Below are 138,563 nucleotides of genomic sequence, written 5' to 3' on the forward strand. Positions count from 1 at the left end.
ACAGGCCAAGATCCCAGTAACCTCTTTGCTGGTTTTGAACTTAGGCTGTTGCCCTACACTGTTCCACCCCAGCCACTGTCCTCTCAGGGGACATTACTGACTCTTCCAAAGCTGCTTCCAGTCTGTCCCCTCCACTGATTTGGTTGGAGAGGAATGGAATGCACTTGTATCCAGAGCTTCCCACAGGAAAAGCCCTTCCTGAGTGTGGTTTTGTGTGGGCACCACAGGTGGTAACCATCAGTGCCAGGACCTGGCAGAGCCTGTAACAAAGACCACAAACCCCACAGCACACACAGCCAGGTGAAGAGGTGCCTTTATCCCCTCCTCCCACATTCCCATATGGGACACCTCACTGCCAGGCACAAAGCACAATCCCAATCCTACACCTTTATCTACACAGCACTGGGGAGCACCAAGGGTGGCTGCTCTGCAAGGGAAGGGGCACAGGAGCGGAGCATAATTTGGTGGATGGGCAGTGGCCTCCACAGCCAGAGGCCAGACCTGAGCCAGGGGAGCAGGGGAGTCCCATAACAGCAGTGACCAGGCTCAGTCTGGACTCCAAACAAGTCTACTGCAGTGTGGCAGGGCTGAGGTTAAGTCCTCAGGTCAGGGTCTGGCTCACAGCCCCAGGATAGGGCAATACAGAGGAGCAACACAACTGTAACATAGCCTAGGTGGGAACCAAAGTAAAAGCTTTGGCTAAAAACAGCTCCCAGGGAAAAGAGTGGAGAGTGGTTTCTATATATGCATACACACCACCACCTCCAAGCTTCTTCTATTTTTTTTTCTTCCAAAGTGTTCCAAAACCACCTGACGCTGATTAATCTGCTTGTTCTTGCCAGCAACCTGGCCTTAAGTGCTGAGATTGAAACCTCTGGGCTGGGGGATGCAGTCCAGGTGCTGACACAAAAGACATCTCCACACCCCCCCAGTTTACACATCTTTCCTTTCTCTTCCCTATGTTCCTTAAGCCTTCTCTTCTGTGTTAGCCCTGAGGGCATGTCCAGGGTTGGCACCTTGCAGGCTGTGACACAGAAACCCGGAGCCTGCTGGCAAACACTGGCACAACCTGACAGCTGGTTTCCACATCTTCTTTGTGCCACCTGCACATGGATTGCTTACAAAATCATACCTTCCCCCTACTGAATACCTGGAGGATCTGGGAAGATCAGCAATGCCTGTTCTGACATGTTTGTGAAACCTTTCCTTAAAGACTTCCAGTGGTGGAGATTGTGCCATTCCCCAACAATCTGTTCTGGCACACTTCTGTTGTAACATTATCTGCAAGACTAACTTCAGGGGTTTGTGTTTGATCTGAATCCTGTATATCCTGCCCTGTTTGCTATGGCCATGGCCTTCTTCAAAGTCACCCTTTAGGCATTTGATGATGTGCAATGAACTGCCGTGTTTCCCTTCACCTCCTTGCTTCTGCTTTCTCTCCTACACACTACACCTACTCATTTATTTCAGCCTTTCTTTGGGTTTTCTCTGCCTCCCAGCATCCTCACTTGACCTCCTTTGATGTTTTTTTCCTGTCCATCTGCATCTATTGAAGTACAGCACCCCTAGCTAGGCATATTACTCCAGTTTGCATTGGAGGTACAGCTCACGTGCTCCAGGTGGTCTTTGCCTGTTTTTCCATTGCTGGAGTTCAGTTTGCCCTCTCTTACACCTTGGACTCTTTTTTTTGTTTGTTTGTTTGTTTGTTTAGAAAACTGCATCCACCCAGTTTCCTCACTTGAACTAGCCTGTTTCTCCATCCAGTGCTGAATCCTGTTGTCTTTGCAGTCCTTCACAGCCGGGAATAATTAACAGGTTTAATATGGCCCTCATGGGTGTTAATCATTCAGGTCGTTAACTAAAATAACTAAAAAGAATGGACCCCTACAAAAATCCCTTCACTATGTCCTTCCATTTTGACAAACACTGATAATTAGCATTTGAGGTACAATGATCTCACCAGTTTTGCACTCACTGTGCCCTTTTATAGTCTTAAGAAGGGATCAGAACAGCCAGTGTTAAAAGCCTTCCTAAAGTCAACATATGTGACATCTATTACTTTTCACTTTATGCCTAAAAACTTTTGCCACACCAGAACATGAGAGTGGCTTGTCAGCATTTGTTCCTGATGAGTTCAGGACGGCTGTTGTCCATCCCCTTGTCATACCCTAGGTGCATACAAGTGCCTTGTGTAACAGGTTGTTCCAGAACTTTCCTGGGAATTGAGAAAGACTTTAAATTAGTACTAAAGGAAGAAGCTGGGAAAGCATAACCAATCCTAAACCATCAGTTTGGGTGAAATCTATAAAACTAATGAGGTAGCAAGAAAGTTGTTAATACAGGATTTTAGTAAGGGCAAGAGGAAGGTCAATCTATTGAACACTTCAGACGTGTCCCCTGCAGACGTCAATCAGGGAACATGGGGCTGCTCCCTTTCCTGCTCCTGGCACCTGACCCTTCAGTTAGGGCAACTAAACCCAGAGCTCTTTTGACACTATCAGCTATGACCATGTATTTATTTCCAGATGTCCCTATTGGAATTGCAGTCCGGGTTTTGGGGTCAGGAACACACCAAAGCTCCCAAACCCTTCACCTGTTCACCCAGAGTCTTTTCACCACTTTTGATCCAGTCTAAACCGATTTATCATTTATGGCACAAGGATGAGGGCCCTTATGGAGTGGGTCACTAGGATGGATGACCATGGCAGTGTTTCAGTCACATCTGTGGTACAGGCTCTTGGGAAATAGACTGGGTCTGGATATCACAGCTTCGCTGCTGGGTCCGTCCCTGCAGCCTCTGTTCTTAACAGGTGGAGTTGCCAAACTGAAGATAAGCTTGGACTACTATGGGATAAGTGGCAGATCCAGAGAGGCATAAGGAGGGAAATGTTTTGTGTAATATTGAGGAACAAGTAGCTCAAGTTCTACTCAGAGGTACTAAAGGTTCTTGGCCTCCCTCTCATGGGAGAAGGCGGTATTGCTGGGGACACTGCCGGCAGCCGCTGTCCCTGGAGCGGGGTGGTTATTCGAAGTGCTCGGGATACTTGGTAAAGCTTTAAAGTGAACAGCCTCGACCTCTTCTTTGCAGTAAGCACACCAAACACTGAAAGACCTTTTTATTTCTACGGCAAGCTACAGCTCGATTGCTTTTGAATTAGAGAAGCAAAGAGCGAGGCAGATTCAGACGCCGCAGCTAGTAAAGAAGCCCCTCCTTCCCACCCTACCCTCAGGAGCGACAGAGGGGCCTTTTGCCCTTTCTTGCTCTTGTGTCACTGAACTTTGCTCAATCACAGGGTTCCCAAACCCTCCACACCATCCCTCCCAAGTGCCCACGGAAGCTGCTTTCTGCCAGCCCAGCCACCTCTTCCCCTCGGCAGAGCCCTGTCCCACCCCACACGGATCCGTGGATGTATCTGCCTGGCTGTTCCTCTGCTTCCCTCCCAGTCCCAGTGAGGCAAGGAGCAGTCCAGCTGTGACAGAAACCAGGTGGGCTGTGCAGCTTTGCACAATAGCTTGTGACCAGACAAATTCAGGAGTCAAAGAGTTTATCACAGATTAGTTTTCTTTTTGAAGATCAGCTGGTATGGTTGGAAAAAATTTTGTTTCCCACACAAAGAAGAGCCATTGTGCCGAAAAGCTTGTCTGCTTTTATTTTCCTCTCATATAAATTACCCTAGTGAAAGACATTCTGTCTCTTACATTCTTCTTACTCTTTTTAACAACACTGTTGCTTTTTAACCCTTGACATTTCCATTTTCTAGTCCAAAATAACCTCTCCTCCCTTAGAAAATTATACAATTTCCTGGACCTGAAAACAAGACGTGAAGGTGATTCATTACTAGAGCTCTTCTCCTTCTGAGGTGAGGGGAAGGGATTGGAGACAGGGCTTGCATCAGAGAGACAAACATTGCTGAGTGCTCTCCAGTGAGGTCCTCCTTAAAAAACCCAAACCAGGGGAACGGTGTATGTAGTTCATGGTGCCTCAGTTGGTGAGTGCAACCCCACAATTTCCCCTACTGGGAAATTGCAGGGATATTTGGACTGTTGCTGTTGGTAATCCAAGTTTCAAGCTGAGTTTGGGAAGAGAACAATGTGGAGTGTAGTTCTCCAACTTTCCTTTAATCATTTGTAGTCCCTTCCTGGAGCACTTGTGAATAGGAGGAAAGTTGTACTCCTAAGGGTGACTGTACAATCCCAGAATCACAGAATATTCTGAGTTGGAAAGGACCCACAAGGATCATCGAGTCCAGCTCTAAAGTGAGTGGCCCATAGAGTGCTTTAATTTTTCTGGGCTTCAGGAAGGGAATGTCAATCAATGTAAATGTAGGGAGGGATTTAGTTATAGTGAACATGGCAGCTGCCAGACATTGTTTAATGTACAGAATAACACATAACGCCTGCTCAGTGGAGGTGTAACAGTGGCAATCATTTACAAAGACAACTCTTACTTCTCTGTATCTTTCTCTGCAGTAAATCTCATAACCTACTCAAAGAAAGACTCAGTTAAAAATCTTATAAGACAAGCACTACTTCTCTCCACAAATGTGGAGAGTCACCTGTCCTCCACATAACAATTTAGCAAGACCTGATTCTGTTGGGGGCTGAGGGAAATGTATGATGCTGTTACTGAAATTGGTGGAAGAAATGATCTGACAGAGGCTCCGTTTTGGCAGATGGATATGACAGAGATAACATTTCTAAAGTGTCCACTTTCAATTCATCACTTATTGTCACTTTTGGTCATAAATGATGTGTGAACAAAAAGGCAGCAATATCCTTTTTTGTTCTCCAGAAGACACAGAATGACTGCATCTTTTAAATACAAAACTAATCCTAGACCGTTACAAAAATTTCCATTTAAATCCCTCTCTCTTGGCAAGGAGAAGAAAGAATTCTCCTCTTATTCTCAACTCACTACACTCATGGTTCTCCTTCCCTACACTCATGGTTCTTCAGCATCACCCCATTTCCTAGCCTGTCCCACCACCCTGGCACAGGGTAAGCAGGGCAGACCCTGTAACTGGATCCAAATGAGATCCCAGATCACCAGCACAATTCATAGGGACCAGGCAAGCCTGCGGTCAAGCTGAAAAGTCAGGATCAGTCCCAGTGGATGTAAACAGCATCAGACACAGCCCAGTGATGGCTGGTGAGACCCCTGGTGGTGAGGTCAAGCTGGGGAGTCATCTCGTGGGTCAAGGGCTCCACAGGCAAACTCAGGCAAGGCTGTGGCTGAGCTGGAGAGGGATGCTCTAACAGCAGCTCAGGGAGGCCCCTCTCCAGGGGTTTATACTTTTGCATAACTACTTGTCAGTTTTACTGCGCAAGTTTGTTCACGTGAATTCACCAAGACAAAGATCTAATTCTCTTTTAGGTATGTAAGCTTTCCCAGAAATGTGAAAACGTGGCTGTGAAGGCAGGGATGGAGGTCTCGAGTCCGACAGCCCAGTCACAGCAAGACTGTCATGACATCAGACGAGGTGAACCATGGCTTTGTCTAGGTAAGCCTTGGAAATCTCCAGTGATGCAGATCACGCAGCCAGTCTAGGTCACCTATTGCAGGTTGGATAACCCTCCTGATGAAATGTTTCCCTAATGTCTGGTCAGAACCTTCCAACCTTCCAAGCCACCATTCATGGCCACTGCCCCTTGGTGTATCACCTGGTGCCAGCAGGGAAAAGAAGGCTCTGTCACCTCGGCAGCCACCCCGCAGGCAGTCACGCATTATTACCAGATTTTGCATCCTTTTTGCCCACTTTTGCTCTAAGGTCATATTATCTGGACTCCTGACCATCCTGGACACTGTCTGCAGGACCCCAATCTGGGTCTTCCACCCCCTTGGCCCCTGGGGACACATGACAGGACCAAAAGTTGCAGGTACATCAGCAACCAGAAACAGCGGGAATAGGAACTGCCTGCAGTGTGTTGGTCCCACTTCTCTTTATGACTCCAGGACATTCCTGGACTGATTCACTCTAGAGGCGCGGTGAAGGTTCCCCCTTGTCCTGTCACTGCAGGCCCTCATCCAAAATGGCCCAGGTTGAGGCACCGCCAGCACAAGAGAGGGTTCAGACAGGACTTGTAGCTATGAGGAGGGCTCTAGGCCCAGAGGGCCTGAAAGGGAAAACGAACAAGTCCTGAGGAGATGCGATGGAAATTCCAAGTGGGGGGGACTCTTTGCCAAGATAGCCTTGCCACGTCTTTTCTGTACTGCCAGTTGTCCCCATTTGCTGTCCCCAGGCAGCGCGGATGCCCAGACCAGCCCCCCAGGGCAGGGCAGGGCAGGGCTCTGAAGGTGCCTGAGCGAGGTCCCACTGGGCAGGGGCTCCATGGCACCTCTGGGGCTGTCAGAGAGGGGCTTTGGGCTTCTGGGGGCTTCTTTGGTCTGATTCTGTAGAAGAGACACAGAACTGAGGCAGGAGAAGCAGGACTGCAGCTCCTGGCCCCTCAGATGGACCAATGTGGCTGCTCAACTGGGCTGTGCCAGAAGACAACAGGTCCCAGCACACTGAGGAGCTTGGCCCTCCGGGCTGGATCCCCCAGGTGCCATCCTCCCCCCTTCAGCCCCAAGTCCCCCAGGGCTCCTCCAGCCTGGCAGGGCCACTCAGCCTCCGCTGGGGCAGCTCGGGGTGCCGCACAGGGCTCTGGGGTGCGGCGAAGGCCTTGGGAGGGGTCCTGAGCGGCCCCGTGCTGGAAGAGCTGTTGAGTGGGGAAAAGCTCTTGCTGGTCAGCGGGAGAAAGAAAAGAGGCGACAAAATCCAGAGTTTCTGCTAAGCTTGAGGGAATGTTATGCATTTACTGTGATTCAAGGGTGCAGAGGCCGGACTCTGCAGTGTGGGGACAGGAAAGGGATGTCCTGGGGGCACGCAGGGGTGTCTGAACATGGCACTCCTCAGGATGTCCCGAGGAGACACGAGAGCAAAGTGGGTCCTGCAGACACCCTGAGGGCAGCTGGGTGCCCACGGCTGAGGCAGGCCCGTGCCCCCAGGGACACCCTGCCTGTTCCTGCCTGCATGGTGGCTCGCTGGGAGCCGTTGCTGGGGGCAGGTGCCGTGTCAACAGGCACTGGGACCTGTTGCTGGCGGCAGGTGGCGGGTCACAGTGGGGCCCTTTGTGACACCCCACTGCAGCGCGTGTGCTCAGCGTTGCCGTGGCCCACGGGGTGCCAGTGTCCGTCAGGACGGCGACCGGATAGGACAGGAGCACAGCGCTGGCGAGGAGCCTTCGAGTGCAGCCCCCGTCTTGTCCACGACCCCTGGCGGCCTCCGTGGGAACGAGGAGTTTGGCTGAGGCGTTTTTGCCGAAGCGTTTTTGCCAAGGCGTTTGGCCCAAGGCGCTTTGCCTGAGGCCTTTTGCCGGGGCCTTTTGCCTGAGGCATTTCTGCCAAGGCGTTTTGCTGAGGCACTTTGCCTGAGGCGATTTGGCCAAGGCGTTTTTGCCAAGGGATTCTGCCTGAGGCGTTTAGGCCGAGGCCTTTTGCTGAGGCCTTTTCCCCAAGGTGTTCTACTCCACCACCCGGAACACCTCCGCAGGCAGGATCCCCTCTGTTGTCTCTTCCACAGGATAGTGAAGAGACCCCCTGCCTTTCCCAGGCAGGCCTGGATGGAAGACAGCTCTTCCCAGGAGAGCCGCTCTCCAAGTCTGCAGCTTCCGTCCCCCTACAAGGTGACCACGATGCAGCCCCTGAATTTCGGTGAGTTGAGGGGCCCCGTGGGGCTGGGCAGGGCTGGGGCCAACCAGCACCCCCTGTAGCACACCGGGATCCCACTTTCCTGGCCAGCTGACAATGGGGGGTCAGCCCTGATGTTGCCCGAATGCTGGGGCTGCTCAGGGCTGGAGCACAGCCCCAGCACGGCCTCTCCCAAAGAAGGACAGGGTAGAGGGGCTCCGGGGTGTGGGCAGCGAGGGGCAGCTGGGCTGGCAGGAGGCAGCCATGCTGTGGGAGCCTGAGCCTTTCCTGCCTGTCTGCCAGTGCCTTCCTGAGCCTGGGGCACTGGGGCTTTCCCAGGCATGGAAGCTCTTCTGCCGGGCACCCTCCAGCCAGGAGCCACAAGGGAAGGCTGTGCCAGGGCAGGGGGCAGAGGGCTGGGTGAAGGGCAGATATCCTTTGCTCTCTCCTCTGGCTGGACCCTCTGCAGCTCTCCCTGCTCTTCCCCCCGTTAGATGCCAGCTGGTTGCCAATCTACGAAGAGGAGCAGGAAGCTGTGGATTCCATCCTGGCCTTTGTCACCAGCCCCAGCCAGGTAAGTGTGGCCAGCTGGAGGGCGGCTGTGCTGCTGTCTGCTGGCAGGGCTGTGCTGCCGGGCTGCTGGAGGGGTGCTGGCAGGGCAGGGCTACTTCTGCCTCAGGGCACTGCACCCCCAGGGCTGGGGTCTGCTGGCTGCGTGCGCCCCCTTCCCAGTCCCTGTTTGTGTCTCTGTCCCCTGGCTGGCAGGAGGAGAGAGAGAAGGTGACATTTCTCCAGAGCATCTCCACGCTGTTCAGAAGCGCCTTGAAGCACGGCCTGACCCAGGGCCTGGATTTCTTCTCTGACATGTACCGGCTGACAGAGAAGATCGAGGTGAGGCTGTTGCTGGCAATGTGGGGAAGGCAGCAAAGCCCCCTGGCACAGGCAGGCTGTGTGGACAGCGCTCAGGCGGGTCAGGGAGCACAGGCACTGCACGCTGGCAGCTGCCAGGTGCCATCCCGGTTGTGCTCTGCAGGCGCTGCTGGAAGAAGAGCCAAGGGACCGCCTGTGCACGGAGATCCGGCACCTTTCCATGCTGGCCCTTGAGAAATTGAGGTTCGTGCCCATCCGTCGGGGGCCCTGGCCCAGAGGTCTGATGGTACCTGCGTGAGCCGTCGAGGAGCTGCTCCCAGCACCAGAGTGCAAGCAGTGCCCTGCTCTCTCCCTGCAGCTTGGTGGACGCAGTGCTGGAGGGCAAAGCCAAAAGCCTCCTCCGGGCGTGTTTCTCCAGTGTCTTCTGGCTGCCTGCAGAGAAGGAAATGCCAAAAGGGGACCTGGCCCTCTATGTCAAGGTGAGTGCTGGGTGAGCTCCCGTAGCCTCCAGCCCCTCTGGGCTGCTTGCTGGCCACCCCATGCTGCCACATGAGCAGGGATCCCAGGTAGGGCAGGATCTTTGCCACCTTCCTGCCTCTGTCCCCTTCCCGTGGGCCTGGCCGCGTCCCGCGCCACAGGCTGCTCTGCCCCCGCAGATTGTCTATGCCCATGTCTCTCCCGGGAAGTGTGGGCATCCTCCTCCTCCTCCTGTGGCACAGGGTGGGTTCAGATGGCTCTCCTGCAGCTGGGAGGAACAGCAGAACGACTGCCACTGCTCTCTGTGTTCCTTGCAGACCCTGAACTCCATGGACAGCATGCTGAGGACGATGGTGCTCAGCTTTCCTGCCTCCAGAGCCAGTGAGGAGCTGCAGGGCATCCTGGAGGTCTGGCACAAGCAAAGAGGGGGATCCCAGGGCTGTTCCTCACCCTGAAGGGGAGGGTTTGTCCACTCCTGGCTGAGAGGTCCCCAGACCAGTGCCCAGCAGGCAGAGTGCCCTGCGGGGAGGGTGTCCCCTCCTGTGGGGAAGCAGGGGCTGGCAGCAGGCTCTTGTGGAGCACAGGGACTGCAGAGGGTGGCACCTGCCCTTCTGCCTGGCCCTGAGGTTGGCTCTGGGGCGTTTGTGCCCGACCTGGGAGGGAACCCAGGGGCAGACCCCCCACTGCAAGCCTTGCTGGAGGGGAGAGGAAGCCTCGAGGGATGGGGCGAGTGCAGCCCAACAGTGGAGCTGTGCTGCTGCTGCAGTTGGTGTCTGCTCCCAGGGCTCAGCAGCAGCTTCTCTTGTGCCAGGTGCTGCTGGACTTCACCAGGTGTGAGAGAGAAGCTGTGAGGGAGAGGGCCATGGTGAGGATTGATGTCCTGATCCGTGCGCTGTTCGAGTATTCCACTCTGCAGGTAAGGACCAGGCCCCGTCCAGCCAAGCCATCCCCCATCCCTGCCTCTCTCCGTGCCAGGGCTGCTGCCCACATGGCTGCTCTGAGAGACGGGGATGCAGGCTCTGCAAAGCCTGGACTCACCAGGAATGCTGCCCTGGGGGTGCTCTCGGGTGGGGGCTTTGGCACCAACTTCGTGCCCTCAGCCCTTCTGCTCGTGCCTCCCCCATCCAGGCCCCTGCCGACGACAGAGGAGGCGTTTCTGGACTTGGCTCTGCAGAGATCCAACTGCCAGTGCTAGGAAAGCTGCTGGGATGTCTCATCCTTTTCCGTTTCTCCAAGGAACAAACCAGCTGTGCAGCTTTCCATGCTCTTTTTGCCCTGGCAGAGTTCATCTGTAAGTAAAAAAGGCAGAGGAGTGGTGAGCTTTTGCACCAAGACATCTCCTGATCTGCTTCCTGACCTCCTTTGCCCCTCCCGGCTGCTCCCCAGAGCTTCCCAGCTGCCCCTTTGCTGCAGAAGCCGAGCACTCTGCTCAAGACCAGGACCTGTTTGCTGCTGCTCTCCTTCCTGCCCTTCCTTTCAGGACCTTGAAGCCCACCGGTGCGTGGGCCCCGCAGCCAAAGCTGCTCTTGACTCCCCTGTCCCCAAACCACGTCTTCCCTGGTGGGGAAGAGCAGATCCCCCACCCTGGCTGGTCCTTGCAATGCCTGTACAAGAACCTACTCCTGATGCCCTCCCGAAATCCTGACTGCTTCTGTCCTGCCACCTTGCCAGCAGATGCCAGGGCGGTTTGGTGAGCTTGCTGGCAAAGCTGCTCTGCCTTACTGACTGTGGTGTGTTTGCCCTGGTGTTTAGTGGAATCCAGGGCAAAGGACAGAGCAGGCCAAGCGCAGTGGGAAGCTGTGACCACCTCCGCGCTGTGTTCTCTGAGCGCCAGGGACTGTGCCAAGGTGAGGAGCTGCGCCCTTGCTGGGGCTCGTGTCCGTGGCACCGGCAGGGCACTGTGGGGAGCAAAAGGAGCCACATCAGTGGGGCCTCAGCTCCCTGGGGAGAGGGTTCCCGCCGTCCTCGAGCAGGGACAGCCCAAGGGCTGCACTCCAGTGTCCCAGCAGCAGCTTCAGTTCCAGCAGCCACCAGCAAGCCGCCTGGCCAGCCCCTGGTTGTCTGTGGGGCCAGCACCCTGTGCCCATGAGACCTCCTACCCCAGCAGGAGGGCCCTCTCTGCTCATCTTCTGCCATGCAGAGACTGCAGGCCCTGCTGTCAGCAGTGCCGAGCACCTCCGGCCAGGGCTGCTCCAGCTGCTCAGCCAAGCAGCACCATCAGGGCACTCAGTGGGACGTGTCTTCCTTGCTTCCTGCCACAGGCCTTTGGACAATACCTGCGGTCCCAGGAGAGGAGAGACATCATCCTTGTGGCCATCGAGGCCATGAGAGACTCCAGCATCCTCGACAAGCAGGTGCCCAGCAGCCTGCTGGATGTGGCTTTGGAAGAGCCAGACGTCTGGCTGACGGATGTAAGTGGCTGGTTTGCCCTGGCCTTCAGCCCTACAGCCCTGTTGGGCCTTGTTCCTCCCTGCATCCCTCCTTCCCAAACACAGGTGACTTGGGTCCCCAAAGCCACCTCAAGGCAGCAGAGAGGAATGGGAAGGGCAACTGAGGACATGGCTGCACTCCAGGGCCAGTGCCATCCTCACCTGTATCCCCTCCAGGTGCCCAAGATAGTGAGCTGCATCCTTGAGAGCCTGCAAGACATCACGGCACAGGCAGCGTGGGAGAAAGTGGAGTCACTGCTTCACCTGCTGACCAACTGCTTCCCCACAACAGTGGTCATCCTCCTGTGTCAGGTGGCTCTTCAAGGAGATAGGTACTGGCCCTGACAGCCTTGAGAGTGGGCTTGTTGCATGTGGGGAGAGGGACCCGGAGACTCTCTGGCTGCCAGAGCCAAGGAATGCTGCGGGACAGCCTGCAGTCAGGCCTCCCATCCGCCCCTGCTTTGCAGCCCTGCTGGGTGTTCTGGCTTCACAGCAGCCAAAGCTGGCCCAGCCAGCCCAGAGCCAGCCCAGAGCCAGCCCGGTGCTCCAACCCCACGGGGAACACGCCCTCAGCCCTGTCCTGCCTGCTGGGCAGAGCCCCTGGGGATGTGCAGCAAGGGCTGCAAGGGGGAGGTCTGGGGGGCTGCTCCAGGCCCAGCACTGTGGCTGAGGCAGCCCTACTGACAGTGCTCTGCCTTCCAGCACTGCCCCCGAGCTGTGGGAGCTGATGTCCTCCATGCCCGAGACGCTGCAGAAGATCTTGGAGGAGTTTTCCAGCCTGCTGCGCAGACACTGCTTCTGCTGCTCGGCAGAAGGGCCCCACACCCACCCCATGGCTGTGAGTGACCACGAAAGGCCCCGGTCCCCTCCCGCCAGCCCTGCAGGCTCTGCTGGCCCCTCACAGCTCCCTTTGCTCCTGCAGTCGTCCTCCAGGAAGGCTGAGCTGCAGGATTTGGCTGACGAGCCCCACGTGGAGAGCCATCAGGGCTGTCCCAACGTGGTGACAGCCAGGCTGCTGCTGGAAGGCCTCGTCAGGCTGTCACAGAGAGGCGAGATGGTGAGCAGGGCGGCGTCAGGGGCAGCCCCGTCAGCAAACGGGGGCTGGGGCTGTGTGGAAAGCTGAGGCTTGGCCTGATCTGGGAGTCAGAACGTGGGGTGACTGCTGCAAACGCTGTCCCTGCCAAGGTGGGGTCTGGGGTGGCTGCCTGGGGAGCTTGTCAAGCAGGGATCTTTACACCCAATGGAAATTCTCCTCACTCTACAGGCAAGAAACATTGAACTCTTCCTGCCGGGCATGTTCAAGATCCTGCAAGTTGGTGGCAAAGAAGCCAAGATGAAGACCCTGCTGGCCTTGCGAAATGTCCTGAAGAAGGGTCAGCTGAAGAAGACAAAGGCCAGCTTCATCGCCGTGCAGCTTGTGGGGAGGCTCCTGCCCCTCTTTGACTCGGTAAGGCTGATGTGGAGCCTGAGCCCCTCCGATGGGCACTGGGCAGTGACAGCTGCCCTGCAGCCCAGCCCTGCCAGCAGCACTTGGAGCCAGCTCCACTTCCTTGTGCTCTCGTGGGACGGCTTCTGGGCCGTGCAGCCCAGTGCTACTGCTTCTGGGATGGGAGCGTGGAGCCTCTGCCCTCCCCACGGCCATGGTCACTGCTCCACTTCCCTGTGGGCAGGGAGCTGCTGTTCCCAAAGCTCACTTTTCCTGCTTTCTGCCAGGAGTGCAGCGAGCTGCGAGAGCTGTCCATCTGCACGTTCGCAGAGCTGCTGGCCTTAGTTGTTCGGAGGGATGAGAAGAGGATGAGGAAGGAGGTGTGGCGGGCGCTGGTGCCGCTCCTCTTCCGTGTGAGCGACCAGGTCCCCAGCGTTGCCAAGGTACAGGTTTGAAGGCTGAGCCCTGACAGAGAGAGGGCTGGGCTGACACCCCCCAGGCTCCTGGGCATCGGGGCAGGGGCTGCTGGCAGTGGGCCGTGCTGCCCCAGCACAGCCTGTGGGAAGGTGCGTGCGGAGCCGGCGCCAGCAGGGTCGGAGAAGCTGGTGGGCCCGTGCAACACCTGCCCTGCCTGCTCCTGCGGGGCTCGGCAGCAGCCCACGGCCACCAAGGCCTCAGCAGGGGCATCCCCACAGGCTTCTCAGCTGTCCCTGAAGGTGTTGGAGGCCAGGGCTTTGAGCCTCCCTGCCTGTGCCCCAGGGCTGTCCCCAAAAGGCTCCCAGACATTTGGGCTAGGGCACGTCCCAGCTTCCTAAAGGCAGCATCCCGCCAGCAACAAAGCCAAGAGATCTCCTTGCCCAGGCTCCTGGGCCATCTCTGAGCTCATGCTGTCTTGCAGGCCTCCAGGGAAGCCCTTCTTGCTGCCGCCGAGCTGCTGAGGTGGAAGACGCTCAAGCACCTGCTGCAGAGAGAGCGGCTGTGGGAGCTTGGAGTGTGCTTGGTAAGGACAAGCTGTGGGGCCCAGTCCCCCAGGCTGGGGGAGGGCTGCCCCCCATGCCACGTCTGGGCTGGGGGCTCTGCCGCTGGGCAGAGCCTGGAGCTGCATCCTTGTTGCTACCCTCAGGAGCAGAGCTCCAGGGGTTCTTCTGCAGGCCCCTGTCCCCTCCCTGCACCCAGCAGGAGGGGAGGGCTCTCAGTCCCAGGGGGTGCTGACAGGAGGCACTGCTCCAGCCAAGTCTGGGACAGTCCTTGGGACACATGCCTTGTTGTCTGTGCAGCTGCAGAAGAGCAGGAGCAGGGCTGAAGATTTCATCCATCAGAGCCTGCCATACCTGCAGGACCCTCAGGCCAACGTGCGCCTGGCGGCCGTCAGGTTCATCGGTGAGTGCCGGCCCCTGCGGTGCCTCTTGGGGCAGCCTGGCCCCTGTGCCGCTGCTGCCCCAGCAACCAGGGCCTGCCCCAGCCCCGGCCAGCCCGGGCAGGGCCTTGCCTCCCTCTGCCAGCCCCTGCTTAGCCCTGAGTGCCACTCCCTTGAGCTTCTGGTGGCTCCTGGGTTCAGCTGTGCTGAGGAGGAGGAGGCGGGTAGGGCTGAGAGCCCTGCTGCTGGGAGCAGGCTGGGGAACAGGGGCTAATGGAGCTCTGTGCCCAGGACTCCTCACACGGCACCTGAGGGACGAGGCCATGGACAGTCAGGCTGAGATCCTGAGCGGTGAGTGGGCAGCATGCTCTGTCAGGACTGCGGTGGGTCTCTGCAGACGTGGGGGTTTATCTGGGCTCTGTTTCTTTCGCTCACAGCCCTTCAGCCCTTGGAGACAGACTGGGATATCTCTGTCAGCTCCCTGGCAGCTCAGACAACCGTGTTTCTGAGGAGTCCTTGTGTGCCCCAAAGACCAAGAGGCCTTCTGCAAGCGCTGCGCTGCTGCTGGCCCTGAGCCTGGCAGAGGTGCAGCGTGCCTTTGTAATAGTTAATTAAAGCAAAAATAGATAATTTGCCGCCCTCCCGCCTTCATCCGGGACCTGCCGCTTCCATCCGAAGACCGCCTGATGTGGAGGGGATAGCGGCATGTAGAAAAGACAGGTCCTGGTTTCTAGAAGGCGTGGACCGTTGGTGGAGCAAGAGGCTGCCCGGCTGCCCAGCGCTGTTTTGCTCATTCGCCTTTAATAAATTTTAATATTTTAAATTTTATATTTGTGATCTGTTGACTATAACACCTTGGCTAAAGGACTGGGGGTGAATAAAGCTGCAACAACGTGCCCAAAGCCCTGGTGTCCAGCTGCGCGGTGCTGAGTGTGCGATCCTGCCAATGTAACCCTGCCCTCTGTCGGTGTGGAGCTGTGGAGCTTCCAGTCAGCGGTACAAGCAGTGAAAGGCAGGAGAGCCCTGGATTTTCTGTAGTTCCCGGGGTATGCACAGTGCACCCAGCGCCACGCGGCTCTGGACTTGGCTCGAGTTGGAGCACAAGCATTTTCCAATCCCTACTAAAAGTCAGGAGTGATAAATCACAGAATGGCTTGTGTTGGAAGAGACCTTAAAGCCCATGTCGTTCCGTGCCCCAGCCATGGGCAGGGACACCTTGGACTAGACGTGGGTTGAACAGTAGACTAGGTCTTGGGCACTTCCAGGGCTGGGGCAGCCACAGCTTCTCTGGGCACCTGTGCCAGGGCCTGCCCACCCTCACAGCACAGGCCCAGACTGGCCCAGTGCGGGCGGCCGCGCTGCTGCCGGGATATTGCGGAGATGGGGACCGGAACCGGGACCGGCACCGGGATTGGGGCCGGGGCCGGGGCCGGGATCGGGATCACTGCAGGCGGGCAGGGCGAGTCCGGCCCTCTGGGCCAGCCCCTCTGTGCCCGCCCCGGCCATGGCGGCGCGGCTGTGGCGGCTCTGCAACCTCCTCATGGCCTCCTTCTTCGGGCTGGCGGCCGCCGTACAGGTGAGGCCGCAGTCTCCCGGGCTGGGGGCGGCTCCGATCCCGGCCCCTCTGATCCCCTCCGTCCCCCCGTCCCTCCCGCGGGGCGCGGCTCCGGCCGGGCCGGCGGCGGGGGCTCAGCGCTCTCCTCCCGCCGCAGGTGAACGACCCCGACGCGGGGCTGTGGACGGTGAGTCCGGGCTGCCCTTCCCCTCCCTCTGCCCCCGAGCCGGGGTCGCCACAGAAAACATGCTCCCGGCTTCCAGCTGGAGAGCGAGCAGGCGCCAGGAAAACGATCTCTCTACTGCAGCAACAGCTGGAATCAGCCCATGCTTCCAGGATCTGCCTTATTTCAGCCCAGATCTGCACCTGGCCCTGCACAGCATCGCTTCCCCGTGCGGAGCACCCCGAGCCGGCCCCGGGACCCATCGCCCTCCGCTCGCCTTGAGTCATCCCCGGGACGCTCCGGCGGCTCAGCTCGGCCCGGGGGGCAATGGGGACAGACCGCCTGCTCTGCTCGCCCTGTCTCGGGCACAGGAGCAGCCCGTGGCCCCGGCCCAGTGTGCCGGGCTGGGGGCTGGGGCCGAGGGGCACCGTCTGTGGGTGTGACAGAGGCTGCTGGGTGGGCAGGGGCTGCCCCTGTGTGTCCCTGGCGGGGGAGCCCCGCTGACAGCGGCCCCGAAGGCTGGGCAAAGGCCAGAGTGGAGGCACCCTGTCAGAGCTTTTCCTGGCATTTCAGGATTCAGGGAAGGGGCCCTGCAGTGGCTGGTCCGGCAGCCAGCACTTGGTACCTCAGAAGCTGGGAAACAAGGCTGGCACTCAGGTGATGGCCCAGGATTTTGGGTGGGGATGGTAAAGAAAAGCATTAACAGTGCCCGAGGGAGAGGCACTGGGAGTTGCTCTTTGCCTCTGAAAAAGTGCTGGGAAGGGGAGAAGTACTGCTGTGGGTAGGCACATCTGCTTTCTGACCTTGCTACGTTTTCCTGCAGAGTATATTGATATATCATTAACAGGTTGTCTACTTAGTGCCAGCTGCCCTGACACTGCTTGTTAGCATCAACCCTTCAATAACAGGTACGATACTGGTGTGAAAAGAGAGTCTCTGTTCAAATTTTGCCCCAAAAAGGTTTGGTGTTGGTTTTTTTTTTTTTGGTTGGTTTTTTTGGGGTGATTTTTTGTTGTTTTGTTTTGTTTTGCTTTATTGGACCACTGATTAAAATCAGGCCATGTGGAAACATGTCCTACTATCTTTTGAAGGCACAAGGTTGTGGGACCTGCTTCTACAACAGCTGGTCATTGGTTTAGTGGTGGTGGCTGGATTTGCTGCAGGTGAAGGGAGGAGCCCTGCAGAAAATGCTGCTGGTATGGGCTGCCTTTGCACTCCAATTCAAAAGCCTGGGGGTTGCTCTGAACCTGGCTCTGGTGTTGACCTTAGGACATTAATTCACTTTATTTCCTTGTTGTAAATCTGTGGTTTTGCTTATCTAGCTCATGCAAGAGCAGCTGAGCTCTGCACAGTCCTACAAAAGCACTAAAAGTCTTGTTTATTGCCAGGTATTGCAGCTGCCCCACAGAGCACACGGGCAGCAATGGCAGTGTTCAAAGGCTGTGTTTGGTGGATGCTACAGGTGCTAATGCTGCTTCACATGTTCAGAGGATCAGTCAGATCAGGAAGGATATTGAGGTGTTGGAGCAGGTCCAGAGAAGAGCAACGAGACTGGGGAAGGGACTGGAGCACAAGTGCTGTGAGGAGAGGCTGAGGGAGCAGGGGTTGTTTAGCCTGGAGAAGAGGAGGCTCAGGGGAGACCTCATCACTCTCTGCAACTCCCTGACAGGAGGGTGTAGGTGGATATTGGTCTCTTCTCCCAGGAACAGCAGCAGGACAAGAGGGCTCGGTCTTCAGCTGTGCCAGGGGAAGTTTAGGTTGCATATTAGGAAGAATTGTATTACAGAGAGAGTGCTCAGCCATTGGAATGGGCTGCCCAAGGAGGGGGTGGATTAATTGTCCCTGAAGGTTTTTAAGATGAGACTGGATGTGGCATCAGTGCCACCACCACAGCGATGTTGGATCAAGAGTTGGACTTGATGATCTCGAAGGTCTTTTCCAGCCCATTTGATTCTATGATTCTATGGATCAGATCTGTTTCTGGACTCCAGAACATAGTTAATTTTTTTGGTATTTTTGTTCAGTAGAAATAATTTCAGAATAAGGCTATTTTATATACACTAAGTGACTGCATCTGTTCTGGATGAATACTTATTTTGAATAGACTAAAATCACATTTAGCGCCAAAAAAAAGCCTTCAGGAGTGCATGCTGTTGTCACAAATGACACCATTGCAGGCATTCATTACCTTAAGCATATAAAGTGTAATCATCCATAAAGCAAAACCCCTGAGGGCTGGTTGCTTGTGGTTTTGAACATTTCAGGAGAGGTTTATTGTGTGTAATAGGGGTAGCTTCCACATGATGGCATTTGGCTAGTCAAGAGAGTCTGCATGTTAAGCTCTCAGTAGGGTTTTACTTGTGCCAAGATCTGTAGAAAATAAAGATTATAATGGCATAACTATTGTATAACGGGAGATTTACGTAAATACACCAAGGGATATTTGCCGTTCAGCTTTGTGGAAGACCCAGATTCTGCCTGTGCTGAGCTGCAGTAAGTTCAGCCAAATTGAGAATTGATACAGTGTTGGGTCTCTCTGACGTCTTGGCAGCTCATCACCTCTGATGCTTGCATGGAGGGGTCAATGCCCAAAACCCCTGCTTTTCACCTTAGTTTTTCTGCTGTTGATGTTGCTGAGATCAGGGAGAACTGTCAGTGTCATTTCTTACCTCCCACTCAGGAGCCCCTGGGAGGGGACATGGAAAACCATAAGAACCTGTGGGCCCTTCAGATATTTCACACCATCTCTATTTATCTATTTAAAAACAGGCAGAGATGTTGTCAGTGTTGCTCATCATCACAGGCAACACCTGAGGCAGCATCTCCTCAGGGAGTGTGAAGCCAGATGCTCCCCACAGTGGTGGCTGCCTGGAGGCTCGGCCTCTCCTGGGTTCCCTTGGGCCCCTGGGGTCGTGCTGAGCACCTGGTTTTGGCTGTGAGCTCCAGAAGGCTGTACCTCCTGCTCAGGAGAACTTCCATTCGTCATACACCTTGTGTTTGTTTCTTTTTGTTTTTTCCCATGCACATTGATGCTGGGGCCTGTCGTGTTTGCTGCAGAGAACACAAAAGTTTTCATTGAGGTTCTGATGCCGAGAAAGTTGTGTTCCTAGGCCCAGTAGTATTTATTTTTTACAGCACTTTTTAGAAGATTTCCCTAGTCCTAAAGATGCTGGTAATAATGACACCTTCCTGCCTAAGGTGTGTGTGTTGGAGGCACCTTTTTTAGCAGCTCAGTTGCTTTTGGATTTATAGGTTTACTTCATGCTTCATGGTAGTTGCTGACAGTGTATTTTTTTCCTCAGATAATGGTGTTTGGAGGACCCTGTGTGACCTTCATTCTGCTGGCTGTGTGGTTGGGACCATTGCCTTGGCTTGCTCTTTGTTTGCTTATGCTCAAGGAAACATTTTTCATGAAGAGGAAGGCAGGTAAACAGTGGGTTTTCTTTGCCGCTGCTCAAGTCCAGCTCACCAGGCCATCTCCTCCTGGTGTCACCTTCCAAAACTTTATTTGCTGGGCTGTTGTAGTGAGTGCTGTTGGTCCAGAGGAATCAGACCAAAGGGAAGGGACCGTAATGCTCCAAAGGGAGAGTGAACAGTCATTGCTTGCCTGATTGTGGCAGGTAGATTTACCTGGGGGCAGTTCTGGCTTTCGAAGTCCAGAACACAAGAACAGTGAAACAGCTTTGTGCTCTCTTGCACAGGAGCTACAGGAATGGTAATTAATGTTTCCAAAACTCCTGAGGTGACACCACATGCATGTTTATCTGGCAAGGGCTGCTGAGTCCTCCAAACTGCCCGAGATTGAGGAGGAGGGAGGATTTCTCAGCTGGACATTTGGGTGTTGCCTAAAGTAGGTGCTTGTACAGTATTGAGGTGAAGCCCTGGCAGCTGTTCATGGTCTGGAAAACTGGGTTGCTGATTGCACTGTGCTAATGAGAGAAATGTGCTGTGGAATTCAAGTCTAGCAGTGGAGGAAAAAGTGGAGGCAGAATTTCTGCATCTGTTTAGCTGGGTCACGTCTGTAGATTTGTGATACAAAGCAAAGTTACTCCTTGTAAATAACCTTTTTAATTATAATGCTAGTAAAATATATTGAACTTCTCCAAAGGAGCAGCCTCTGCTTGTTTTGGAGGTAAAATTTGTATTCTCTAAACATAGACATGTACTCGTATTATTTTCTGATTTGTTTTTCATTTGGCTTTTTAGAGAGTTGTTTGGTCTGGTAATTATTACAATATGGATGAGGCTTTGTCGCAGTTCATCAAAGTAAGTTTTATTTTCTCCTTTTCTTTAATCCATTCCTATGTTCACACTTAGTGACTAGGTCCCTGAAAACACATAGTTGATTTTGGCAGCTTCTTTTTCTGTTTCATGTTACCCTCTGAACCTTTCAGACGCCCAAGCAGTAGCAGCTGGTGCTACAGCCTGGAGGTTCTCACAGAGATAGAAGTCAGGGCAGGAGGAAATGTAAGGCTACATGAAACATTTTTTCTGCTCCCCTTTCTCTTTGCATAAGATGCCTTTTCTTATTCCAACTTTTGTAGCCTGAGTTGTCAAAAATTATTTTCTGCTGGTACATGGTGCCTCTCCAGTAAAGGACTATGCTGATGCATCCACAGGAGCCACATTAGAGTGGCCAAGGGCTCCCTGCTGTCTTTCCAGCTGCAGGTGGATGAGAATGCTTCATAGCAGTTGTAGCAGTGGCCACAAAGGCCAAGGACATCCTGGCTTGTAGCAGCCATAGTGTGGCAGCAGGACCAGGGCAGGGGCTGTCCCTGTGCTGGAACTGCTGAGGCACCTCCAGTGCTGGGGACAGTTCTGGGCCCCTCAGACAAGGCATGGAGGGGCTGGAGTGTGTGCAGGGAAGGGAACAGAGCTGGGAAGGGGCTGGAGCAGCAGGAGGGGCTGAGGGACCTGGGGGGGCTCAGCCTGGAGAAAAGGAGGCTCAGGGGAGACCTTCTGGCTCTGCAACTCCCTGACAGGAGGGGGGAGCCAGGGGGAGTCAGACTCTGCTCCCAGGGAACCAGGGACAGGATGAGAGGAAATGGCTTCCAGTTGCACCAGAGGAAGTTCAGGTTGGATATTAAGAAGAATTCCTTCTCTGGAATAGTGGATAGGGCTGCCGAGGGAGGTGGTGGAGTCATCATTCCTGGAAGTGTTCAAAAAACAACTAGCAATTCATGATAGGGTTTAGTGGGCGTGGTGGTATGTGGTACAAGGTTGGACTTGATGATCTTAGAGGTCTTTTTCAACCTTAACAATTGTGATTTGTATAGCTGTGTTGCACTTGTTCCTTTACAGGAGTCCTCTGGGAGGAGTTTGCTTGGCTGCTGCAGTCGTGGTTGCCCTCTTCCCCTTTGCTTCATGGCTGTACATTTATGTGAACAAAGAGCTGCGAGCATCTTGGCCAGAGCACTGCAAAACAGTGATTTAACTGGGTGGGAGGAAGTCTAGAGTAAATATTCTGACTGTATTTGCCTTTGCTTTTGGTGATTAATGAAAGATTAGTGTCAGCTTGATAGGACACAAGAATGCCTGGCTACTTCCAGCAGTGCCATTTGAGTTTTGGTAAAAAGCTGAGGAACACCGTCAAATCTAAATGAGGAATATTTCTGTGGAAATTGTTGTTCAGCTGGCTGCTTCCTACATTTTCAAAGCACTGTTGATTTAATGTGTTCTAATTGTATATTCAAGACATCCTAGCATCCCTAGATCACTCTCCAACCACCTTGTACTTTGGGAAATCTACTGTTCTGTAAGGGACAAGTAAAGCAAAACTGTTTCAAGACATGCCTATTTACAGCCATAGAACGTCCAAATATCTGCCTGGATAATCCATTTGAGACTAACTGGGAAATTGAGCAGTCTGTATTTCTGTTCCTGTGCTAAAATGATATGTAGAATATATCTGACAAATTAATTTTGCTATTAGCTGAAAATCACTAGTTTTGCAAAGTAATAAACATTATTTTTCTAAAGAAAACTCAACAAAAGCCTCTGTATCTTTTATTTTTTGGGAGATGTGTACCTGAGCCTGCCACCAGCAGATGTGGGCACTGTCACAACTCTGCTGCTCACTGGCTTTTCCCTGGAAAGCAGGACCCAAGCAGCAGCCAGGCAGCACTAAGCATGTCCCACTGCTCATCCTGGAAAAGGAAGCACGGGTGGATACACTGGACATGGATACATGAGCTGGGTGGGACAGAGCCAGCACAGCTCCAGGTGCAGCACAGCAACCCCTTTAGACCCATGTCAGGGCTCCTTCACCCAGCACTGCTGCAGGAGGTCACAGCTGTGCACACAGGGGCCCCTGCCTGTGTATGTGCCCCATTCCCTGCTGTAGCACGGATGGGCTCCATTCTCTTTAGGCTTAGCCTTTTCTGGGGATTACTTTAGTCTTTTAAAGCAATGTTGGAAGGCTGCATTAGGCTACAGGGTGGGTGTATTCTGCCAGACATGAGACATTACTGCCTATGATGTTGAAATGCAGCTGGGCAGCTACAACTCTGCACGCTTTAATGCTCACTGAGAGGATAACGGGGTGTTTTTTTGACAATATTCATAATATGGTTTGCATCTCTTCACAGTAACAATCCAGTCTGGATTGGGTGTTTCAAGTCAATATTCTGCGTTCAAGTATTTCAGTTACTGGCCTTCTCTATTTTCCACAAGGAAATCAGGCTTTCCTTACAGAAACGTAATTTCTAAAATCCTGTATCCAAGAGAAAAATGCCTGCCTGAGCTAAAGCAATAAGGATCAGCCATGCGCCTTTCTGCAACCAGTGAGCTGAATCCCCTACATTTTTATCCCGAGTCCTTCCTGAAGAGCAATCTGCATTTACCTGGCATTTCAGAACTGCATAACTCTGTCTGCAATTCTGCCCCTTCCCTTTAGTACCATTTTATCTTCGTAGACATAAACAGTCCCAAAAGCGTTGCTTTCTGGGGGCGTTTCGATTACCCCCTCCAAGGTGAGGTGATGAACTCCATGGGAGTCCTGGCAGTACCCCCCGTCGTGCAGGTGCCCCGCGAGGACACAGACCACGCACCGGTGGGAGTGGATGACAGACAGGGCAGCTTCATAATTCCAGGCCAGGCACACCCTGTCCGAAGCATCGGGGTGAATGGGCAGGTGACCTGCAGTTGAGGGAAAAAAACAGGAGAGTTACTGTAACAAAGTCTGCCTCATTGCTGGGAAGCTCAGCCAAGCCTGTGCAGAAAGTTCCCCCCAGTATGGACAGGGTCTGTCCTGCGCTTTCACAGGTTACATCTGTATCTCAGCGGAGCTGCAAAGCTACATGTTTTCCTCAACTCACATACACCAGCTGTTCCCAGTACATATTCCAGGAATATATTCTGGGAATATATACCTCCCTCAAATACAGGGGTTGGAACTAGGTATCTTTAAGGGCCCTTCCAACCCAAACCATTCTGTAATAATAATGGCCAGTCTTCGCAAGCGAAGATCCGGGGAAGGTCTTTACGCCTTCCAGCCAGCGCATTGGATTTTTTAGGTGAGACACAGTGTGCGCGGAACTGAGCCCACCCTTTAATCCTAAGGTTCATCTGCCGGGGCTAAGAGAGCTTGGATGGTGGCAGCGAGGTCCTCAGGACGTAGATGGATTGCCTTTAAGGGCTAACGAGCTCCATCTGCCCAGGAGTGGCCCTGACCGGGAAACGAACCCGGGCCTCGGCGGTGACAGCGCCGCGCCCTTAACCACTATATCACCCATATCCACTTACCCATAACTACAACTTTTTCTTGGTTTTCATCAGAGAACTTGAGGACTTCATTGAACCAGTCCAGCTGGGCTTGGCTAAATCCTCCATTAAATGCTACAAACTGAGGTTCTTTGAGCCCTACAGTGAAGAAGAAGGTTAGGCACAGGTGCATACACCTCCCACAGCTCCTCTACTTGCCTTACATAAATCTGCTTACAATACATGGTTTACTCTCTTAACATTTGGGATGTTTTGTTTTGTTTTTTTTTTTTCTTGGATCAAACTTCCAGCCTCCTTGGACAAAAGAGAAGTGTTTTGTTAGTGTTTTCAGGGGTTTTGGTCACACTGTATGCACAGCGTTTCCACTCTTGTGTGTCTCCCCCCCAGCATGGGATGCGGTGGGCACAAGTCGGTGTTCTGCAACAGCCCCCTCACCAACAGCTACCCCGTGTTCTGACACTGCGGGGCACAGAGCACAACACGGGTAAGGGGGAGCATCTCCCGTGCCCGCCTAGGGCCGCAGTGACCGCAGGGAGGAGGAGGAGGTGGGCAGCCCTGGGGCACCGGCCCGAGCCTCGCTGCCGGCCCCGGGAGCTGCCCCGCCCTCGCTCCCGCAGCGCCGAGTGTACCTGCGGGGCTGTTGAGATCCTCGTTGGGGTTCTTGTCCCGCAGCAGCCGCAGGGACTCCTGGTAGCGGGGGCTGTCGGGGTCCCTGCCCAGGATGCTCAGGTCGTAGGCGTCGAGCACGACGAGGCGGAGCCGCGCGGCGGGGCTGCAGTGATAGGCCTGGCACAGCCCGTCCGCGGGCCCGGCCGCGCCCCCCGCGGGGCGGCTGCACAGCCCGCTCTGCGCCAGCCGGGCCCGGCTGAAGTTGTACAGCTCGTGGTTGCCCCACGCGTGGTGCACCGGCACCGGCAGCCGCCCCAGGGCCTCCAGCACCTGCCGCAGGGCGCCCTCGGCCTCGCCGCGCCGGGCGTTCAGCCCGTCGATGCTGTCGCCCAGCTGCAGCACGAAGTCGATCGGTGGGCTCTCGGCGGCCCAGGCCCGCACCGCGTCCCGCAGCAGGCGCAGGCTGTGCCGGTAGTAGCGCCGCCGGCAGCCGGCGAAGTCGTGCCCGTCCTCGGCGTCCGCGAACTGGATGTCGGCGATGACCCCGAAGGCGACGCGCGGCGCCGCCTCCATGGCGGCCGCGGGCGGGGCGGAAGGGGCGGTGCGGGCGGCGCGAAATGGCGGCGCGGTGGGGGCTGTGGCGGCTCGGCGGGGTCGTGCGGAGGGGCCAGGCCGCGCTGGGGCCGCTGCCGGGCCCGGCTGGGCGCGTCCAGGCGGGGCTGCCCGCGTCCCGCAGCCGCCCCTTCTCGCAGCTGCCGCCGGGCAGCGGCCGCCGGGCGGGCGGGCAGAGGCGGGTGAGTGAGTGAGTGAGGGAGGGAGAGAGGGAGGGAGGGCAGTGGGGCGCGGGCCGGCCCTGCCCGTCGGCGCTCACTGAGCCCCTGTCCCCGCAGCTCGTGTCGTGGCGGTCCTTGGCGGCCACCGCCGTGCTGGGCGGGGGGCTGCTGGTCGGCATGAAGGCGGTGAAGCGGCGCAAGGAGGAGGGTGAGTGCGAGCGATGGAGGAGCAGCGGCGGGGCCGCGTCTCGTGTTCAGATGATGCATTTTTTGTACTCAGACGATGTACTTTTTGTGGTCAGGTGTATTTTATCCGCTCGGACATCTCGGTATCACAGCTTTGCACAGGGCCGCTCCGCGCCTTTGTGTACGGAAAGGCCGCGGAAAATTTTTAAAAATTAAAAGCAAGATTCAGCGTTTGAAAATTCTGAGGTTGGAATAGTTGTGCTTGGCTGCAGGCGCTGTGCCCGGCGATGCAGCACGGACACGGAGCTGGGTGTGGTGGGCACATTGCTTCCCTCTGTGAGGCACGTGAACTTAGCCCTCTCCTGCAGGAAATGCCCACGCCTTTCCTTTTCATGGGTTTACTGTTGGAAACAGAGATGTTACAGCTCTTAGGGTATCTTCACTTTGCAGAGGATGCTGCTTTTTCTGTTTCCTACCAGGCCAGGTGGGAAACCACCTTTCTCTCTGTTTTCCCCCTTTTCTTTTTAAACAAAAATGCAATCAGATAACAATAAAGAAAGAGATTCTGTTGCAAAGCAATGTAGTGACATATTTGATTTTATCCAGAAGCAGTGCTTTTTGGAAGCCATGTGCACACTGGTGCATTGGTGTGGTGCACACTGGTGCATTGGTGTGGTGCACACTGGTGCATTGGTGTGGTGCACACATGACAGCTGCTGGTGGATCTTGACCTGGCAGTGCCGTGCCCATGACCCAGTGTGGTGCCTGACTTGGCTGCTTCCGAGGCTCGCCAGGGAAACAGTAGGGATTGTGCCATGGATGTGTTTGATCTCCTCTTGTGTTTTGTAGAGCTGGAGAAGGAACGTAACCGAGGCATTGGGAAGCCGCTGCTGGGAGGGCCCTTCTCGCTCGTGAGCCATGAGGGACAGCCCAGGACCAGTGAGGACTACATGGGCCAGTGGGTGCTGATCTACTTTGGCTTCACTCACTGCCCTGATGTGTGTCCCGATGAACTGGAGAAAATGATTGCAGTGGTAGATGAAATTGGTATGGGAATTCAGGGAATTCAGTGGGTGTAGAGGTCCTGTTTATGGGAGGGTCAGGTTTATTCTAATAAAATGTCACAAATGGTGATAACTGATGATGTTCTTTAAAAAACGCTGTTGGCTGCTAGTTGAATTAATTGCTAAGTGATCCATAGATCAATTTGCCTGTCACTGGGGTCTGACATAACAGCACTGGTCTTTCCATAACAGGGGACTTGGGAGTAAAACATGGTGGTGGCAGGTCACAGGGAATGCAGTGCATTGTATTTTTGCCTAGAAGTGACTGTGAGGTCTGTTAGGATTTTTTTCCCCTCTGTTTTGTGCATCCTGAGAACAAATCTCTGTGAGAGTCTCTCCTGATGCAGAGTGGCTGTGCTGTGGAATGGAGGAAGGGGGAAGGCCATGTGTTAGAGATGGCCTGAAGAATTATGGGGCAGGGATAGTGGTAAACCCAGCAAGTGGGAAAACAGACTAACGTGAAGGAAATACAGCCAAGGCTCTGGCTGGAACATGAGGGAAAGAGCCTGAATTGTGTCTTCATATTTCCTCCCGTTCCCCCATCCCAGCATGCTTCCCTTGTGTGAGCCACTGTGCTTCCAAATGTGCATCACACCACCATGTCTGCTGCAGCACAGCCACTCTGTCGTCCCTCCTGAGCAGGGCAGGGAGGGAGGGAAGCTCCCAGCGCAGACACTGAGCATTGCATCTCACAGTATTTGAATCATTCACAAATTAGATAAATTAAGCTGCACAGAATGGTTTTTTTTAGTCCCTTAGGGTGGGCTTGGACTGATATTACTTGGCTGTGAGGTTGTTTGAAGGGAGATGAGAAATGATTTCTAGTTTTGTAAAATAAATAATAATTGTTTATGTCACAGAACAAATTCCATCTTTGCCTAATCTGACCCCGCTCTTCATCACCATCGATCCTGAGAGGGACAACCAAGAAGCCATTGCCAAATATGTTAAAGGTATTACTGCTTTTTTCCTCTGTGTCTCATAGCATGTAATACAGAACACTGGAAAGGAGCCTCTTGAAGGGATTGTTTTCACTAAAATATGTAAATGTCTTGTTTCTATCTAGAATTTTCTCCAAAGCTGGTCGGGTTGACTGGTACCAGGGCACAGATTGACCAAGTGGCTAAAGCTTATCGTGTGTACTACAGCGAGGGCCCCAAGGATGAGGACAATGACTACATAGTAAGTAAGAGTAGGGCCTTTGCCTACTGAAAAACTGTGGATAAGAGCAGCATATAGATTTTAAAACCAGCTGTTGGATCTGTGCTGAAGTCCCAGGTGACAGAGCCCTTGTTGCACTGATCTCTTAAGCAGTTTGTCTCAGTCAGAACCAAAGGGTCCTCTTACGAGCTCAGAACCTCATTGAAGCATGTTCGAAACATGTCCCAGCCCAGGCCTGCAGACAGTAGCACAGGAACTAGCAAGGCTGGCAGTTAGTTGAATGTAATGTATTTGACTGGCTGCCTTCCTGTGTGCTCCACGGTGAAAATGGAACTGGGAAATTAAGGTGTCTTTAGTTTAGCAAGATTACAACTTAGAAATTAAGAAACTTCAGGTGGAAGTGTGGAAAAGGAAAAGAACAGCTTTTTATTAACAAAATCTGAATAAAAAAACAAATGGTGCAATCAAAAATTTTCAAAAGAAACAAAACAAAGTCCCAGTTCCCCAGGTGGGAGGGGGAAGAAACCCGGGGCAGGGCAAAGGGGAAGGGGGGGAAGCTGAAGGTAAAATGTCCCGGGAGCTCGAGAGCTGCTCGCAGCCAGCAATGAAAGAGTCCTTTTGGACACAGGCAGTTCAAAGGCAGAATACCTCGCTCTGAGGTGGGCCAGTCTCTCTCAGTCGTCCTCTGTGAGGTGTCCTGTGGGAAAAAAACCCTTCCTGTCAGGAAAAGAAAAGGAGGGCGGCCAAAACCTGGCTCCCGCTCTGTCCAGTGGGCAGACAATACCAAAAACCTCCCAACAAAAGACTCCCCAGCTGTGCCCCTGGCAATTGTGCTTCCAGGGAACCTCCCCCTTCCCCTGCTCCTGCATTCCCCATACCCCCCGACTTCATCAGAAACAGATGTGTGGGGGGAACGGGACCTTAGGGAAAAATTCCAACATCTCTTTTCAAACCTATGACATAAGGCAATTGGAAGTGGGAGAAATGAGAAGTAAAATGAGTAAGAACTCATTCCCTGCCAAACTGACACCAAGGAATGGGGTCTTCCAAGCAAGAGACTTGGATATCTTCCTGCAAATACTGTGGGGATCTTCCTGTGACAAACAGCCTGCAAGAGAGACCATGTTCATTAGTGCTAAATTAAGTGGGAATAAAATACATAAGTAACAAGGAAGAAAATGAGGTTTGAGTGAGGCTGAACTGGGTAGTCAAAATCTTATTCTCTGGAAGTGACAGGACTGGTTATAGGACTCTGAGCTGCTGCCAAGACCTTCCTGTCTTCCAGCTTGCTCAGAACGTGGCAAGAGTAAAGCAGGTACAGTTGATGGGAAGAGTGAGGTTACATCTTATTTGATCTGCCTTGTTTTTTTTCTTCATTACAAGAACTGAGGGCATCGGAAGAAACTAAAAACAGATTCAAAAGGAAAGGTAATGATTCTCATTGCAATGGGCATGTGAGGAGTGGCATCCCTTGCTGCAGGTGCAAATGGTGAAAGTCCACAGGGAGACTTGTTCTTAGTCTTTGGAAAAAACAATCTTTTGAGGGTTATGATGTGCACAGAAATCTTGTGTAGTTCAGGAAGTCTGTGAGATGAAAGTGTTTGGAAACTGGGAGGTAATAGAGGAAGGTAACATATTTTGGTGTTGGTTTTATACTCTAAAGGGACTGTCTTTGGCCACTGTTTGGGGTGGCATGCTGAGGCAAATTGAATTTGGTCTAATCCAGTATTGTCAATTCTTAATCTGTTTTAAAAGACCTGGTTTAAAACCACCTGACTCTCGAAAAAAAAATTATCCAAAAAGATTGGGGGAGCAAAAAAAGTGGTGCATGGAAAGAAGGAGCAAGAGCAGCACATGATCTTAGTGAAGAGAAGATGAAATCACTGGTGATATCCACTGCTCTGCATCACTGAGCTGGGAGATCAATAACTTGTTTTCACTTGAAATGGCAACTGGAAAAAATACAGAAGCCTGTGACTAAGACACTGTATTTGGATGGAGAAATGGAACGCCAGTTTAAATCAACATGAAATCAATCTAAAGATACGGCCTAATATCAGACTTTTAGAAGGGGGCTGGTGGGAATGCAACAACAGGTTATAGGAACAGGATTGGCAAAGGATACCTGCTCAGGAGAGGGAAAGAACTCCAGAGAACCTGACACTAAATAAGTGAACTGAAGTTGAAGAGAGCTGGTGGAAAGAGGCCGGCAAAGCTGAAGGAGTTGCTGCTGCTTGGCCAGTGAACTGCATGTGGGTTCTAGTGAAGCACACCCAGATCCTGGCATGGCCATGAAGGGACAGTACAGGGGTTCAGCCAAGAAAAATAACTCCATTGGATGACAGCAGCTTGGAGGGAGGCTGGAGGGTGGCCCTGGACATAGGGGAAGGGACTCAGGATCCAGGAGGGGACCACTGCTCTGTGTTAGGGCTGTGAGTCTGAGGGGAGGGAAGGACAGCAAGGAAGAAAGGCCAGTGAATTGGATGAAAGTAGGAGAGCAGCTTAGGAGCCCCAGATGTGGTGCCAGGGAGGAAGAATATACCTGCATCTCCCTAGGATTCATCACAGGCTCTTGGTTTTGGGCTCTGCATGCTCAGGACAGGGAGAGCAGGGGACACAGCACTCAGGAACAGAGTGAAAACAGGATAGTGACAATAGCATGCCTGGGAGGGAGAGCTGGAGGCTGGTCTTGTGCCTACCTGAGACACATCCAAGTAATTTATACTCTGTCAGTTCTTCCAGTATGGTTTTTTCCCAGTTATGTCTTGCCTGGACACGTGTTCCCAGCTGATGATGGAGTCTGATGTCTGTGCAGGGCTGGGCTCTCTTTCCTCTGCTGTGGGGTGGGGAAGGAAAACAAGTCCACTGCAGCCTTTGCTGCTTGTTTCGACTTAAAAGGAACATTGAGATGAGCATTTAAAAGTAATAGTTTCTATTTGAATTTTTCAAGTATTACTTGAATATTACTAGTTACTATTTAATAATCTCAGTTCGTAATTGCCAATAACAGAATATCCAATTTACGTGTTTTAGTCTGTGATTTACAAGATTTGAAGCTCAAATTTTGACCTTCAGAGCATGAAGTGGGAACAGTGCAGGCTTCAGGCAGGCACAGCTTGAAAAACTGTCTTTTGCACCCAAATGGCCCTCTATTCTGACTGTATGTAACTTCAATAGCCCAGGGAGTTAAGATGTTCTGAGCAGGCAACCTGATTTTTAAGGGTTTTTTAATGCTAGTTTCCACTGGAAGGATATAAATTGTGGTTCATCTTGCTTAAGAAAAATTGTCTCCTCCGACTTGATTTTGTGATCTGATCCTGGAAATTTGAAACTGGAGTAAAATATCTGAATTAAACCCATGTCAGAAAAATTTTGAGAAAAATTATTTCAATGGCAGAAATCCCACTAAGTTTAATGCATCCTTTTAGCTTGTGGTCCTGGAAATGTTCCTGTGATTTCTCATTTCAAACACAGCTAAGTCAGAGCACAGGTGTGTTTCAATCCCCAGCAATCACAGGTTCGTGGCCTCCTTTGCCAGTACTTTGTGTCTTTGCTGATAAAGGTGTGGTCACAGTTGGGCGCAGACAGTGCTTGCAGTGGCGTTTAAATAAATGTGCAGTGGAGTTAATGAAGGCACTTGGTGTGTTCAGCTGGGGGAGACTGAGGGGAGACGTCCCTGCAGTTCCAGCTGCCTGGGCAGGGGCAGAGGAGGGGCAGGGCTGAGCTCTGCTCTGGGGGGAGCAGGGACAGCCCCCAGGGAATGGCTGGAGCTGTGTCAGGGCAGGCTCAGGGTGGAGCTCAGCAAAAGGTTCTTCCCCCAGAGGCTGGTTGGGCACTGAACAGGCTCCCCAGGGCAGTGGGCACAGCCCCAAGGCTGCCAGAGCTGCAGGAGGGTTTGGATGATCCTCTGGGGCACAGGGGGTGACTCTTGGGGATGAGGCTGTGCAGGGCTGAGGGTTGGACTGGATGATCCTTGTGGGTCCCTTCCAACTCGCCATATTCTGTAATTTTGGTATAAATCCGGTGGGAATGCTGGGACATCCATGTGTGAGGGTGTCTCGGGGCCAGCAGGGGGGGCCCCTGCCCTGCTTGTCCCTGTATCCCGTGGCGCTCCTGGCTCCACTCCCACATCCCGGTGAGGTGCTGGATCCTGCTGTTTGCCAGCAGTGAGCTTGGTTTAATAAAATACTCCTGTTTATATTGCATTTACATTCTGTTAGCAGCAGGAGCGTGAATACCTTGTGGGCATCATAGAGCATCATGAGAAGCAGAGGGAAACTGGGAGAAGACCATCAGCCTTAGGGCTGCAGGAAGGGACCCTCTCTTAAGCAAGACTTGTGTGCTGAGAGTATTTCTGCACACATTCTGAGGGTGCAACGAGTTTTCTCTGTTTATTTTCTTGGGTAAAACCAGCAGGGGTCCTGAGGTGATCACAGAATCATGGAGTATCCTGAGTTGGAAGGGACCCACAAGGATCAATGAGTCCAGCTCCTGGCCCTGCACAGACACCCCAGCAATGCCAGCATGTGCCTGAGAGAAGAGCAGCAGTGATGCTGAGGTTTTCCTTGTCTTGCTTTACCTTCTTGGGGAGAAGTTTGCAGCTGCCAAAGGCTGAGCTAGACACTGCTGCTGCTGACGCAGAAGTGCAGGAGGTTCCGATATTTAAAGGGTGCCTACAAAGAAGATGGAAGCTCCCTTTTTTGGGGGAGTCATGCAGAAAAGACAAGGCACAATAGGTACAACTTAACCCTGGGGAGATTTCAGTTAGACACAAGAGGAAAAATTTTCCCAAAGAGAACAGTCAGCCATTGGAATAATCTCCCCAGGGAAGTGGCAGTTTTCCCAACATTGGATAAGTTTAAAATTTGACTGGACAGGGTCCTGGGCCATCTTGTCCAGGCTGTATTTTTGCCAAGAGAGGTTGGACCAGATGATCCATGAGGTCCCTTCTGACCTGGTGGTGTGTGATTCTGTGATCTCTTTCACCAAGCTGTGTTGTGCTCTCTCGCAGGTGGATCACACAATAATAATGTACCTCCTGGGGCCTGATGGTGACTTTGTGGACTATTATGGCCAGAATAAGAGGAGCACCGAGATTTCCGCTTCTATTGCTGCACACATGAGAAAATACAGATCCTAAAACACAAGGTCTTCAATGATTGCTGTGAACATCACCTGTGGGTTTGGCTGTGGTTGGACACTGGAGTTAAACCAGAAGCACACAAGTGTAACATCCTGTCACAACACACCTCCTTTCTTCCAAACGAGAGGCAATCCTGTTTCTGCAAATTGCCATTACCAAAGAGCTCTGCAGAGCCTTCCCTGTGGATATTATTTGCAGCACGATCTAGGCTACCAAGTGAAATTGGGGACTTCTCTGAATCATTGTTGGGAGCAAAGAATGGAAAGCACTTTTCATAGCACTTTTCATTTGGGAAGAATGTGTGTGCTGCTGGTAAAATTAGCTGGTATCTCTTGGCAAGGCACCAGCAAAGGATGGTCACTGCAGGAGGATTGCTTGGTGAAAAGCCATGGGGCCATGGCGTTCTCAGAGGAGCTGTGCCCTCTGTTTTTTCTGTACTGTCTTGCCTTCTGGGAGAGGCAGTTGCACTATTACAAGCAGGAGAGCCTTAAGAGTGCTCCTTTATTCAGGTTAAGGAGGTGAAGAGCACAGAAAGCACTGGCAGTTTCCATGCCTGAGACCAGCCCTGTAGTGTGCCTGATCTCTTCATCTGAATGCACAAATGAAAGGGTTTTTCTGCTGATTTTTCCAGGTGAACACTGTTCACTTATAAGGAAAAGAGAAATGGGTTGCAAATAAGTTTTTCTTCTGGTGTAAATGATTGTGTGCATAGTTGCTCTGATTGTGCTGAGCAGGGAAATAGGAGGGTGGAGGGGGCTGTGTCCATGCAGAGGGCTGGCAATCAGATGCATTTTATGCAGTGCAGCATTTGAAAATAAAGATTTCTTTGTATAGGCAATATATATTTTTCTTTCCTTAGTTAGGTTTGCCTGGAATATCATCACAACTTTGTATGCCAGTCTAGCTTAATGTTCTTGCTCTGTTTTCCTTCTTTCTAAAAAGCAGTATTTATTTCTCATCGTGCACACCAGAAGCCCAAGGTGATTTTTTAAGGCAGCTGAACCCCACAAAAGACCCACAGGAGACAAACCAGAAGAGTTCTTGGTGTGAGTCCCAGAGTGTCTTAGGCTAAACACAGGTGTTCCTGCAGGTAGCACTGGTGTTCTCCTGAGTGTGGGAGAGAACATTCCTGTCCAAGGGAAGGTGCAAGGTCCATGGAAAATTTCTGTCTTTCCAAAATTGTGAAAAACAGTAAACTTGACCTGTTCCAGAGCAGTTCTAAACCACAACTGAGTAGTGCAGGCCCCATCAACTGCCCCGTACTGTGGTGCCTCCTGAGGGTGCCTGGAATGTTGCTGTGATAGAGTATGTCTCACATGGAGTTCTTGTAAAGCTCTCTCAAGGAAGGAAGGTTCCCAAAGTTCCAAGATAGGATTTTTTTTTTCTTTGCCTCTCAAATACTACATAGTTTAAAGAAGGGGATTTTTTTTCTTTTAAAGCAATTTGTGTTTTTTTAATCAGTTTACATTTGGACTTTTTTTTAAAAAGTGTCCTGGTAGGCTTAACCTCAACAACTGAAAAGGAAATTAAGGGGGTTTTTTATCTCTTTGTGCTGGCTGGGTTGATTGCAGTAGGCAATAGGAGTGGTTCCAAAGGAAATTTCGCACTTGACTCTTCTATCAATAAGAGGGTGTGTCAAGTCCAATGTGTTATCAATGGTATTAGTGTCTGTGGTAAGTGGTACCCTGGCAATAATGACTTCGTTTTCATGGAGGGCTTGCAGGTGTCAGCATTGTTTCAGAAGACCCTTTCCTCAATGTTTGTTTTTCCCCACAATCCTGGAGGTAACGAATTTCCCAACTTCCCTTACAGAGCTGACTTTTGGCACCTCTTGGCCCTGCATTTCCTTGTGCAAGTGGCTGTGACCAGTTTGTATTGAAACAAGATGGGCCATGGCTTGATGGGCCATGGCTTGACCTGCTGCTGATGGTCCTGTGGAAGCTGGGCTGTAGACCTCTGGAGCTCCACCAGGGCAGAGTAGTGGGACAGAATCCCCTGCCTTGACCTGCTAGCCATGCTTCCCTTCATGCAGCCCAGGGTATGGTTGGCTGTCTGGGCTGCCAGTGAACATTGCTGGGAATGCTGAGCTTCCTGTCAGCCAATGTGCATCAAATACTGATGTAGGAAACATGGTGGGAGTGGGACTAAGCAATGGAGCAGCTGATCCAGGAGGAGTCTTTGTTTGCCCCTTTGAAGTCTGTGCTTCTCCTAATTATTCCCAAGCACTTAACATAGCCTGTGGAGAAAAGATGGATTTCGATATTGACTCTTTAGGGAATGGAAAGACTTATAATACTTGTTTTTCAGCCATATCTGTCTTCCAAAAGAAGTAGGAAAGACTATTTTGAAGGTTCAAGTGCAGAGGGTTGATTGTGGGGCTAAGGGAGAGGGAGGGTGTATTTATTTAAAAGCCTTTTATGTAACTGATACTGAGTAGAGGCATGGTTTGAGTTTGTAAGGTAGCCTGCTCCAGGCACAGGGCATGGCCTGGGTTCCTGTCTCTTGTGGCAGCGTGGGGATCTCCATCAGCAGCAGGCACTGACATGCCAGCATTGTCTTTGTGCCATGTGGGCATTTCTTCCTTCCCACATCAGTGTGAAAGCTCACTGAACCCTCCCTTGGTGTCTGGGGGCTCTGACTACCCCTCTGTTTCCCAGGGTATGAAAAGCAAGGCAGTTTCCTCGAGCCTTCCCCAAAATCACTGTGCTTCTGCTGTCTGCATGGAAGGGAAGCACAAAGGGGCATGTGCAGGCTCCACAGCAGGAGGAGTTTAGAGGGAGGGGGTTTAGCTGATGTAAAGGAGACACTCATGCAAAAATATCAAGAGAGGGCCTGTTGCTCACCACAATGATCTGCAGTAGGTTCTGATCAGTTGTTACTGGCAATAGGAAAGAAATAGTGAAAAGTGACTAGTTCCTGAAGGAACTTGGTGCCATGGTCTAGTAACCACGGGGGTAGTGGATCAAGGGTTGGACTTGATGATCTCAGAGGTCTTTTCCAACCTGGCTGGTTGTATGATTCTGTGATTGCTGGATAATGGTAAATTGCTGCTAAACAGCTACTGCTTACCTCATATCTGTGCAACAAGTGCTGGCTCTGTAATGAAGTCAGTCCTACCACAAGATGCTCCTTTTTCTGTTTTGTGACTCCACATGACCCCTCCCATGTATTTTCACATACATTGGGTACTTGGTCTCTCTCACAAGTGACACCTTCAGGTCTGTATTTATTCAACCCTCTGTGAGTTCTTGGTGTCAGCAGTCTTCAGGGCCAAGTCTCTGCCCCATCCCTTACCATCCTGTGGCTCTGCTCTGCACAGCAGCCTTTGCCTGCTCTTCTCAAGGTCTGCTGTTACAGCAGGCTTGTATTTCAAATATTGCAGCAGTGTGTTAGTGCCAAATACCTTATTCTGCATAGGGTACAGTCTGTGTAGAACCAGGATTGTATGGGGCAATGGTAAGTAAAAATAAAACAAATTAGCCAGAAACACCTGCTCAGAAGAAAGAATTGGTGTTACAGCTGAGCCAAGTTAAAGCAGGATTGGGACAAGGGGTGCCTCTGTCCCGAGGCTTTGCAGACTCAGCTCATGTGCTGCAGCCTGGGAAGGGTCACCCCATCTGTACTGATTTCCCTAAAGCTCATCTGCAGCTGACTCGGCTACAGAGACAAATGCAGGGTTCCTGATTTCTCCCAAATGTTTTGGCAGAAGTGTCACGTCCTTTATCTTGTTTTTCTGTGACCTGAGAGGCAGAGCCAGCTGACCCAGGAAGACTGGGGTTGTGTGGGAAGGGCCCAGAGAGATGTAGGATGGAGGGATGTGTCCCTTGCCTCCCAACAGGATGTCCTGCTTTTTTCTACCTCTCATATTGACTATGCTGATCATAGTTCCCTTGGCCTTTCCCAGGAGGGAAGCTTTCTTTGATAGTGGGGTGGTTTTTTTGTTGTGTTTGTGGGGTTTTGGTTTTGTTGTTGACGTTTGGTATTTGGTTTCTTATTTGTTTGGAGTTTTGTTTGTTAATTAAAAACAACAAAAATGTTGTTCAGGCACGTGTTAGGATTTCACTGCCCTGCCTTGCTGACAACAAGGAGCACAACTCTGTTCCCTGCATGTTTAGGAGGCCCAAGGGCTGTGCCAGGTGATCAGTGGGAGGAGAGGCAGAGCTGGTTGGGGGGGATGGGAAATGCACTATGGGTGCTTGGAGATGCTTTGTCAGGGGATGTTCAGCATTTCTCCAGCCCAGTATTAGAAATGGGACAAACTCCCTCTGTAGGTATTGTACCAAATTCCCTGTAGCCCTGATCACAGTGCCTGGCCCACAGGGAGGGAGTCCAGCTCTGGCAGGGGCAGGTTTGTGGCAGGGCTGTGCTGGTCACTGGCCTGGGGCTGGGGGGGCCGGGCTCCCTAAGGGGGTCTCCCCTCTGGAAACTACTGGAGGACAAGTTTCATGTGGGAACCAAATTTGTTGGAGCCTGGTGCTGTGCCAGGTGAACCTGTGCTACCCTGGGCAAATGGGAACCCCTGAGTGCCCATGGCAGAGGGAGGACAGAGCACAGTCCTGGCTGGGGCCAATCCACAGAGCTCTGCTGTGTGTGCCCGAGGCATTCCCGGCCCCAGAATATGTGTCCTGGAAAATACCAATACAGCATCTCCTCTGAGTGGCTGACATCCCTACCACTGGTGCCATCCCAGGCTGGGGCTAGGGACAAGATGTCTGAGGAATGAGGAACAACTCCATTTGTCTACCCAAGGAAGGCAACACATTCCTCATGCCATGGAGGAGCTCAACTAATGAGTGATACTAATGCCACCTGGATGAAGCTGGCTGTTTTAGGAATTTTCTCAGCACCAGCATGGGCACAGGCAGGGACTGAAGAGGTACAGAGACTGTGGCTTTAAACATCTGCAAAGCCCTGTGTTACATTTTCAGTTCAGATCATAGAGGAACACAGATAGGAAGGACCCTTGGGAGGTTTGTAGTCCAACCTCCAGCTCAAAGTAGGGGCAGCTGCAAGGCCAGACCAGGATACTTAAGTTTTAAACAGCTAAGGCACGAAAACCTCCAAGGATGGAGGCTTCACAACCTCTCTAGATGGGTAAAATAATGTTTCCTGCTAAAGCAAGTATTTTTCTTTATATCCAGTTTGAACTTCTCATTTCAACCTCTTTACCAGGGTGAAGAGACTGATTCCATCTTCTTGACAACCTTCTCATGGGTATGGGAAGGCTGCTGTTAGATCCTCCTGAAGCCTTGTCCTTCCCAGTCTGGGCAAGCCCTGTTCCCTCCTCCTCTCTTTGTGTTGTATGTGATGGCCAGCTCAAGGTCCCTGACTGTCTTGATCTCAGATTGTCACACTGTTCCCTGCCCAGTCCCAGCATGTGTTTTTTTAAGGATGTTTTCCTTATTGGGTGCAGGACTTTGCATTAGTCCTTGTTGAACTTCATAAGGTCCCTGTCAGCACATCCTCTGGCCTGCCTGGATCCCTCTGGCAGCTCTGATCCAGAGGTATTGGCTGTCCCTCCCCATGTTGGCCTCTGTGGTGTTTCCTCTGCCATGTGATTGGCAAAGGGACTGCCCCAGGCAAATGACCCATCAACAACTGCCCTCTCCTACTGCCCAACCAGGTTCTTCAGCCACCTGGATGCCCACCCAGCCAGGCCATGAGCTCCTCTGCTGGACACAACAGTGTTGTGGCAGGTGGTTCTGGGAGCTGAGGTTGGTCAGTGCCTGCTGTTCTCTCCACAGCTGCAGATCTGGTCATTCCATCACAAAAGGCAATTGGGATGGGCAGGTGTGATTTACTTCATGATAAGTGGACACTGACTGTTCCCAGGCACAGTCCCAGAGATGTACTCCAAACATATTTCTGTGTGTATTTTTCCCCATCTCCATTATTTTTTGTCTGCATCTAAAGAAGAAACCTCTCAGAAAAGCAAGCTGGTACCTCCTGAGAGGGTGTGGGAGACAGGTTGGGCCTTGGTCCGCAGTCATCTGGACAAAACCCAAATCAGGTTTTATTTTTCCATACTCTGTTGTGACATGTGTATTCCCAGTGTGAAAATACTCTCTGTGCCTGCAGGGATGGCCAAAAGGGCTCAGCCCAAATCCAGTTTTGATGATAAGGAGATTGACCTGGATCACAAGGCTGTGACACAGGAATGTATCTGCTCCATGTGCAGCTGCCGAGCTCCCTTGTGCAGGCGGGTGCAGCAGGGGCTGTGGCTCCCTGGGCTGGCCAGTCTGGGCCTGTCCTCAGTGCTCGTACCAGAGGAGCTTGGTTTTGCCCAGGAGCTGTGCTGGGGCACTGAGGGCTGCCCTGCTCAGGGGTGCTCACACAGGGCTTTGTGCACTCCCTGGGGTCTGTCCCCAGCCAGAGCATCCTGCTGTGCCCTGGAGGGACTGTCCAGGAAGATTTCAGGGCAGGTATTTCCCACAGCACTGGATTTACCTGCTGCCTCCAAACAAGCTCCCATCCCTGTCGATGCCAGCTGGGCCCCTCTGTGCCTCCAGGGCCTGGTGGGTCACCACAGGGGCTTGCTGGCCTGGGCCTGCAGGTGCTCCTGGGTTGCTGGCCCAGCTGTCAGCAGCCATGCCCTGCTTGGGACAGATTTGCACCAGCAGCACCTTCTTTGAGACAAAAACAATCTCAAGAGCGCTTCCAAGCCACTCCAAAGCACAAACCAGCCAGCTTGACTGAGGGGCAAGCTGTAGTGCCAGGGAGAGAGGGCAGGGAAGAGGGCTGCAGTGCTCAGGGCAGCTCTGCTGTTCCTCTTGCAGGGGCTCATAGATTGGAAGCTGCTTTTGTGTCTCGGGTCCCTGTTCCTGGGTATTGGGGTTACAGGGAGGCAGCAGGGGGGGTTTTGCTGGCACAGCTGCCTTAAGCACAGGCCAGAGCAGGTTGTGCAGAGGGCACCAAACCACCCAGCATTAGGCCAAGTGATGAGACAGACCTGGGAACAACCGTGGGGTGCCTGGAACACCGAGGTGTGTGCTTGAGCTGACACTTGGCCATGTGGCTGTCACAGGCCCTGCAACCCTCCAAGCTCTTCCCAGCCCTGTTGTTTTTCCCTGACCCCTCTCCTGGGGTGAGCAGTGCTGTGCTGCTCACACAGGAGTTCCCCTGGTGCAGACTCAGGGTTCAGGTCAGGAACTGCTGAACCATGGCACTGAGCTGCAGTGACAAAGTTTTCTGGCCAGTGCAGGAAGCTGAAACTCAGCATCCTCCTGCAGCCACCCAGAGCCACTTCATCCTTGCTGCTTGCATTGAGTTGGGCTCTCCAGCACCTTGCTGCAAATCAGGTTGTGTTTCAGTCAGGTAAAAGAAGCAATGCACGGACTTCTGAGGAGTCAAAAGAGTGGGAACAGCCTGCCCTTATGCACTGAGGTTGCTGGTTGCAGCCAAAGTTTTCCAGTCCCTGCTGGAGTAGCTGTGGCTGTGGGACAGTGTGTGCTGGGGCTGCTCAGGAGCCCCCCAGCCTTGGGGCAGTGAGTCTGTACTGATTGAAGCACTTATTGTGATCTGTGCTACAGGAGAATGGCCACAGTCCTTGCTGTCACACATGAGCTCACAAGCAGGTCAGTTTTACTGGATTGCCCTTAGGAGCAATCTGGTGGCCTACAGGGAAAGGCAAAAAGCTGACTATTTGTCTGCTGGACAAGAATTTAAAAGGTTTGGGTTGGTTCAAACGAAGGAAGCTGTCTAGCCCCTGACTTCTAGCAGCTCTGCATCTGTTGTATGTGCTGCTAGGAGTATGAAGGTCTGTGCTGGGGAGACCTGGGCAGGAATGACTGCATTCATTCCTCTGTACAAGAGCCCGCTCATTCCATGTTTTAAGCTGTGTATTACTAGTTTAATAAAGCAGGTTCCTTCAGCATGCCAGGGAACTTACTCAGCTGCAGCTTACAAAACCTCCTTGTTCTCCCAAAGTTCTTTGTGCAAAAATAGATAGACACCAACCAGTAAATCCACCTTTAATTTGTGGGGGTATATTGAGCCATGAGTGCCCTTTTCTGAATGCAGGGCAGCACTGAAAGCTCCCTGGCAGCACTGTGATGAGAGAGCCTTGCAAGGCAATGTGGCTCGTGGTGACTCCCTTGTGACCTTCACCTCAGGACAGCTCTGTGATGTTGGCAGCACAGAGCAACAGATGTACCTGCAGCTGCTGTTCTGGGGCTGTTTGTGAGTGGATGTTCACCTACACGAGTGCCCTGGGCCTTTCTGCACTGCCCTAGGAAGGCTTTGGCCGCAAAGGAAGGTGATCCACTGCCCTGTGGCCATGAGAAGCTGAAGGACGGTGTTGTTGGCCTGGGACTCACCAAGGACACTCTTTTCCTAGGACATCATTTCTTGCCTGCCCAAACCCCAAGCTTGTAGCAGTCCTGGCTGGGGTGGAGTGGTGCTCAGGGTCACTCTTGTACCCTGTAGTGAGCAGCAACCCCAAATGCAGTTGGCCTGTTCATGGGAGCAATCTGCTGGCACTGCCTCTGACTGTGTGGGTGGGGAGGGAGGCACAGTGGCCCTGGGCACCAGTAGCACTGAGTCCAGATGAGCAGGACTCCAGAGCTTTGAGCTAAGGAAGGAGATCCAGGCACTCAGCAAGTAAAACAAAAAGGCTGCTTTTCCCTGTCAAGCTCTTGTGAGGCAAAGAAATAAGTATGTTTTGCTTTTCTAAGAAAATGTTGGGAATGGATGTTGCCCAGTCTGTTCATTCCTTGGCTCCCATGCCCTCTGAAATGGCCTGTGTGTGCTCGGACACTTTGTCATGGTCAGGGTGGAGCCCTCACGCTGAAACTGTGGAGCTTGAGGGGTAATTTGCTGGGATTTGTTCTTTCATTTTCCATAATAACTGGGGGCATGTTGCAGGAACCAGCCCCCTGGTTAGGCACTGGTGTGTGATCCCTGCAACCCCTTCTGGAGCATCTCACCAGTTGCTGGGACAGAAGCAGCAGATGCTCCACTACCATGACTCTTGGTTCAGGCTCAGCAGCTGATGAGCCTCCTGACCCGGCCAGATCCTGCTGGCTGCAGGGCAGAGGGGACCTGGCACCATTCCCTCTCCCACTCCATTCATGGGAAGCTGTTCTGGGGTGTCCACCTGACCCAGGGATGTGAAACTCCTACTCCCTGCCCCCAAATCTAGGTCTGTGAAGTGAGGCACAGAGCCACTCATCAGTCTGGGAGGTGTCTGGAAAAGAGGGGCAACCCCAGGGCATGGTGGGGACACTGTGGGGTCTGTGGGGAAGGACTGGGTGATCAGCAGGGGGTTTGTTCCCCATTTGTTCCCTATTTGTTCCTCAGGTTGGTGCTCTGGGTTCCATGATCTTAGGGACCAAATCAGAGAGAAGGTCTTTGCAGGGAGATCAGTCTGGTACTGGCACTTTTTTATGGTTTTGGGTCCATGTTGAAAAGATCTAAGCCTGTTCTCACAGTACATGTGCCCACTGCAGCTCCCTACAGTACATGTGCTCCAAGCCCCAGGCCCAGAAATCATGGATGTATTGTGCTAAATTTTTCATTAAAACTTTCATTGGAGACATCTGGCAGGAACAAGGACAGCCCAGGCATTTGATATCCCAAAAAGCTGAAAGGAATTGAAACCAGAGGCTGGTGAACCTTAGAAAGAAATTAGCAAGGAGCACCATTCCTTGTGTCAGAAGACACTTAGCTGCAGTGATGGTTTAGCTTTAGTTGCAATTTGATGCACATTATCTCTATGCTTCATTCCAGTTGGTTTTAGTGCCAGAGACTTTTGAAAGAGCAGCTGTAAAGCAGAGCTGCAGTGACGCTCACCTCGGGCTTCCTTAGAGTGCTTCAATCTAGATAATTTATATTTCTGAGAAAACCCCAGTAGATTTAACTACAAGCTTTTTAGTAATTTCCAGTGACAAGTAAGAGCAGGTTGATTTTGGAAAGGTCTACACATCCCTGCTGTGCTGTGTACACTGAGCTGCCCATGCTGGGCTGTGCCCGCAGGGGTGGAGGGACGGTGATTATTGTGTATTTTTTTCAGCTTCTAACCCTTGCTAAGCTGGGGAGAACATGAAGTGATACTGCAGCTTGTGGATATACTGGATGGCCCTGAGTTAGAGACAGACCAGGATGGTGTCGGTGCAGGGAATTTATAGTTCATGAGATATGTGGCTGTGGTGTCCATTTTTAATAACCTTTAATGAAATTACGGGCAGCATGGAACAAGTTTTTCAAAACGCTGGTGATTCACACTGGCAATTCAGTATTAGGAAAACGTCCCCAACTGCTCATTGGTCTGGTGTGTCTCAGTTTTTGCTCTCAGTACATCCCCTGTGCTGAGTTCAAAGGGCTGATGACAAGGGATGAGGGCTAAAAAAAGCTTTTCCCTCATCCTCCAGGCTTAGAGGGATTCTAGGAATTCATAGTTCATGAGATATGTGGCTGTGGTGTCCATTTTAATGACCTTAAATGAAATTACGGGCAACATGGAACATGTTTTTCAAAACGCTGGTGACTGCCTCTGCTGCAAACCCACAAGGTCAGTTCTTGTTGGGCAAACACAAGCAGTGTCAGCCACTGTGGCCGAAAGACAAGTGATGTCCCCTGTGCTGCAGGTGTCCCAGGGTGCTTTGGGAGGTGGCAGGAGCTATTTACAGTGGGCTTCTGGCTTCACACAAGTCCTGTAGGCTTCATTCTGCTGAGGGAAAACTGGTGCTGCAGCCTTGGATGAGCATCCATGCAGAGCAGAGAGAAAGTGGGGCTTACTGAGCAGTGACAGAAGGTGACCAGAAGAGAGATCCTTCCTCTCCTGCACCAGGAGCTCTATCTGTGCATGGAGCTCCCACTGCTCCTGCCAGTCATTGCCTGGCTGCTCTGTACCAACCAAACTGTGTTTGGGACTGGGAGACCTCCCTTCAAACCCCACTGTGGCCCCCGGGAACTCATACCTGCTTTTCAAGAGTTTTTGAGTCAACTTTGCTGGTTTTGCTAAAGTCAGTGAAGGCTTGATCTCACTGGAAGTGTGCACCTGGGATCACAGGCTTTTAGGACAGGAAGGCAGTACCCCAGCAGCAGCCTGGCTGTGCTGCCCTCAGATGGGAGAGCTCAGCTACAAGTCCTGCCTGTCCCCCAGCCTCTCCTGAAGGGTTGGAGAACTTTGCTGCAGGTGTATTTTTCTCCCTTTTTCTCACTGTTCTCCTGTGCTTTTCAGGGCACCCACATTGGCTGAAGTAGATTCGAGGGTGTTTTGGCAGCGTGGTCCGAGGAGCCTGTGGCACAGCCTTGCTCTGGGAAAGGGAGAGGGATGACTGAGTCGTGGCCAGGCCTTACTGCCTGAGCTGCCCCAGTCAGAGTTGCAGAGGTGCAGTGTGTCCTTGCTCAGCCTGTTTCTCCTGCACACAGCTGTGCCTTCCCCAGGCACAGCCAAGCTTGCAGCCCCAGGGATTCAGGTGAAAGTGCTGCTCTGGGTCTCCAGTGCTCAGGACTGAGCAGAGCTGTTACTGTCCTAGCAGGCTGGCAAAGGGGGCAGTGCTCAGTGGTTTTGTGGCTACTTTGTCCCCTTACCCATATCCTTCTCACATGGGAATTGCAATCATCCATGTATAAGAACCTTCCTAGATCAATGTGATGAGGCTTCTGCAGCTCCTTTTAGCAGCAAGAGCAGTGAACATCCTGGGCAGCCAAAATTGTATTTGGAGCTACATTTCTGTACCATATTCATGGTTTGGCATTCATGAACTGTCCATCCCTGGTAAGATTTGGGTGTTGTTCTTTCTGACTAGCCTCTATTTTGCCATGGTTTGTCACATCATACATCAGTCACAGCCTCTTGTCCATTCCTCCCTGACCCCTGCAGTGACGGGAAGCCACAAGAGTTGCCATAACTGATCCTATATCACCTTTTTTCCTTTCCATGGCCTTGCTCTCCACCCCACACAGGGCTGCTTTGGGTTCCCTGAGCACTGTGCAGCTCTGCCCAGGCATCCTGTGAGCAGGAGCAGGGAGGCAGGTCCCTTCTGCACTGTTATTTTGTTGAGATATGGGTGACAGTGGAAGGAAGTGCTGGCCATGGTCATAGCTGGCAGGAGAACATGTGCCCAGGAGAGGAAATTCTCACAACAAAAGGTCTGCAAACCACAGGTAGGTCGCAGAGTTACTAAAACTGGAAAAAGAGCAGCTCCTTTCCTTACACACTGTGTATGGCAGAAAACAAACACGAACTGTGGGCAGGCAGGAGTGTCGATCCCTTCCTCCCAAATATAGGGATGGGGCTGAACCAAGAGCACCAGGCTGAGCCTATAAAAGCAGTCGGGGAGAAAGCCCTTGGTGGCTCCTGATGTCCTGGCCATGCCTGTGGTCATGCTGTGACTGACCTGCAGAGTGGCAGAGGGCTCCTGACATGGGTCCTGTTCCCTGTGCTTGGAGTTTCATAAGGCTTTAGTGCTGCAGTGGGAATTCTGCTGTGGATTCCCTGCTGGGCCATTCCTGGGGCAGGGAAGGGTGCCTCAGCAGGTGTGGGTGCTTGCAGTAGGTGAGGGTGCCAGGCCTTTGGAGAGGGTGCAGCTTTGGTGAAGTCTGACCTTCCACTCTTTCTCTTGCAGAGATCTGAGATGTCAGCCCTTTCCTTCCTGCTTTCTGTTGACTGATTGTTAAGGTGAGAATTTAAGGCATGAAAACTAATATCTTGCCCAGGCTGGCATGAGCTGATTTTTCCCTTGTGCTCACCATGGACAGGTCCCTGTTCTTCCTCCTGCATGAGCTGCTCGTGTCCACTCCTGCCTGGTGTGGCTGCCCAGCAGGGGACTAGGACAGGCTCCATGTTAATAAGGAGTGGGGGAAGTCATAAATGAAAAACTAGGAGAAAGATGGTCTTCAGGGCTTCACTTTTTCTAAGAACTATGTTAATCCTTTGGAGATCCCTCCCCTTTGCCACTGGGAGAGATCCTGCTCCTCTGGGCATGGATTTCCTTTCCCTGGGGCCATAAAGGGTGGCAACTCCTTTTCACATTCCAGCTTTGAAAGGCAAACATCTCCCTGAAGACCTGCAGCAGGTGAAGGCTGGGAGGGTGAGCTCAGAGCAGACAGCTGGGAAGGGCTGTGGATGCTCGCTCTGCTCTAAGGAGTGCCCAGGGGACCAGCACAGGGTGTGTCTTTCATCTGCAGCCCTGAGCAGAGACGCTGCCATGGAGGTTTTCGGGGAGGCGGCGCCGTACCTGCGCAAGTCGGAGAAGGAGAGAATAGAAGCCCAGAACCAGCCATTTGATGCCAAGACCTACTGCTTTGTGGCTGACCCCGAGGTGGAGTACACCAAAGGGAAGATCAAGGCTGCCCAGGATGGGAAGATAACTGTGGAGACAGAGGATGGCAGAGTAAGTGAATTTCTCCTGGCCCTGCTGAGGGACCCAGGGCATCTGCTGAGGAGGGCAAGGAACGTGGGAAGCTCAGGCAAGAAATCTGCCCTGCTCTGCCCTCCAACTGGGACCAGCACAGCCTCCAGAGGAAAGCATAGCTCTGGATGCTGGGATAAACTTATTCATTGGATAATTATTCTTGGTGTGGGCTTTAAAGAGCAGGCAATGCTCCAAGCCAGGTTGGGTTATTGCCTTGCCAGTCTTGGCATTCCTCAACCACTGCCTTTAACACTTTCTTAGCTGTCATAGCCATTGATAAATTCTTTCCTTTACTGGTAGCAGAGCAGTCAGAGAATCTGAAAGTCCCTTTTGCATCAGAAATTGTCAGTGTCCCTGGCTGCAGTTTCCCAGAGGAACCTCCAAGGTGTTACTCTTCCAAAAATACTGAAATGTCATAGCAGCTCATGTCCTGACAACTTTTGTAACAAGAACTGCAGAGGCTCAAAGAACCACCTCGACCAACATCTTGGCAGTAGGTGCTACAAGAGTTTCAGAAAGCAAGTAAAGGGTGAGCAGTGATCCACAGCAGTCTCAGGGAAGTGACTGAGCCTGCACCAGGCTGAGATGCACAAGGTCCTACTTTCCTAGGGCCTGACTATTTTATGTCCATTTGGGCTTTTTGCCTCTGTAGTGGCCTGTGGGAAAGATTTCCACAGTTTAAAACTGGAGTAAGTGTAAAGTCCTTCCTTTGCTATATGCAACCTTATCTTTCCTTTCGCAAGGAGTAGAAGAGACTAATTCTTCCTTGCTATGGCCGTGGTTCTCTCTGCTATTCCTGACTTTGCAAACTTTGAAAGCATCTCCTTTTCACCCCCAAACTCTCAAGTTGTACTCTCCTCACAGAAAAGCCATTTCATATCTGTGACCGTCTCTGTTTCTCTTCTCTGGAGCATTTATAGTGCAATTCTGTCCCTTCTAAGAGGTGTGACCAGTAATGAAGCTGTGAATGAACTGATGGACACATCCTACATAATGCTCCCTTCTTTTCTCCCTTTCTTTTCTAACTATTCCTAATATTTTAGAGCTTCCTACCCTCTCCTGAGCACTGAGCTACCCTTGTGTTAGTAGTGACTCCCAGGTATGTGCTGTGAGGAGCAGTTAATGCACAATCTCTTGTTCTATATGGAGACTTCCTGAGAGTCCTAATTGCTCAGGTGTTTGAATGCTTTAGAAAGGTATTTAGGGATACAAATCACAAAACTGCTTTTGAAAACTGGGCCTGTAATTCTTGCTTTCTCAAAGGAGTCCAAGACCATTCCACTAGTCAGGACTTGAGGTAGGAAGTAGTGTTCTATCTTTCTGAATCAAATATGACTCCACACTATTTCTTCCCTGCCCTGGACTAGTCAGCTTGGACCAGTCCATGGGAGCAACAATTTCAGCAATGGATAAAAACAGTGGGATAAATCAGCTGAATAAATTACAGCAGGATTTTCAAGCTCTTTCATGGTTCAGAGATGAGCTGCTATCAGCTGTGAACATCTGCTTTCCTGTACATCTGCTGCCTCTCCTCCATCTCCACAGGCTCTGGCTGTGTGAGGGGGCGGTCACCCACAGTGTGAGCCCAGCAGAAGGTGCTGTTTGGAAGAGATAGAGCCATTCTTTAATTAGGAGTGGCCACAGACAGGAGTGGAACAAGCCTGTCCTAAAGAAGGATTTGCTCTTGATGAATCTTGTGCTGAAGACCTGAAGTTCATAAGCAGCAATAATGTGTAGAAAGATCTGGTCCAGCAGAAATCCTGTCTTTGTGCTTGTAGCAGTTCCAGGACAGTAAATGTACATGGTGTCAGTTTGCCAGTATTGTAGAGCTCCTGGCTGGCAGCAGTGTTTGTCCTGAAATAGCCATATCCTGCTTTGCACAGTTAAACAGAAAGAAAAATATGAATTAGAGCAGCCTTACAGATGTTATTACTTCTCTGTGTCTCAGTGTGTACTTAAGAAAGGACTGTGCAGAGTTGCTGAATCAAGGTTCACTCTTTCTTTCTGAATTATAGACAGTTGCTGTCAAACCTGATGATGTGTATGCCATGAACCCACCCAAGTTTGACAGAGTTGAGGACGTGGCCATGCTGACCCACCTGCATGAACCCGCTGTGCTGTACAACCTCAAGGACCGCTACAGCTCCTGGATGATCTATGTAAGTTCCCTCTTCTTCCAAAGCAGAAAACACAGCCACAAGAGCTGGACTTCAGTGACTCCTCTGTTCCATTTTTTCCCTGCAGACCTACTCGGGTCTCTTCTGCGTCACTGTCAACCCCTACAAGTGGCTGCCCGTGTACAACCCGGAGGTGGTGTTGGCCTACCGAGGCAAGAAGCGCCAGGAGGCCCCTCCACACATCTTCTCCATCTCTGACAACGCCTATCAGTTCATGCTGACTGGTGAGTTCTTCTATTTTGATCAGGTTCATAGAAAAAACTGTCAGAAATGCAGTTCTGCCAAGTGCCATTCCACTGCTGCCGTGGGCTCAGTCACCTCTGCAGGGTGCTACCCCAGCTCCTTGGGTTGGGTGTAGATTATCTGCTTAGTCTCTGAGCTACTGTGGAACTATTTTAACTCTGGATGATGTAAAACCTGATCCAGACAGCTTTCCCTGTCTCCTGAAATATTTTCTTTATTTTTGAAGCATCTGCTATTGTGCTGCCCATTTATCTGTGTTCCTGGTCTAAATATCAAGCTAAGGACCATAACAGGGACCTCTGCAAAGGGCAGTTGCAGTTGGATAGGACACAGTACCTGGGAAGTCCCTAGTCAGCACACCTGAATGTGGCTTCAAGCAACAGCAGGTAGATTCAGAACAGAGATGGTAGAAATATTTTCACCAAAATACATGGGTTTAGTTTGAATAAAGTCCTGTCCCATATTAAATATCAATAAAGTTAAAAAATGGTAAAGGCAGAAACAAGAAAGACTGCAAGATGGAGCAAAGGTGGAGGAGAGAAGACAAAAAGTGGCGTATACAGAGGGGAAGAGAGGAGGAGAGAAGACCATGCACCTTTTCAGTTTTGCCTGCTGAGATTTTGTTTCATTCCCTCTGATGGACACCAGGTCACAGTTGCCTGAGAACCAGCACTTTTCCCTGCAGCTTCTCTGACTGCAGGTGTTTTTCCCTTTGACAGATCGTGAAAACCAGTCTATCCTGATCACGTAAGTGCATCTGTCACTTTGGCCTTTGTGTCCAGCAAAAAGGGGCTGGATTTTTCTTCACTCTGTGCTTTCTTTCAACAGTGGAGAATCCGGTGCCGGGAAGACTGTGAACACAAAGCGTGTCATCCAGTACTACGCCACCATTGCAGCCAGCGGGGACCCAGCCGTGAGGAAGGGGTCTGGGATGAAGGTGTGAGGAGGAGGGGTTGGCAAGGGGCAGTTCAGAATGTCCACTTGTGGCTGTGGACAGCACTGGTGACAACCATTTCCCTCAATATTAGCTTCAGTCACTCTCTCTGGGGCAGCAGGACCAGGGGCTGATGTGCAGATACGAGCACAACAAATACAAGCCGCTGGAGCTGCCACTGCCACTGCACAGGTGTAGCTGTACCTGGACTGAAACCAGGACTGTGCCATTGCTGTCCGGGAAGAATCAGAGGTTTTCTCACATGGATCAGTCTGTTCCTGTGGCTGAGACCTGAGAACTCTGACAATGAGACCAATTCTAATAAGAGGCAAATGGCTCATTCACCATTTACCCCCATGCTGGTTCGTGGCACTGAGTCGAGAAGGTGCTGCAGTAGCACCTCACAGCTGAAATGAAGGGCACGTGGCTGCACATGTAATCATGCCATAGAGTCACTTCTTCCTACCACAAAGCTCACAGTGTTTTTCAATAATTATTCAATTTTTCTTGCAGGGTACGCTCAAGGATCAAATCCTCAGTGCCAACCCACTGCTCGAGGCCTTTGGGAATGCCAAGACCGTGAGAAATGACAACTCCTCACGCTTTGTGAGTCATCCTGTGTCTGTCTCTGCCCTCCTGCATTTTTAATGCTCTTTACTTGCTTGTTAGTTGCAACTGAGAGCCCCTGCGCTGGGAAAAATGTTCTTGTTGACCAATTTTCCGGGTTGGTTGTGAGATGCTGATGTGTTTGCAGCTATTTCATGCTCACAGCTGTGTGGGCTGGAGCAAACTGTTTCCCTTTATCTAGATTTGGATATCTAAGCTAATTCAGACTGATTTGGAGATGCTGTCAGTGAGACTCAAGAGAGAAAAACAGAGATTGCTGCACTGACCACTACCTTTTGTCTGCTTGCCAGGGTAAATTCATTCGTATCCATTTTGGAACCTCTGGAAAACTGGCCTCCGGTGACATTGAGACCTGTGAGTGACTGAGGGGGGCTGACTGCTGTGCTGGAAGGCAAAGAGCCTGAACAATTTCTATGCATACATATTACAGACCTGCTGGAAAAGTCGAGAGTCACTTTCCAGCTGAAAGCTGAGAGAAGCTACCATATCTTCTACCAGATCCTCTCCAATAAGAAGCCTGAACTGCTTGGTAAGGACAACCATCACCTGGTGACATTAGGTAAAGTCACTGTGGGAAACATTTCCCTCGACATGCCAGCTCAGTGATGGAGGGTCCAGTGGCACCTGGTGCCATCTGTCACATGCCCCCAGGTCCCCCTTTGGCAGTGCCTCAGGCTGTGCAGAGCAGGGACACTTTGGACATGTGCTTATTTACATCCCTTTACAACACCATCACGGTGTTGGCCAGGCCCTGCTGAGCACAGCACTGGTGTCTCCGTGTGACAGGGAAACACTCGGAGTTGCTCCACCTCCCATTTATTCTCCCTGGGTAAGTTCTAATGCAAACTGTGCGCAGGTGAGGTAGAGGGTTGACCAGTGTGCTCTGCCTTGCACCTTGCTGTTCATGTTGCTGGAGAAATTCCAACTTAGATGGGCCAGACCCTGTGAATAATGGTCAGTAGAAAGGGTAAGCAATTCTGGGTACAGGATGGCCAGATACTGTGATCTACATTTACCATTTATCTGAACTCTTCATCATATGGGCAAAAGTTATTCCCTGTTTCCAGTACAATCCCTCTGACCTTTTCCCTCTTCCCACTGCCATGGCATTCCCTACCCATGCCCCACATCTGTCCCAAACCATTTTGCTACTGAACTCACTATCAGTCCACTCCTCCCATCCCTCCCAAATATCCACAGAATATTTTCCAAGGTGGAGCTCCTGCTCCCAACCTCCCGTTCTGTGCCCTCCCACCATTTACAACCTTGCCCTTCCCTTCCTAGGGAGACTGATGTGCCAGGGACTTCAGGTCTGTACAAGGACACAGACAGATTTACCCTCAGTGTACTGAGGCTCCCCTCCTGCACAGAGCCCTGCACAGCTGCACACCTTCCCTTCCCCTCTTATTCTGCCATAGCATTCAGGATTGAAAATGATTTGGGAATTTTGGCCTCAGTTAGAGGGAGATGAACACACGTGTGAGTTACTCATGCCCAGCACACAGCCCCACTGGGTGCAAGGGCATTCAGGATGGACCAGTATGTGCTATGTACGAGTCTTACCTAAAAGCATCTTTTCTAAAAGGTGTTTGTGTGGCTGGCCCTTGTTCCATGTCTGCCAGTGCTCAGCTCCCCATTCACAACATGTTAAACTGGAAGGACTGCTTATCCCGTGGAAGGCAGATGAATGGTTTTCCTCTGTCTTTCTTGTCTCTTAATAGAAAAGCAAGAGTTTGGGATGCAAAAGGAAGGAGAGATTGTGAAATCTTGCTGAGCCATTGTTCCATCTTGCTTGCTAAGCTCTGGCTCTCACTCCTGTGTTTGCCTTTCAGAGATGCTTCTCCTCACAGCCAACCCATACGACTACCCCTTCATCAGCCAAGGGCAGATCTCTGTGGCCAGCATTGATGACCAGGAGGAGCTTGTTGCCACAGATGTGGGTACAGTTAATGAGGAGAGACAGTCTCACTCTTACTGTCACTGCTATAATCAGCTGATCTATCTGGTGTGCAGGCAGCCATTGGCATTTTGGGCTTCAGCCCTGATGAGAGAATGGGGATTTACAAACTGACAGGGGCAATCCTGCACTACGGGAACATGAAGTTCAAGCAGAAACCACGTGAGGAGCAAGCAGAACCAGATGGCACTGAAGGTAATACCTTTGTGGCTGGGAGAGAACTATTTACTTCCAACTGGTTTCCATACCATTTTTTTTTAGAAATGACAGGAGTTTTCCAGGAGAGATGCAGTTGTTCCCTATTGACCACAAAAAAAAAGGTTTGGCTTTCAGCTTACCAGCTCTAGTAAGGTCACTTTCTGCATCCACTTTATTCCTGATGACTCTGCTGAAGGACCTTGTGCCTAGGACATATTATTACTGTAGTGTTCACCAGTTTCTGGTCTCACATCCAAACTTGTTCTCCTTGGGTGACATTGTGGAGAAGTGGCTTGAAGGGAAAACCACTCTTGCCCCATTACCAATGCCCTCCCAGGTTTCACCACATCAATTGGGGCTGCTGTAGCCACTCCATCACAAGGACCAGCTCTACAAGTAAGAAGAGTAAATGAAAATGTCAGTCAAGCATTGTGGATGGGCTAAAGCCACCCAGGTTGCAGGTTTCAGAGTGAACTCTGGCTGGTTCCAATGCACTCTGTAGGTCCAAGCTAAGAAAAAAGTATTTTGGCTTATGATTTTGTTTTCCAGAGGCTGACAAAGCAGCATATCTGATGGGCCTGAACTCAGCAGACTTGCTGAAAGCTTTGTGCTATCCCCGGGTGAAAGTGGGAAACGAGTATGTCCTGAAGGGCCAAACAGTGGATCAGGTGAGTGTCAAGGAGCAGCAGGGCCCATCCTCTGCCTAAGGGAAGGAATGGGTGCAGGTCACAGCTGAGATGGTCAGGACCATTAAGGGCTGTTAGTGCTGGTGTGGGCTGTGAACCTGGGCACACTGAGGGGGTTTATTCTGGTGAGGCACTGGCTGTGCCCTGACAGAGGTGTGTGAACCATCTCCCTGCAGGTGCACCAGGCAGTGAATGCCATTGCCAAGTCAGTCTATGAGAAACTCTTCCTGTGGATGGTGATGCGCATCAACCAACAGCTGGACACGAAGCTGCCAAGGCAGCACTTTATTGGGGTCTTAGACATTGCTGGATTTGAGATCTTTGAGGTTTGATTTTACACAGCACTCTCAGACTTCTGGTTGTCTTTAAATTCTTTTTCATTTGTTTGACTTCTATGACCTTTCCTCTTCCTCATCCCAATGCAGACCTCAAGAACAGGGCAAATCTCTCTGAAGCTACTTCTGCCTTTGTAATCCATCACCCACTTTGTAAGAGAAGAGACATGGCAGAAGCATAGCCATGAATCTACTGTCCCCCTCCCCACAGAATCTGCATTTAGTGACATTAGGGCCACCCAAAAACATGGCCAGTGCAGGCTACAGCAACTTGTCTGTAAGCCTGGATCACCCATGGTATATTGTTTATGCTGTTATCAAAACCCTTCTGAGACAGCCTGGCTGACTCTGCTATGACATCTCTGTGAAATAAATTGATTGGAGGCAGTTTAATATTACTAAAACACTTACTCAAATATTAGTTCAACAGCTTTGAGCAGCTGTGCATCAACTTCACCAATGAGAAGCTGCAACAGTTCTTCAACCACCACATGTTCGTGCTGGAGCAGGAGGAGTACAAGAAGGAGGGAATTGAGTGGGAGTTCATTGACTTTGGGATGGACCTGGCTGCCTGCATTGAGCTTATAGAAAAGGTGAGTTTCTTAAGCATCTTTGGCACTCACACAAATTGGATCTGGAAGGGATTCTTGACAGTGTTTGCACTGAGTGCCTTCAACACAGTCTCCCTGTGAAACTTTCAGGTCTCCTCACCTCCTCTGTTCCTTTAAACATCACTTCTGTGATTAATTATCTACTGACTGCAAATGTATTCTGTCTTCTAAAAAGACACTGCTTGCCCTTCCTTCCTTCCTTCCTTCTTTTCTTCCTCCCTTTCTCCCTTCCTCCCTTCTTCCTTCCCTCCCTCCCTCCTTCAGAGCCTGATGTCTGCTTGCTTTTTGTTCCTCCTGTATAAGGAGAACTCACTACTGTATTCTAAGAAGTTACTGCACAGTTTTTGCTTGGCTTCTTTTGTTTTCCAGACACTGTCTGTGTAGTTCAAAACTATTTATGAAAATCTTTTGAGTGTTTTTGAATATCTTGCAAACTGTTCACAACAAATCTTGCTTGCCTGCTCCTCCCAAGCTAATTCTCTGTAAAATACCTCCAGTACTTTAATTTTAGCATTTCTTTCACTCTGTATAATTACAACTTGAATTAATCTTATTTGAAAATACCCTTTTTCTATTCAGCCCATGGGCATCTTCTCCATCCTGGAAGAGGAGTGCATGTTCCCCAAGGCAACTGACACCTCTTTCAAGAACAAGCTCTATGACCAGCACCTGGGCAAGTCCAGCAACTTCCAGAAGCCCAAGTCTGGGAAAGGCAAGGCTGAGGCCCACTTCTCCCTGGTGCACTACGCTGGCACAGTGGACTACAACATCACTGGGTGGCTGGAGAAGAACAAGGACCCCCTGAATGAAACTGTCATTGGGCTGTACCAGAAATCATCTGTGAAGGTTTTATGCCATCTTTATGCTGCCTTTGCTTCCATAGATGAAGGTAAGATCCGAGGATTATGCTTGTTCCTACTGTACCTGTCATCTGACCTGAGTCACTGTTGAGCCAGTGCTCAAGTGCTGTGTATTAGACACACAATTATAACACTGTCAAAGGGATCTGCAGCTGGACTGTCGTCTCATTTTCCAGCTGAAGGTGGTGGAAAGACGAAAGGAACCAAGAAAAAGGGCTCTTCCTTCCAGACTGTGTCTGTGCTCTTTCGGGTAGGTGTGTTCTCTGCTGGGAGGGCAGTGCTGTCACCCCTGGCTGCACAGGATCACCAGTGCACTTTCTCTGTGGCCACTCTGTGGCAAGTTACCTTTGGGATATGGCAAAGGTTGAGTTCTGATTTGCTGCTGAGGTCCAGTGGCATGTTGATGGAGAAGGGAGGTCATGTGCTTTGTCAGCATGGGTAGCTGTCTTGGCTTTGCCCTTTGGTCCTACCAACATCCTTCCCTTCTTTGGCTGTCAGTGGCTTCTTCCAGCATGTGTGACAACACTGTGTGGCAGCCAGTGCCTTGCAGAAAGTGTGGGTAACCCAAGTTACGTGTTGCAGCCCTGATGCTGCTGTGATGCATCTACACCTGAGGCCAGGAGCAGGCTGGTCCCTTCCTGGCAGGATGAAGAGTGCATCATCCCCTGGCTGGGACATGGGCCACACTCACAGTGTGTCATTCTTGCATGAGATGATTAAAGAATTGCACTACCCTGCAGAACAGGTGACTTTTGATGTCATAGACAAACATTGATTTTGTAGCTCAATTATATTTTAAATATATGTAACTAATATATCTAAGTAATAAAAGCAAGTAATTAACCCATTCATTTATTTGATCAATACTTCTTTTGATCAAAAAAGACTATATATATATATATATACAGTATCCCAGAATATAGTTCCTTTTCTTCCATTCTGGTCCTTTTTAAGAGCTCTTATGATCAGCCTTGAACCACTGATGGACACGTTTTCATTTTAAGACAGGAGGAAAGTTCTCCAATTGTATCCACTGTTAGTAGCCATTTACTTTGCTGATGCTTACACAGAATCGTAGAATATTCACTAGGGGAGTAAGGAAAAACTTCTGAATTTTTATTTTCATCAGAGTCAAATCACACTGAGAACTGAAGTAACACAGAGATTGCAAATGATCTCTGTTTTACAGGAAAATCTAAACAAGCTGATGTCCAACTTGAGAACAACTCATCCTCACTTTGTGCGTTGCATCATCCCCAATGAAACAAAGACCCCAGGTAATGCATAAAACACAGATTAGAAAGGGGCAGAAAGAGGAGCTGGCCAATGCTGAACCCATTAATACATCCCCACGGTGCTCTGTCACAGGCCTCATGGATCACAAGCTCGTTCTGCACCAGCTGCGGTGTAACGGAGTCCTGGAAGGCATTCGGATCTGCAGGAAAGGATTTCCTAACAGGATTCCATATGGGGATTTTAAACAAAGGTCTGTAATTGCATTATTGTGTTTGCATCAAGCCCAATTCATTTGAGAGAAGAATTTTGCTAAACCAGTCAATGATACAGTTGAAAAGATAGTTGAAAAGAACTACTTTGATATTTAGCAACTATGAAAAGCATGAAGACACATCTAATAGCATGGTCTGTGTGGGCAGTGCCCACCCGCACATCTTCCTGAATACTGTACACCAAAACCTGTTTTCAAGTTCATTCATGTTCATCTGAATCTTTGCTTTAATTCTCAAATTTGACACAAGCTTGTTTCAGCAAAAATACAGAGGGTGGTCAATGCACATCCTGTATTTAACCACTATCTAGTAGATGTTTGAAGAATGTAGTTTAAATAATTCTTACTAGAGTGGTTTCACTGAGAGAAAATTGTGTTAAACCTAATACCACTTTTTGATGAAATGCCAAGTTTGACTGGCAAATAGGGCTGTAGTAACAAAAGGGACTTGAGCAGGACATCTGAGCTAGTTCCACATGGCCCTCTCATTTTGTACTGAGCTATCATTTTTATGTGCTGACATTTCTACAGCACTAGCACATTAATGTAGAGATAAAAACCCCACAAGCAAAGAATCTTAACCTGGGAACTGCTGTGCAAATAAGACATTTTTAATGGTTGCTAAATTCAGGGCAACTCAGCTGGGGTTGTCTGTTCGTTGTGTTTGAACAAAGGCAAATGTAGGGTCAGATCTCCAACAACAAAGAAATCACACACACACACCCTCCCCCTTACAGCTCTGGGCAGGGTTGTGCTGGAGAGCAGGACACTGAGAAGGGCTGAACTGGTATCTGGGGCACTAAAAATGCCCAGGGGGGTGATGTGGGTGGGCAGATTTGTCAAAACAATAGGGATGAAATAATCTTTCAGTGTAGGATTAGGAAGTCCATTGCTGGATATTATGTCTAATTCTGGGTTCCATGCTTCAGGAGAAACAGGAGAAGATGGATATGGTTCAGAAAAGAGCTACAGGGAAAATGTGAAGTTAAGTGCAGGGAGAAATTTAAATCAAACTGTGGTGGTGAGGCCCTGGCACAGGTTGCCCAGAGAAGCTATGGTTGCCCCATCCCTGGAAGGGTTCAAGGCCAGGATGGAGCAACCTGGGATAGTGGAAGGTGTCCCTGCCCATGGCAGGGGATAGAACGGGATGATTTTTAATGTCCCTTCCAACCCAAACAATTCTGTGATTCTATTTAACTCATGAAATTGAATGTTAACAGATGGTTTGTTTGTGGCGTAGAGAACCTACAGATGTAAAGAGGATGTAAAGCAGGAAGCTGTTTGCTAAAAACTTACAGAGTCCAAAGGCATGACCTGAAAGAGGATGTTGTCAAGGTAGAAGTGAAATATTACCTTTCCTACAGTGAGGGTGAATAGTTTACCTGGGACTCTCCCAAGATTTGAAGGCTTCAGATAAGATAGAATTTTATTTTTTTTTCCCCAATACATACTAGCCTAATCACAAGAGGGTTGAATGAACAAGGGTCTGGGAGCACTATGTAGGGGTTATACAGGAAGTCAGATTAACTGCAGCAGTTCCCCTATTCCTAAAATCCATTCATTCTTTGAATTTACAGCTAACCCAGTGAGCTGTCCCCCTAGAATAGTGATAATGACTGTGACACACATGAGCAGAGTCTCTCAGGTCCAGAGAACAGACCATCCAATCCCTCAGTCTCAGTGAGGGCTGTAAGACATCCTTGGATCCTACTGAACTGACCTGCTGTTATTTGCTGCTTTTCTTACTGCTTTGCTATTTGAGGCTGGAGGTGTGAGTCAGACTCAGCCTTCCTCTGTAACTTCAAACTGACAGCTGTTCTTGTGGCATCCTGTGCACTAAAATGATACCGATGGGTAAGGTTTTTTCCTTTATTTTGTCAGATACCGCCTTCTGAACGCCGGTGTCATTCCAGAGGGAAAGTTTATTGACAGCAAGAAGGCATGTGAAAAGTTGCTGTCTTCCATTGAGATAGATCACACTCAGTACAAGTTTGGACACACTAAGGTAAATGTTTAATTTTGCCATGCAATGAGAAATCATTTATTGCATTGAAATGCAAGCCCAGCCACGAGTGAGCTCTGTTCCTTGGCTGCAGGTGTTCTTCAAGGCAGGTTTGCTGGGTGTCCTGGAAGAGATGCGAGATGATTGCTTAGGACAGCTGATCACACGGACCCAGGCTTTGTGCAGGGGATACCTCAGGAGGCTTGAGCTGAAAAGAATGTTCGACCACAGGTGTGTGTCCTCTGCGGGTCTGGTTGCTCCGAGATGGGCTTTATTCACAGCACTGATGGAGTACTTTGGTTTCAGAGAGTCCATCTTCTGCATCCAGTACAACATCCGTGCATTCATGAAAGTCAAGCAGTGGCCCTGGATGAAGCTGTACTTCAAGTTAAAACCTCTCTTAAAAAGTGTGGAAACTGAAAAAGAAATGGCCACAATGAAAGAAGAGTTCGAGAGAATAAAAGAAGAACTGGCTAAATCAGAAACCAAGAGGAAAGAACTGGAAGAGAAAATGGTGATTCTGGTGCAAGAGAAAAAGGATCTGCAGCTGCAAGTACAGACTGTACGTAATTTAAACCATTTTTGGCTCTTCAGATTACATCAGTTTTGTCTGAGTGTTCAGGAAAGGGTTGAAAGCAAATTCTGTTATTTCATGTTCCAGTCGCTTAATGAGCAGGTGATTTCTGCAAGTGTCAGGGCCAACGTGTGACAATGAAACACATTTCTGTTTTCTTTAAAAGGAAAATGAAAATTTGGCTGATGCTGAAGAAAGATGTGACCAGCTGATCAAAGCAAAATTCCAACTGGAAGCAAGAATAAAGGAAGTAATGGAAAAACTGGAGGACGAAGAGGAGATAAACGCTGATCTGGCAGCCAGAAAGAGGAAACTGGAGGAGGAATGCTCTGAGCTGAAGAAAGATATTGATGACCTTGAGTTAACATTGTTCAAGGCTGAAAAGGAAAAGCATACCACAGAAAACAAGGTGCTTTTTATTTCTGTTATTTGCGTCTTTAGTAACAGTTGCTCTGTCTGTGTATAGGCTGTAAAGGTTCTAACAGGAGCTAGAACACTAACATGAGTTCAAGTATAAGGAGGTCCTTGGGCCTGGTGTTGAATTTGGTCACAACTGTTGTGCAGAAAAACCAACCCATAGTCATACAAAAATGCATTAAAACCAAAGTTCAACATTGCTTTGTGATTTCTGAAGGGTTGATATATAAGCAGAGAGACTGTATAGTTTGACCATATAAGGCAAGTAAATAAGTCTCTTTGTCAGTCTTGCAATGAGTTCATTGCCTGTGTTCATTGATTATGTAAAGACCAAAATTATTAGTGACCTTCAAGTGTTTTGCCTTACAATAGGTGAAAAATCTGACTGAAGTAGTGACAGGCTTGGAGGAGACTGTTGCAAAGTTAGTCAAGGACAAGAAGGCCCTGCAAGAAGCCCAGCAACAGGCTCTGGATGACCTGCAAAGTGAGGAGGACAAAGTTAATAACCTCACCAAAGCCAGGATCAAGCTGGAGCAGCAAGTGAACCATGTGAGCATGTTCAACACAACGGGAAGGGGTAGCCTCTTCAGTTGTTCCATCAGTTATGTTTATACATGCTTCTGTTACAGGTCGAAGGATCTTTAGAACTGGAAAGAAAAGTGTGTGTGGATCTTGAACGAGCAAAGAGAAAGCTTGAGGGAGACTTGAAACTTGCACAGGAAACCATAGTGGAGCTGGAGAATTATAAACAACATTTAGATGAAAAATTAAGGAAGTACGAGGGAGAAAAATGTGACAAGTTTACTATTTGGTTTTTACTGAACATATTTTCTTGTTATTAATAGAACATTTCCTTCACAGGAAAGACTTGGATTTTAACCAGAAGCAAAATAAAATTATGGAACAGCAGAATTCAGGTACTCAATTGCAGAAGAAGATCAGAGAATTGCAGGCAAGATACTTTATGTAACTATTTTGTCATTACTGTTTGCTTGTTTAACCTGCACTACCACGAACAATGCTTGTGCACGGTTTGGCATTGGCTCCATCAGACATGGGGGAAGCAGCTTCTCACAGAAGCCACCCTGGCATCCCACCACTATCAAAACCTGTCCACATAAGCCCCATACAACAAGACAGAACTGTGATCTAAAGTTACCACGAGTGGATCCATAGGTCCTTTCCTTTGCCTACATTGCCAAAACGGTGGAATTTGAAATGTTTGTTTTGTTCATAGTCTCCAAAATAACGGGCTTGGTGTTCTCCTGTGACAAATACACATTAACCTAAGCACTCAATTGCCTGTTCCCTATTTAATTCCTGATGTGCTATTCCCTTGTTATCCAGGCCCACGTTGCAGAGCTGGAGGAGGAGACCAGGAGTGAGAAAGCAACAAGGGTGAAAGCAGAGAAGCATCGTGGCGAGCTGGCTCAGGAACTTGAGCAAATCAGAGGGAGCCTTGAAGAGGCAGGAGGAGCCACCGCTGCTCAAACAGAACTTAACAAGAAGCGGGAGGCAGAATTCCAGAAGATGCGCCGCGACCTCGAAGAGGCCACGCTGCAGCACGAAGCCACGGCTGCCGCCCTGCGCAAGAAGCACGCGGACAGCACAGCTGAGCTCGGGGAGCAGATCGACAACCTGCAACGCGTCAAGCAGAAGCTGGAGAAGGAGAAGAGTGAGCTCAAGATGGAGATTGATGACCTGGCCAGGAGCACAGAGACCATTACTAAGTCCAAGGTGTTTCTTTATAAGTTAAATACTTGAATTGCCGATATTTCTCTCTGGTGGGAATTTAATGCCATACAAACACACCTACACAGATTTCACTTTCTTACGCTCTTTCAGGCTAATCTGGAAAAAAGGTACCGGACCCTGGAAGACCAGATGAGTGAGATGAAAGCCATATTTGAAGAGAACCAGAGGAATTTGAATGAGATGGTGATACAGAAAGCCCAGCTCCAGACAGAGTCTGGTAAGGAAAGCACAAAGTTGTGCTGAGAGGATATTTTTCCCCTTCAGTAGCAAAGAGATTCTCTAGTGTGTGCCATGAGTGAGACCTAATTGTTCACTGGTACAGGCCCAGGTAACATTAGTAATAAACCAAAGGAAATGAGTTCATGAGTGACACTTTAAAGTTCATGTGCCAGTTGCAAGCATTATTTGCTCAGGTAAATAATTCCCAGAATGATGTGACATAGCTCACTTATTTCATGCAGGAAAACTGTGAATTTGAGACAGTCCAAAATTATTTGAGCAACCTGTTAGAACTGCCTAGAGTGCACACGTTGGCCGTGCGTGCAGCATCTCTTCTGTGCTCCCATGGTGGAGGTTGTTGCTGCACCCAAACAGGCTCCTTGGAACTGTGTGAGTGATGAGTGTGAACGCTCCTTGGTCTGGTTGACTACAGGATCAGACATCTCAAATCCCACCTGATGAAAACAGGAGCCCCAACAGTCTTCCTGACTGGTCCCTCAGTAAGATCCTTTGCTGAGCCAAGAACTGGGAGTGGCCTTCAGGTGCTGCCCCTACTAGGGAACAGATGGGCGAGTGCGTGTGTGTGAGTGAGCCAGGCAGGAACACGTGGATGTGCTGTGTTCAGAGTTGCCCGGCACTAACAGTAACAGCTCAAGACCAAGAACTGTAGAAACTTTACTGAGAAAAGATGTTCCAATAAATATCAGACATGATCTCCTTTCCTTCTCAGGGAAAAGGGATTGTACAGCACTTCTACATGTCATGTGGGAACACATAGACCGTAACCAAACCTGTTCTTATTTTCTTCTGAGTGATCTTTCAGAACTGGTCGTTGCAGGATGATTCTATGATTCTATGACCAGTTTGTTGTAAGGTCATTGAGCATAGAGCTCAAGGGGAACCTTAGAACAAAACTGAAAACTTGAGAAAAAATGTAAAATAGGTCAGGAAAAATCTGAAAAAAGACAATATTGGAGGGCTACAGGAAGTTCCAAAAATTCTAGAGATAATGGCATGACCTATAGCCACCTCTCCAAGAAATGAGACAGATGTGCTTCAGCCCACATGTCAGAGGGTGATATGGAATATATGTTTTCCAGTTATTGGAAATATTATTGGAAAAGTGAAACTTTAGAGTTTACCTTTTGTATTACAGTATTTGTATCACCAATTATGGGAAGCTGCTAAAGCATTTTTTGTCAGTTCAGCCAGTGTGACAGCATAAAATCCTACTGCTTCAAAATGAAAACTGGGATTTAAAAGAAACAATTAAGTGAATTTTCTAAAGCAAATCTGTCTCTAGGAAAAAAAAAAATCAGGTTGCTTAATCTGCACAGGACTGAGAACTTGTCCTCTCTTGTCACAGGTGAACTAAGCCATCGACTCAAAGAGAGAGAGACTGTAACACTGCAGCTGTTGAGAAGCAAACAGGCACTTACACAGCAAATGGAGGAACTCAGGAGGCAGTTAGAGGAAGAGATTGAGGTAGTGTGAGCCACTGAGCATGTGCAAGGCTTCAAAATGTATCAGGGTCTCAGTTCACTTAAAAAACACTTTTGGAAGTTTGTAAGTATTGCCCACAGACTAACACAATAAAATCACTCTTGAGAAGGATATGTACAGTGAACGCTGTGTTTAAGTTCTTTGCTAAAGATGACTGACATGCTAGAATTAAGTTTTTAAATTTTAAAGCCGTGGTCCATGTGATTTCTTTTGCTTCTGTAGCTGCAGGGAGGAAAAGTTACAGCATATGCCAAGGTGGAAGCATCACTCTTGGTCTTTTCCAGGGTTAGAGCTGAGAAAAGTTGGTGGCAGCTGAAGGCAGCTGCCAGAACACTTACAGAGCCCTTTGCCCTCTGCCCAAGCTACAGTGACCATATCTGAGGTGTGCAGTGTCATGGGGTTCCTGCTGGTCACAGCCAACACAAATACATAACATTATGGGTAATTTTAGGCCAAGAACGCCCTGGCCCACGCCCTGCAGTCCGCTCGCCACGACTGTGACTTGCTGCGGGAACAATATGAGGAGGAGCAGGAAGCCAAGGGGGAGCTGCAGCGCGCCCTGTCCAAGGCCAACAGCGAAGTGGCCCAGTGGAGAACCAAATACGAGACGGACGCGATTCAGCGCACGGAGGAGCTCGAGGAGGCCAAGTATGTGGGCAGTGGGAGGAGCTGTCCTGATGTTACATATGTTGTGCAGGCCATAGATCTACTTTTAGTAGCCCAGCCTGAATTATTTTACTGAGGCTTGCAGTAATAATAATAATGGCCAGTCTTCGCGAGCGAAGATCTGGGGAAGGTCTTTACACCTTCCAGCCTGCGCATTGGATTTTTTAGGTGAGACACAGTGTGCGCGGAACTGAGCCCACCCTTTAATCCTAAGGTTCATCTGCCGGGGCCAAGCGAGCTTGGACGGTGGCAGCGAGGTCCTTAGGACGTAGGTGGGTTGCCTTTAAGGGCTGATGAGCTCCATCTGCCCAGGAGTGGCCCTGACCTGGAAACGAACCCGGGTCTCGGCGGTGACAGCGCCGGGCACTTAACCAATAGACCACCAGGGGCTCCTGAGGTTTGCAGTACTCTTAATTAAAATGACATACATACGGCAATGATTTTTTCAATCATATGCATGTTTTATTTATGTTCCTTAAGGAAAAAAATCGCTCAGCGTCTCCAGAAAGCAGGACAGCAGGTGGGGACTGTGAATTCCAAGTGTGCCTCCTTGGAGAAGATGAATTTGAAGCTGCAAGGGGAGGTGGGGGATCTGACATTGGACGTAGAGAGAGCAAACACATCAGCAGCTGCCCTGGACAGGAAACAGCAGAACTTTGATAAGGTGATAAGTGAGCACAGTCTCTTTCAAGTGTAGCCCCAGATAAAATAATATTTTCAGTACTAGCAGGAAATAAAACATAATAGCCTCTCCTATGAGGAAAGGCTGAGAGAATTGGGGTTGTTCACTCTGGAGAAGAAAAAGCTTCAGGGTAACTTAATTGGAGCTTTCCAGTACTGGAAGGGAGCTGACAAGAAAGATGGAGAGAGACAATTTACAATGGGCTGGAGTGACAAGACACAGGGCAATGGCTTCAAACCGACAGAGGGCAGGGTTAAATGGAATATTGCCCCTGTGAGGGCACTGACACAGGTTGCCCAGAGAAGCTGTGGCTGCTCCATCCCTGGAAGTGTTGAAGGCCAGCTTGGATGAAGCTCTGAGCAACCTGGTCTAGGGGAAGGTGTCCCTGCCCATGGCAGGGGAGTTGGAACTAGATGATCTTTGAGGTCTCTTCCAACCCAAGCCATTCTATGATCCTATGATGTCTTTCAGGTCATGGCAGAATGGAGGGGGAAGTACGAGGAAAGCCAGCTGGAGAGGGAAGCTCTCTCTAAAGAATCGTGCTTGCTGAACACAGAACTTTTCAAAGTGAAAAATGCCTACGAGGAAACCTTAGATCAACTTGAAACAATCAGACGGGAGAACAACACTCTCAAGCGTATGTTTGGCTCTGGTTTCCCATTGGGCACTGAACAGGCTCCCCAGGGCAGTGGGCACAGCCCCAAGGCTGCCAGAGCTCCAGGAGGCTTTGGATGATCCTCTGGGGCACAGGATGGGACCCTTGGGGATGGGGCTGTGCAGGGCCGAGGGTTGGACTGGATGATCCTTGTGGGTCCCCTCCAGCTCAGCACGTTCTGGGATTCTGGGATTCTGGGATTCTGTGATTAGCTGCTCACAATCTTACTTCAACAAGGCCCTCTATGAGCACACTCATGTCTGCAGGAGGTGCACTGACAGGACTGTCATTACTGTGCTCTCCATCTTAATGGAGAGTGTCAGTGTCTCACCAAAAGTTGTCAAGCAGGTTTGTAAAGTGACAAAGCTAATAAAGCAAATGTCCTGACTGTAAGGAGGGCTGTGAAACCACACCAATGCCCCACTTGTCCTGCATGACTTGGCTGTGTCTGTTTGTATCTGCACATATTTACAGACACATATACCACTGTGTACACATGTATGTATGTGTATACATATTTATACATGCAAAAGAGGTGCTGAACACTGCCACAGAGCAGAGAGTTCAGCTCCTCTGCTTGATGTCATTCTTCTCTCACAGAGGAAGTAGCTGATCTGACACAGCAAATTACTGCAAATGGCAAAATAATCAGAGACCTTGAGAAAGCCAAAAAGCAAGTTGAAGTAGAAAAAAATGGGCTGCGATTAGCTCTGGAGGAGGCAGAGGTGAGTTAGTTTAAATATTACTGGAAAAAGTAGAGAGCATGCTAAGCAGCTTTTTGTTCTCTTTCCTGGCACTGCCTGTGTGCAATATTGATGGCCACAAAGTTTTGGATTTTCTGTGAAGTCTCTGATCATGTTCTCTGAAAAGTTACCTTCATCTTTGTTTTTTTCCTTTTTCTTTTAAAGGCAGCTCTTGAGCATGAAGAGGTCAAAATCCTTGCTGTCAACCAAGAACTGACTCAGATTAAGACAGAAATCAACAGAAAGATTGCTGACAAGGATGAGGAGATCACCCAGTTAAAAAAGAACCACGAAAGGATTGTGGAGACAATGCAAGGTGTTCTGGATGCTGAGATGAGGAGCAGAAGTGAATCTTCAAGGCTGAGGAAGAAGATGGAGGGAGACCTGAATGAAATGGAGATCCAGCTCAGCCATGCCAACCGCCAGGCTGCTGAGGCACAGAAACACCTGCACAGCATCCAGGGAGCTCTCAAGGTCTTTGTTTACCTTGTGGTTGATTTATTTTTAAGCACAGTATTCGAGAAGTGCATTGGGACAAAAATGACTCTTCAAATTTAGGACACCCAGCTGCACTTGGACGATGCTCTCAGGACCCAGGATGACCTGAAGGAGCAGGTGGCCATGGTGGAGCGCAGAGCAAACCTGCTGCAGGCTGAAGTGGAGGAGCTACGGGCAGCCCTGGAGCAGATGGAGCGGTCGAGGAAAGTGGCTGAGCAGGAGCTCCTGGATGCCACTGAACGTGCACAGCTCCTCCATACCCAGGTAGTTTCCTTTGCTAAGACTGACATATTTTGGGGTCCAGAGGTTCATGGAGTAAGAATGAATAGTAATTCGTGGTCTGTGTGTGTAAGAGACCAAAAACAGACACTCTCTCTTTCTCCTTTGTAGAACACCAGCCTTTCAAATATAAAGAAGAAGCTTGAAACTGATATGGCACAAATCCAAAGAGAGATAGAGGATGTTACTAATGAATCAAAAAGTGCTGAAGAAAGAGCAAAGAAGGCAATGACAGATGTAAGGATGCTACTGTGTTTTTCCCTTTGAATTTTCAGGGTATACAGAAGCATTGCTGCTGGGAGTTAACGTAAATACTCTTGTCACCTGTTGTACAAGAACCAGTCTGTGGGTGTGGTTGAAAAGGCTGCCTGTCAGAAGAGGATTAGAACAACAGGGACCATGTCCTGCTGAGAGATGAGTTATTGGGGCTGTCACCTTCAATTATGAACTAAACCCACATTTAGTTGGTCGTAAACAAATAACTTTCTTCAGTGCTGCATGCAAATGTAATCCACAAAGAAATCCTGCAGTATTAAGACCACCACAGTGGCTAATGTATTTGAAGAGTTGTCTTTGCAAAATCCTATTTAACAACTTTTTAAAATGAGAATTGTAAATGTTCATTCAAAATTGGTGCTGAATCCTCCCATACAAGGCCTGGGGAGTTCAGCCAGGCCGTAGGGCTGGTATGTCATGTAACTCAAACTGTTAATCATTTTTGATGCAGAGGAGCAACCCAAAATCTTAACACTTTAATACATTATTTGGAGTTAAAATGGAAAGAAAACTTTTCCACTTGCTCATGAAAAAAAAAAAAAAAAAGAATGAAATCACAGAATCATTAGAATTGGAAAGGACCTCTGGAGATCATCCAGTCCAACCCAAGGCAGGGTCACCTGGGGCAGGTGACACAGGAACGCATCCTTGTGGGTTTGGAATGTTTCCAGAGAGGGAGACTCCACACCCTCCCTGGGCAGCTGTTCCAGTGCTCTCCATTCTTCATGGAAAGAAGTTCTTTCTCATTTTGATGTTGAACTTCTTATGTTTTAATAATTTCTCTTCTGTTTGAATAAAAGAGAAAAAGAACATTGCAATGATTTATGCACACACACATATATATATAAAGAATATCTAGTTCCATTATTGTATTCTCACATTTTTCAATACACATTTTGTCAGATATTTTGCTGCCATTTACATTTTTTGATTTTGAATTTACATTTTTGTAAGTGATGTCACTCAGTGTTTCATCAAAATCTTCATTTTATTGTGGAGTCCAACGTTTGATAGCAACCTAAATCCTAGTTTGTCTTAAATAGCATAGATTCTTTTCAACTACTTTGTGCCTTGTGGCAGTAACCCTCCCTCTGTTGTAGCAATAGCAGGGCACTCACTACAGCAGCACCCACCACACTCCAGGTGCTGAGCACAGGAGTTCCCATGCTCTGCTGTGGATCCAGCTGTGCCCTGTGTGCAGGACGAGGAGTCAGACACTTCCCCCATTTCTGTTGGCATTTTGAGGAACAATTTGCTTAAATGAATCCAGGTTTGCTCTGCTAATCCCACCTGAGACACCAGTGAGTCCCTGCCCTGAGGACCTCTTTTCTGTGCAGTTGGGAAATCCCAAACTGCTGTGTCAGGAGATGTCTCCTGGTTTGGTGGCCAAGGACTTTCCTTGACCCTCCCTATGGACATCTGGACAGCAATTCTTAACTCCCAGTGCTGTTTCTTGCTTTCAGGAGGGTTCACTTGTAGCCTCTTTTGTCTTCAGAATTAAAGAACCTGATACATTCCTGCTGAGGTGAAGAGAATTGGTTGCTTCCTCCAAAGTAATTGTGTCTCAGAATGGAAAAAACCACCCCCCAGGTCCTCTGGTTCCTGTTCTTCCCAATCTATGAAGCTGAGTCAAGGCAGGGTTAGGTTGTATCTTAGAAAAAGGTTCTTCCCCCAGAGGGTGGTTGGCACTGAACAGGCTCCCCAGGGCAGTGGGCACAGCCCCAAGGCTGCCAGAGCTGCAGGAGGGTTTGGACCACACTGTCAGGGACAGGGTGGGATTGTTGGGGTGTCTGTGCAGGGCCAGGAGTTGGACTGGATGATCCTTGTGGGTCCCTTCCAACTCGGAATGTTCTGTGATTCTGTGACACTTGCTGTCAGTGGAGGTCACAGTGTGACCGTACAGTGGGATAGAGCATTTACCCTTTCTGTCATTCCAGCTCTGCGTGTGCAGCAAGACAATCTTGTCCCATCCTTTTTCCTACTATTTCCTGTCATGTTTCTGCCACTATCATGTCATGGAAAAAAAATGAAGCAGGAAATGGGGTGGCAGGAATGGTCAGCAGGAAACAGGAGTAAATGCTCTGCTGGTGCATAGCATGCACTGTTCCCTCACATTCCTCTGGTTTCTTGTGTCATCTTCCTCCCAAGGCGGCCACGATGGCAGAAGAGCTGAAGAAGGAGCAGGACACCAGTGCCCACCTGGAGAGGATGAAGAAGAACCTGGACCAGACGGTGAAGGACCTGCAGCACCGTCTGGATGAGGCCGAGCAGTTGGCCCTGAAGGGAGGCAAGAAGCAACTCCAGAAGCTGGAGGCCAGGGTGGGTACCAGCACTGAACATGGGAGTCAGGACACCTTTCTTCTCCAAGTCCTATGTGAGTCCTGCTTAAGGTAATTGTTGATTAATTCACCAGATCCAAGAATTAGAAGCTGAGCTGGAGGAAGAACATAAACAATCTGCAGAGGCTACGAAAAACATCTGCAAATATGAGCGGCATGTCAAAGAGCTCACCCTCCAGGTGGGTAAAAATAGAAAGCAATTCTCCTGATGTTTTGTCTCCCAAGGACATGTAATTGCATATTCTCTTTCCACAGAATGAAGAACATAGGAAGAACATGATGAGGTTACAAGATGTGGTAGATAAACTGCAGATGAAAATCAAATCCTACAAAAGACAAGCTGAGGAAGCTGTGAGTCACTAAACTGAAGCAAATACCTATTTTCCAGTTCATAGTAACGTCAGTTTAAAATTTGGCTCTGTGCCCCAGCATGTTGCCAGATAGTTTTTAATTTCCTTTTTTGTTTTGCAATTTCAGGATGAACAAGCCAATATTAATCTCTCCAAATTGAGAAAAGCACAGCATAAGATAGATGAGGCTGAGGAAAGGGTAGAGATTGCTGAGAGCCAAGTAAACAAGCTCAGAGCCAAGGCCCGAGAAGGTCCTGCTCCAAAGGTAAGGTTTCACAGCAGGAGACAGGTGTGCAGTTGTGCTGTTTGCTCAAGCAAGTTGAGCAGCAGGTTTGTGCCTTGCCAGTGGGTACAGCCATCATTCAAAAGGACAGCTCTGGAAGGGAGGGACTTCTGAAGAAAAGCTGAGAGGGTTGGGGTTGTTCAGCCTGGAGAAGAGAAAGCTCTGAGGAGACCTTACTCTGGCCTTTCAGCATATAAAGGGGACTCATGAGAAAGACAGTGAAAGACTTTTTAGGAGAGCTTTTAGTGGCAGGGCATTGGATGATGGTTTTAAACTGAAACTGGGTATGTCTGTGTTGGACATAAGGAAGAAATATTTCATGAAGAGAGTGGTGAGGCCCTGACACAGGTTAACCAGAGAAGTTATGGATCCCCATCACTGGAAATGTTCAGGCTCAGGTGGGATGGAGCTCTGAGCAACCTGGTCTAGTGAAAGATGTGCCTGTCCGTGTCAGGTGTTTTGGACTAGATGATCTTTGAAGGTCCCTTCCAGCTCACATCATTCTGTGAACTGTGATCTCTGGCATTTCAGGCTCTGGTGCTGGGTGTTGCTTTGTGGCTGATTTCATCAGATTAGTTTCAGATTTAAGGAGCTGCTTCATTAAGTGAAAGTAATGTGAGTCAACCTAACTCCGAACATTCCTAGAACAGCCCTTCTGTGAGCCTTAGGCAGAATTAGCATTCTGGCTGGGGAAAGAGCAGCAGCTCTGCGTCTTTAGCTGAACTTCCCAGGTTTATCTCCAACCCAAGGCTGGCACAAGATCTGGAGTTACCTTTCCTAGTGTGATCATTTGACTGCACTAGTCTAGCGTAGTTTGTGGCTGGAGGTAAAAAAACCCAGTGCATGTCTTGAAGAAACTACTAGGGCCTAGAGCACATATCCAGGAAATGGAGAACCTTGGCTCCAGGCTGCTTTCTGCAGCATCCTCTTACTCATACAGCATTTTCACTCTGGAAGAGATGTTTTCTCCCGAAGGAGCTGGCCTGGGACTCAACAGACACTTTTGGCTCTGCCAGAGTTTAGTCTGCAGCTTTCACTGAGTCACCTCAGCCCTGCACCAGGAAAGGGCTTTCACTCCTCAGCGCTTGCCAGGGTATCTTGCCAAGAACCAGGGGACACACTAGGAAGGGTCAGTCTAGGTTCTTCCACGTGTCTCTAGACATGAGATGACTTTAGAGAGGGAATGTTCAATCTTTTATTGAATTGGAAGCCCAGACAGAGGCAAGATTTCAGGTATTTCCTATTGGATATGCTCAGCTAAAGGCAGATTGAGCAGACTGACTATGGGCCACTCTCTGCAATCTGCTGCGGGTTTAGATCCTCCTTTGAGGTATCTGATACTGTGCAGTATAAACTGAGCATAAGCACATGGCACAAGTTCTGGATTCTGCTCTGGGATGCCTAAAAATTAATCATCTTAATGCCTAAATCTTTTAAGCCCTTCCATGCTTTACATTCACTTTTGGAAAGCCAACACATGTGTTTCTGCATTTGAACCCATCAGTCCAACAGCACGATGTGTGGTGATGTGTGGTCTTAAGGGTTACAGACACCACTGCCTTGGCCTGGGTTCCACTTGCACATCCTACCTGGATGGTGCATTGGGATGGATGATTTCAGGGATCAAAAGACTCATCTGGACGTGTGTAGACTGAACAAAGCCTCTCCTTTCCAGGTGGTGTTCAGAACTGAAAAATGAGCTTCCTCTGGGATAACCAGAACTTCCACAAAGTATCTTTCCAGCTGTGTATTTGCAGTAGCTAGAGCTACACTGGTAGGAAGCAATCTTCTATTTGTTTATGAACACAAACATTTTCTGTCACTGCTGCTGTACCAGTGTCAATAAAATAGATACCTGCAACTTCAGAGGCTCCAAATGTGGATGTTCAAATGAAAGTCATTTTGCTGCTAAGCTTAGCATAGTCAAAACTGTGTGTTTGAGCCTTACTGCTGCTATGATCAGTTTGACCAATTTTATCCTGAATTTAAAACCTAGATGTTTGACAGGTTTCCTCCTCACCTCCTGTTTGGAAGTAGGTATCCTGACCTTGTTAAATGAAGCTGAAAATAAAGCACTGTATGAACAGATGTGGTCTATCAAACATGCAATGTGAGCAAAATTACAGTGCTCATGCTCAGTTACACTGCTGTACTTCTGCCTGGGAGAACGAGGCTGGTGCAGCCATCTGTGTGCATTGCAAACTGAGTGTTGAGAATCTCCTTCTAGTCAAACCACCTGTCAGAAAGGTGGCCCAATTCTGACCTACCAAGCAGAGCAGGACTTGAACTTGTGTGCTTGTTCCCATGGAAATGGTTATCAAATGCTCTGCAGAGTTAGCAGCAAAGTCTGAGTAGCTGCCTGAAGCTCATCTCCCCAGTGGCACTGGGCACCATAATTCTGCTTGGTGTTTCCCAAGGACAATATGTGTTCAGCTACTTTGTGTGAATGTATGGTATAGTTGAAACTGCAGGATCTCAGGTAGTGAGAAAACCCAGCAGACTGCTGAGGAGACATCCTTAGCAGCACAGGAAGGGCTGGAGAGTGAATGGGATACATTTGGAGACATTCCAGAGTTCTGAGAAGTTGAGTTCATTTGTGATTTGACACCAGGCACTGTGTCAAATAGGATGCTGACACTGTTGGGAAGTTCTAGGTGAGTGCTTCACATCTGTGTGCCTAGGAAAGGTATATCAAAATGGGTATCCTTATCTGTCTCCAGGACACAGCCAGGCAGTGCTCAGGAGGGAGTCTGGCCTGCTTCTGCTGACAGTAACAAGGAGGGAGAGGAGAAAAAGATTTTCTGTCACTCCTGTCTGAAAAAGAGTGATGGGTGTCGCATCTTTTTCAGTTTTCAACTACAAAAAGGTTAATAAAATCAGCAGACACCTGTCCCTCCCATGTCACCTTTGAAGGTTTCACCATGACTCCCTGTCAGACACATTTCTTTTCATTCCTCTTCATCCAGTGCACTCATGCTCATTGGCAAAGAGCCAGGGTGGCCCTATTGCCAGACTGAGCAGTGTTTGGGGTTACTGATTTCCCCTCTTCCCTTGTTCTCCAGAGATCTGTGAACTAATGCCTTGGTTACAATTGATTTTTTTACATTTCCTTGAGAGCATTTGATAATGATTATTATGCAATGGCCCAACTTTTCCTATTACTGCCCAGAAAATAACCTAATGAAATACTGAATTGATAAGATGCAAGATCTTCAGTTTGTCTGAGAAATCTGGAACTTTAATAAACCTTATCAGTCAGTCTAGCCATTGTTTCCCCAAAACCTGTCCCTACACCATGATTCTTTCAAGACAGGCCTCCATCCACTATTATGGGCTTGTGGTTTTGAGGAATCAGAATTGAATGTTAGTTCTCACACCCACTGGGACATATCTGGGCGTGTTGCTCTTTTTCTTTCCCATGGGATGACTTCAGTTCCAGTGCCCGGAAGCAGCTCTTTCCCAGGGGAATTCCTGCACCTTGTTCTCAGCAGCTCATGGCACAGTGCTGTGCTGCAGGATGCAATCCCAAGTCCTGCTGTGCTCTTAGGCCATGCCACTGGCCTAACTCCACCATGTCAAATGCCTGGTTACCCAGTGCAATAATCTACTTCATAAACCTGTAGAAAAACTGTTGTATTTTGCTTAGGAGCAGCCATGCAAAAACAGTGGGAAATTACTAACTGCTAGGTAAGTCTAGCAACCCTAATCAGACTGGCATTACTCATTTCAGAGTGTCCAGGCATCAGCATGGCACTGTCATGTAATCCCAACTCATGCTGGGGTTGGGGGCCTGGCTCTCCCACCTGCCCCTTGAGCCCACAGGCTGCCTGCAAACAGAGTGCTCTGTGGGAAGCCTGTGGTGCACTTTGAACTGCACCGATGGCACACGATAAGAACACTGAAGAAATGCCTGGCCATGGGCACAAACCTTCACAGCTCGAGTTACTGCGAGGAAGTTTAGACAGTGCTGATGGTTCAGGGCAGCACAAGCGTGAACATTCCACTGCTGGAGACCCTCAGAGAAGCACACAACCCATCCCAGAGCCTGCCACAGCAAGCACCAAGTGCTAAGGCCCTGGCTGAGTCTCCACCTGGCAAGGTGCTCTGCAGGAACCTGAACCATGGCACCAGATGGGCTGGGGGAAGCCTTTATCACCAGCCTGATCTTTCAGTGAGCAGCCAAGGGGGAGCTGTGCTCAGTGCCCACACCGCTGTACTGTGTTCTGAGAGACACAGCGGTGCCCAGTGAGCACAGAGGTGCTGGCAAAGCCACACTGGGGGGTTGTAGCAGGAGACAGTTTAACTTTTTAGGCTGCTGGAAAAAATAACTTGCCCAAGAATGAGGAGTTGTGCCTCCTGTCTGCCAACTGAACCAACAGAGTCTTCATCTGCAGGAGCGCTGGATGTGCTTGGGAATGGCTTAGAAGGTTGGGACCGTGCCAATTATCCTTTTCCCAGGAGCTGCCATGAGATCAATTCCCCAGGGCTGTGGGATTGCATTTAGTGGCAGCACTTTATAAGCTACCCAACACACACTCAATCCCCTGCCTACTTGTTCCTGCCTGCTAACACTGCTGCTGTGGCTCCAGCTGAATGTGGGGCAAAATGGAGACTGATTTGGCTGGTTGATCCAGCTGGAAAACTCTTCTGGGAGAATGAGGGTTATTCCCTGAACAGTTTAATGTGCAACTTTTCACAGAGCAATGAAAATGGAACAGAAACAAATGAAACAAAAAAAGTGGAATGAAAGAAATTCATACTAGAAAAAGAAAGAGGATGTTAAAAGGATGGAAATAAGTCAAGGAGGGAATTTGTGATGGCTGATGCTGAAGAACCACCCAGAGATGGAGAGCTTCAGGTGGAAAGAGGTGAATACCCTCCTGGATGCAAAAAATTTGTGTTTCAATGCATTACCTCTGGTATCTCTCTAACTCTTGTGGATGTGGATGAAAATAAAGCAGGCAGCTGGGTGCCCTAAGCTCAGGGGCAGGTGCACACCTTCAGACGGGGCCTGCTGTAAGCACGATGTGCTGGTGACACTGAGGGCTGGGCAGAGGTGGCCCTGCACACCCTTCAAACTCACAGCTACCTCCACCCCCCCACCTCCGGCCTCCCAGGTCCCACCAAACCACCCCTCAGCCTTCACAAGAGACATTCCTAGGGGAGGAGACAAGGCTGCAAAGGGCTTTGGAGGTTGCCCATGCCAGGAGGATCAGCCCATCATGTGTCTCCTTTCATCCTCAATGTCATAAGCCCAAAATAGCCCTGCTCTCCTAAGACTGCTGCTCAGGGTCGTGCCTGTCTGGGGGTATGATTCACTCCCACTAATAGTGCCTGAGACATTCCTGGGAGGGTAGGCTGCCTTCTGTGTCTCAGTGCCACGTGCTGCCGTGGAGGAGCTGGACAACTGTGCTGTGTCCCAAGACAGCAGGTGCTATTCTTACTCCAGGCAGACTTGCTCCAGCACAGCTCCATTCCCAGCTGAAAGGTTAAATGTCAGACTGGGGCCTGAGTGTGCTGTCCCTGGGCAGAGCTGAGTGCAGAGTGGCCCCTTTGGAGGCCGTGCAAGGTGCTGTGCCGAGCCAGCACCTGGGCACTCTCCATCCCTCCTGGGATCTGCTGTGCCCCGTGAACACAACAGCTGCCCAGGTACTTCCACCAGTCAGCTGGGGCTCAGTTGTGGTGGATGGGGCCATCTGCTCTCTTGTAAACTCACAAATTAACACAAAAGTCCCTGAAAGCCCATGTTTTGCTCTGCTGATCAGCAAGAGGCTCCAACCTATGAATCCCTTCCCTGGTGAGGAAGGCAGAGTCAGGGCTTGCTCCAAGCCTGCTCCAGGAACAGCAGCATTGCGGAAAGTCTTGTCCCCTCTGTCAGCAAAGTGGAGGAGGAGCAACCTGTTGAGCACATGAAGATCAATAGAGCTGGGCGCCAGTGCATTATGTGTGGGCAGCTGAACTTGATGTTTTGTGATTCTTGTTGCAGAAAAAAAAGTGGTGAGCTGCTAAGTGAGAGAGTGTGGAAGAGTAACCACAGTGCTGAGGGGAAGTTGAAACCATGCTGGAGAGTGCAGAGAGTGTCTGGGAGGAGGAAGAAAAGATGGATGTGTGTGAGGAAAAGAAATAGGTGCAAGACGGTAGAGGATGTGGGGGTGGAAGAAATGACAACTCAGCATCAGGTTTGGGGAAGAAAGTTCAGGAGAAACCTGAGGGAAAACTGCTGGTAAACCCTATAGTGATAATCTGCAAGTGACTAACTCATATAGCACCTCTTAAGTGCTTTATAAAGCTTAGTTTTAGTTTCGAAGGAATGATTTACTGTGTTTCTCCTGCAAAGGGAAGTGGTCTGTTGTTTCCTTAGGGCTGAGGTGGCACATGGCTCGTCTCTCCTGCTCACAGGGCTGAGCAGAGCAGAGCTCACCCCAGGCAGCGTTTCCGCAACCCGGTTACACAAGCTGTACTGGGAGGAGGGAGTGAAAATACAGACCTTCCTAGAGGGCTGAAGAACTCAGGCACTACTGAGAGTCCCTGGCTGGAGCCTGGAAGCCCCAAAACATGGCCAGACCTCAGCTACCCCAGCCTGCTCCCCAGGCAGCCTGAACTGGGGTCCAGCAGCCCCAGGAGCTGCTGTTCTCACTGACAGAGGGTAAGTGGATGGGGGGCTGCAGAGTGGTCCGAGTTTTGAGCTACTGCTGTGGCCCACCCCACAGGGACCTGGCTTGTTCCTCCGTGTGAGCCCAGCCTGTGGTCACTACCCAGGCATATGTTTTATGAAGAATCACCCCAGAAAAAACCCAAACAACCTGGAAGTGGAGGAGGAGCTGAGAGCAGAAGCCAAGTGTCTCTCAGTGGTGAGAGCTGCTCCTGCCCATCCTGGGAGGATGGGGCAGATCCCTAATGGGGAAAGGAACGAATGAACTGTTCCGAGCTGGGGGAGGGTGCATGCAGGAGGAGCAGAGGCTGGGACCAAAATCACCTCTGACAGCAACTGCTATGAAGTCTGCTGGATTATGAGGATCAAAGAGGGACACTGATTTAAGGAAGATGAATTCCTCACTGCTTTATGGGGAATGAGGATCATTTTGCATTGACACTCTGTGGAGCGAGGCTGCCTGTCACCTGATAAGGGCTTGTGCAAAGGTCTTGAGAAAAACTTTAGTCCAGAGTGGCTATAAATGATCATCTCTGAAAAAATGTTTTAAATAGATGTAGCTGATTGGCTTATATAGAGCTGCTGTCCCAGGTGAACAGCCAGAGAGCTTAAATGCAGCGTTCCAGTTGTAGTGGAGAAAATGGTTGAAAACTTCCCTCTTCAGAAACATTTTGTTGGTAAAGGAAAATTTATCAGTTCACACCATAAACTCAGGTCAGGAGCCCCAGGAGAGGAGGAATCATAGAATCATACAATGGTTTGATTTGGAAGAGACCTTAAAAGTCATTCGGTTCCACCCCACTGCCATGGGCAGGGATATCTTCCACTATCCCAGGTTGCTCCAAGCCCTGTCCACCCTGGCCTTGGACACTTCCAGGGATGGGGCAGCCACAGCTTCTCTGGGCAACCTGTGCCAGGGCCTCACAGAGAAGAGTTTCTTTTCAAGAAGGATATTGAGGTGCTGAAGCAGGTCCAGAGAAGAGCAACGAGGCTGGTGAAGGGACTTGAACACAAGTCCTATAAAGAGAGGCTGAGGGAGCTGGGTTTGTTTAGCCTGGAGAAGCTCAGGGGACACCTCGTCACTCTCTACAACAAGGAGGTTGTAGCCAGGTGGGGTTGGTCTCTTCTCCCAGGCAGCTCTCAGTAAGACAAGAGCAGTCGGTCTCAAGCTCTGCCAGGGGAGGTTTAGGTTGGATATTAGGAAGAAATTCTTTACAGAGAGAGTGATCAGACACTGGAATGGGCTGCCCAGGGAGGTGGTGGATTCTCCATTCCTGGAGGTTTTTAAGATGAGACTGAATGTGGCATCAGTGCCATGTTCTAGTAACTGCAGTGGTGGTGGATCAAGGGTTGGACTTGATGATCTCAGAGGTCCTTCCCAACCCATCTGATCCTATGATTCTCAGATCTAATCTAAATCTACCGTCTTTCAGTTTGAAGCCATTCCCCCTTGTCCTAGGACCATGTGGTCCTGGCTGTTAGGGTATCACAGCTGTGGTCTTACTGGCCCCACAACCCCATCACCCTCCCCCAGTGCCAGCAGCACAGCCCTGATGCCAACACAGGACTGCTGGGGAAACAGAGGCCAGCACATATGAAGACTTTGGGATCAGAGCCCAGACAGAGAATGCCCAAAGTTACCCAATGTGAAAGGCAAACAGCAGCGGGGAGTCATGTCATGAGGCTGTGGAGAGACCCTTTGAGGCACCATGACAGGTAATGTTCACCTGAAGACATTGGTCAGGGAGCAGCAGGCACTCAAGGGACCTGAGGGACTGATTTGCAAGACAATATACACCTGTGTTTCTCAGCAAAGCAGTGCTGAAGTTGGCACAACATCTTGAGCTGTGGAAGATTTAACGTGTTTTCTCAGGCCACAGTTCTGATTGAGATGTCAAACACACCAGTTTGTGGGCTGTCTGGTGTCACATTGTTATTATTGTCTTCTGCTGGGGCTGCTCTGCTTTGCACAACTGCTTTGCCCTTCAGGAGCAGCAGGGACTTGTATCATTTCCCTGGCATCTCAGATGGCTGCAGACAGCAATTAAGAAAACGTTTAGCCTGGCCCCCAAGGGAATCTGTTTGCCAACATAAAATAGACTGTTGATAAATTTCCTAAGGATGCCAAAGGAACTTTTCTGCAACATAAAAAATCAGTTCAGAAAATGTCACTAGAAGATTCTGCTACATATTCTGTTGGAAACTTCACTGCAGTGACTCTATCACTCAGAAAATTCTCTAGTAATCCACTGGGCTGTCTTAATCTTGAAAAGTCTAATTTTAAAAGTTTTCAGATTTATAGAAATTCCATACCAATATATTTCCATTTACAGCACTGAAATTTGCCCAGAAGTGGGATTTGTGCATCTGTCACAAATGAGTGCCAGCAGAGGAAGATATCACCTCATGGCTGTCTTTTTTAGGATACAGTTGCTGCTAGTGCTAATATTATGCACTTAATCCTGATTTTCCTTCCCTCCCCCTTTTGCCACTTGCTCTCTTTTTTCTTTATCTTACCCGGAGGCGTCTTAGCCTGCCCACCCCACTCCCCTGCTCTGTAACAGGAGCTCCTCAGCTGCTTTGGTGGGTGACAGAAAGGGCATCCTGAATGTCACCTCCTTGGCCAGCTCTTCTGCTGGTGTTTACAGGGAACATGAGGAGTCTGAGTAACAGCACAACTCTGACACTCAGTGAAGAGTTATCACCCAAATAAAAGTTTGCTGCTTTACCTCTCCCCACTGTTCTGTTACTTGGGTTGTGCTACTCTGGAGTCTCATTCACTATCATTTTGGTGAAAGGCACTGAGAAAGATGTTGTACTTGTGAGGCAGACTGTATAATCATCAGTCAGAAATGCCCTTTTTGCACATGAAACAGAACTTCAGCTTCTCTGTCCATAGTCTCTGAAAGGAGGACCAGGATTAGGAGATAGGAAGGCTACGAGAATAGTGAATAGTTGCCTCCAAATGTCAGGTCAGTGCTCACTGGTGACCACAGAAGGCAAGAAGAGTATCAGGAATTATCAGGATCAACTGAGAACAAACCAAAAATCATTGTACCAGGCCCACAGACCACCTGCTGTCTGCAGATTTGGCTGTGCAGTTAGGAAGGATGCAGAGAGTGAGGACAAAATTGATGGGAGCACTGGGTAGTCAAGCTGGGAAAAGAACCACCAGGTGGGGAGATGGTATTCTTACATAATATTATAAATAGTACAGGCAAAGCGAAATTGGATTTTCACCAAGCATCCAGTGAGCAGGAGATAATAATCACATAATGGCCACAGCAAAATGGCTTTGCCTGTGCCCGTGTTCTGCAAGGCAGGATCCCCGTTGTGGGAAGGCATCCAACCAGTGGGCAGTGCTAAATAGCTGCTCCCAGAAACCACAGCCACAGCTTTTCCCCATCTATCCCACCAGCTGCAAGCCTGGAAAGTCAGTGATCTTCCTACACTTACCTGTTCAAGCTCAGCCACTTTCCACCTCTCTCTCTGTGAACAGGCTGGTCCCAGTGCTTGGATCAAAACTGCTGAAAAACCCTTTCTTCACATGCTGTTTCTGATAACAGAGAGCAAAGCAAGGGAGAAGCAGCATCACAGTTGCTTTAATTAGGAAGCATCCTAGTGCTATAACACCCACCTGTACTTTGGCAAAGAGAGCAAAACTGGTGTTTGTGGTTTGCTGTACAAACCATTTCTTTTGTACTAGTGATGAGGCAGAATGTTCTTCTCTGGAGATTTGGAGGGAATATATGCTAATTCCTCTGAAAATAACAGGTGCAGCAAATGAACAAAAACCTTTGAGTTTCTCAACACTAGATCATACTCAGTTGCTATAAATGAGAGGAACCCACCTTCAGAAACATGTCCAAGCACAGCTGCTTGTCGCCAAGTCTGTCCCCTGTGTGACAGCATTAAGAGACAGTTGATAACACATCAAGCATTGACGTGTCTGTAAACCACGAACAGATTTATGTAATTTCTATGGTATAGAATATCTACTGTGTTTATGAGGACCAGTCACCAAGCAAGCTGATTCAGTTGAAGGAGGGCAGATATCTACCAGTAGGGACCTACAACATGCAGGGCTGACCTCCTTTCACCTGAGCTGTAATGTGTGCTCAGAGGAGCAGCACATCCATGCAGACATTCCTGGTGCCTGCCATGGCTCTGAGCACCTCTCAGTTCCTGGTCAGGCCATCAGGGACCCCAATCACCTGAGGAGGAGCTGAAGTGGCCCCAGGCACAGAAGACACTGCAATCTGTGTAGGTACCTGAGCCTGCTCTCCAGAACATCGACCCACAGCAGGAGGTTTCCTGCTGGAGCAGAACTGAGCAGCTCTGAACTCTCTCCAGCCTCCCAGGGCTCACTAGCAGGGTGTGCAAGGGGATCCCTGTTGAAGGGGGTGTCTGTTGTATCCCATGAGCATTACAGGCTCTATGTGGGGGGATAAGTAGATGACTGAGGCCTGAGAAGGCCAAAGGCTTAGGCTTCATATAGAGATAGTGGGAATGTGCTTGTGCTTCTGTCTCTCATTGCTGGCAGGAACACAGAGAATACATTTTTTGTTAAAATATCCTGTGTGTAAATTATTTGGGTTTTGGTTCAGTCACATGACATTTTTCACTAGCTTGAGATGGTTTGTGCTCTAGAAGGCTTCACCACCTGCGTGGAGCATCATGTAGAGGGTGGGTGTCTGGGGAGATTGGGATGATGACAAATGTCTTGGGTGTGAGAGTCTGCCATTCACAGGATCACACAGATCACAGAAGGGTTTGGGTTGAAGGGATCTTTAAAGCCTGTCTAGTCCAATCCCCCTGACATGAGCAGGGACATCTTGTAATCTTATTTCCTTCAATATTATGTTATGGTCAGAAATACCCCACAGAGGGTATGTTACCTGCTGCTCACTGTATCATACCCATATTTTCTGACAAAAGGTACCTGGTGACTCAGAATGAAAAAAATGTTTGTACCAGATCCCTAAAGCCCTGTGGTGGGCTGGGGAAGTGCTTACCAGCATACAGTTACCACTGTGAATGTGTCCAGCCTGTGGTAGCAAGAGGACACTCCTATTCTCTGCCTGCCCTGCTGCTCCTCCGCTGGTGGAACTCCTGATGTGATGGGATGCATTTTGCTGCCCCAGGGAGCTCTACAGCTCTCTGACTCTGCCTGCATGTCATGCTGCTCTTCAAGGACTGGCTGCTGCTGAGGATGTTTCCAGATGATGCACTTAAGAAGCAGTATTATGGGACTGGTGGTCTGGAGGGATTTGCTTTGGCAAGTTGCATGAAGTTACCTGTCTCCAACAAAGCAGTGGAATCAAAGACATGCCCAGTTGTCCACTTGAGAAATGCTGTTTTTCAGGACCCCAGGAAAACTTTGTTTTCCCAGCACAAGAAGTGAAGGTGCAGATGCCTTTGCTGATTATCTCTGAGCAATTGTCTGCTTTGGATGGATGAGGAAGCCTCTACATTAAAGCCACAGAGCTGCTGTTGTGACAGACCATCTGGAGGTCTTTAGTTCACTCTCCCACTTCAAGCACATCTATTGCAGGTGTTGGTCCAATTAGTCACAGCTTTGGTGAGCCAAGCTTTTCAGACAGAGGCTCCACAAGCTCTATGGGTAACCTGTGCCATTTCTCCATTACTCAATAGTCAAGAATTTTCCTATTGTCTAAGTGAGAATTTTCCTAATGTCTGAGAATTTTCCTAGTGTCTGAGTGGAGATTTTCAAGCAACAATTTGTGGTTATTGCCCCTTGTTACATTGGCTGCTGCTCATGAAAAAAGCTTGGCACACTGTCTTTGTAGTTGCCCCTCATGTACATTACCCCTTTTTCTCTCAAACTAACCACACTCTCAAACTCTCTTCACAGCACAAGTTTTCCAAAGCCTTGCTCATCTTGCCAGCCACCTGTTGGACTCTCTCCTTTTAGTTCAACTCCCTTTGGAAATGGGGAACCTAAAACTGGACAAATCATTTCAGACGAGTACTCAGCAGAGTCAAACAGAAGGGATGATAGCTTCCTACAATCCACTGGCCACACTTCTAGCACCACACAGTTTTCCCAGGTTTTGGTTAGAACATGGTGGTAATAATACCAAGGTTGTGTTTGATCCCTGTATGGGCTATTCACTTAAGAACTGAGTGCAGTGATCCTTGTGTGTCCCTTCCCACTCAGATTATTCTGTGATTTTGTGACTCTGTTTGCAGTGAGAGCACTCATATCCACTGCCATCCTTCCTCTTGGAGGGCCCTCTGTCCTAGTTAGGGGAGCACAAAGCAGAGGGCTTGAGAGTAGCTCCTATGGTTAAAGATTTTGGATCAGCAGACTACAAGAAAAGACTCCTTTTCCTACTGCAAAACCTCCTGCCATACAGGCACATCCTTGTGTTTCCAGTTCATGAGCCTGATGACTCTGAACAGGCAGGAGAGGGAGGTTCCCACCAGACAATACACAGCATCTGCAGCCCTTTCCCCTCTCCAGCCTGGCTGCTGCCTACCTAAAAGTGCCTTCTCCCTGCCCGTCTCTCAGCCAACCACTGGGATGGGGAGAAGAAAACTCACATCCTCAGGGCTGGCAGAGAGGGAGCAGCTGCCTGATAATTGTCTCAAGAAGGATCTATTTTCAGCATGGCTTTGTCCTCCAGGGGAATGTGTGCCCTGCTGACACCACATTGCTTTGCAGGACAGTCTGTATCCAGAGATGGGTTTCATCCTGCTGCTTCCCTTTTATCTGTGCCGTCGTTTGCTTCTGGTCCCAGTGAAGTCAAGGCCTGCAGAGATGGAAATAGGATTGACAGAAAATTAATGGCCCCCAGGAAACATTGCATTCTTTTTTTGCATTGAGGCACTTGCACTTCTTTCAACAGATTCCTTCCTGGAAAGATTTCTCCCTGCTGTGCCTGGGTATAAGAAACATGGCAAAGTTTTTCCTGATGTAACTTTTTGGGATCTACAGAGTTAAACTACAGTGAAATCTGGATCATCCATTTCAGATTAGAGAGTCCTTTTTTGTAAAATCACTATGCCAGTGTCATATAAATGATACCTGAGTGAGAGAGAGGAGTTGTGTAAATTAAACTAAATCCAAGGCAGATGCTCAGGAGCTTAGACTGCTCTCCAGAGTTGATCATGACAGCTGACCAAACACTTCACTTCTAGTGAGCTTTATGTCCTCCTTTATGCCCTACACTACACTGAATGCTGGGTCATTTGCCCAACCTTTTTTGCACTTTCTCCTGCCTCCTCTTCCAGCCTCCACAATCTGATTCCTGTGTCTTTCCTGTCTAAACATTCACTGAGAGTTCATGTACTATCTGTGTTCACAACACATACTCTTACATCTGCCATTGCTTTAGCTCTAATTTCCTTCAAACAGATATTTTAAAACATCAACTGAAAACACTGAAAGAAAAGTTCTTGTTTTCTGTGTTTTATTTAGTTAATGCAAATGAGGAAAAAAGGAAATGGTATCTGAATTTAGAGCTTTCAAGTGAAAGTAGTCAATGTTTTAACATTTTATCTTCTTTTTATGACTGTCTGAAAGATCATCTAATGCTATTTCTTCCAGAGGAGTTGCTAGAATAGCCTTGCTATTCAATTTGAATGGCACTGGACTATTTAACACTGAATTTTAACACTGAATTCAGTCAGGCCCCGTCACTCCAGCTGGTCTCTGGCACCAGGATTGGTTTTGCATTGAAGTACAACTGACAGACAGGGGAGCAACACACTTGGTGTTATCTAGAAATGCTGCTGGTGGGGAGGCAGTGCTATTTAATGTAAAGTATGTAATTTTAGCTGAACTTGGTATGCAAATTATTCTTTGCATATGGCTGCATTTCCACATGCACCATTCTGGAGAATTTTGCTAGATTTCAGTAATCCTTCAATCCTCAAATGATTAATACCAAACGCCTTGCAGGGATTTCACTCCATGACACCAAGCAAAGCCAACATACCCATAATCACATTACGTTAATGCTGGGATTTATACTGGTCCTGAGGTACTCCTACAGAGATACTAATGGAGACATAAGTTAATACCTGTGATGGGCACAGAAATTTCAGTTAGGGATCCACAGTAACAATAGTCTCTGAATTTCAACCAGCATGCATAGTCATACTATTTGTACATACCCACAGAAACCCTTGGCCAAAGTAGGACCTCCTGCCACATTTGATGCAGGGTTAGGTGGGACCAAGCAGAACAGATCGGCAGACAGTTTCTTCACTGTTGACTCTGGGGACAGCAAACCTGTTCCTTCCATTTCAGTGGACTAGGTTTACAGCTGCCATTTCTTTGTGCCGATTTGTGCTGGTTCTTTCTGGTGATAGGAAAGCTGCCAGATTCAATCCTTTGAGATAATGGTGCTAGTTCTCCTACTGAACACGGTCACAAGCTCCTATCCCTCAGCCCTCAGGCTGCCTATTTCCACATAGCTGTTGTGGCACGATATTGAGAACAGCTTCAGTCCGAGTGGGCCAGAGCCACTGTTAGAACTGGGTCCTGCTGGGCTGTAGTCCTAACATCCAGATTCTTCTCCAAGGATCAAACAGAGACTGGTTTCCTGCCATTGGATAGTCCAATATTTGAGACAGTGAAGGCCAAGTCTCTTAAGTAAGTGGCAAAGGTTTGGTCTCTAAAACATCATATATTCTTATCTCCATGGATATTCTATTGAATGTACAGGCACCTCATCCTGTTTGTATGCAAAGTGTGGAGTTACTGAAGGAATGGAGAGGCACGTGTGCACTTAAGTTGCTTTGCTTTAATGTCACAAAGAGCCTTTAGCTGGAAACCCACACATGATTTAGTTAACTCAGTTAGCAAGACAGGTAAACACAGCAGTAAAGATCTGAGTCTTTGTGATTCTACAGTTGTCGAGGGCCATTTAACATTAAGTGTTTTCTCTGTTAAGGACAGTGTGCAGCTCAGGACTGGTGAGGCCTGAGGTCAATCTGGGCCCCAATAATGCAAAGGAAGTGCAAAGCCCTGAACCTGGAGAGGAACAGCTCCAGGCACCAGCATGTGCTGGGTGTTGCCCAGCTGGAAAGCAGCTTTGCAGAAAAGGACCTGGAGGTCCTGTGGGGCATGAAGTTGAACATGAGCCATGTTCATGTCCTTCATGTCACCTGAAGAAGGTGAACAGTGTCCTAGCTGCATCAGGAGTGTTGCCAGCAGATAGAGGGAGGTGATCCTTGCCCTTGATCAGCACTGAGGTTATACCTGGAGTGCTGTGTCCAGGGCTGGGCTCCCCAGTATAAGAGAGATACAGGGCTACTGGAGAGAGTCCAGCAAAGGGCCAGCAAGATGAATGAGTGACTGGAGCATCTCTCTCCTAAGGAAAGGCTGAGAGAGCTGAGACTGTTCAGCCTGGAGAAGAGAAGGCTCAGTTGAATCTCATCCATGGATATAAATACCTGAGGAGAAGGTGCACAGAGGATGGAATAAGGCTCTTTTCAGTGGTGCCCAGTGACAAGACAAGAAGCAATGGGCCCCATCTGACACACAGGAGGTTCCCTGTGAAAACTGGGAAACACTTTTCCTGTGCAGGTGACTGAGCCCTGGCACAGGTTTCCCAGAGGTGGTGTGAAATCTCCATCTTTGGAGATATTCAAAAGCCATCTGGACTAAAGCATCTCCTTCATTGTCATGTCCTGTTTCATAGCCCTTTCCTGAGATTTGGACCACTTTCAAAAAAAGACTTTATGTTTCAACCACTGGCTTATGGGGACTTACTGGCACTAAATTCAATCTCCAAAGAACTGCTGAGTGATTGTCAACATCCGGAGACACCTCAGCTCACTGAGCGCTTCGCATTCAAACCAGACCTTCCCTCAGCCTGCCCAGAGCTGCCTGGCCATGTGCTGCACTCCTGTGACAAGGGTGGGTTCACATCCTGCACAGCACCACAGCAAAACCCAGAAGTGCTCTCTGAGTACACAGCTTTGTCATCAGCCACTGGGAAGGAAACGATTTTCAGTCCCCAAAGTCAGGTGATCTAGCCCAGCACTCTCAGCTGGACTGTCCATACAGAATAATAGAGTCATAGAATTTTTTATGTTGGAAAAGACCTTCAAGATCATCAAGTCCAACCTGTGACCAATCCCTATCTTATCAACTAGACCAAAGCACTGAGTGCCACACCCAGTGTTTCTTGAACACTTCCAGGGATGGGAACTCCACCACCTCTCTGAACAGCCCCTTCCAACGCCTGACAGCCCCTTCAGTGGAGAAATTCTTCCTGATGTCCAACCTAAACCTCCCCAAAATCTAAATGGCACAGCTTGGGGGCCATTTCCTCTTGTCTTGTCCCTCGTTCCCTGGGAGCAGAGCCTGACCCCTACCTGGCTCCAACCTCCTGTCAGGGAGTTGCCGAGAGTGAGAGGATCCCCCCTGAGCCTCCTTTTCTCCAGGCTGAGTCCCCCAGCTCCCTCAGCTGATCCAAACCCTTCTCCAGCTCTGTTTCCTTCCCTGGACATGCTCCAGCCCCTCAATGTCTTTCTTGCAGTGGGGGGCCCAGAAATGGATGCAGCATTGAGCTGTGGCCTCACCAGGGCCCAGCACTGTCACTTCCCTGCTCCTGCTGGCCACAGTATTTTTGATACAGGCCAGGATGACATTGGCCTTCTTGCCCACCTGGCACCCACTGGCTTTTGTTCAGTGGCTGTTGAGCAGCACTCTCAGGTCCTTTACTGCTGAGCAACTTTCCAGACTCTCTTCCCCAGCCTGGAGCGCTGTGAGGGGTTATTGTGGCCGAAGTGCAGGACCTGGCACTTGACTTTATTGAACTTCACCCCTCTGACCTTGACCCTTTGATCCAGGCTGTCCAGACCCCTCTGCAGGGGCCTTCCTGCCCTCCAGCAGATCAACACTCCCTCCCGGCTTGGTGTTGTCAGAAAACTTGCTGAGGGTGCCCTTGATCCACTTTTATCCAGATCATTGGTAAAGATACTAAACAGGACTGGCCAAATACTAAGCCCTGGGGAACCCCACTGGACTGGCCCCAGCTGGATATAACTCCATCCATCACTCCCTGGGCCTGGCCATCAGCGTGTTTTTAACCCAGGGAAAATTGCCCTACCCAAGCCATGGCTGTCACCTTCTCCAGGTGATTGCTGGGGGACACAGAGTCAAAGGCTTTACTGAAGTCCAGGAAGACATATCCACACCCACCCAGCAGGTCACCTGGTCGTAGAAGGTTGGTCAGGCAGGATCTGCCTTTCCTAAACCTGTGCTGGCTGGGCCTGGCCCCATAGTGGTCCTGTACATGCTGTGTGATCACACTCAAGATGATCTGTTCTACAGACCTCACCTGCACTGAGGTCAGGCTGAGAGGCCTGGAGTTCCCCAGATCCTCCTTCCCACACTTCTTGTGGATGGGTGTCACATTGGCACCTCCAGTTATCTGGGACCTCCCTGGTGAGCCAGGACTGATGATAAATGATGGAGAGTGGCTGGGCAAGCTCTTCCACCACCTCCCTCAGTGCCCTTGGGTGAATCTCATCTGGTTCTGTGGACTTGTCTAAGTGGCTCAGCAGGTCACTTAATTGCTCCTGGGTCACAGGGAGTCCATTCTGCTCCCTGTCCCTGTCTAACAGCTCAGGGGGCTGGTTGCCTTGAGGAAAACGGCTCTTTTTGTTGATGTCTAAGGCAAAGAAGGCATTAAGTACCTCAGCCTAGATCTGACAGGATTTAAAACAGCTTACATGACTGTGCCTTATTCCTGAAACTAGATCAGTGTCTCTCCAGCACTACCAGCAAATCCACTTCCCCCCACATCCATCAGCATTGTACAGACACGTCTGTCACTCCCAGTGGTCTGGTAAGGATATCACTGTGGTATTTTGGACTGTTCAAATGTCTAAGTGTGCAAGATATTTGTAATGAAATGGAAGAGCTGGGCTGAGGATATATTATGTGGAGAGCATCTGGGACTGCATGATGTGTTTGTGCATATGTCCAATTATTTGTATAGGCATGGCTGAATAGAGGATTCTTCTATCACTTGTAGGCATTGTAGGCAGGGAAAAAACCTGTGGAAGGTATTCCAAATCAGAGTTACCCTTCCTAGGTTTACAGGCATGGGAATATCTGGATAAACTAATAAATTGTCAGCAAAAGCAGGGAGTGTCTCTTGCTCACTGGCATTAACCTGCAGATCAGAAGTCTCAGCAGATATAATCCCTCACAAGGTTCACAATAATATTTCTTGGAGAATCTCCTACTTATTTGCAATCTGAAGTGCGTGCAAAGAGGTACACATGTACATGCCTCTGTGTGTGTGCACACTCTTCCTGATATCCCCAAAGCTACCTCACATCTCTGTCAAAGGCATCGGCTTAAAAGCCCAGGTAGGACCCAGCCTCTCCTTGCTGGAGTGTTTGGCTGACCATCCTGCTCTGCCTGTTATCCTGCTCAGCTCTTCTACATTTGCACCTCTGCTTTCAGGATTTTACCAACAAAAACACCAAAGGTTTTTAATAATGCTAATTTATCTTTTAACATCCTGTTTTATCTTCTGCACAGCTGGGATAGCTGGGACAGACATACCAAGCAATCCATCCTGGGTTGTGCAGTGAGTCGGTGGGAAAGGCAGCAATAGAATCCATAAGTCCTGAATCCAAGTTCTCTAAGTGCTTTGACTAGTCCAGATTCCCTCCTTAACACCCTTGTGAGATTGTTTATAGGAGCTGTATTCATATAGCCAGTAAGACATCAAAATTTTCTAATTATATCTAGTCATGTCAAATGACAATTATGCCCTTAGTTCAGTTTGCCAGACAATGCTTTACCAAAGAAGGTTTGCCAAAAATGTTTTGACCGAAGAAAGAGGAGGCATCTGCAGCATCTGCAGAGGAGATCGTATAAAACGTCCCCGCCACACGTCTGCCCTGGCTCCAGGGAAAGCTCCAAGGTAAGTGAGGGGGGTCTACAGGCTGGTAGGAAGGGATGGTGCCCTTGTGTGCCACAACATTCCTGCTGCCTCCAGTGCTCATGTCCAGGAGGAGGCTCCATTATAAACCTGCTCTCAAGGCATCTGCACGTTTTCGCTCTGGATTTCTGTGCACAGCAATGAGGGAACTGCCATTTCTGTTTTACAGCACTGACCAGCTGCCAGCCTGCAAGCCACCCATCTGGTGTCACAGGAGGTAAGAACCTGATTTACTGATTCTTAGAGGGCAGACACAGATCCCTTTGGGTGGGGTTTCTGGAAGGCTCACTGGTTCACCCAATGTGCAAACCTGGTGGGATTGCAGTAGAAAGGGGGGTGCCCAAGGCTGCGTTTGAAGCCTCTGAATACTGATGATAGAACAGAAAACCCTCACGGGGACATTCTTCACTTCTGCTTAATTGACCTTACAGAAATCAAGGTGTATTGCTTTCCCATCTTTGCTATGGCATCAGGAGAATGGGACCAGATAAGTACAGCAGGAAAAAGTGCAAAATCCTGTATTCTACCCAAGAACATATTAATTACTACATCATCTGAGCAAACAGACCTTCTAACCACCTTTGCAAAGTGCCGGAACTCTCTTACTCATTTTCTTACTCCAAAAAAATGCATTTATTACCTAATGAATAAAAAGGGAATCAATTTTACAAATGTAGCTAGATAATTTTCAAATGCAGTTGGCTAAATTTAGGTACTTACATGTTTAATTCATCATCTGAAGAAATACCCTTTTTATTCTTTTTAACATTTGAGAACTCATCTGCTCCTGGATTTTTTTCAGTAACTATTTATTTGGTATCTTAAAACAGCCTTGGCAATTCCAATTTCAATACTTGAATTTTATTTCACACAAGTCAGAGCTTTGGGGCTGAAAATATTTAGGTATTGTAGTGAAGGACAACAAATGCCTACAGCAAATTAAATTGCAGCAGAATATTAAAAGGTCACAAAGTCTGCCCTTCTTTTCTTTTTCAGTTGACAACTTCATAGGCAACATTCATTAATTTCCCACTACATTTGCTTTACCGTTAGATTTAATAGGTAAATGTCCCACAGATTCAATCTTTTCCAAGATTGTAGGTCACCTGCACTACAGTTTTCCAGTAGTTTTACTTCATTATTCATCCTTTTAATGAATTCACTTAGTAGCGATGTCTTAGTGAAACTTCCTCAACAAATTCACTCTTGTCTTACAGGCACAGTGTTCTTAAAGCACCAAACCCACAGTTCTGGAAAGGTCATTAAGGAGAATTTGAAGACTACACCCAAGAAAGCCTCTTATTTTCTGAGTTGACATAAAACTAAATTTCTAGTTATCACATGTTAAAATACCCAGAGTATGAAGAGAAACCAAGGCAGAGGATATAACATTTTCCCAAATCTTGAAAAATGTAAGTAATCAGTGCCACATTGTTTCTCCTCAGAGTCATCTGCTGACATTTCCTCAGCAGACGTGAAGAGCAGCCATGGCCTCTGGAGATGCTGAGATGGCCGTTTTTGGGGAGGCAGCTCCTTACCTCCGAAAGTCAGAGAAGGAGAGAATTGCGGCCCAGAACAAGCCTTTCGATGCCAAGTCATCTGTCTTTGTGGCTCATCCTAAAGAATCCTTTGTGAAAGGGACAATTCAGAGCAGGGAATCAGGGAAAGTCACTGTCAAGACTGAAGGGGGAGAGGTGAGTGAAAAATAAGATTGAAGGACAACATTTTCTTCCCACTCTGGGTTCTTAGCTGACATCCAATTATGTCCTTCTTCCTCTGACAGACCCTGACCGTGAAGGAAGATCAAGTCTACTCCATGAACCCTCCCAAGTACGACAAAATCGAGGACATGGCCATGATGACCCACCTCCACGAACCCGCTGTGCTGTACAACCTCAAAGAGCGTTACGCAGCCTGGATGATCTACGTAAGTGGCAGCAGCAGCTTCCTTTGGGCAGCTGCAGGAACTGCTCTGCCAGGCCCAGGGGAAGCCAACGTGCTGTGTCCCTTCCTGGCAGACCTACTCGGGTCTCTTCTGCGTCACTGTCAACCCCTACAAGTGGCTGCCCGTGTACAACCCGGAGGTGGTGTTGGCCTACCGAGGCAAGAAGCGCCAGGAGGCCCCTCCACACATCTTCTCCATCTCTGACAATGCCTATCAGTTCATGCTGACTGGTGAGTGCTTGACCTCCCCCACAGCAATCTAACCAAAAAAGCCCTGCTGATCTCACTGGGACATGTGACAAGCCAGCCAAAACCACAACAGAGCTGCATGACTGTGAACTTGAACGAGTTCTGCAGCAAATAATTTCAAGTGCAAGTGACCCAAAAGCATGAAGTAATAAAGAATAGCACTTGACTCAGTTTTCTACATTTTTTCACTGGTAAGAAAGAAGTTAATATTCCATATAGTTCAGCATTTTGAACATGGATGGGCAATTTGTTTATATTTCCTGATGAGAACTGTGACAAGGGCAAGTTGATAAGGAGCTTGTCTTAGGTCCAGATGCCCCTGACTGTTCAGTATATCCATTTGGGCTTATTCTTATTACTATTAGGACCTAGAAGGGAACTGGGTAGCCTGAGACTTTCTGAAGAACCCCCAACTTCTATTTACAGCTTTACTTCTCATTCAGATTAGGGTAACCCAGGTCAGTTGCTAACACAGCTCTCATTGTGCCTCTTCCACAGATCGGGAGAACCAGTCGATCCTGATCACGTACGTACACCCCCTGCTCGGGTCCCTGTGGGGCTGCCCAGGGCCAGGGCCCCTCCTGCCTGACCACACGCTCTCTGCTTCTCTCCTTGTTCTGCCAGCGGAGAATCCGGGGCCGGGAAGACTGTGAACACAAAGCGTGTCATCCAGTACTTTGCAACAATTGCAGCCAGTGGGGAGAAGAAAAAGGAGGAGCAGTCGTCAGGCAAAATGCAGGTGAGTCAGGAAGAACAGACTGGACACTTGGCCTGTCATTGCCCTGTCAACTCAACACAGCCAGTGAATAATTTCCCCCCTGCAGGGAACGCTTGAGGATCAAATCATCAGCGCCAACCCACTGCTGGAGGCCTTTGGAAACGCCAAGACTGTGAGGAACGACAATTCCTCACGCTTTGTGAGTTGTTGACTTGGACAAAATCTCTCCCTCTCATGGCAAGACAAGTGATGCCTGAGCAGTTCTCCATGTAAAGGAGATGTCAGAGGAAACCATCCAGGCTGAACTGCTGCTGCTTCTCCTTCACAGGGCAAATTCATCAGAATCCATTTTGGTGCCACAGGCAAACTGGCTTCTGCTGACATTGAAACTTGTAAGAGACTCTCCTGGACTGGTGCCATCCCTTCCCAAATTCCCACCTCCATGTGCATTGCTGTGCCTAACTCTTTCTACCTTCCTGGGCAGATCTGCTGGAGAAGTCCAGAGTCACTTTCCAGCTCAAGGCGGAAAGAAGCTACCACATCTTCTATCAGATCATGTCCAACAAGAAGCCAGAGCTAATTGGTAGGAGACATCACCGACTTTTTTGGAGGAAGATATCTCAGCAAGAGTTAACTACATTACAAAAAGTATTAAATTTAACCCATGTACACATTTGTTTTCAGAAATGCTCCTCATCACCACCAACCCGTATGATTTCCCTTTTGTGAGTCAAGGTGAGATCAGCGTTCCCAGCATTGATGACAAGGAGGAGCTGATGGCAACAGATGTGAGTAATGTACAAAACAGGTCAACAGGCATAGGTCATATATCACATAACACACAAATTTTTTACTTTACTCATTGCACTGCCAGAGTGCCATTGACATCCTGGGCTTCACTGCTGATGAGAGAACAGCCATCTACAAGCTGACAGGGGCAGTCATGCACTATGGGAACCTGAAGTTCAAGCAGAAACCAAGAGAGGAGCAGGCAGAGCCTGAAGGCACAGAAGGTATTATTAAGCTCAATAATTAGCCCTCCTGTAAGCCACAGTTGGGAGACAGCAAAGGTTGTTAATTGTTGGACTTTAGGATCCCAAGAAAAATAGTCAGCCAGGAAAAAAAACCAGTCCCTTGTCCTTAGTACACCAAGTTCCCTTATTTCAGGATTTATGTGCCTTATGCTATGAATATTTAGTAGTGTTCACTTCCGGGAAGTCGGGAGTGATGGATGTTCCTTTAGTCATGCCTTTGTTGGAATATGGCTTGCAACTGTGAAACAGCCCAGTGATTCAGTTCCACCATGAGAGGGGATCACGTTCCCATTTGTCTTCCCCTATCAAGCACTAAGGGAAGGCAGCTGTGAGAGGTGTATTTGATTCCTTTCCTTTGTGGGCACAGTACGTACAAGCCCTGTCTCCAGTTCTGTGAGCAACATCTCCTCTTGTTAAAGGACAAGGCAGGAGGTGGGGAGCACCACAGGTAACAGGATGAAGCCCAATTAGTTTTACTGAACATCAGAAACAAAAGCTCAGAAAGGGTTCTGGATCTGAAAGAGAACAGAGATATTGTCTCTGTGTTCCACACAAACTATTGCGTGGTCTAGATTACCTGAATACAGATCAGTACCCGGTTGTTGTCACTGCAGCTTCTTAGCTGAGTGTGCACTACAATCATTTAGATTAATAAGTTTCATTTTTTGGTTTAGTGCCAGGAGACTTTTGAAAATGTCATTACTTTCTACAGTGATTTTGAAAATAAATTGTTTTAGAAAAGCTCAATATGCATAATGACAAGTGTGATGTGACCAAGATTCCCTCTATAAGAGTCTATCAAAAGTTTTCAAAGAACAGAAATGTGAATCCTGCAACCTTTAGGCTGAATCCTGGGAAGGCTACTCCAGGATTCAAAGTCTACTGGATGTTAAATTATTCCTTTTTCCTCTGCCTTTCCAGTTGCTGACAAGGCTGCCTATCTGATGGGCCTGAACTCAGCTGACATGCTCAAGGCTCTCTGCTACCCCCGAGTCAAGGTGGGGAATGAATATGTGACCAAGGGTCAAACAGCACAGCAGGTAAGAAACAAGCTGTAGTCTCTAACCATGTTTAGAATTAATATCCTGTTGATTCTCCTCTGCCCTGTATGAGTAACACCAGGCATTTATTTTTTCTTATAGGTGCATAATTCAGTGGGTGCCCTGGCAAAGGCTGTCTATGAGAAGATGTTCCTGTGGATGGTTGTTCGCATCAACCAACAGCTGGACACGAAGCAGCCCAGGCAGTACTTCATTGGTGTGCTGGACATTGCTGGCTTCGAGATCTTTGATGTAAGTAAGATTTGGTAAGAGCTACTTGGAAATGACAGCTGGATGTTATGATCAATTTGAGACACATTTTTAAAGAAGGTGTAATATCATCACATGATCAGTGTTATTTTTCTTTTTTGTTATTAATTAAAAAATGACTTTTCAAAGGACTTGTCTTATTTCAAGATGTGCAAACTGAAAAGTACATAATGGTCCAATCACAAAAATTCCTTAGTTATACAGTCAGGGATAAGACAGTATAAAAATATGTGCATCACGATGGTCCCAAGCTTGTGTTTCTTCTTCCTGTCACTTGGCATACATTACATCTTCACAACTTTATTAATGAAACTAAATTACTTGTGGACAATTAATTGGATGCCTTTCTCTTTTTCATTATGTAGTCGCAAAGTAGACTGAAGAAATGCACAGGATGGACAATGAAGCCAAGATAACTGCATTCCTTAGTTTTAAAGGATGAGGTTTTGCAATTATTGCTGCATCTTTAAATATGTATCCTTCTTATTTTATTTCCAGTTCAACAGCTTTGAGCAGCTGTGCATCAACTTCACCAATGAGAAACTGCAACAGTTTTTCAACCACCACATGTTCGTGCTGGAGCAGGAGGAGTACAAGAAGGAGGGAATTGAGTGGACATTCATTGACTTTGGGATGGACCTGGCTGCCTGCATTGAGCTCATTGAGAAGGTATCCTACCTGTTCAAATGACGTGTATGCACAGAAACTCCCCACTTGTTCAAGGCAGAGTCAGCTAGAGCGGTTTACTCAGGACCATGTCCAGTTGGATTTTTAACATCTCCAAGGGTGCAGATGCCACAGATACTTCAGGGAACTTGTTCTAACTCTGGACCAGCTTCACAGTAAAGAAGTTCTTTTCTTCTCATTAAATGAAATTTAATGCATCATGCTTCTTTCTTCTTGCCCTAGCATAGGACATCACTGAGCTCTCTCTTCTCTCACTCCCATTAGGCATTTATATAGATTGATAAGATCTGCCAGAGCCTTCTTATTTCCATGAAGGACAGTCCCATCTCTCTCAGCTTATTTTGGCATGTCAGATGTTCCGATCATTTAGATATATTTGTGGCCTGTCACTGGGCTCACTCTACTACGTCCATGGGGGTATTTAAGAGCTGGAACAGCACTCCAGATGTTTCTCATCGGAGCTGATTAGAGAGGAAGGATGGACTCCCATGAGCCACAGAGTGTAGCTGAGGATGAGTTGGCTGCCTTTGCTGTAATGGTGTACTTTTGGCTCATGTTCAATGTATCTAACACATCTGTTTGTGCTCTCAGTTCCACTGCATAAGAAGGTAGTGCTCTGACTTTACAAAGCACATTCTCCACACAAACTAAATTAATTTCTATTATTCTTTAAAGTTAAGTTTGTATTAAAAATAGAAATATCAATATATTCAATCCCACTTTCTAGAAGAAAATGTAAATAAACAATAATACTTTCTGATATGTATCTCAGTCTGTGTTCCATCACTGTGTCTACATGAAGGTCATTAATGCCCTGAAAGCTAAATTACAATCTGTCTCCCTTGTGATTTCTCCCAGCCCATGGGCATCTTCTCCATCCTGGAAGAGGAGTGCATGTTCCCCAAGGCAACTGACACCTCTTTCAAGAACAAGCTCTATGACCAGCACCTGGGCAAGTCCAGCAACTTCCAGAAGCCCAAACCTACCAAAGGCAAGGTTGAGGCCCACTTCTCCCTGGTGCACTACGCTGGCACAGTGGACTACAACATCACTGGGTGGCTGGAGAAAAACAAGGACCCTCTGAATGAAACTGTCATTGGGCTGTACCAGAAATCATCTGTGAAGACCCTGGCCTTACTCTTTGCCAACTATGGTGGAGCAGAAGCAGGTTGGTTCTATGAATCCCATATTTTCATTGATGTACAGCTTTCAAAAAGGAATAATAAAAGGCAAAAGCAAAAATCTAAAATCTGTTTTATTTATTTTCAATTTAGCTGAGGCCAGTGGTGCAGGCAAGAAAGGTGCCAAGAAGAAGGGTTCTTCTTTCCAGACTGTCTCAGCTCTTTTCCGGGTACAGTAGAGACTTCACTATTTCTTCCTAAGACAAGGAGTAAACCCACCAATCCCTATGGCTTGTCTTTTTTTGGCTTAGTTCTGTTAAAAGATCCTGAAGTTCTTGGGTCACATTTTACTAGGAATAAATCCAGTGTAATCTACTCATACTCCATTCCACTGAATGCACAGCTTTTCTATTTGCCCACTTGTTCCAAGATGTTGCTTCTAGATGGAAGAATGTCATAGAAAAAAATGTTTAAAATATACTTAAAATAGATCAGATTTCCTCCAGATGCACACCTCTGGCTTCAGAAGCTGTTACTGCCCTTTTACAACGTTCTGGCCACTGTTGACCCGTTTGCTCCATTTGTATCTCTAGTTTTTCTCTCTGACCCAAGGATCAATTTCTTATACTTGAAATACCATCACTCCTTGGGTTATGGATTTTTAAGATGTCTACTTTTTTTAAGATCTCTAGTTTTTCTCTCTGACCCAAGGATCAATTTCTTATACTTGAAATACCATCACTCCTTGGGTTATGGATTTTTAAGATGTCGATCCTTCACAGTCCTTTTCATAACCAAGTCTTGCTTCCTGACTGCTCCATACACCTCTTACAGGTGAAACACCTCCTGTGTCCTGAGATATTACCTTTTTCATCCCTCATGTATGCCTCCCTTCTTGATATAGCTTAATTTCTTCTACAGATCTGCTGTCATATGATTCTTCATCACCTGACAGCCTCTAGCCAGTGCTCTGAAACAGCACATGGGCATGTGTGCATATACCTCAAGAAAAATAATCATACAATTGTAGAATATGCTGAGTTGGAGAGGACCCATCAGGATCATCCAATCCAACTCCTGACCCTGACCAAGACACCCGAACTATCCCACCTTGTCCCTGAGAGCTTTGTCCAAACACTCCTTGAGCTCTGGCAGTCTTGGGGCCATGACCACTGCCCTTGGGAGGCTGTTCAATGCCCAACCATCCCCTGGGGCAATTGTCATAGCTGTACTGCCTGTATCGTTTAAAAATGTTTTCTCTGTTTTATTTGCATGCTTCGAGATGTCCTCTAGAAGCACCTGCTTCCCTCCACTAGCTATAGACAATAATTTTTTATAAATAAGTATACAAATATCAATTACAAAACAAGGCTGGGATTCATCTCAAGTTACTATACAAGATAAATGTGTAATCTACACATATAAACCTGGTTTTGTTCCTTTTGCTTTTAGTAGGGAAAACACAAAGGTTCTGTGTAGTGTGCTCCATATGACCCAGCTCTGATGCCTCCTGCAGAACACTTCCCACTCATTGCCTCATAGGGTACTACTTTACCTCTCTGGGTACATCCTGTGGAAGATGGATGTAATTTCTGATAAAGGTATTCCACTAGACTCAGTGAAATGTATTAAATTTCTATGTTTAAGAGTACAGTATTTTCTACAGATTACTCTGAAGGACTTTATACATTGATAACAGAAAAGATCTGTGGAAAGTCAGAAAACCTGATGCAGAGGGCTTCATTTCAGGGTTCTGCTCATTTGTGTACATCTCATTTCAGAGGGCTTGATGCTTACAGCAGAAATTACATTTGCTTTTCTCAATGACTCTCCCAGGAGAATTTAAACAAGCTGATGACCAACCTGAGGAGCACCCACCCCCATTTTGTGCGATGCATCATCCCCAATGAAACGAAAACACCTGGTAAGAGACTTACATCTGCATTGCATGTTCCCAGTATGGTGTTACAGAACATGGTGTGTATTTGTGCTCTGCATTGCTCAGGTGCCATGGAGCATGAACTGGTGCTACATCAGCTGCGCTGTAACGGCGTGTTGGAAGGGATCAGGATTTGCAGGAAAGGATTTCCCAACAGAGTCCTGTATGCAGATTTTAAACAGAGGTCAGACTTCATCCCCTTATTGGATCACTTCACCCATCCTGAGTAGCTTACAAAATTTAATTTTCCCCTCCTGTGCCTAAAGCCTTCTCTATAGGTTCAGTGTAATAAGTGCTGTTACATTCTCAACTGTTCTTAGACTCTTTCTTTCCATGTAGCAGCCAATTGGTCTCAACAACAGACCTTTTCATATTCATAGAATTATAGAATCATTTAGGTTGGAAAAGATCCTTAAAATCATAGAGTCCAAAGCAAATCCTTCCATTTTCTTCCTCAGATACAAAGTATTAAATGCCAGTGCTATCCCAGAAGGACAGTTCATTGACAGCAAGAAGGCTTGTGAGAAACTTCTTGGATCAATTGATATAGACCACACCCAATACAAATTTGGTCACACTAAGGTACAATATCTGCTTGCTTCAAGTACCATGTGTTTTTGGTTTGCATGGCTTGAGACTGATACTCAGTTACTCCAGATAGTATGTAAAATGACCCAACATTGCATATAAAAGAAATCAATCAATGTTTTTACTCAACATTTGAATAAACTGAAATTCATTGCCATAGGATGATTTAATTAAGGGTTAATTAAGTGTTCCTAATTTAAGAAAATTTGTAGAATGAAAGAATCAAGGGTTAATACAAATAAAAGCAAAATGTCTGGTTATTATAGTTCCTCAACTGCAGGTAACCAGAAGCTTGGAGTTACAAAAGAGTCTGGCACTACAGATGTTCTTTGTGGTTTTGCTCTTTCTCTTAACTTCCCATAGTGCCTGTCATGGGGGTAAGGGCACCAGGTTACCCTGAACAAGCACATACACTGCACCTATTTTCATGTTCTTACCTAAGGTGTTCTTCAAAGCTGGGCTCGTAGGCCTCTTGGAGGAGATGAGGGATGAGAAGCTGGCACAGCTCATCACCCGCACACAGGCCAGGTGCAGGGGTTACCTGATGAGGGTGGAGTACCAGAGAATGGTGGAGAGAAGGTAAGATTTTCTTCAAATTAGGTTCACCCTACTTGGCTTATTGTGTCATCAAGGTATAAATATTGAATATTAATTTGACTTACCTTTCAGAGAGTCCATCTTCTGCATCCAGTACAACATTCGTGCATTCATGAATGTCAAACACTGGCCCTGGATGAAGCTGTTCTTCAAGATCAAGCCCTTGCTGAAGAGTGCAGAGTCTGAGAAGGAGATGGCCAACATGAAACAAGAGTTTGAGAAAACCAAGGAAGAGCTTGCAAAGTCTGAGGCAAAGCGGAAGGAACTGGAGGAGAAAATGGTGAAACTGATGCAAGAGAAAAATGACCTGCAGCTCCAAGTGCAGGCTGTGAGTATCGCCAGTGTGCTTTATCCTAACTCTGCTGTAACTATCAAGTTGAGATTTACAACTACACTTTCAAGAGACACATAGAAACTACAATTTAGCTCAGTTCAAGTGGTGCTCTTGAAAGTATAACTAACTTTAATAAGGACTGTCAGCATGTTACCTGGGTGAGACCTTCTCTGGTGTATGCTGAGCTCTCTAGCATTTCTCAGAATTACAGACTATTCACGCTGGAAGAGACCTTCAAGATCATCTGCTCCAACCATCAACTCAGCACCACCATAATCACCCCTAAACCATATTCCCAAGTGCCACATCCAGACTCCTGTTGAACACTTCCAGAGATGGTGACTTCCATCTCCCTGGGCAACTTACTCCAATGCCTGACCACTGTTTCAGTGAAATATCTGATCTGAACCTCCTCTGGCACAACTTCAGGCCATTGTCTCTTGTCATTTCACTTGAGACACGGCAGAAGAGACCAACCCTCATCTCCCTACACCCTCCTTTGAGGCAGCTGTAGAGAGCAATGAAGTTCCCCCTGAGCCGCCTCTTCTCGGGACTCCTTCAGCCACTCCTCACAGGACTTCTTTTTTAGACCCTCCACTACCTTCATTGGCCTACTGCTTATATCAGAACAATCAAGAAACTTTTCTTTTATTTCCAAAATGTTTTGCTAGTACTTTTCCCCCGTGTCCCCAAAACCGAGTGTGCCTCTCCTTACACACACATAATTAAGAATTCTCAGGGCAACTTAAGAGGACATTACTTTCCTCTCTTTATTCTTCAGTGGAACAAGATAACTTTTTATTTCTGATCTAGGTGTTGGCTTGAATAGTCTGGATAGGAACAGACTTTACTATGGTATAATACTGAACAAACTAAGAGGAAAGAGAATTTAATGTTCTCACTCGCCCTCCTACATCACTATGAATCATTACACAAAATCATGTGCTATATCTGCAGTGCTATAATGCTGTGCTTTCTAAATTAAATCATTCGCAGAATAGAAAAGACTGAATCCTCCAAGTGATACTATGAAACATATGTGACATATAGAAAAATCCAAATGCCCACCTTTTTAAAGAGTCTTGAGCTTTAAAAAGATGAAGGAATGCACACACTGCTGATATTATTATTTTTCTTTCATGCTATTTCTGTTAGACTGAAACCTGAGACAAAATATAACAAATACCATGGAACATCTGTTGCAAAAAAGAAGCCTGGAAGCAAATTTTCCAGCAGTTCTTTTTCTTCTTAGCTGTATCACAGTATCACAGAGACAAGGCTGATAGACACTGAGTATTTTGAGGCCAGTGGGGTTGAAAATATAAATCAGAAACATTTACTCCAGAAAGAGAGTAAAGTGAAGAGATAAATACAGGAATGCTGTCAGGATAATTGTGTCTTCCGTATTTATATGCATCTTGGCATATGATTACCACTCAGAAATTCACAAACATGGGAGATATTCCTATGATTAAACCTGAATATATGCACTTTGTTCCAATGTTTGATATTGTGAGATAATACTGGATTTTGTACCCTGCACAAATATATAAATACTCTGGTCTTGAGGAATTTTGAAAAGGATTTCATGTGGTTTTAGATTTAAAACCAGTCTGTTTCAAAACTAACAATATAAAATCAATTACATGTCATTCTATTGGAACATGTATCAAATTTTTAACTAGAAAACCACTAGGACTCTGAATTATGAAGGTAAGCGTCTCAATATTCCCTCAAAAAGCGTATCCCTAACAATGGCATTTTCCCACCAGGAAGCTGATGCTCTGGCTGATGCTGAGGAAAGGTGTGACCAGCTCATCAAAACCAAAATCCAGCTGGAAGCCAAAGTTAAAGAAGTGACTGAAAGGGCTGAGGATGAAGAGGAAATCAATGCTGAGCTGACAGCCAAGAAAAGAAAACTGGAGGATGAATGTTCAGAGCTGAAGAAAGATATTGATGACCTTGAGCTGACACTGGCCAAGGTGGAGAAGGAAAAACACGCCACGGAAAACAAGGTATGAGGCAGAAAATCTCACTCACACTCCGGAAAAGAGCCCTCTGCTGTTCCAGGACTTCTGTATCTACCTCCTTTATTTACACTTGCTCCCTTCTTCCCCAAGGTGAAAAACCTCACCGAGGAGATGGCAGCCCTGGACGAGACCATTGTCAAGCTGACAAAAGAGAAGAAAGCCCTCCAAGAGGCCCATCAGCAGACCCTGGATGACCTGCAGGCAGAAGAGGACAAAGTCAATACACTGACCAAAGCCAAGATTAAGCTGGAGCAGCAAGTGGACGATGTAAGCACAGGCAGACACAGCAGGAAGAGACAGGTATGGAGCTGGACGTGGCTGGTGGAGCACTGATGGCCTTGTTGTGTGCAGCTGGAAGGGTCCCTGGAGCAAGAGAAGAAACTGCGCATGGACCTGGAGAGAGCCAAGAGGAAACTGGAAGGAGACCTGAAGCTGGCCCAGGACAGCATCATGGATCTGGAGAATGATAAGCAGCAGCTGGATGAGAAACTGAAGAAGTAAGTGTGGCCCTGGGGCACCTCAGTGCTGGGTTGGAGCTCTTGGCTTTTTGCTTTCAGCTGTAACACCCTTTGCTTTGCCCAAAGGAAAGACTTTGAAATCAGCCAGATCCAGAGCAAAATCGAGGATGAACAACTTCTGGGCATGCAACTGCAGAAGAAGATCAAGGAGCTGCAGGCAAGTGTCTGCTCCTTGCCCTGCCTGCCCCAGGCTCAGCTCAGGCAGGAGGAGGGCACGGGTGAGAAGGGTCCCTGGTGTTCTGCAGGCCCGCATTGAGGAGCTGGAGGAGGAAATCGAGGCCGAGCGAACCTCTCGTGCTAAAGCAGAGAAGCATCGGGCTGACCTGTCGAGGGAGCTGGAGGAGATCAGCGAGCGCCTGGAAGAAGCAGGAGGGGCGACAGCAGCTCAGGTGGAGATGAACAAGAAGCGGGAGGCAGAATTCCAGAAGATGCGCCGCGACCTCGAAGAGGCCACGCTGCAGCACGAAGCCACGGCTGCCGCCCTGCGCAAGAAGCACGCGGACAGCACAGCTGAGCTCGGGGAGCAGATCGACAACCTGCAACGTGTCAAGCAGAAGCTGGAGAAGGAGAAGAGTGAGATGAAGATGGAGATTGATGACCTGGCCAGTAACATAGAGTCTGTCTCCAAAGCCAAGGTACACAAGTATTTTTATTAGGAATTTGGGAGCAATGTGATATTTTTGTTTAACCTTATATTATTTAACTAGTATCAAGTTATGAGTGATTTTTCCAAATCTAATGTACAGAACTATGGGTGTATGTACAGACCTGTAAACTGCATCTTCTTGATACATTTTCCTCCTGTGAGGAAGGAAGGATCAAGACATTTACTCTATTTTAGTATGTGTGATTGATACCTAGGCAAACCTGGAGAAGATGTGCCGCACCCTGGAAGACCAGCTGAGTGAATATAAAACAAAGGAAGAGCAGAATCAGCGCATGATCAGTGATCTCAGTGCTCAAAGAGCACGTCTCCAGACAGAATCTGGTACAGCACTTCTACCTATAATTTGGAAATGGGAGAACTCCATAAATTACTTTCTTGGCTATTAAAATGTTTTCCCAACTACAAATTTTTTCAGGTGAATATGGACGCCAGGTGGAGGAAAAAGATGGTTTAATTTCTCAGCTGACTAGAGGGAAACAGGCTTTCACCCAGCAGATTGAAGAACTGAAGCGGCAACTAGAAGAAGAGATAAAGGTGAAGATATACAGATAACATATAAAATCTCTGACCTAACATTGATTCTCACGAAATGTCCAAGACTTCAAAGGGTGATCCAATAAAAGTTCAAATCATCTCCCCAGGTCATGCAATCTAGGCCCTGTCAGCGCAGGACTCTCAACTTCTTATCCTGCAGTCAGTTAACTGATATTTCTGTGGATATACATCAGTGTCTAGAGAAAATTTCCCGAGATACATCTACTCGTTACTGCAATATTTTCCCCACAGGCCAAGAACGCCCTGGCCCACGCCCTGCAGTCCGCTCGCCACGACTGTGACTTGCTGCGGGAACAATATGAGGAGGAGCAGGAAGCCAAGGGGGAGCTGCAGCGCGCCCTGTCCAAGGCCAACAGCGAAGTGGCCCAGTGGAGAACCAAATACGAGACGGACGCGATTCAGCGCACGGAGGAGCTCGAGGAGGCCAAGTACGTGGGGAGGGTGGGGAAGGCTGGCAGGGAAAAAGAATGGAAACTTGAAGAAACCACTGAGATACTGAAAGGTAAAAGCCTAATAGTAGGTTGGGGAGATATATGAAACAGAAATATCTACTTTAAAGGCTGCAGTTCTGAAAAACACAATGAAAATAGGTTACATGACAAAGAAAGCAGGAGGAAGAACATCTGAGTACAGAGGAAGAGCAAAACTAGGAAGAAGCTAAAGCTGCCCTATCACTGGGAGTGTTCAAGGCCAGGTTGGAGCCTGGAGCAACCTGGTTTAGTGGAAGGTATCTCTGCTCCTGGCATGAAACTACTTGATTTTAAATGTCCCTTCCAAAACAAACCATTCTTTGTTCTGTGATTGTATGAAGAACTTGGGGAAAGTAAATAGGAAAAAAACGACTGGTGGGCTTGGCTCTGCACCATGTGCATAGCACTGTGGTATGATAATCAACATCCAATCTCCAGTTAAGAGATGTTCTTCCCTCCTGCCAGGAAGAAGCTGGCCCAGCGCCTGCAGGATGCAGAGGAACACGTGGAAGCTGTCAATGCCAAATGTGCCTCCCTGGAAAAGACAAAGCAGAGGCTGCAGAATGAAGTGGAGGACCTGATGATTGACGTGGAGCGATCCAATGCCGCCTGCGCTGCTCTGGACAAGAAGCAGAAGAACTTTGACAAGGTCTTTTGGGCCCCAGCCCCGGCACTCCTGGGCAGAGCATCCCCCGGCATGGCCACATCCCTCCTCATGCCCCCTTTCTCTTCAGATCCTGGCAGAATGGAAGCAGAAGTATGAGGAAACGCAGGCTGAGCTGGAGGCCTCCCAGAAGGAGTCTCGCTCGCTCAGCACGGAGCTGTTCAAGATGAAGAATGCCTATGAGGAGTCCTTGGACCACCTGGAAACAATGAAGCGGGAGAACAAGAACTTGCAGCGTAAGTCCCTGGCCCTCTGCTCCGGGAGGGGCTTTCTCCCAAGCTGAGCATTGCTCAGGGGGCTGTGCCTGCAGGGCTGCAAAGGTGCCTGTCCCCCTGGTGGGACAGGGCCCTTCCCATTCTGCTCTGGGGCTGAGCAAGCCATTGGTCTTTGTTCCCACAGAGGAGATTTCCGACCTCACCGAGCAGATTGCGGAGGGAGGAAAGGCAATTCATGAGCTGGAGAAGGTCAAGAAGCAAATTGAGCAGGAGAAAGCTGAAATCCAGGCTGCTCTGGAGGAAGCTGAGGTACTCGGCCATAATCATTGGTGTCTGCAGTAAATGTAGGAGCAGTGAAGAAACAATGCTAAAAAGGCCTTGGTTCTGCTCTGTTCTGGCTGGGGAGAGCAGCCAGCTGAGATTTCCTGGAATATTCTCTAATTGCCTAGAAAGCAAGCAGGAGGTTTATCAGTGTTCCCCATGCTTGTGTCCACTTGTCCAGGCCTCTCTGGAACATGAAGAGGGGAAGATCCTGCGCCTGCAGCTTGAGCTCAACCAGGTGAAGTCTGAGATTGACAGGAAGATAGCAGAGAAAGATGAGGAGATTGACCAGATGAAGAGAAACCACCTCAGAATTGTGGAGTCCTTGCAGAGCAGCCTGGACGCTGAGATCAGGAGCAGGAATGAAGCCCTGAGGCTGAAGAAGAAGATGGAGGGAGACCTGAATGAAATGGAGATCCAGCTCAGCCATGCCAACCGTGTGGCTGCAGAGGCACAAAAGAACTTGAGAAACACCCAGGGTGTGCTCAAGGTCTGTTCAGCAAAGCTACAGAAAGAGAAATGAGATCCCTGACATTTTTGGCCCTCAAGTGCACGCTGACACCATGTAACTCCTCTTGTCTCTCTTACAGGACACCCAGATCCATTTGGATGATGCTCTCAGGACCCAGGATGACCTGAAGGAGCAGGTGGCCATGGTGGAACGCAGAGCAAACCTGCTGCAGGCTGAAATTGAGGAGCTACGGGCAGCCCTGGAGCAGACAGAGCGGTCGAGGAAAGTGGCTGAGCAAGAGCTCCTGGATGCCACTGAACGTGTGCAGCTCCTCCATACTCAGGTCAGGGCAGGGAGCAAAGGCAGCTGTGTTGACTCTTAACAAACCCAGAGAGCTGGAATATACCAGGGGACAGGCAGTACCAGAATGGCCTCTCTACTGCTGTCCACAAGAAAGGCATGTTCAGTGTCCATCACCCGAGCCCACCACTGGCATTATCTAAACAACCATTGTACAAATATTTCCACATTCACAATTGCAGATGGGATGGGAAAGACTTGGCACAGGAGTAGGTTTGTTCCTGCAGACCTTAGAATAAAAATCTTGCCATGTCCTTCCTGTTGCACAGAACACCAGCTTGATCAACACCAAGAAGAAGCTGGAGACGGACATTTCTCAGATTCAGAGCGAAATGGAGGATACGATCCAGGAAGCCCGCAATGCTGAAGAGAAGGCCAAGAAGGCCATCACAGATGTGAGTCGGGACTCCTTCCATTGCTGATGGTCAGTGTATTCTCCCCAAAATGTCTCCAGCCCCACAACTCACCTGTTGCTCTGCTCAGGCGGCCATGATGGCAGAAGAGCTGAAGAAGGAGCAGGACACCAGTGCCCACCTGGAGAGGATGAAGAAGAACCTGGACCAGACGGTGAAGGATCTGCAGCTTCGTCTGGAAGAGGCCGAGCAGTTGGCCCTGAAGGGAGGCAAGAAGCAAATCCAGAAGCTGGAGGCCAGGGTGAGTAGGGCTGTGCTGGTGCATGAGTGACCCTGTCCCTTGGAGAGACACCCCAGGGAAGCTGCAGGGATGGGCTTCTCATTGCAGGTGCGGGAACTGGAAGCAGAGGTTGATGCTGAGCAGAAGCGCAGCGCTGAAGCCGTGAAGGGTGTGCGCAAGTACGAGAGGAGGGTGAAGGAACTCACCTACCAGGTAATGGCCCTGTGGGCATATGCAAAAAGCGTTTGCACCTGACTGCCAAGGGGCATTGCTACCTGCCATAGTGGGGGAACCAACTCACTCTCCTGTTTGCCAACTGCTTTAGTCTGAGGAAGACAGGAAGAATATTCTCAGGCTGCAGGATCTGGTGGACAAGCTGCAAATGAAGGTGAAATCCTACAAGAGACAATCTGAGGAGGCTGTAAGTATCACTCTGAGTGCTTGGCAAGAACCACTTTCCCAGACAGTAGCTTGGCCACTGAGGACATGAATAGAAGAAAGTTGGAAGGTGCCACTGCTCAATAATGGAGTTCTTCAAGTTCTCTGAAAGGCTCCTACATCAGCCTTGACTTGGAGAACAAAATCAGTGAGTCACTAACAAGACTAGGAAGAGGGCAAATGCACATAGCATTTGTTGCATTAGGAAAACAAAGCAGCCTGTAAGAAGGAATCTTATTGATGGTAAGGATAGTATAGCGTATTAAGAAGCTTTGAAAATAACTTAGTTTCAGGGTTTTGATAGCAGACAGAGAAGGTGTTGGAAGTGTCCTCTCAAGCCACTTTGTGTTCGGCTCTCAGAACTGTGCAAGGACCCTTTGCCTGTTTCTGGGCGTGCAGCAGTCAGGGAGGAGCTGAGGGAATCCTGCAGCCCCTGAATTTACGATTGTCTGAGCGTGGCTTCTTCACTGTGGCAAACAGTCCAGCCCAGACAAGGGCTTCTGGACTCAGTGAAGGGGCCCTGTGAGGAGCTCTCAAGGACCTCACTATGAGACTCACCTATAAGCTGTGGTGGGTGGTGGATGGAGCTTTGTGGCCTCCCCCAGGCCAAGGCACAGGAGCAGCGACACCCCTGCCCTGAGCTCCTCACCACCAACTCCTTCTCTCTCCCAGGAGCAGCTCTCCAATGTCAACCTCTCCAAGTTCCGCAAGATCCAGCATGAGCTGGAGGAAGCCGAGGAACGGGCTGACATTGCAGAGTCCCAGGTCAACAAGCTCCGAGCCAAGAGTCGGGAGTTTCATAGGAGGATAGAAGAGGAAGAGTGAGATTGTCATGAGGTACAAAGTGACCTGCGGGCTGCACAAAATGTGAACCCTCTGTCACTTCTGTCTGCAATGTCTCCACCTCAGTGTCTAGTGAATAAAGCGTAGATTCCTCTGCACACACACCATGACCAGTGCCTTCTTTGGGCTTTGTTTTCTCATTGTTCTTGGGATATTGCATTGCAGAGTAAGATTCCTTACTTGCTCCTGGTTAGGAAAGGGGACCTGATGCAAATGTGGGACTGAGGACCTGCCATTCCTGTGGAGACTCCTGAAAATCCAGCCTGCGCTCTCTTTTGTCTCCAGCAGCTCCTTGTCCTGCTCCTGCCTTCACGTGCTCCTAATACTTCTCCCATTGTCCTTTCAGTACAACTTCCTTCCCGTGGGAGAGGCAAGAGAGGATGATCCCTGTCCTTTTTCCTTTCCCTACCCATGTTTCTGATGCTGGCACTCACAAACCCTAAACACCCATCCCTAAGGAAGCAGAAGTTACAGTGCACTGCACCATCAAGGACCAACACTTCCTTGCCAATTCGAGTCACTGGGAGCACAGTTACAGCACACTGACAGTGTCCCTACATTGTGCCATCTCCCTTACCCTGGATTCCCTCAGCTGCTGCCACCACCTGCTCCCAGTTTCCCTTTAGTGGGCAAACAGCTGAGCCCTGCCTGGGGGCCCATGCTGGAAGGACTCTCCCTTAGCACCCACCTCTCACAGAGCACATGCACCAACACACCTCCTCAGCCATCACCTCAGAGGTCAGCCTTGGCACCTCCTGCACAGCAGGCTGTGGCACTGTCTCAGACAAGAGAAAAGAAGAAAACGGGTGGGTGCAGCCCTCCATTCCTTCCTGCCATTACTGGCCCTTGTGAGCATTGGTGAGCAGAACCTCTGTCAGTGCTGTATCTCTGCAGAGAGCAATGGGAGATGGTTCTTTAGGGGCACACCTCAGCCTTCAAGCACAAAGACCTTAAGAAAGCCACCTAATGCCTGGCCAGACTAGTCCTCTATGACAATGTCTCACAGCCTGCATTGATCTGACACCACAGGCAGGGCTTCTTGGCCTCAGCCTTTGCCTGCCCAAGCCCACCTGTGAGCTGACTGCTCCTCTTGGGTGGCAGTCCCACCTGCAGGCATCTCCAAAGCTTCAGGAGGGGTTGGGTAGAGCCTAGGTGGCACACAACATCCGTGTTAGTTGGAATGGCTGGTGCAAGCATTAACTTTGGAGACTCTCTGAAACCCTGCTCTACAGACCCTGCACCATCCTTTGCCTCCCATTGCCTGCACCGAGGGAGCTTGAGGATGTGTCACCAGAATGAAGGAATGCAGCCAGCAAAGCCAGGCAGAGAGGAGTGAGCCCTGGCCCTACTCGAAAGTGGAACACCTGGAGAGTTTCTTTGATAACTTGTCCAAAAGCACTGTCTCAGAGGGCACCGGTGGCAAAAGGCAGTCACATCACTGAAGCAGCAGCTCTCACATCAAGGGGTGTAACTGTGTCTCTTCTGACTGACCGCAGCCTTCTTTAGACTGTTTCTGCCTCCAGCCTCCTGCCCCTTTCCCTTGCCCCCAGTGACGTGCCCTCCGGTATCTCTCCAGCTCTCACGGGTGCTGCTGAAAATGAAGCAGGCAGCTACGTGAAGACATCAGCTGTCTCCTTCCCTCCACAGGGACAAAAGCCCAAAATAGCCCTGCTCTCCTAAGACTCCTGCTCAGGGTCGTGCCTGTCTGGGGGGATGATTCACTCCCACTAATAGTGCCTGAGACATTCCTGGGAGGGTAGGCTGCCTTCTGTGTCTCAGTGCCACGTGCTGCCGTGGAGGAGCTGGACAACTGTGCTGTGTCCCAAGACAGCAGGTGCTATTCTTACTCCAGGCAGACTTGCTCCAGCACAGCTCCATTCCCAGCTGAAAGGTTAAATGTCAGACTGGGGCCTGAGTGTGCTGTCCCTGGGCAGAGCTGAGTGCAGAGTGGCCCCTTTGGAGGCCGTGCAAGGTGCTGTGCCGAGCCAGCACCTGGGCACTCTCCATCCCTCCTGGGATCTGCTGTGCCCCATGAACACAACAGCTGCCCAGGTACTTCCACCAGTCAGCTGGGGCTCAGTTGTGGTGGATGGGGCCATCTGCTCTCTTGTAAACCTACCCATGGAAAAGGTGGGCTGGGCTGCAGCTCTGAAAGCACAGGATTTTCCAGCTGCCCCCCTGGAGTCCCTGTCTGGGTGAGGAAGAAGGAAGAAGGCAGAGGCAGGGCTTGCTCCCAGGTTTGGCAGCGCTGCAGGGCCATGCCCCTCTGCTCAAGCCGTGCTTTCCCAGCACTCGCTGAGCGAAGGCTGTACGGCCGAACCCCAGAGCTCCGCACAGCCCGTCCCTGCCGGCTGCGCTGCCCGGGCCATCACACAGAGCACACCCAGCGCGGGGCCATCACACACAGCAAACCAACCCGGGGCCATCACACACAGCAACCCAGCGCGGGGCCATCACACACAGCACACCCAGCGCGGGGCCATCACACACAGCAAACCAACCCGGGGCCATCACACACAGCACACCCAGCGCGGGGCCATCACACACAGCACACCCAGCCCGGGGCCATCACACACAGCACACCCAGCGCGGGGCCATCAGCTGGGCCCGGGCTCTGCCTGTCGCCTCAGCCCTGGCGCTGCTGCTCTGACGGCGCCGGCCCCATCAGCTTCATCCTCGGCCTGGGCCTTGTCACCTGACACGGAAGGACAGACAAGTTCCTTCAGGGATTCTTGGCAGAAAGACGGTGGAATTTTGCTGGGGGCAGCCAGGGGGGCCTCTCCCGGTCCCACTCGCCCCCTGTGCTGCAGGCCCCTCTACCGGCGGATGGCAGCCTGGAGCCATCAGGGAGCCTCCTCTGGGAGCTGCTCCTCTGCACAGCAGCCACTCGGCCTCACTCAGGCAGGGGCTTGAAACCTGCGGCAACTGCCGGGCCCACGCACTGGGAGCAAATCCCAGCACAAGGGCTCAAAGGCAACCAGGGCGCTCAGCCACGTCCGTCTGTTTCCCCCTGGGACAGGACAAAGTCAGGTGGGATGGGCCAAAGAACATCTGGGAATGTTCCGGTCACCCATGCTGGAAGAAAAGACCCTGAGGTGACACAAGCAGACACTGCTGCTGCGTTTCTTGGGAAAAGGAGTTTCCCAGCGGTTTGGCAGGGTAGAATGGGATCGAACTCAAAGAGAGGTCTGGAAAATTGGAGAAAATATTTGTAATTTTCAGTGTGAAATTTAATGAAGAGAAAATACTTTGGGAGGATGAAATCAGGCAGAAATGAATGTGGTTTGTCCCTTGAGCCAGGGAGAAAAGCAGTTGGGGTCACAAGTTTTTACATACTTAACAATGTCAAGCACTTGTGAAAATTACTTAATTATTCAAAAATATTATTAATTGAATCAAATTATTGCCAATATTAGTACAAGTATCCTTTATGTGGTGCACTACTGTTTTATGTTTGCTCCCTTCAGGCAGTGGGCCTAAAGTATTTTGAATGGAGCACATTTTGTAGCTCCCTTCTGAAAAAAGGAAAACATTCCTGTAAGGAAGAGTGAAGAGGAGAGGAGCCAGAATGACAAGTATGAAGAATATAACTTAGAAAAATGTATGGATAGAAAATAATTTTGTAAGTCAAGAGATGAGCAAAGCAAAGCCTGGGTGTGGACGTATGAAAGGATCTGTTCTAGACAAGCACCTCTCAGGGACTGTGGATGGTATCATATAATCTTCTATAGAAAAATTCCAAGTATATCAATAACTTTCTTGCAACTGAAACTGTGATGAGCTTCATGTCTATTTTAATGTTTACATTTATAGTCAGTTACTGATCCTGCTATAAAGTCTGAGAAGGTTTTGCCTCATAATACCCAAGAAAATTGTGTAGACATGTTAATATAAAATCCTAGAATTCCAGAGTGGTTTGGTTTGGAAGGGACCTTAAAGGTCATCCAGGTTCACCCCCTTCCATGGGCAGGGACACCTTCCACTGGACCAAGTTGCTCCAAGCCCTGTCCAAGGGGCTTCTCTGGGCAACCTATGTCAGGGCCTCACCACTCTCACAGGCAAGAATTTCTACTTAAAATATCCAATCTAAACCTACTCTCTGTCAGTTTGAAGCCATTCCCCCTTGTCCTATCACTACAATTTCTGATGAAGAATTCTGCTCTTGCTTCCTAGAAATCTTGATTTCTAATATCTGAAATATGACTTTTATCTGTTGAAATCTTTTTTTCCAGTTGTAAAAACTTCTCATTTTAGAGTTCTGTTTATTTGCCTGAACATCACATTAGTTTGGGGAATACATGTTAAGGAATATTAACAAATTATTTTTCCAAATTGATAAATAAATAATATGCCTTTAATTTAAGAAACACTGTAAACACCTTTGTAAAAAGAGAACTCTTGTTATTTTTATTGGCCTATTATGATATTTTTTTCAGAATTTCTAAACTGGTAAAAAAACCCTCTAATGGTACAATATGAACTATAGTGATGTGCCAGCTTAAGGCACATCACAAGTAGCTAGAATATAGAGAAAAAAACAGCAATATCAGGTTTTTGTTCATGCTGAACTGACAGTAATATTTACCTGGGGAGGCCATAAATTATGACAAATTTCTGAGATCCAAATAGCATTCCCAGGGGAGGAAAAGCAAAGATTCCTTCCTCTGGGATACCTGTTGGCATACCTAGAGGATGACAGCCTTTGGCATTGACACTGCCTGTGGGATTGGGCTGCCTGGCAGCTGCTAAGCGCTGACTGACCCCAGGGGAAACACAGCCCCAAAATGGCCATGAAGGATCATCTCAGAGAGAAAGTTTAAAATAGGTGCAGTGCCTGTGTCCAACAGAACACACGTCTCAGAGCTGTGAACTCCTGCACTAGAGGGGCATCTGCATCTCCTGAGCAGACCATTCCAGTTGCACAGTATTTTGAAAACATTTGTATTAAAGGAAAAAACTTCTTGACAATGAGCTTGAGGAAGTAAAATTAAACTCACCAGCTGAATTCACCATGGGTTTACCAATGAACTTGTCATATAACCAGGAAAAGGGCATACACAGAGGTCCTTCATTTCTTTTTCCCATTTCCACATGTATTAGTTCTCTTGAATTCAGAGTTTTTACACAGATAGGACTGAGAACACCATACACACACCGGGGCACTAAAGGGGTGAAACTCAGTCTTTGCAGAGCAGTCAAGACACATCTCTGCTCTGAGACTTTGCACCCTGAGAGATACTGGCTGCCTGGAGGCACTTCTCAGGGATCAAGGGCACTTTGAGAGACCTGAGGGACTGATTTTGGAGGAATGCAATGCCTGTGTTGCTCAGCTAAGCAGTGATGAAGTGAAGTTGGCACTGCATTTTTAACTGCAGCAGATTTGGGATACATTTTCCCAGGCCGTGGTCTTGATGGAGATGTAAAAAATGTCCCCTCCTCCTTTGGACAAGGCATTCACTCTGTTTTGGGATAAACTCAAATATTTACAAGTACTTTGTGATAAGCCCATGGAGAGAAAGGTCTGTCCCAGGTAGACTTTAGTAGGGTGAGTAGGGAATCCCCTCAGGACAGGAGATGTAAGCACTGTTAGAATCCACAGCTGCTGATCTTGTACATGGGCCACCACTCCTTGGCACCTTGGCTGTGGGTGTCATTGTCTTCTGCTGGAGCTGTTCTGCTTTACACAACTTCCCTTCAGGAAGAGCAGGGATTTGAATCCTCCCCTTGGCATCTGGGATGGATGCAGAGAGCAACCAAAGAAATGTTTAGACTGACCACCAAGGAAATCTATCTGCTAACATTACGTGGGAAGCTGTGGTGGAGTCTCTGAAGTGACAGAAACCTTAGTGGTTGGAAAGAAAATTCCCTTGAAAATACTATACTTGTAGTATAAATATGTCCTGCAGATTGCCTATAGCACCTGGGAGATCTCTCTGCAATTTAATCACTATTTTTACTTCCTCAAATATATGTCTTCATATGCAAATTTGACATAAGTGCAAAAAACATTTAAGTTTGTAACAGTCAGCCAAAGATAAGAACAATGGGAATTGAACTACATATGTGGATATTTGCTTTCTCTGGGTCAGTGGAGGATCACAGTAACGTGCCATGTGTTCAGAGAACACTTCATGGGTTCAAAAAGTGCTTGGACAAATCAGCAGTTAAAAATTCACCATGAGCTGCTAAATACCCAGGCATTGCATTCTGCTCAGGGACTCCATAAATACAAACTATTGGGAGTTGGGAGAGTTTGGGAGAAGTGCCATTCTGTCTGGATACTCCTTCCTGGCCATCACTTTCATGGACAGAAAGTTTGGCTATGTGGACCTTTGATCTCACAAGCACAGCCTATTTTAGATTATGATACAGTTTCCTGCAGGGGTTAATACTATGCTTCTTCCTTACTTTCTTTTCATTCCACTTCCTTGCTCCACTTACAGTTACTTGCTGCTTCAGTTACCTTTTTCTCCCCAGCTGTCTGCCACCCTGCCCATCCCTCTCACCTGCTCTGTAACAGGAACCCCTCAGCTCCTTTGGTGGGGGACTGAAATGGCATCCATCCTTGGACTGAATCTCCTGCCCCAACCTCTTCCGCTGGTGTTGGCTGTGGACACGGGAGGAGAGTGTGTAATGTGCACCTGTGGTTCACATTTGAAAGCTGCCAATCCTCTAATCCCACATTCTGGGGTTTATTTGCCTCTCATGTTCAGTTAACTCTTTCTGAGGACTTCCAAGAATACCAGTCTGTTGAAAGCTCCTTAGACACAATTTAATATTAAAACTCCCCCTGGGACAGGAGCACTGACTTTCCTTGACTTGTAGTGAAAGTAAATCACAGCTGCATTAAGATCTGCAAAAATTAATTCCTGAATAGAGCAGAAAGGGCAGGGGACAGCAAGGCCATTACAGCCCCTCCATGGCCAGCCTGTGACATCAGCGTGTCTTCACAAGTGCTCACACTTAGAAATTTTTGCTTACATTTGCCACAGTAAAGAATAAATGGTCCACACTGCTTTTTCAACCTGCAGCTTTTGTCTCATTAGTTATGGTCGTCAGAAGATTTTCCTGCTTCCAATATATTGGAATTTATAGAATATAAACATGTAGAATTGCTGAGCCATTCTCTCAGCCCATTCCTTCGGCCACATTTATCAGAAATGTTAGTTCAGCGGCAAATTTCCCAACCAGAGTTCACATCCAAAGTATGGACCGAGCACATTCTGCACATAATATTGAAAACATGCACCTTAATGGAGCAACAGTGAATTGATAAAGAACCTTTTAACATGGAAAATGTGCTCTTACCATCTCCAGTGCTCAGTGTCCAGCCACATCCTAGCAGAAGTACAGGGATGAGCAGTGTTGCTACAGAGTGTTGTTCTGACCATTTCTGCTTGCCCTGTGCTAACATTCCTGGCAGCTCTCGTTTTACACAGAGGCAGCAGAAAAGCTGCAGGAGCAGGGGCTGAGTTCCCTGTCAGACTGCCCATCACAGGCTGCAGAGCAAACTGATCTCTCTAGGCAGGCCCTACCCTAACAACAGCATGGCCAACAACAGCACTTGGGAGCTGAAAGCCCTGCAAGGATTTGAGATCCTTTTTTTGGCAGTGGGGAAATCATGAGCAAGTCAGGAAACTTCAGACTCCTTCCTACATCATTACACTTTCTGGAAGTGTAGTTCTAACCTACATGATTTTTGTATTTCCCAGGAAAGGGTCTGTCACCAGCCCAGCCTCTGCTGTTTTGGGGTGATGGTGTTGGGGTTTTTTTTACCTCAAAAATGCTATGTGTTAATGTCCTTACTCTGTAATTGAAATGTTGCCATTTATTTTGGGGGGATACTACTCTACTCTGTATGACTTACAGAGTCTGGCAAGAAAAAGCATTAGATCAGAAAGTGATTTTCAATAACTAGTTCTCACATTGCCATACATGTTTTTAGGGCAGAATCAAGGCACTGAACAAAATAATTTTTTTCTTTTCCTAAAATATAAGGGCACTGATACTAAATACCAGTTTCCCAGTAGAAATGAATTTAGGCAATCTTTGCTGAAACCACATCCTTTTCTGAAACATTCCTGCAAATACTAAGTGATAAACAGGGGAAGGACTTGGCAATGACTGCACTTCGCTATTCTGGACATAATGCCCAACAGTTTAGCAGACACAGGAAAAGTGAAAGAGATGATAGTGGTGTCTCAGCATCCAACAGAGAAAGAGCCTGCAGAAATAAAAGCAGCAAAAGAAATCAGAACAATTGCTCCTCCAACTGAATAATTTCTTCTCTGCTGCCTGTACTCTCAGAAATGTGAAGCTGTTGTGAGGTCTCCATGTGGGTTGGAAAAGACCTCCAACATCATTCATCCAACCTTTACCCCAGCACTGCCAAGTCTGCCACTAAACCATGCCCCCACACATCTTTTAAATCCCTCCAGGATGGGAACTCAACCCCTGCCCTGGACAGCTGTGCCAGGGCTGGACAACCCTTTCAAGTTAAGAAATTTTCCCAATATCCAACCTAACTCCCCCCGGTACAGCTGGAGGCCGTTCCCTCTCCTCCTGTCCCTGTTCCCTGGGAGCAGAGCCCGACCCCGCCCCTGGCTCCCCCCTCCTGTCAGGGATTGCAGAGCCAGAAGGTCCCCCCTGAGCCTCCTTTTCTCCAGGCTGAGCCCCCCCAGCTCCCTCAGCCCCTCCTGCTGCTCCAGCCCCTTCCCAGCTCTGTTCCCTTCCCTGGACACGCCCCAGCCCCTCAATGTCTTTCTTGCAGTGAGGGGCCCAGAACTGCCCCCAGGATCTGAGGTGCAGCCCAGAGATTTTTGCAATATTGCCTGTCTGAGTGTCCACGTGACCAGGATTTTTAAATCTGTGGAAGCAAATTCCTCAAGTTAGTTCTCCTAGGAATATGAGGATGCCTTCTTGAAATTAGCAGGTTGGTTCACACATTCTAACTGGGTTTGCTTTATTTGTTTCTCTCTGGGCAGAAAAGAAGACCATTGAGCCTGAAGAGGAGCATGGAGACTTGCATTCATACTTCTTTTTCTGGCATTGCAACTGGACAGGAGGTCCTGGTCAGCTAGGTCCAGGGTGGAAGGAGGACCTAGCAGAAGGCCTGAAGGTGGTTGGTTCTGTGCCAATGACATGGAGGTACTGGTCTTGGACTGTCTAACTAGACAAGTTACAAGGCGGCTGCTGCTGCTGCTGCTCTAAGAAACAGACCAGAGAGTGAGATTTCCATTATGCCACAAACTCAAAAGCTTTGATAGTGCTCCACTTTCACGCTTCACCAGTGTTCATGAGTTCCCCTCTTCCTCCCAGGGCTCCCCAGCTCATGCCCACTGAACTCAAGGGAAGGGAAATCACATTGTAGGGCCTTACAGAAAGTGGGATGGGACCTGTTTTCAGCATGCCTGGATGTCATCACACCAGCACTTTGCCCACACCTTATGTCTATGCAGGACCATCTTTATCCAGGCATTTCTCTGATTCTGCCTCTTCTGGCTGTGCTCTGGTTTGCTTCTAGTCCTACTGGACTCCAGGCCCTGACACAGAAGTGGCAGAATGTCAGTGGCTGTCAGGATCCATTTCTCTCTTTGTTTTGCCTTTTTCAACAGATCCCTCTTCCCAAGGACAAGTGTCATCTTGGCTGCCCTATGGTTGGAGAGAGGAAGTTGGCTGATTTTCTATGACCTAGCTCATGGAACGGTGAGAACTGTGGAGCTAAATCTTCATGGAGTCTGGATCAGGTAATTCAAATTACAGAGTATTCCTCTGCAAGAGCCTGGAATGCCCAATAGGCCATGTGACAGCAATTTATCACTTCAGTGGGACTGACAATCTCTGTGAATTAAAACAACAGTTGGTGTGTACCCCAGAGCTTTTTACAAGATCCTTATCTGAGTGTCCATATGATCCGAACTTTTAAATCTGTGGAAGAAAATTCTTCAAGTTAGTTTGCCCACAAATATGAATTAATGTAATATTTATCTTTCAGAAATACCATCTAGAAGAAAAAGGTAAAAGTTTAGTTTATGTTTTGTCCTGGAAGTTCCCCAACTTTCCCATGCCGGGCTTCCAGCCCTTTTCTATCCATCTCACAGTTTCTTTCTCAGTTTCTAATCCCTCTGTGTCTAGTGCAGAGGGTGAGGGGTTTCCCCTTTGAAAGCTGCTCTGACAGATGATGTTCCATTTGTGTCAACAATGTGCACACAGATGCCAGTGCTGCAGTTTTCCTCTCCATGCCATTGTTTATTAGGAGCAAAAGGGAAAGTAGGCATTTGCTAAAGAGCAGGGCCCCAAGCCAAGGGTTGTGTGGTGCTGATGCTGTTCTGGTGGCCAGGAGCACTGAAGGCTAACTGCAAAGCAACTCCCACCATTTCATCTGATACCAGAGATCACACTAAGGAGCAGTTATTTAGCATTAGAGGTGTAGTCTTGACAGTTAAATCTATGTGCTTTATCTGGCCTTCAAAGGAGAAAATAGGTTTGTGCAGTGAGACTTCCCCTTTCAAATACACATGAAAGACTGTCACTTTTCCTATATCCATTCATTTTGTTCTAATTTCTCCTGATTTCAAAGAATCAAAGAACCATACAACGGTTTGGGTTGGAAAAGACCTTAAAAATCATCTCATTCCATCTCCCCCGGCCATGGAGAGGGACACCTTCCACTCTCCCAGGTTGCTCCAAGCCCCGTCCAACCTGGCCTTGGACACTTCCAGGGATGGGGCAGCCACAGCTTCTCTGGGCAACCTGTGCCAGGGCCTCCCCACCCTCACAGCCAAGTATTTCTTCACAATATCTAATCTAAACCTACTCTCTGTCAGCATGAAGCCCCTTGTCCTATCAGTCCCTTGTAAATAGTCTCTCTCCATCTTTCTTGTAGGTTGCCTTCAGATACTGGAAGGCCACAATGAGGTCACCCCAAAGCTTTTCTTCTCCAGGCTGAACAATCCCAATTATCTCCCCTTTCCTCCCAGCAGAGCTGCTCCAGCCCTCTGCTCATCTTGGTGCCTCCTCTGGACTCTGCAGCAGCTCCCTGTCCTTGCTGTGCTGTTCCCAGGGCTGGGGCAGCTCTGCAGGGGGGTCTCACCTGGGGGGCAGAGGGGCAGAATCCCCCCTGCCCTGCTGCCCACGCTGGGGGATCAGCCCAGGGCACGGGGGGTTTCTGAGTCCCAGTACACATTTGTCCAGTGCACTCATTACTGCACTGTAGTATCCTGGATTTCTCCATAAGCCCTGTCAATACCAGGGCATTGCATTAGTCACTGGGCTGTCCTGTGATATCCAAATGGATTTTTAAGTGGAGTTTCCACACTATGTTTGGAAACTATAAGTTCTGTAAGTTCCTCTAGATTTTTGGACATCTGTATTTGACGTCTAAGAAGGAAAGAAATCTTTGCAATGAGACTGCTAACCTGATGACAAGGGTCTGAAATCAGGGGTTTTTTATGGGAAAAGCACAAAAGCTCAGAAGTGACAGATGAATAGCTGCAAATGTAGGAATTTTAAAAGGAAGAAGAGGAACATGAACAGAATTATGGAGATAATGTGTGATAGTGTGCACTGCTGGAACAGTCATGGGACGGTTTAGGACAAATAGACAGGGGAAATGAGAAGGATTTAAGCTTTATGTCAAAGTGCTCCTCCCTTGTGCAATGCTCCAGTGTGAGGCTGCAGAACATTCTGCCAGAGATGAGAGGAAAATGAGGGATGTTGTGATGGGGTCTGTCATGGACCACCTAACCAAGACAAAGTAGTGGAGGAGGATTTCTACAACTAGTGGAAAGTCCCAAGTCTCCTCTACCTCAGAGAGGTTTTCAGCCATGTGGACATCTGCTGTGAGGGCACCAGCACCAGGCAAGTTATGCCAGAAATTCTTAGACAGTGCTAATGCCAACATCCCAGCGTAAATACTGGCCAGGCAATGCTGAGTGCTGGAAGCAAGGATGAACTAGTGATAAATATGATCCCAGGTGGCAGCTCAGGCTGCAGCAAACACATGATGACTGGATGAAGGATCTAGTGGGAAGCTGGGGAGATAAGCAGCAGAATTAGCACTCTAGACTTCGTAAGACCGGAATTCATTGCATTCAGGGAACTGCCAGTTAGCACACACACGGCAGCAGCTGTGGAAGAGAATCTCAGGAGAGGAGGTTGGAGTTTAAAGGAAAATTATGAAGAGCATAGGAACAAACTACCTTGTTCTGCAGGAGGATTGGGAATTGGATCTTAGCTAAGCAAACTTCTTGATGAATTAAAACACAAAAGTATACAAGAGGTGGAGGCAAGGACTGGCAACAAAACAGGACTATAAAACATTGCTTGGGTACTTCAAACATTGAGCATAACACTTCTGCATGGATGATGCGGAAGAGAGTTCAGAGAAAATGTATGTTTGCTGCTGTATATGGGTGACCACCTTGTGAGAGATAAATCAAAAAGCATTGCATGCAGCAGCTTTTCTGCATTAGTCTTCATTGGCAAAATTTGTCCGTCAATGTCAGCATCTTCCAACAGAGTTTGAGAAGGAAGGGGACAGCCAACCGTGGGGAAGTCCTGGCCTTGCTTCTTAAAAAAGCTGAACTTTCTAAAAGAAACTGGATGTATTCATATCCATGGGGCTGGGCTGTGACTTGTCAAAGGCTGCTGAAGGAATTCACCCACACAGTTGCAAGGCTTATGTTTACCACTGGTGAAAAATGATGACTCCCAGGAAAGGTCCCAGGTGAGGGGAATAAGGCTACTGTTATGCCCATCTTTAAGCAAGGCAGGGAGCTGTAGCAGGGGAGCTGGAAGCTGCTCAGCTGCACTTTGGTTACTTGAAAGATAGGGTGTCCTCTTGGTATTTATCAGGCAAAGTAATCATGTTTGATCAACCTGTTTGGCTTCTATGATGAAGTGACTGCTACATTTTATTAGTTCTTTTCTAATAATTGGCAGGCTTTTGCCCTGGTAATTTTTAATGGTATCATTAAGTGGTCTTTAGTCTACTAAAACTGAACTGCTGTCCTTTGATGCCTTATTTCTACGCAATCATATTGAATTTTTGGGGTTATTTTAACCTTCAAAGGATGCTGTATTATGTGTATTGTCATAGATCAATTCTTAAACAGCTTTATTTTCAGCTATATCCACAGCGGTATTCGAACCAGTAAGTCAACACTGCTTTTCTTTTACACCCTAATTAGTGATTTCATGTAGATTTCACTGACAGTGAGTACTAGAACCCAAAATAACATTTGCCCATTCTGTGTGAGTAGTTGGAGGCTCCTCTGCATGTTACATTAGTTGCTTTAGCAGTCTAGTAGCCCCTCTTATTTGCAGGTGTTATTTCTGTCCTGAGAGCTCAGCTGCTAAGAAAGGAGGAGACACTTGGTGCAGGGCCTGAAGCAGGAAACTTGAGGAACCTGAATTCCCTGAACAGCATGAGCATGGAGAAATTTTTACACAAGACTTCAGTACTGGACATGGCAAGAAAGGAATTCAGCTTCACAATGTCCACCTCTCTCGAGTGCAATCTGTTTGGTATGAGGCTACTGTTCAGCCAAAAAAGGAAGACAAGGCCATGGTCAGTATATGTTCCTGAGTGACTTGGATCTGTGAGTGGCAGCTGAAGATACAGAGAAATTTGGCAGGTCCCTTTTCCTGTCTGACGAATTATTTTGTGAAGATTACATGATAAATCAGATGCTACATGCTCTCCACATTACTGTATTGACTAGACAAGAATTCAAAATTTCCACATCAGTCCTCTGGTAATAGGCAACTTTTCTTCCTAATCCATGGGAAAAGATGAACCTTCTGAAATATTCAAGTGTCCCCATAACTTGTGTAGTGTTATCAGGGGTGAGTTCTGGATTTGGCTTCCAATCTGTGACCTACAATGTCCCAGAGCACCCTTGGAAGGGTCTCCTACACCCCAGGAAATCACTTGATGCTGTATATTGCACTGGATCACTCACACTGGCTTTCTACCCTCTTCACTGTGATATTCACTGGGATATTTTAATGATTGAAATGCAAGCGACCAGGAGAAGAGTGTGTTTAGATCTGGAGAATCTGAAGTTGAAGTGATCAGTGTAGATCATGTGGCACCTGGGGACAAGGTTTAGGGTGGACTTGGCCATGCTAGGGTAACAATTGAACAATTGGTAGCATTGTTACCCATGCTAGGGTAACAATTTTCCAACCTAAACAATTCTTTGATTCTGTAATTCCATGATTACACCCTTTCCTAAAACTAGACCAGTACTAGATCAGTTAGTTGTTTGTGCTACGAACAGCTCTCTTTATCCCACATCATCAACATTACACAAGACTTCCTGCAGCTTCCTACTGCCTCTACTGCTCTGGTACACAGTCCTGTGGTTTTGGATGTTTCTGGGACTGTGAATGTGTAAATACACTTATTTTGATGGCCCAGCATTGCAAGACTGAGGATTTATCAGAGCTGTATTATTAGTAGCTGAACTGTATGCTGAGGTGATGAGTGTGGTTGTGTGCACAAGGACAGCAGGGAAGGGTATATTGGTTTTTGGGGAGTTGTAGGTAGAGAGGGGATATGGGGACTACTGGAACTTCATCCTGGACTGAGGAAACTTGTTACTTTTGCAGACAATAAAGGGAACAAGCAAGCAAGCATCAATTTCAAGTAAAAATGAAAGACAGTCAACAGTGAGAGAGCAAAGTTTCTTGAGGAATCACTTTTTAAATGAAATTTGCATAAATACATATATTATCTCTGCATGAACAAGTATATATTTTATTTTGATGTGGTAGTGCATGCCCCTTTCCTTCTCAGGGCTGCTCTGTAATCTCAGGGATTCCCATAAAGCCTTGACACTTGTGTACTGAGTGTCCCTTGACCCTACCAAGAACCCTTGCATGGCAGAGGTTGGAGCACCATTGTCCATATCAAGAATTCCTGTTGCCTGGCTAAGGTCCAGGATGAGAGAGGGAATAATCAATCACATCCTAAAGCCTTGGAACTTCCCCTACCTGAACTGTAGCCCAAGTAGAATGGTACCATTGTTGCTGGAGTTTTGGTAACTCCAGTGGAATTGTTACTAGAGTTTTGGAAGCTCCAGTAATTCCTGACCTGGATTTTTGTGGTCAGGATAGAAATTTATGGATGACTAAACATCTTGAATCCCTTTAAACAGTGGGCACAGCAGTCCTAAGTGAGACCAGGGGCTCTCCTGGCGTGCAGCATCTCCCTCTGAGTGGGACCTCTCAGAGCTCATGAACTCTCAAGTTTGTGAAAATTGGAGGACTGATTTTCAAAAATTTCACAGAAGCTGATGATGTGGCTGTCAGAGACTGAAACAGTTAATGACTTACACATTCTAAGATAACCAAAAGACTTTTGCAAACTGAAAAGAAGGAGCTTCTTACCCAGCAAAGCCCACCCCTCCCTGTATACTGCCAAGGGACTGTTAGATAGGATAAGTGGATGCCCTTGTCCAGCTATCCTGGGTGCAGATGCCTGCCTGAGGCTGCAAACTGTATTTCCAGATAAGGGAAGAGGCAGAGAAGAGGCAAGTCCTGCAAGGTGGGAGAATCCCTTTTATCATGCCAATGTCCTCCCTTTATACAATAACTCTGCACATCACTGTGCATCTCAAATGTTGGACCATGATGAACAATAGGCAGCTGCAGCTCTCTTAGGAGATGTCAAAGTGACATGTCCATGATACCATCCATTGTAAAATTCCCCACCCTGGGGAATTACAAGGGGAGTTACAAGACCTTCCCACCTGAGCTATAAGTCTATAATAACTCAGACATCTTTGAGTTTTTTTTTTTGGGGGGGGGCTTCCTCCAACCTCAGCAGATCAAGACCACCACTTCAACCAACAGACATGGAAGCTGCAACTACTAAGTTTCATTGCTGGATCCAGTGGGTAGTGACTATATATATCTTTCCACCTTTATCCTTTCTTTCCCTTTCTTTCCATTATGCATTTCCTTAAGTTTATCTTTATGCTATAATCATGCTGCATTGCTATTCTCTAATGTTGCTGGTATTGCTATAGATTATTGCTATAGGTGATAACACCCAGAACAGCAAAATAGCTGTTTACCTTTGAAACAAAACTGTTCTAAAATAAACCCTACCTATATATATTTATGAACACTGATTATTCAGTGTTATTACACACTAATCCACCCAAAGGGATTTATTAACAAGAACCTGGGCTACCCTCCCCTTCTGGGGTGGGGTCATAAAAATGGCCCAGCCCAATATCCTCCACTCCTCAAGGTCGACCTTCGTGCAACTGTAGTTTGAATGCTGCCATCTGGGATTAATAATGAAGTCACTATTGTAATTGTAGTAAATCCTACTGAATCACCTTATAAATGCTAAATTAGTCAATGATTAAGTGCTGCTAAAACCCCCTAGACATAAACTCTTGACCATGTCTGGTATTAAGATTGGATTCAGCTGTACCTGGATTCCATCAGGAGTAGAAAGCAAGAGGGCCCTTTGTGAGCCTCGTGGCTCACTGGAAGGATCTTTCTTACCTTTTTTACCCTTATCCTTTGCATTTCCAGTTGTTGTGTAAATCATTTGAAAGTGATTGTTCGATGATTTCCCTTATCTTTGTAGGAAGTAACAGAGTGAACCTTGCCATCAAACTTTGCTCTGCTTTTGCAAATTTATATTGAACTCCCTTTTGCTAATGCCTTTGATGGTGATCCTTTAAGCCACCTTGGTTGGTGATTCTATAAGCAACCCTAACCACTCCTTTGCAGCATCTGATTCCTCAAAAGTCAGCTCAGGAATCTATTGAAGAGCTCCATTTCAAAGTAGAGTCTCGCATTACTTGGGTTCAGACTTCCAACTCAGTGTATTTCAAACCTTTTCAGCTAATACATTTATACTTCCTGCTTTTTAGAAAATACCACTGAAAAGTGCCTCCTAACACCAATTATTTCCTGGTTTTTGACATACTTTCCCTGTTCCTCTCAATGCATGTGTTCCTAAAGCATCACAGACGTTCTCATCACCATTACATGACTGAAAAACATACCAAGGAAGCTACCATGGGTCAAGGAGCAAATCACTGAGAAAGGCAGCAATAGAACCATGCAAGTTCTCTAAGTGCCGTGAGTAGTCCAGATTCTCTCCTTAACACTCTTGACAAATTATTTATAGATGTATTCACGTAGTCAGTAAGATATAAAAATGTTCTAATTATATCATTCAAATCAAGGGACAATTATGCCCTTAGTTTGCCAGACAATGCTTTGCCAAAAAAGGTTTGCCAGAAATGTTTTGACCGAAAAAAGGGGGACCATCTAGAGCATCTGCAGACGAGACACTATAAAATCTCCAGAGACACGTCTAGCCTGTCTCCACAGAAGGCTTCAAGGTAAGTGCATGCATTTTGTGAGCTTGAAGAAAGAGGAAAATATCCTTAAAATATTCTGCTCCATTTCTCCTCCCTCTGCCAACCATTTCCATGAGGGAGTGCCCATGTGAACAAAAATTTTCAATGTCCTTTCAATGCATGTCTGTATTTTCAACTACAGTTATTCTTTGGAATTCTGTTCAGCAATAAGAAACAACCACCATTCCTATTTTACAGGGTTGGCCAGATTCCAGGACTTCTGCAAAGGTAACACACTGAGTAATGCATTCCTAATCTACAGGAGAGGACTTTTAAACAGCTGCATGAGTTCTCTTCGTAACTCCTGTTATATTTCTGCTGAATTTGTTTGGCTACATAATTGAAAAAAGAGGATCTAAAAAAAGTAATTTTTCATTGTTAACACAAAAGGTAATTCTTTTTGCAAGAAAGTCTTCTCCTGAAGACTCTAATTAAGGACCAGATCGGAGAGGGATTTTCTCTGCCTGTAGATTCTTTTATGTGAAAAACTTCGATCTGGTCAGAATTCATCAAGGTGAGTTACCCAACTGTTCTCAATATTCAGAAGATCTTCTATTTATTGTTACAAGACCTACATGTTGTAGAAGACTAAGTCTTACTTTTGGGTCAGACAAGGATATTTTTAACTTCAAGTCAAAGTGGATTTAATTGATTTCTTCCTAAGAGCTTATCTTGGAGACTAATTAGCAATTTATAAGCTAAAGAGCAAGGAGCTTTCTCAATGATCTAGATTATATTATTTTTCTCTGATCCACAACTCTTTTTCTCCCCCCAGACGTCTCTGCTGAAAAACATTCAATAGAGTGCAGTCATGGCCTCTGGAGATGCTGAGATGGCCGTTTTTGGGGAGGCAGCTCCTTACCTCCGAAAGTCAGAGAAGGAGAGAATTGCGGCCCAGAACAAGCCTTTCGATGCCAAGACATCCGTCTTTGTGGTACACACAAAGGAATCCTTTGTGAAAGGGACAATTCAGAGCAGAGAATCAGGGAAAGTCACTGTCAAGACTGAAGGGGGAGAGGTGAGTGAAAAATAAGATTGAAGGACAACATTTGACTCATATTCTGAGTATTCAGTTGACATATGTAGATCTTTTGTTTCCTTGGCAGACTCTGACCGTGAAGGAAGATCAAATCTTCTCCATGAACCCTCCCAAGTACGACAAAATCGAGGACATGGCCATGATGACCCACCTCCACGAACCCGCTGTGCTGTACAACCTCAAAGAGCGTTACGCAGCCTGGATGATCTACGTAAGTGGCAGCAGCAGCTTCCTTTGGGCAGCTGCAGGAACTGCTCTGCCAGGCCCAGGGGAAGCCAACGTGCTGTGTCCCTTCCTGGCAGACCTACTCGGGTCTCTTCTGCGTCACTGTCAACCCCTACAAGTGGCTGCCCGTGTACAACCCGGAGGTGGTGTTGGCCTACCGAGGCAAGAAGCGCCAGGAGGCCCCTCCACACATCTTCTCCATCTCTGACAACGCCTATCAGTTCATGCTGACTGGTGAGTGCTTGATGTCCTTTGAGCTGCTCTTGCAATCATGTCTCTGCAGAGGGAAATGCAGGGCATTTTCTGAAACATGGTGCCACACTTAAAAAAACATGTGTGTGTGAAATTAATGGAAGATTAATGCACTGAGCTTTAATAGTCTGTGTGAGCTGAGTGCCTGTATTCCCATTAGAATCACAAAAGACCTGGACATAATGTAGAGGGACTAAATTCACTGGCAAAAACACCTATTTTGTGATGTAGAATTTACTGACTGTAATGGAATCTTACATATATGGATAGATTTATGTATGTTAACCAGTAAATTAGTTTCAGACCGAGACTACAGAGTACAGCTAAATGACATGGCCCCTATAAATGATGTGCATTAGGTCAATTTAAATTTTCAAGCATCAGTGCTAACAAGTGAAACAGAGTATCTCTGCCTTGAACAGGTACATAAGCCTCACTTGATTATTATGTAAATGGCTTGAATTATGTAAAAGATATTTAAAGTATATAGCCTTTAATGATGTCTGGAACTCCTACACTGATCTGTAACTGCAACTAAAAATCAACAGCAATAGTGAAAAGTTATCCTCAGAAAATGATGCAAAGGAAAAAAAATAAAGCTTTTAGCATTTAAATTGAATGACTTAAAAAAATTTCTTTCTGCTCTTTCCTCTTTCTTCCACTTCTTGTTTTGTCTTCCCTATATGTGCATTGAAATCAAAGGTATGTGGGAATTTAGAACTTCTCCTTTTCTTAGAAACTGGGAAATACATTCAGAATGGAAAAATCAGAAATAAATGTCAGTAGATGATCTCAAGACTGAAAAATTTCTGTATTTGTAGGGATTATAAAGAAGAGGTGAAAAAGAGTGAAAGAGGTTGGTCAGATGTTTCTGTCATTAATGATGCCTCCAAATTTCCATAAGATTATGCAGGAAGCTTTTAGGTTCAGAAGAATTTACATACTATCAAAGTATAACCTCAATATTTTCATTACATTTACTTGGGTGATAAGAGATAAGTGGCTTTATGAAGAATAAGACAATGTCAGGAAAGGCATAAGACTACAAAATCTTCTCTGAAGTGATGTCTTTACTGAACCAGTTGCTAATAACTGAAGTATTGCTGGGAGCCTCAAAAGTACCCACTAGAATTCCCAGAGCTTTTTACCTTTTCTGTTCCTGGATTCTCTGGAAGCTTCAGTTCTTATTTTTCTCCTAGTTGTCAAATTCTTTGTTATTCATAAACACTATGAAAAGGTGTCTTTTCTCTGTCTTTCCGCAGATCGGGAGAACCAGTCGATCCTGATCACGTACGTACACCCCCTGCTCGGGTCCCTGCGGGGCTGCCCAGGGCCAGGGCCCCTCCTGCCTGACCACATGCTCTCTGCTTCTCTCCTTGTTCTGCCAGCGGAGAATCCGGGGCCGGGAAGACTGTGAACACAAAGCGTGTCATCCAGTACTTTGCAACAATTGCAGCCAGCGGGGACAAGAAGAAGGAGGAGCAGTCGTCAGGCAAAATGCAGGTGAGTCAGGAAGAACAGACTGGACACTTGGCCTGTCATTGCCCTGTCAACTCAACACAGCCAGTGAATAATTTCCCCCCTGCAGGGAACGCTTGAGGATCAAATCATCAGCGCCAACCCACTGCTGGAGGCCTTTGGAAACGCCAAGACCGTGAGGAACGACAACTCCTCACGCTTTGTGAGTTTTTTCGAGCTTACACAAAAATCCCTTCTTGTTATAACAATAATGATGGGATAGTGGTATTCTCCCATGAGGACATGGCAATGAAATGCATTGGAGCTGAACTGCTGCTGCTTCTCCTTCACAGGGCAAATTCATCAGAATCCATTTTGGTGCCACAGGCAAACTGGCTTCTGCTGACATTGAAACTTGTAAGAAACTCTCCTGGCCTGATCCCTTTCCTTCCAGCCTTCCTCAGTTCTTGTGCTTAACTCTGTCCTGCCATCCTTGCCAGATCTGCTGGAGAAGTCCAGAGTCACTTTCCAGCTCAAGGCGGAAAGAAGCTACCACATCTTCTATCAGATCATGTCCAACAAGAAGCCAGAGCTAATTGGTAGGAAGGAGCCTCATGGCTTTTTGAGGAGGAACCCTGGGCAACAGTTCCCTCTGTCACTTGCTTGGCCAAACTAAGCCTGTGCCTTGCCTCTTCCTGCTTTCAGACATGCTCCTCATCACCACCAACCCTTATGATTTCCACTTTGTGAGTCAAGGGGAGATCACTGTCCCCAGCATTGATGACCAGGAGGAGCTGATGGCAACAGATGTGAGTAACTTTATCAAACAGGTTATCTGGTGGATTGGTGCCATGGTACATGTACGTTTATTTTTCTGTTGCCAGAGTGCCATTGACATCCTGGGCTTCAGTGCTGATGAGAAAACAGCCATCTACAAGCTGACAGGAGCAGTCATGCATTACGGGAACCTGAAGTTCAAGCAGAAGCAGCGTGAGGAGCAGGCAGAGCCTGATGGCACAGAAGGTACCAGCAGAGCCAGCAAACTTTCCAAAAGAGATATTCTTTGTAACAAGAAGGACTTTGGTAGATTTCAGGTTTTAAATATGCAAATGTATAAACTAAAAAGTAGTTGTTCCATGACTAGATGACAGTTGAGACGTATCTCATCTAATGGTACCTGTACTTTTTATCTGTGACTACTTCATCAATAAGAGATCTGGTGTACACTGCCAGGAAACCTGAGCCATGGATGTCAATTTCTATGCCATTGTTAGTCATACTTAAGTTGAAATACACCTTGCAATCTCTGCCGTAGTGTGAATGGTTCAGCTCTACCAGCATGGGAGGCTGCTCCTCTTTACCCTCCCCTATTGGAGTGAACTCTGATGTGAGATGTGTGCTTGATTAGTCTCTCTCACAGCAGGAAGGACTGCTCATGCTTCCAGCTCTCTGAGTGATGAATCCTCTTGCTATACAACTAGAAAGTACATGTCAAGTCCCATAGTTACACCTGAAAAAGGATAAAAGCAATGAGCTCTCTCAAAGAACAGTTGTAGAAACTTAAGCTCAGAAAGAGTTGCAGACTCTGAATCCTGCAGAGAGGAGAGAAATTAGCTTTATGGCTTTGACAGATATTGTTGTGCAACCCTGTGACAGAGAACACTTTTGGAACAGTCGATCAAGGACCAATTGTTTGGAATTCCTGAATATTTACTCTTCTCTCTTTTATGGTGTTCAGTTGCTGACAAGGCTGCCTACCTGATGGGTTTGAACTCAGCAGACCTGCTCAAGGCCCTCTGCTACCCCCGAGTCAAGGTGGGGAATGAATATGTGACCAAGGGCCAAACAGTGCAGCAGGTAGGAAAAACAGGATAATCTGGAATATGCTTTGGTGGCTGGTGTTGATTCTTCTCTGCTGTGTGTAGTAACCTCCAAACCTTTCTCTATGCTTTAGGTGAACAATTCAGTGGGTGCCCTGGCAAAGGCTGTCTATGAGAAGATGTTCCTGTGGATGGTTGTTCGCATCAACCAACAGCTGGACACGAAGCAGCCCAGGCAGTACTTCATTGGTGTGCTGGACATTGCTGGCTTCGAGATCTTTGATGTAAGGAACACAAGTTTTTTAGCATTTCCATGGAACAACAATTGAAAATGTTGAGATGTTTAATAGAAGGGAGTATGTTCCTACATTTATTTGTAGGGCTTGTTGGAATTATCATTTTTAATCCTGAAAGAAAAAAAAAAGGATTGAAAACTAATTGTTCTGAATTTGAAACCTCTCTTTTCTAAATACAAAGCCTATCCTAGAGATACAGCACAGGAAAACTACACAGGAAGATGACTTGTATTTATAGTATCACCCCTGGTGAATTAAGATTGCACAGGAAAACACCTTGCTATTATTGCTGATCCTTGAAAGCATTGTATGTCTTTTATATCTGGCAGTTCAACAGCTTTGAGCAACTGTGCATCAACTTCACCAATGAGAAACTGCAACAGTTCTTCAACCACCACATGTTCGTGCTGGAGCAGGAGGAGTACAAGAAGGAGGGAATTGAGTGGACATTCATTGACTTTGGGATGGACCTGGCTGCCTGCATTGAGCTCATTGAGAAGGTATCCTTTCTATACTTGCCAAGAGATGCAATTAAGAAGCACATGAGAATATTCTGGCTTCTTCAAGTATATACCCTGTGGCAACAGGGTGGAAGTGTTTTTTGAGATCATACTCAGATATCAGAACTTTTGGTGAGAGAATTCACTGCTAGATTACAAAATGAAATGATATAAAAGACAGTCATGTTCTATAGGCACCTACCAGTAAGTAGGTTTCATGGACAGACAGCACAGTATTTCCATCACTTCAAATGAAACAGAAACACTGAAAAAAAGTTGAACCTTGGTTAATTTTCTCTGACTTATTGTCATGAAATGTATGGGAACAGCTTTCTTTTCTGACTCTAGCAACTTTTCAACCAAAAGATGTCTCTTTTCTAATCTGCTTTTCCCTCTTACGTATTACAATCTCCCCCAGCCCATGGGCATCTTCTCCATCCTGGAAGAGGAGTGCATGTTCCCCAAGGCAACTGACACCTCTTTCAAGAACAAGCTCTATGACCAGCACCTGGGCAAGTCCAACAACTTCCAGAAGCCCAAACCTGCCAAAGGCAAGGCTGAGGCCCACTTCTCCCTGGTGCACTACGCTGGCACAGTGGACTACAACATCACTGGGTGGCTGGAGAAAAACAAGGACCCTCTGAATGAAACTGTCATTGGGCTGTACCAGAAATCATCTGTGAAGACCCTGGCCTTACTCTTTGCCAACTATGGTGGAGCAGATGCAGGTCAGTTCAGTGAAAAATGCATTTTCAGTGTGGAACAATTTTGACACAGAATTGGAACCATAAGCACTAAACATTTAAAATTGTTTTGTGTTCAGTTTAATTTTTTTCCCTTTAATTTGCAGAGGCTGGTGGTGGCAAGAAAGGTGGCAAGAAGAAGGGTTCTTCTTTCCAGACTGTCTCAGCTCTTTTCCGGGTACAGTACTGCACCTGCTGCCTCTGAAATGGGAAGGAAGGGGGAGAGCTAATATTAAATTTGAAAGGACTATTTTACATTACTATAATGGTGCTAAATGTCTTTAGAAATTCCACATCAGGTTTTCCAGGATCAGTTTTAATATTGCTAATTTGTCATGTCCAAAAATAAGCATTCAAAATCATGAAAATCTAATAATTTGGGTGTATTTCTTTTTTTTCTTTGTATTTTCTTTGTATTTTTATGTCTTTGGGTCAGACCATACCCATAATATTCCTGCATTTCTGTTGAGGAATTGAAAGTAATTTCCAAGCAGATATTTATCTTATTGGAAGTTTAAAAAACTTAAGGAGCCTGACTTTCGAAGACAGAATGTGAGAAATCTAGAAGTCAATTAGTCTTTATGAATGAGTAATAACGTAATTCATATTTATTTTCACTGGCCCAATAGCAACACTGAAGTATTTCAGTCTTTAAAAATGGTGTTCAGTATCTTCAAACAGAAGAAATATTTGGGTTCTCTGGCTTTATCTAAGTGTCTGAAACCCAACTTGAGGCATTGCGAAGTCATTACCTGGGCTTGATGCATCAAACACTGGACATGGGAAACTCACATTGCTACCTGGTTCCTCTAGGAGAACTTAAATAAGCTGATGACCAACCTTCGGAGCACTCACCCCCATTTTGTGCGCTGCATCATTCCAAATGAGACTAAAACACCTGGTAAGATGCTCAAGTAGGATGAGAGTTTGCTCTGATACATCCATTCCTTCTGGACAAACTGTCCAGCCCACAGCTGGATAAACACATCATGAGATTGAGGAGCAACTGGCTCATGGGTTGAGCACAGAGGGTGACAGGGACTGGGGTGACATCAGACTGGTGACCTGTCACTAGTGGGGATCCACAGACCTCCCTCTTGGGCCCTGTGCTCTCCAACATCTTCATCAAGGCCACAGGACTGGAAGGGGTACTCAGCACATTTGCAGATGACCCAGAAGTGGGAGGAGCTGTTGAGTCCCTTAAAGGCAGGGAGGCCCTGCAGAGAGACCTCAACAAATCAGAGAGCTGTGAACAACGGGAAGTGCCTGATTCTACACCTGAGATGAACAGACAGATGGGGAATGAGATGCTGGAGAGCAGTGCTGGGGAAGGGCCCTGGGGGTGCTGGTGGGTGCCAGTTGTCCCTGAGTCAGCAGTGCCCTGGCAGCCAGGAGGGACATCCCTGTCCTGGGGGCAGCAGGGAGGGGATTGTCCCGCTCTGCTCTGCCCTGGGGCGGCCTCACCTCAATATTGGGGCAGTTTGGAGGGACACAATGGAAGGGAGAGATTGAGCCATTGGAGAGTGTCCAAAGGAGGCCACGAGGATGGGGAAGGGCCTGGATTTGAAGGCGTGTGAGGACATTGAGGGCACTTGGTGTGTTCAGCTGGAGAAGAGGAGACTGAGGGGAGACCTCCCTGCAGTTCCAACTGCCTGGGCAGGGGCAGAGGAGGGGCAGGACTGAGCTCTGCTCTGGGGGGACCAGGGACAGCCCCCAGGGAATGGCTGGAGCTGTGTCAGGGCAGGCTCAGGGTGGATCTCAGCAAAAGGTTCTTCCCCCAAAGGCTGGTTGGGCACTGAACAGGCTCCCCAGGGCAGTGGGCACAGCCCCAAGGCTGCCAGAGCTGCAGGAGGGTTTGGATGATCCTCTGGGGCACAGGGTGGGACTCTTGGGGATGGGCCTGGGCAGGGCTGAGGGTTGGACTCAATAATCCTTAAAGGTCCCTTCCTACTTGGCATATTCTGTGATTCTGTGATTCCCCTCTGCACTGGAATCTGTGCCATTCCTTTGTGCTCTGCTCTGCATTGCTCAGGTGCCATGGAGCACGAGCTGGTGCTGCACCAGCTGCGCTGTAACGGCGTGCTGGAAGGGATCAGGATTTGCAGGAAAGGGTTCCCCAGCAGAGTCCTCTACGCTGACTTCAAACAGAGGTAAGAGCACTGCACTTCTCAGCATCATTAAAAGTGCTGTTGGTCCATTCATGGGTCCATTTGGCTCTGTTGTCAAGAATAGTTTATGTGAGCTGGTGGGGCTAAGTGGCTACTGCGTGTTGGTTGGGAAAAAATAGCCTTTTTTTCCTCTTTTCACAGATACAAGGTGCTTAATGCCAGTGCCATCCCAGAGGGACAGTTCATCGACAGCAAGAAGGCTTCTGAGAAACTTCTTGCGTCAATCGATGTGGACCACACCCAGTACAAATTTGGACACACCAAGGTACAAACCCCCAATTCCCTCACTCACTCTGGGCCAGTGCTTTGCCCTGCCTGACAGTGGTGTGCTGCAACATTCCCTCTCCAAGGTGTTCTTCAAAGCTGGGCTGCTGGGGCTCCTGGAGGAGATGAGGGATGAGAAGCTGGCACAGCTCATCACCCGCACACAGGCCAGGTGCAGGGGTTACCTGATGAGGGTGGAGTACCAGAGAATGGTGGAGAGAAGGTACACATTCCTCATCCTCAGTTAAAGCCACTGTGCTTGGGGGAAAGTGTTGACACTCTTCAGACTGAAAATATTCATTGTACATTTGAATTGTGCTCCAGGGAGTCCATCTTCTGCATCCAGTACAACATTCGTGCATTCATGAATGTCAAACACTGGCCCTGGATGAAACTGTTCTTCAAGATCAAGCCCTTGCTGAAGAGTGCAGAGTCTGAGAAGGAGATGGCCAACATGAAACAGGAGTTTGAGAAAACCAAGGAAGAGCTTGCAAAGTCTGAGGCAAAGCGGAAGGAACTGGAGGAGAAAATGGTTTCTTTGCTGCAGGAGAAAAATGACCTGCAACTCCAAGTGCAGGCTGTGAGTATCACCATTAATTTATCACTCAGAAAATGGATATGTACAATCAGACTGTTCTTATGAACAGAAGGTCAGACTATAGAAGACTAAAAGTCATATATTTGGGAAATTATCTGTCATATGTATGTGAAGGTAAGGAAACAAATGTCTGGCAGTGGTGTGGTGAGAGCACTGACAGCCAGGGCAAAGAAGCAGGAGGAACTGGGAGTCAGTGCTCTTGTCCTCAGAGGAAAGGGGCAGATGTAGCTCACAAACATGACATACTCGTGGCAGAATTCACCTCCAATTCCCTCTGAGCAGGTGAGTGCTGCAGGAAGGATCTCCATCTCACCAGTATGGAGAACTATGAATTAATTTTGGAGCATAACTGCAAACTGGAGTTCAAAGTGGCACTTGCTATGTTTTATACTTAAATGATATGAATCAAGGTCATAGATTAAATCTATAATGAAGCAGAAGTTCTTGGGGATTTTGAACATTGCAGGGTTTTTTTGCATTTCTAGTCTGGATTTCATATTGTAGTTCCAGTATAAACAACATCCTGTGGAAGTAAAATTATTAATATTTAAGATTGAGAGTTCCAGCTACGAAGTTGTCTTTATTAAAAGAATGCTTCTTTGCACTAAAAGCCATTTTTGCATAATATTTGTGTCAGACCCCAACATTCAGACACATCTCCCCCTCTGCTCCCTTTTCTCTGCCAACTGGTTGCAGAGACCCAATTCATACACTGTATCAGAAAAAAAAAGGGTGAGAAAACCAACTCTCTCAGTGTTAACAAAGACAAGTATTTGGAGGGATGTTTTACTTAAGAGCTTGTTAACTGCAACAATTCTAAGGAAATGAACAGTAAAGAACATGACTATGTGGAGAGACTGGTTCGTGGTGGAGTTTATAGGAATGGTACACCCAGTTTTATCTTCATCTATTTGGGGAACTGGAAACAATCACGGACAATTTAGCTTTTAGTTGAAAGAAATATTCTCTAAGTAAAGAACTTCATGGCCAGAACTCTCAATCTCAGATATTAATAATTTTGCCACCACAGTTCTATGAACCTTGTAGACACACAGGAGTTCACAAAAATTGCTTAAAAATATAAGCAAAAATATACTTAAATATCACTTTACAAAGTCATCTAAATCTACCCATTAAATAACCTAATTTGCCAATTAAAAATAGAACACTGTATTAATTACAGTTATTTGAATATTTCCATAGAAAATAGGCACCCCGATGTTACCTGTTTTCCTTAGTATAAGGAGAAGAATAGATATCCCACTGGACTTTCTTGTATGTCATAAGATATTTGCCTTTCAAATTCCTTTGGGACAAAACAAATTCATGAGAACAAAAACCCATCAAAGAGTAAGACAAGGCACTGGTCAGCTGAAATCAGCACATGCCACCCCAAATACAGCATGGAAGGCACACAGGGACCTGACTTACCCCACCTGACTAAGCACTAGCATTCCTACATTTACAGAGGGAGGATTCTTATTTCACTTCAGTTATTGTTGAGACTATCAGACCCTTTATTCCCAACTTCATAACGGGTTCAGAAGGATTCCGTTGCTAAAGGATAGATATTCAATGCAGTGATTATGAACAGAAATGTCTCCAAGTCCCCTCTCCTATAGGTACATGAGAAATTCTCACACCTACCAAAACTCCGAGACACTTTTATGAGAGAGGAAATAGTTGAAAAATCAATATTGTTTCACCTAAAAAGCTGTATAATGCATCCCAGGGAAAGAAACAAACCAACCACCATAACCAAACACACAAACAAACCAAAAAACAAACATCAAAACCAACCCAAAAACGATCAACAAGATTAAAGCTGCTTCAACGCACACTTACATAGAAAAGTTCAGAAAACAAATCAAGAAAATCTGTCTCCCCCACAGGAAGCAGATAGCCTGGCTGATGCTGAGGAAAGGTGTGACCAGCTCATCAAAACCAAAATCCAGCTGGAAGCCAAAGTTAAAGAAGTGACTGAAAGGGCTGAGGATGAAGAGGAAATCAATGCTGAGCTGACAGCCAAGAAAAGAAAACTGGAGGATGAATGTTCAGAGCTGAAGAAAGATATTGATGACCTTGAGCTGACACTGGCCAAGGTGGAGAAGGAAAAACACGCCACGGAAAACAAGGTATGAGGCAGAAAATCTCACTCACACTCCGGAAAAGAGCCCTCTGCTGTTCCAGGACTTCTGTATCTACCTCCTTTATTTACACTTGCTCCCTTCTTCCCAAAGGTGAAAAACCTCACCGAGGAGATGGCAGCCCTGGACGAGACCATCGCCAAGCTGACAAAAGAGAAGAAAGCCCTCCAAGAGGCCCATCAGCAGACCCTGGATGACCTGCAGGCAGAAGAGGACAAAGTCAATACACTGACCAAAGCCAAGACCAAGCTGGAGCAGCAAGTGGACGATGTAAGCACAGGCAGACACAGCAGGAAGAGACAGGTATGGAGCTGGACGTGGTTGGTGGAGCACTGATGGCCTTGTTGTGTGCAGCTGGAAGGGTCCCTGGAGCAAGAGAAGAAACTGCGCATGGACCTGGAGAGAGCCAAGAGGAAACTGGAAGGAGACCTGAAGCTGGCCCAGGACAGCATCATGGATCTGGAGAATGATAAGCAGCAGCTGGATGAGAAACTGAAGAAGTAAGTGTGGCCCTGGGGCACCTCAGTGCTGGGCTGGAGCTCTTGGCTTTTTGCTTTCAGCTGTAACACCCTTTGCTTTGCCCAAAGGAAAGACTTTGAAATCAGCCAGATCCAGAGCAAAATCGAGGATGAACAAGCCCTGGGCATGCAACTGCAGAAGAAGATCAAGGAGCTGCAGGCAAGTGTCTGCTCCTTGCCCTGCCTGCCCCAGGCTCAGCTCAGGCAGGAGGAGGGCACGGGTGAGAAGGGTCCCTGGTGTTCTGCAGGCCCGCATTGAGGAGCTGGAGGAGGAAATCGAGGCCGAGCGAACCTCTCGCGCTAAAGCAGAGAAGCATCGGGCTGACCTGTCGAGGGAGCTGGAGGAGATCAGCGAGCGCCTGGAAGAAGCAGGAGGGGCGACGGCAGCTCAGGTGGAGATGAACAAGAAGCGGGAGGCAGAATTCCAGAAGATGCGCCGCGACCTCGAAGAGGCCACGCTGCAGCACGAAGCCACGGCTGCCGCCCTGCGCAAGAAGCACGCGGACAGCACAGCTGAGCTCGGGGAGCAGATCGACAACCTGCAACGTGTCAAGCAGAAGCTGGAGAAGGAGAAGAGTGAGCTCAAGATGGAGATTGATGACCTGGCCAGTAACATGGAGTCTGTCTCCAAAGCCAAGGTATTGAAAACTCTACTGAAAACCACATGAAAATCAATTACTTTCAAATAGGTCGTTTCCATTTGTGGCCTGCTTACCATCTAACTCCCTGCCTCTGTATGGAACTGTGTTTCTTACCTTCTAACTCGAAGGAACAGTCCACAGCTTTCAAGTCTGGTCATGTTTTTCTGTTTAGAGTCCTGCTCTTCAGAAGAAGCAGGTGACTAGATCCTAATCTTCTCTCACTCTCTGTGACCTCCCCAGGCAAATCTGGAGAAGATGTGCCGCACCCTGGAAGACCAGCTGAGTGAGATTAAGACAAAGGAAGAAGAGCATCAGCGCATGATCAATGACCTCAATGCTCAAAGAGCTCGTCTGCAGACAGAAGCAGGTAACACACTCTCACACCTCTCTGGAAAGAGACAACCTGTAGCTAATGATAACAAAAAAAAGGAATGAAGCTTCACTCAAATTGATCTAGTCTCTGTGATCTGTTATATAATGCTTAAAAGACACATTGACTTAATGTTGATTATAAATTGCAGTCTGTCTATAAACTTTCTTAGGTGAATATTCACGCCAGGTGGAAGAAAAAGATGGTTTGATATCTCAGCTATGCAGAGGCAAACAGGCATTCACTCAACAGATCGAGGAACTAAAGAGACATTTAGAGGAAGAAATAAAGGTAAAGGTACTTCCATAACTGGGGTTGACTTTGGACTGAGATTCTGTTTTCTTTCAGGATATTTCCCACTCTCACATAAAATCAGAATGTTAGCCATATCAGTTTAATTTTTGAGCTATCAAACAAGATGGACAATTTTGCCACCTTAATCTCTATAGTGTGGGAAGGGGAGTTGAGGAAGACATCCTCTCCTATTTGGATACTAAAAGAGAGAAAAACA

At 48.0% G+C, this 138,563-nt stretch overlaps 5 protein-coding genes and 1 pseudogene across 11 annotated transcripts in view; 5 read left to right on the plus strand and 1 right to left on the minus strand.

Annotated features, from left to right (window-relative positions):
• The first annotated feature begins 15,682 nt into the window (after nt 1–15,682).
• TMEM220 (transmembrane protein 220) lies at nt 15,683–21,395 on the plus strand. 2 transcript variants are annotated; one of them, XM_050319571.1, is made up of 6 exons: nt 15,683–15,804; nt 15,941–15,970; nt 16,794–16,854; nt 19,249–19,372; nt 20,153–20,212; nt 21,248–21,395. In XM_050319571.1, the coding sequence occupies exons 1-6, from the start codon at nt 15,733–15,735 to the stop codon at nt 21,378–21,380; spliced, it is 480 nt and encodes a 159-aa protein (XP_050175528.1). In that variant the 5' UTR covers nt 15,683–15,732; the 3' UTR covers nt 21,381–21,395. The 2 variants fall into 2 exon arrangements, with proteins under 2 accessions (XP_050175528.1, XP_050175529.1); XM_050319572.1 differs by lacking the exon at nt 15,941–15,970 and having other exon boundaries at nt 15,703–15,804.
• A 1,050-nt stretch (nt 21,396–22,445) lies between these two features.
• Nucleotides 22,446–24,853, minus strand: ADPRM (ADP-ribose/CDP-alcohol diphosphatase, manganese dependent). Its single transcript, XM_050319573.1, has 3 exons — nt 24,298–24,853; nt 23,690–23,806; nt 22,446–23,083 (listed from the first exon to the last, which is right to left on the minus strand). The coding sequence occupies exons 1-3, from the start codon at nt 24,848–24,850 to the stop codon at nt 22,797–22,799; spliced, it is 957 nt and encodes a 318-aa protein (XP_050175530.1). The 5' UTR covers nt 24,851–24,853; the 3' UTR covers nt 22,446–22,796.
• LOC126642163 (protein SCO1 homolog, mitochondrial) lies at nt 24,730–32,837 on the plus strand. Of its 3 annotated transcripts, none has more exons than XM_050319568.1 (6): nt 24,730–24,748; nt 25,168–25,258; nt 26,086–26,283; nt 27,161–27,253; nt 27,367–27,482; nt 32,473–32,837. In XM_050319568.1, the coding sequence occupies exons 2-6, from the start codon at nt 25,228–25,230 to the stop codon at nt 32,599–32,601; spliced, it is 567 nt and encodes a 188-aa protein (XP_050175525.1). In that variant the 5' UTR covers nt 24,730–24,748; nt 25,168–25,227; the 3' UTR covers nt 32,602–32,837. The 3 variants fall into 3 exon arrangements, with proteins under 3 accessions (XP_050175525.1, XP_050175523.1, XP_050175524.1); XM_050319566.1 differs by lacking the exon at nt 24,730–24,748 and adding an exon at nt 24,801–24,878; XM_050319567.1 differs by lacking the exon at nt 24,730–24,748 and adding an exon at nt 25,043–25,071.
• Nucleotides 32,838–42,722: 9,885 nt separating this feature from the next.
• On the plus strand, nt 42,723–90,453 carry LOC126642139 (myosin-3-like). Of its 3 annotated transcripts, none has more exons than XM_050319520.1 (42): nt 42,723–45,226; nt 45,736–45,941; nt 47,978–48,121; nt 48,207–48,363; nt 49,102–49,129; nt 49,211–49,319; nt 49,830–49,922; nt 50,234–50,297; nt 50,374–50,472; nt 51,776–51,879; nt 51,957–52,095; nt 52,648–52,766; nt 52,961–53,110; nt 53,542–53,712; nt 54,310–54,619; nt 54,767–54,840; nt 55,780–55,867; nt 55,959–56,076; nt 57,979–58,102; nt 58,194–58,330; nt 58,406–58,661; nt 58,840–59,082; nt 59,463–59,639; nt 59,720–59,865; nt 59,952–60,042; nt 60,438–60,827; nt 60,936–61,062; nt 62,431–62,549; nt 63,019–63,215; nt 63,714–63,897; nt 64,387–64,552; nt 65,171–65,295; nt 65,479–65,787; nt 65,872–66,075; nt 66,202–66,327; nt 68,515–68,685; nt 68,780–68,884; nt 68,961–69,056; nt 69,183–69,320; nt 88,767–88,913; nt 89,101–89,148; nt 90,377–90,453. In XM_050319520.1, exons 2-41 carry the CDS (start codon nt 45,756–45,758, stop codon nt 89,104–89,106), a joined length of 5,937 nt encoding a protein of 1,978 aa, XP_050175477.1. In that variant the 5' UTR covers nt 42,723–45,226; nt 45,736–45,755; the 3' UTR covers nt 89,107–89,148; nt 90,377–90,453. The 3 variants fall into 3 exon arrangements, with proteins under 3 accessions (XP_050175477.1, XP_050175478.1, XP_050175479.1); XM_050319521.1 differs by having other exon boundaries at nt 49,211–49,295; XM_050319522.1 differs by lacking the exons at nt 88,767–88,913; nt 89,101–89,148; nt 90,377–90,453 and adding an exon at nt 71,014–71,394.
• Nucleotides 90,419–107,710, plus strand: LOC126642172 (myosin heavy chain, skeletal muscle, adult-like). Its single transcript, XM_050319579.1, has 38 exons — nt 90,419–90,625; nt 90,715–90,858; nt 90,950–91,106; nt 91,623–91,650; nt 91,749–91,863; nt 91,949–92,041; nt 92,171–92,234; nt 92,327–92,425; nt 92,527–92,630; nt 92,717–92,855; nt 93,798–93,916; nt 94,019–94,168; nt 94,685–94,855; nt 95,732–96,041; nt 96,148–96,224; nt 97,831–97,918; nt 98,000–98,117; nt 98,392–98,515; nt 98,964–99,100; nt 99,191–99,446; nt 101,225–101,467; nt 101,573–101,749; nt 101,834–101,979; nt 102,067–102,157; nt 102,246–102,635; nt 102,862–102,988; nt 103,083–103,201; nt 103,454–103,650; nt 104,158–104,341; nt 104,427–104,592; nt 104,756–104,880; nt 105,074–105,382; nt 105,483–105,686; nt 105,973–106,098; nt 106,187–106,357; nt 106,445–106,549; nt 106,662–106,757; nt 107,447–107,710. The coding sequence occupies exons 1-38, from the start codon at nt 90,419–90,421 to the stop codon at nt 107,597–107,599; spliced, it is 5,829 nt and encodes a 1,942-aa protein (XP_050175536.1). The 3' UTR covers nt 107,600–107,710.
• Nucleotides 107,711–124,861: 17,151 nt separating this feature from the next.
• The window catches only part of LOC126642171 (myosin heavy chain, skeletal muscle, adult-like), an 18,159-nt pseudogene continuing 4,457 nt past the window's right edge, over nt 124,862–138,563 (plus strand). The window contains exons 1-29 of the transcript XR_007629393.1: nt 124,862–124,995; nt 125,212–125,241; nt 125,789–126,031; nt 126,120–126,263; nt 126,355–126,511; nt 127,792–127,819; nt 127,918–128,032; nt 128,118–128,210; nt 128,341–128,404; nt 128,488–128,586; nt 128,693–128,796; nt 128,872–129,010; nt 129,726–129,844; nt 129,942–130,091; nt 130,433–130,603; nt 131,022–131,331; nt 131,454–131,524; nt 132,160–132,247; nt 133,379–133,496; nt 133,656–133,779; nt 133,865–134,001; nt 134,103–134,358; nt 136,269–136,511; nt 136,617–136,793; nt 136,878–137,023; nt 137,111–137,201; nt 137,290–137,679; nt 137,923–138,049; nt 138,225–138,343. The product of XR_007629393.1 is annotated as a myosin heavy chain, skeletal muscle, adult-like (transcript). The remainder of the gene's footprint in view (nt 124,996–125,211; nt 125,242–125,788; nt 126,032–126,119; nt 126,264–126,354; nt 126,512–127,791; nt 127,820–127,917; nt 128,033–128,117; nt 128,211–128,340; nt 128,405–128,487; nt 128,587–128,692; nt 128,797–128,871; nt 129,011–129,725; nt 129,845–129,941; nt 130,092–130,432; nt 130,604–131,021; nt 131,332–131,453; nt 131,525–132,159; nt 132,248–133,378; nt 133,497–133,655; nt 133,780–133,864; nt 134,002–134,102; nt 134,359–136,268; nt 136,512–136,616; nt 136,794–136,877; nt 137,024–137,110; nt 137,202–137,289; nt 137,680–137,922; nt 138,050–138,224; nt 138,344–138,563) is intronic.

Source organism: Myiozetetes cayanensis, unplaced genomic scaffold, assembly GCF_022539395.1.
Source record: "Myiozetetes cayanensis isolate MyiCay16 unplaced genomic scaffold, myiCay2020 scf22, whole genome shotgun sequence".
Taxonomy (NCBI): Eukaryota; Metazoa; Chordata; class Aves; order Passeriformes; family Tyrannidae; genus Myiozetetes; species Myiozetetes cayanensis.

Bases quoted from the DNA above. Each gene is read 5' to 3' on its own strand.
- TMEM220 (XM_050319571.1), top strand. From the start codon at position 15,733: ATGGCGGCGCGGCTGTGGCGGCTCTGCAACCTCCTCATGGCCTCCTTC. The intron at 15,971-16,793 runs GTGAGTCCGGGC...TATCATTAACAG, and splicing joins CCGACGCGGGGCTGTGGACG to GTTGTCTACTTAGTGCCAGC. The intron at 19,373-20,152 runs GTAAACAGTGGG...TTGGCTTTTTAG, and splicing joins TTTCATGAAGAGGAAGGCAG to AGAGTTGTTTGGTCTGGTAA.
- LOC126642163 (XM_050319566.1), top strand. From the start codon at position 24,807: ATGTCGGCGATGACCCCGAAGGCGACGCGCGGCGCCGCCTCCATGGCG. The intron at 25,259-26,085 runs GTGAGTGCGAGC...TGTGTTTTGTAG, and splicing joins GAAGCGGCGCAAGGAGGAGG to AGCTGGAGAAGGAACGTAAC. The intron at 27,483-32,472 runs GTAAGTAAGAGT...GCTCTCTCGCAG, and splicing joins ATGAGGACAATGACTACATA to GTGGATCACACAATAATAAT.
- ADPRM (XM_050319573.1), bottom strand. From the start codon at position 24,850: ATGGAGGCGGCGCCGCGCGTCGCCTTCGGGGTCATCGCCGACATCCAG. The intron at 23,807-24,297 runs GTACACTCGGCG...TCTTCACTGTAG, and splicing joins GGATCTCAACAGCCCCGCAG to GGCTCAAAGAACCTCAGTTT. The intron at 23,084-23,689 runs GTAAGTGGATAT...CCTCAACTGCAG, and splicing joins AGAAAAAGTTGTAGTTATGG to GTCACCTGCCCATTCACCCC.
- LOC126642139 (XM_050319520.1), top strand. From the start codon at position 45,756: ATGGAGGTTTTCGGGGAGGCGGCGCCGTACCTGCGCAAGTCGGAGAAG. The intron at 49,130-49,210 runs GTAAGTGCATCT...TTCTTTCAACAG, and splicing joins AACCAGTCTATCCTGATCAC to TGGAGAATCCGGTGCCGGGA. The intron at 54,620-54,766 runs GTAAGATCCGAG...CTCATTTTCCAG, and splicing joins CTTTGCTTCCATAGATGAAG to CTGAAGGTGGTGGAAAGACG.
- LOC126642172 (XM_050319579.1), top strand. From the start codon at position 90,419: ATGGCCTCTGGAGATGCTGAGATGGCCGTTTTTGGGGAGGCAGCTCCT. The intron at 102,636-102,861 runs GTACACAAGTAT...ATTGATACCTAG, and splicing joins AGTCTGTCTCCAAAGCCAAG to GCAAACCTGGAGAAGATGTG. The intron at 105,687-105,972 runs GTCAGGGCAGGG...CCTGTTGCACAG, and splicing joins TGCAGCTCCTCCATACTCAG to AACACCAGCTTGATCAACAC.